This window comes from Anomaloglossus baeobatrachus, chromosome 8 (assembly GCF_048569485.1).
Source record: "Anomaloglossus baeobatrachus isolate aAnoBae1 chromosome 8, aAnoBae1.hap1, whole genome shotgun sequence".
NCBI classification, from domain to species: Eukaryota; Metazoa; Chordata; class Amphibia; order Anura; family Aromobatidae; genus Anomaloglossus; species Anomaloglossus baeobatrachus.
In genome coordinates this window covers 224,543,788-224,687,966 of record NC_134360.1, presented here as the reverse complement: position 1 = coordinate 224,687,966, position 144,179 = coordinate 224,543,788, and the positions used below count along the sequence as shown (strand labels likewise).

The following is a 144,179-nucleotide window of genomic DNA, read 5'->3' as shown; positions in this document are numbered from 1 at the left end:
TTCTATGGTAAAGATGCCCATTCTTCTTGGCAAAAAGTCTCCAGTTGTTGTAAATTCCTGGGCTTTCTTGCATGAACTGCACGGTTGAGTTCTCCCCAGAGTGGCTCAATGATATTGAGGTCAGGAGACTGCAGAAGCTTCACTTTGTTCTGCTGTAGTCAAAGACAAGTCAAGTCAACTTGGCCTCGTGTTCTGGATCCTTGTCATGTTGGAACATCCAAGTTCGTTCGATGCACAGCTTCCAGGCTGATGAGTGCACATTTGCTTCCAATATTTGCTGATAACGTGCAGCAGTCATCTGTCCTTCAACTTTGAGCAAGTTTCCGGTGTCCTTGTAGCTCACACATCCTCACATCAGTGATCCACCTCCGTGCTTTACAGTAAGAATGGTGTTCCTTTCATCATAGACCTTGTTGACACCTCTCCAAATGTAACATTTATGGTTGTGGCCAAAAAGTTAGATTTTGTCTCATTTCCCCAAATTACCTTGGATATCTTTTTGTATCCTTTTCCTGTTATACAGTTCAAATATCTTTTCCCATAGATCCATTGACAATTCTTTTGCTTTCCCCATGACTCACAATCCAGAAGAGTCAGTGGCTGGATGAAAGATGCAAGAGATCCCAGAAACTCACTCAGCTTTTATGCACACACTGATTACAAGCAAACAGGTCACAGGTGAGGCTGTTACCTTTATCAGCCATTCACACCCATTTGTGTTAACTTCTGTACATGTTATCAGGCCAAAATCACCAGGGGATGTGAACTTTTGATCAGGATCATTTGTATGTTTTTGGTTGTCATTATGATTTAAAAAGAGAAAACACAGTGGTTTCACAATAAATGGCTTCACCCGACCACTAACTATGAGTAAGGAAAAAAAAAAAAAAAAAAAAAAAAAAGATTTTGTGTTATTCATATTCTCTGAAAAAAGGCCAAGAAAGCAAAAATCTGCCGGCGTAGGTAAACTTTTGAGTCCAACTGTAGTTTAGGAACAAGACAAGAGACAGAGCCGCACAGCTAAGATACCAGAAGAAAATAACAATAAAGTGAGGGTGCAGCCCTACCAAGCAATGTGTAAGCGGAGAAAAAGAGGTAGGCAAAAAGCACTCAACTCACTAGATAATATACAAATATAACAAGAGTATTTTTATTAATAGATCAATCAGTGCAAAATTTCATAAAAACATTTAAAAACATGACACTCACTCCAAGGACCTGATGTGATAACGCTGGAATAAATGCAAGGCTGGCACATCAATACAAAAGACAAATCACAAGTACTGAATACAGCAATATAAGTCCATACAAAGCCCAGCACTGTGCATCCACCTAAGACCCAAAGTAATAGGCCTAAGCAGAACAGAAGGATATACACATACCAGCAAAGGAATAATAATCCAAAAAGGTCCGTGGAAGATATCACCTAAATAAAGGCATAATTAAAGACCAGATAGGAGTGTCAGAAAAAAGAGACACCACCCGACGCGTGTCGCTCAAGAGAGCTTCATCAGGGGAGGGTAGTAAAACCCTTTAGTATCTTAGGGTCAGAAGAAATTGTACGGATGATGTTGACTTCCAGACGCAGGCCGAGGATCTCACTAGACGGTTTACACAAAGGGGGTACCCAAAAAAACCCTTATCTAAAGCACTTAAGCGAGCCAGTTTGCAGACTCAAGACTCCCTGCTGGCACGGAAAACGCGTTCTGAGGATCATCAGATTCGGTTGACTACCAATTTCCACAATCAGTGGGAGGGATTCGGCAGGATAATATCGGGCCATTGGAAGATTCTAAAAATTGATCCAAGGATCTCCGATTTGATTGGTGACAAACCCCTTATTACAGCCAAAAGGGCGCAAAGTCTCAGTGACAAATTGGTGAGTAGCCATTTTGTTAGGCCTACGTACCGCCTGGGACATGGCTCCATTGGTAATGGCTCCTACCCCTGTGGGGACTGCAACATTTGCCCTTTTATGCGGCCGATACGTGACAGTTTTGCACACCCCACGGAGGGTAGTCAGCATAGATTGAAGGGGTTTGTCAACTGTAAAACCTCCTGTGTCATTTATGTAATCATTTCTCCGCTTACACATTGCTTGGTAGGGCTGCACCCTCACTTTATTGTTATTTTCTTCTGGTATCTTAGCTGTGCGGCTCTGTCTCTTGTCTTGTTCCTTGATTATTGACTTCGGTCTTTTCTAGGGCTGGCACGCTCGTTTATTATAACGACCATCATAATTGCTTTGGTATTTGGTTTTATACGCCTTCCGGTTTTTGGTGGTGCTTGACTGTGTGCTCTACTGGGTTATGGCATCATCTTGGGATGCCCGTGAAGCCTCGTGGCAGAATGAATCAGCTAACATCTTTAATAATACACAGGTGGCTGGACCTGTTGATGATGATTTTTCTGTATTGACTAAAGAGATTACCTCTGCTCAAAAATTGGGCATCAGGCTCTGGTGGAACATCAGGAGTCTGGAGGAATACTCTAGGACTGGGATTGTTCCCCGTGGCCTTAGGGTACAGATTTTCCCGGCTTGGGAAGCACAAGGTGAATTTAAAGCAACTTGGGAGAAGGGCTTATTGCAATGTTCCAAAATTCTTATTTCTATGTTGATTGAACATGATAAGACCCTACTTGCCAGTACCAGGGCTAACATTAGGTTGCTTGAGTCCAAATTATCTGGGTTTGACAAAGACAATCTTGTTGAGCCCTTTCAGGAACGGTTGGGGGCCGATCTGGATAAATATGAACGTAATATTATTGAGGGCAAAAAAAAGAAGTTCAGTAGAGACAGAAATGATTTTTCTACCCAGACGATGTTTAGATGGAGACATAGGGGGAACACTAGGGTCGCCATGCCTGCAGGTGGGTCCTTTAGTACCCGAAATGGGGATAGTACTAGTGATAGCGATTTTTTAGCGTCCGAAAACAGCGACGGCGACGTCGCACCAGGAGGGGTCAGAAGAAACCCAAAAAGACCGGGAATGGGTTACAGGAATGCGGTATGGAGGGATGCCAACAAGGGGTCCTCCCGACGCAAGTAAATGTCTCCTCTCCACTTGATGCTACACTGGATCCGGCAACAACTGATCTTCCCGCTATTGCAGGGACCCTACAGGTAATTAACCTCTCGGATCATGTTCTCTCCACTGAACAACAAAAGGTATTGGAAAGGGGACTTACTTTTTCTCCTACCAACACTGTTGATAAATTTACACTTATCAAGGATGTATATTTATTTTGTAGGAGACTCCTCTTCCGTGCCATACATAGGAGACCCGCCATATTTGACTCTCTCAATGATAGTGATCGACAGGTGTTTCAGGATCTTCTTGATCTGCTTAGCGAATCCGAATCCTCTACAGGTAGGCCTATATGTCCGCTCAGGAACAAGTCGCTTGCTGCACCCCCCCTTTCTATGATTCCATCTGTAAATCTCTTTTTTGAATTAACCAAGGCAGACATTATGCAGCTCCCTGATAAACCTTGCTTTGGTGACAACCTAAGCTCTGGAGAAAAACGGGCCATCAGGGAACTAAGAGACAACAAAGCCTTTGTTATCAAAGAAGCTGACAAAGGGGGGAATGTTGTACTTTGGCCTATTGATATGTATACTAACGAAGCTAAGCGACAACTCCTGAACCCACACTTCTACTCTAGGCTGCCTTCGGATCCCACGTCCATCTTTCTGAACAAATTGGACCATCTACTTGGATCGGCTCTGGACCTGAACATCATCACGAAAAAAGAGAAGAATTTCATTTGGGTGCCGAAACCTATTGTGGCAACATTCTATCTATTGCCCAAGGTTCATAAGAATCTGCACCAGCCACCGGGTCGCCCAATTGTTGCAGGTATGGGTAGCTTATGTGAGAAGGCATGTTCTTATCTTGAATTCTTTTTGCAACCCCTAGTTCAGTCTGTGTCTTCTTACATAAGGGATTCCACTCACTTCATTACTAACATCAAGGACATTTTCCTCCCTGAGGACACTTTAATTGTCACTTGTGATGTGGAATCCCTTTATTCCAACATCTCTCATCAAGACTGTCTTGAGGCAGTGGGGTATTTTCTATGCAAAAGGGATGTCACGGATAGGTATCATGATTCTTTTCTTATTGACCTTTTGAAATTTGTGCTCTCACACAACTACTTCACCTTTGATGGGGCCTTTTTCCGGCAAGTCTCTGGCGTGGCCATGGGTGCCCGTTGTGCACCTTCGGTGGCGAATCTCTTTCTTGGGTGGTGGGAGGAGAGGATTGTTTATCCGTCTGACTTCTTTAACACCAATGTCCTTGGCTGGTTCAGGTTCATTGATGATATTATGTTTCTGTGGAAAGGATCTGAATTGGATTGCAAGAACTTCATTGCATTTCTGAATGATAACTCTTTGAATATCTTTTTGACCTCTTGTATTTCCAACACAGGCGGTGCTTTCTTGGATTTGTCTTTATCGGTGGTAGATCATCACCTGCATACCAACCTTTACCGTAAGCCCACTGCCATCAATGGACTTTTACATTTTTCCAGCTTTCATCCTCATCATCTTAAACTTGGAATACCTGTTGGTCAGTATCTTAGGGTCAGAAGAAATTGTACGGATGATGTTGACTTCCAGACGCAGGCCGAGGATCTCACTAGACGGTTTACACAAAGGGGGTACCCAAAAAAACCCTTATCTAAAGCACTTAAGCGAGCCAGTTTGCAGACTCAAGACTCCCTGCTGGCACGGAAAACGCGTTCTGAGGATCATCAGATTCGGTTGACTACCAATTTCCACAATCAGTGGGAGGGATTCGGCAGGATAATATCGGGCCATTGGAAGATTCTAAAAATTGATCCAAGGATCTCCGATTTGATTGGTGACAAACCCCTTATTACAGCCAAAAGGGCGCCAAGTCTCAGTGACAAATTGGTGAGTAGCCATTTTGTTAGGCCTACGTACCGCCTGGGACATGGCTCCATTGGTAATGGCTCCTACCCCTGTGGGGACTGCAACATTTGCCCTTTTATGCGGCCGATACGTGACAGTTTTGCACACCCCACGGAGGGTAGTCAGCATAGATTGAAGGGGTTTGTCAACTGTAAAACCTCCTGTGTCATTTATGTAATCATTTGCCCCTGCAACAGGCTCTATGTAGGGGAAACTACCCAGGAGCTCAGGAAAAGGATACAGAAGCATATATCAACTATCAACTTGGCTGCTGGCGACCAACGGAAAGGTAAGAAGCTCACCTCGGTGGCATCTCATTTTTTATTTCATCATGGGGGTAACCCTAGAGGCCTGCGGGTGGCGGGCTTGGAACGCCTTAAACCTAACATCAGGGGTGGTGATCTCACCAAACGGCTCTTACAACTGGAATCACGGTGGATTTGGTGTCTAAACTCGGTCTCCCCAGCAGGCCTAAATGAAGAGTTGCTCTTTACTGGGTTCCTTGGGTGAATATGGTTTTTCCTATTCACCCCGATGGCCATCCTTGGTTTGTCCATTGTGTCTTATATCTTACATGTTTGTCCCCAGGTCTCTGGACTTGTTCTATCCTTTTCCTGAGCTCCTTGGCGTCCCCCATGTGAATATGAAACGAAGTACCCTCTGTTGCCTCCGCTCTCTGGCTTCAATTGAACATTCGGATTGCTGATTTTCGACAAGTGTTGGTCCTCTCTACATCTGGATTCCAGTTGGATTTCTTCTTCCTCCCCTTTTTTTTTTTTTTTTTTTTTTTGGGCCATCTAGGGACTTGTTACTGGCCTTTATGACTTTTTAGTCATACTAATCATATGACTTTTTGTCCTTTTGAGCTTACTTGGCATATTATTTGGTTATCATCTTCCTTGTATATTTACTAGAGGACTTTATATTTACATCTATACTCTTTGTTATGACAGCTGTATTATTGGTCCTTCTTTATGCGTCGCTCTGCTTGCCTATGCATTCAGGGGAGGGTAGTGACTGACCTTAGCCACTATTATGTTGCACTCAATGTACAAGTCTCTGCCCTCTGAGAAAATATGTGATTTGTTATGTTTGACCAATTGTCCTCTGATCTTCTGATGCCTCCATTCTTTATTGACGCCTTTTGGTATATGATAGCAACCTTGTGCTTATCCCTGGTCTCTGTTCCTTATGAATACTAATGCTTCATCAATACATACTTTTATACTTTCTACTTACATTGAACTGAAATTTGATATGACCATTTATAACCATCCAATTGGTTGCGAGTAATTAGCCATGACTGCCTATGTGCTTTATTACAAATGCTTCCAGCAACCCTGTATGTTTACACTTGGACGTCCTCCCTAAGCAGATCGCGTTGTGTGCTTGGGACGCATGCGCATTGTGATATTTCGCCGACTGCATGGCGGCCGCCGCGCATGCGCATTTGCGTCCTATGTTCTTGAGTCCCTAGGAGGACTTCTTAGATGGTTGCGCTCTGCCTGGATGTCCGCGCATGCGCATTTGCGTCTGTAAATTCGTGGATGGTGGGGAAGAATTTTGTGATTGCACCACAGCTTACTTCCTGTCACCTTCCACTTCCGGACGCCGAACACACAGCTCCGTTCACTGCCACACCGGTATTTGATTTATGATCACATGTGCTTGTATATATATGTGTGCTATTCTCTTATTTTACTACCCTCCCCTGATGAAGCTCTCTTGAGCGACACGCGTCGGGTGGTGTCTCTTTTTTCTGACACTCCTATCTGGTCTTTAATTATGCCTTTATTTAGGTGATATCTTCCACGGACCTTTTTGGATTATTATTCCTTTGCTGGTATGTGTATATCCTTCTGTTCTGCTTAGGCCTATTACTTTGGGTCTTAGGTGGATGCACAGTGCTGGGCTTTGTATGGACTTATATTGCTGTATTCAGTACTTGTGATTTGTCTTTTGTATTGATGTGCCAGCCTTGCATTTATTCCAGCGTTATCACATCAGGTCCTTGGAGTGAGTGTCATGTTTTTAAATGTTTTTATGAAATTTTGCACTGATTGATCTATTAATAAAAATACTCTTGTTATATTTGTATATTATCTAGTGAGTTGAGTGCTTTTTGCCTACCTCTTTTTCTCCGCTTACCAACTGTAGTTTAGGTCGTTAAAGATGTGGTTATAACAAACGTGCACTTTTTTATTTTAGTTTATGCATAAAACAGGTTTTTTAGTGATTAAAAAAAAAAAAAAAACCAGAATAAAAGCATGACTTTTTTTTTTTAACACATTTTATCCACTTCTTGATAGTGATATTGTTATCACCATAGTAATTTTGGGCAACTACTTGTAGCAATGTCCCAATCCTTTTCCCCTTGTAGTAATATGCTCCATCCTGGTCATCTTGTAGGAATGCCCCATCCTGGCCCTCATTTTGTAGTACTGCCTCATCATGATCCCCTTTCTTGTAATAATGTGCACATCATTGTATTAAGTTTCCCCCCTCCTGGTCCCCTTCTTGGAATAATGTGCCCCATCTAGGTCCTCATCTTGTGGTAATGCCTCATCCGGGTCCTCCTCTTATAGCAATGTCTCCTTCCTGGTCCTCCTCTTGAAGTAATGCCTCATGGTCCCCTTCTTGGAATAATGTGCCCATTTTTGTATTAATTTTCCCCATCCTGGTCCTCATCTTCTAGTAATGTCCCCATCCTGGTCCTCATCTTCTAGTAATGTCCCCATCCTGGTCCTCATCTTCTAGTAATGTCCCCATCCTGGTCCTCATCTTCTAGTAATGTCCCCATCCTGGTCCTCATCTTCTAGTAATGTCCCCATCCTGGTCCTCATCTTCTAGTAATGTCCCCATCCTAGTCTTCGTCTTTTAGTAATGCCCCATCCTGATCACCTCTTGTAGCAATGGCCACATCCTGGTCACCATCCGTCCCCTATTATGACGTTCTTTACATACACATAAAAAAATATATTTATTCTTCTCACCTGTCCTCTGTTCCGTCAGCATAGTCTTTTCTGCCCATGCGGTCTGCAGACACCGTACACCCCTTGATGATTGTGGCCCAGGCAATGGGGGCTGTCATCAGTGTAATGTGCGTCCTTTGATGAACGTTCAATTGTAATGTACTTCCGGCACCGCACAGAGACAAGCGCTCTGCGCAGCCATACCAATGCCAGCCACGGCTTATCTCTGTGCAGCCATACCAATGCCAGCCACGGCTTATCTCTGCGCAGCGCCACTAGTACATTTCAATTGAACGAGGCAAGAGTCAAAACAAAATTCCAAAACAAGCATGGCTAAGGTAAATGCCATGCAAAATAACTAAGATGATATATACAGAGCATAACTCCAGAACAATTAATGAAATGCAGGAGAAAATGGATTAAAAAAATGCACATCAATAAACAATATTCAATAGAAAATTACAAATTTTTATTAAAAAATTAAAATATGAATCCACAACCATATAACAACCAATGTCCATATGTAACTAGTTTCCATATTAGATGTAGTCCACTTGAAAAAGGGGCTCAAGCAACGGATGCACCCCAACAATTCCTCATGATGGCAGCAGACAAGACAACCAAGCATGCAGATCTGCAGAGGAGGCAGAAGATTTAAAAACAATGTATAAGAGAAAGAAAAAAAAAAAAAAAAAAAAAAGGAGAGAAAAGAAAAAAGGAAGATGAGTAGTCACAAAAACGACGAAAAGCTAAGGGTCATGTGACTCCAAATATGTATTGTACACGCCCCCTGACAGGCACATGGCAAGATCCTGGTCATCCGATCACTTAAAACCGCAGGGCATCCACATGGCGTTGCGACCTCTGAGGAAGCCACGTACTTGGTTATTTTTGAGAAGGGAAACGTACGTTAGGTCTCCTGTTTTCTTTTGCCCCATTCTATCTTTGAGAACTTCTGGTTAAGGCATCGTCTCCTAGTACATGTTCATGTTATGATTTAAGTTATGCTGCTGTGATACTATAATTTCCCACAGGATCAATAAACTGTATCATATCGTACAAAGATCTGACTGCTAGAACAGGAAGAAAGTGATCTGAGCTATTCAATGCGAAGATCCAGGATCAAAACACTCATTTAGGGGTACTTCTCACATAGCGAGATCGCTGTTGTAAGCTGTAGCGAAGTGCTTTACTTGGTTACCCGATATTTACCTTGGTTACTAGCGTCCGCTGCTCTCAAGCTGCCAGTGCAGGCTCCCTGCACACGTAGCCGGTGTACACATCAGGTAAATAAGAAAAGCGGTTTGCTTATTAACCCAATGTGTACTCTGGCTACGAGTGCAGGGAGCTAGCGCTAAGCGGTGTGCGCTGGTAACTAAGGTAAATATCGGGTAACCAATCGCTTGGTTACCCGATATTTACCTTAGTTACCAAGCGCAGCATCGCTTCCACGCGTCGCTTTGGGCTGGTCACTGGTGAGATCTGCCTGATTGACAGCTCACCAACGACCATGTGGCGACACACCAGCGATCCTGACCAGGTCAGATCGCTGGTGGGATCGCTGGAGCGTCGCTAAAGTGTGATGGTACCCTTAGAGAAGATCAAATTTAATCTTTATTATGGGTTCAATTCCCCAACCTCAATGGACACATAACAGTCCAACCATGGAGATTGCTAGCTGAAAAGGTAAATGCAGAACAGATTAGTCTGCAGGCAAATACTCAATCAACATAAGGGTAAGTTCACACAGTGCGTTTTTCGCGGCGTTTTTGCGCAGTTTTCGGGTGCGTTTTTGCTCAGAAAACTGCATGACTTTGCTTCCCCAGCAAAGTCTATGAGTTTTCATTTTTGCTGTCTGCACACAGTTTTTTTTCAGCTGCGTTTTTGTGGTGCCACAAAAACGCAGCATGTTAATTATTCCCGCGTTTTTCACTGCGCTTTTCATCCATTGAGTGCAATGGGATGTTGAAAGACGCAATGAGAAACGCAAATAGCTGCGTTTTGGTGTGTTTCTAAGACCAAAAACGCAGCTATAAACGCAGGAGGTGGGTAGTAAAGTGACATGTACAGGAAGAGGATTCCTTCTGTCAGTAAACACAGAAGCGTGAATCCTCCCGGTACAGTCACTGCCGCTTCCACCTCCCATCCTGTGCATATATGCTGCCGTGCAGCGCCATGTCTGGGCGGGAAGTGGAAGCGGCTGCGAAAACAAAAGTTAAGAGTAGAAAAAAAAAAAAAAAAAAAAAAAAAAAAAGTTATACTCACCTGTCTGCAGCCTCCCGGTGCCATGCCCGCTCCCATCTCCTCTCACGGTATCGCCGCTCCGGCTGTGTGCAGACGGCTGGGACACCTCCGATAGATGCAGGACCTGGCGATGGATCACCTGATGCAGTCACCTGACGCATCAGGTGATCGTAAGTATCGCGGTGACGCGGGCGCCGGGCCGGTTTAAGCTATCAGCGGATACGTCAGGAGACTTCATCCCTGATTACTGGCAGCTGCTGCAGCGATCGGACAGGATCGGACTCCCGCCCCATCGCTCCAGGAGCTGCCGGTAATCAGCACATAAGTGAGTATTTTTTTTTTTGCACCGATGCATCTGCTGATTGTATAAACGGCTTTTATACAATCAGCTGATGTGTGATGTGCTTCAGCCCCTAGAACCTGACATCATCTGATCGCTTTGCCTTCCAGCAAACCGATCAGATGATATTGGATCCGGATTGGACGGCGCGGGACCCTTGACCCAGGATTATTGCAGAGGGGGGTTTATTTCAATAAAGATGGAGTCACTAATTGTGTGGTGTTTTATTTCTAATAAAAAAGAGAATTTTGTTTACTTACCGTAAATTCTTTTTCTTATAGTTCCGACATGGGAGACCCAGACCATGGGGTGTATAGCTTCTGCCTCCGGAGGACACACAAAGTACTACACTCAAACGTGTAGCTCCTCCCTCCGGGCTATATACACCCCCTGGATGACAATCTAACCAGTTCAGTGCAAAAGCTGAAGGAGGACATCCACCCATAAGTAGAGATAGAGTAAAACTCGGAAAGACCGGAACTCTGTCTACTAACAACAGCCGGTGAAACACACGGAACAAAAAACTGCCAACAGGCAACAGGGAGGGTGCTGGGTCTCCCATGTCGGAACTATAAGAAAAAGAATTTACGGTAAGTAAACAAAATTCTCTTTTTCTTCATCGTTCCTTATGGGAGACCCAGACCATGGGACGTTCCAAAGCAGTCCATGGGTGGGAAATAAACCAAACTGAGAAGTAGGCAAAACCTAACTTCACAAATGGGCGACAGCCGCCTGAAGAATGCATCTGCCCAAGCTCGCATCTGCCGAAGCATGAGCATGCACTTGGTAGTGCTTCGAAAAAGTGTGCAGACTGGACCACGTGGCAGCCTGATAAACCTGCTGAGCCGTAGCCTGGTGCCTGAAAGCCCAGGAGGCACCGACAGCTCTGGTTGAGTGCGCCTTAATCCCTGGCGGAGGAGGCACCTGAGAACACTGGTAGGCATCGGTGATAGCCGACCTGATCCAACGAGCTAGGGTCGGTTTAGAAGCAGCGAGACCCTTGCGCTGACCAGTGGTTAGCACAAAAAGTGAGGTGCACCGCCTAAAAACGGCGGTGCGTGACACATAGATTCAGAGCGCCCGCACCAAATCTAAGGAATGCAACGCCTTCTCAAAGCGATGCACAGGGGCCGGACAAAGAGAAGGCAATGAAATGTCCTGGTTAAGGTGGAAAGGAGACACCACCTTAGGAAGAAAGTCCGGAGTCGGACGAAGAACCACCTTGTCTTGGTGAAACACCAAAAAGGGGGATTCCGAAGAGAGCGCAGCCAAATCAGACACTCTCCTGAGAGAAGTTATGGCTACTAGAAAAACAACTTTCTGTGAAAGTCTAAACAAAGGAACCTCCCTGAGAGGCTCAAAGGGGGGTTTCTGTAAGGCCGTGAGGACCAGATTAAGGTCCCAGGGATCCAAGGGCCGCCGGTAAGGAGGAATGATGTGAGATGCGCCCTGCATGAAGGTGCGCACCTGAGCCAGTCGGGCGATACGCCGCTGGAACAATACCGACAGAGCCGACACCTGTCCCTTGAGGGAATTGAGGGACAGTCCTAGCTGTAGACCGGACTGTAGAAAAGACAGGATGGTCGGCAAGGAGAACGGCCAAGGAGCATGGTCGGAAGAGCGACACCAGGACAGGAAAATCCTCCAAGTCCTGTGGTAAATCTTGGCCGAGGAAGACTTCCGAGCCTGAGTCATAGTGGAGATGACCTCAGAGGGAATGCCTGAAGCCGTCAGGATCCAGGACTCAAGAGCCACGCCGTCAATCTGAGAGCCGCAGAATTCTGGCGGAAGAACGGACCTTGAGAGAGAAGGTCTGGGCGGTCCGGGAGGTGCCACGGCACCCCTACGGACAGACGGAGCAGGTCTGGGTACCAAGATCGCCTGGGCCAGTCCGGAGCAATGATTATGACTCGACGGCCCTCCATTCCGATCTTGCGCAGAACCCTGGGCAAGAGAGCTAGAGGGGGAAACACATAGGCCAGACGGAACTGAGACCAATCTTGAACCAGTGCGTCCGCTGCGAAGGCCTGAGGATCGTGGGAGCGAGCCATGTAAACCGGAACCTTGTTGTTGTGCCGGGATGCCATTAGATCCACTTCCGGAGTGCCCCACTTGCGGCAGATTGATCTGAACACTGACGGATGCAGGGCCCACTCGCCGCTGTCCACGGTTTGACGGCTGAGATAATCGGCCTCCCAGTTTTCCACGCCTGGGATGTGGACTGCAGATATGGTGGACTTGGAGTCCTCCGTCCACTGGAGGATTCGTTGAACCTCCAACATCGCCAGACGGCTGTGAGTCCCGCCCTGGTGATTGATGTAGGCAACCGCTGTCGCGTTGTCCGACTGAACTCTAATGTGCCTGCCCGCCAACAGGTGGTGAAAGGCTAGGAGAGCTAGAAACACAGCTCTGATCTCCAGCACATTGATCGAGAGGGCTGATTCGGACGGAGTCCAAGTGCCCTGTGCTCGGTGATGGAGAAATACTGCTCCCCAACCGGAGAGGCTGGCATCCGTGGTGAGGATCACCCAGGACGGAGTCAGGAAGGAGCGTCCCTGAGACAGAGAGAGGGGCCGAAGCCACCACTGAAGGGAGCTCCTGGTCTGTGACGACAGAACCACCAGCCTGTGCAAGGAAGAGATCCGCTTGTCCCAACAGCGGAGAATGTCCAGCTGCAGGGGACGCAGATGGAACTGAGCAAAGGGAACCGCTTCCATTGATGCCACCATCTGACCTAGCACCTGCATGAGGTGTCTGATGGAATGACGGCGGTGCCTCAGCAGAGCGCACCGCCAGACGAAGGGACTGCTGTTTGACTAAGGGCAACTTGACAAGTGCCGGCAGAGTCTCGAATTGCATCCCTAGGTAAAGAAGCACCTGGGTCGGGGTCAGAGTGGACTTGGGCAGGTTGACAAGCCACCCGAACTGAACTAGCGTGGCGAGCGTGAGTGAGACACTCCGCTGGCAGTCTGCACTGGATGAGGCCTTGACTAGAAGGTCGTCCAGGTAAGGAATCACTGCCAACCCCTGGAGGTGCAGAACCGCAACCACTGCTGCCATGACCTTGGTGAATACTCGAGGGGCCGTGGCTAAGCCGAAGGGGAGAGCCACGAATTGGAAATGTTCCTCTCCGATTGCAAAGCGTAGCCAACGCTGGTGTGAAACTGCAATAGGCACATGCAGGTAGGCATCTCTGATGTCGATGGATGCCAGAAAATCTCCTTGGGTCATTGAGGCAATGACCGATCTCAGAGATTCCATGCGAAAGTGCCGCACCTGAACATGCTTGTTGAGAAGCTTGAGATCCAGGATGGGCCGGAAGGAACCGTCCTTCTTGGGAACTAGAAAGAGGTTTGAGTAGAAACCGCTGAACCGTTCCCGGGCGGGAACCGGAACAATTACACCGTTGGCCTGCAGGGATGCCACGGCCTGAGAGAAGGCGGCGGCTTTGGAGCAGGGGGGGGTGGGCAGAAAAAATCTGTTTTGCGGGCTGGAAGAGAATTCTATCCTGTAGCCGTGGGAGATGATATCTCGCACCCACTGATCGGAGACGTGTTGAAACCACACGTCGCCAAAGTGGGAGAGCCTGCCACCGACCAAGGACGTTGCTGGCGCAGCCAGATAGTCAAGAGGAGGCTGCCTTAGTGGCAGCGGCTCCTCCGGTCTTTTGAGGACGCGGCTTCGTGCGCCAGTTGGGTTTACGATCCTTGGCTGCGGTAGTGGACGAGGTCGAGGGCTTAGAGGATGACCAGTTAGAGGAACGAAAGGAACGAAACCTCGATTGGTTCCTGCCCTGGACAGGTTTCCTGGTTGTAGTTTGTGGCAAGGAAGTACTCTTCCCGCCAGTAGCTTCCTTAATTATTTCATCCAGTTGTTCACCAAACAGCCGGGACCCAGCAAAAGGAAGACCCGCAAGGTACTTCTTAGAGGAAGCGTCTGCTTTCCACTCTCGAAGCCACAAGATCTTGCGGATCGCGAGGGAGTTAGCGGAGGCCACCGCCGTGCGGTGAGAAGCCTCCAGGATGGCAGACATGGCGTAGGATGAAAAAGCCGAAGCTTGAGAAGTTAAGGCATCCATCTCAGGCATAGAGTCCCTGGTGAGGGAATGTATCTCTGCCAGAGAGGCAGAGACTGCCTTAAGAGCCCACACTGCCGCAAAAGACGGGGAGAACGAGGCTCCTGCCGCCTTATATACAGACTTGGCCAGAAGGTCAACCTGGCGGTCAGTGGGATCCTTAAGAGAAGTGCCATCAGCCACAGCTACGACTGTGCGGGCTGAGATTCTGGACACTGGAGGGTCTACCTTTGGAGACTGGGCCCATTCCTTAACCACCTCTGGTGGAAAAGGAAAACGGTCATCAGAACTACGCTTTGGAAAACGTTTGTCAGGACAGGCCCTGGGCTTGGTAACAGTGGTCCGAAAACTGGAGTGGTTAAAAAACATACTCTTAGCTCTCTTAGGTGAGGTAAACTGGTGTATCTCTACCAGAGAGGCTTGTTCCTCTGACTCTGGTGGATTGAGGTTCAGTACGGAGTTAATGGATGCAATCAAGTCACCAACATCCGCATCACCCTCAGACACGTCAATGGGGTACATAGAGGTAGCGTCTGAGCCAACAGTAAACGAATCCTCCTCGCCCTGCACCTCGGCTCGTGAATCAGAGCCGTGGGACGAGGAAGGAGAAGGGTCCCTGCGTCTCCGTTTAGGGGGACGGGGTCCTAGGACATGCTCTGAGAGCTCTGCAGAACTCGGAGCAGCAGAGGCACCCTGAGAAGAGGGCTGATGCATGGTCAGCAGTGTCCGGGACAGCTGCCCCATGGAGTCGGCAAAAGACTGGGAAATAGCTTGGGAAAAGGATACTACCCAAGCCGGGGGTTCAGCCACCGGGGCCGGAGCAGCCGGAGGGACCCCTGAGGAGGCTCCAGGCTGAGACACAACCATGTTAGCACAGGCATCACAATGTGGGTATGTGCTTGGCTCTGGCAGAATGCGCTTACATGCAGTGCATATAGCGTACATGTTTGCAGCCTTGCTCTGGGTGACAGACATGCTGCTGAGGTGGAGGCTCTGCAGTAAGAATACACTCGTATAGAATGTCCTGAGAGTGTATAATAAAGCCCACAACCAGAGGTTGTGGCTTACCAGACCGCTCTGTGTGCCCTCCGGATTCCACAGCTCGGACCCCCAGTAAAGCGTCAGCCTTCCTAGAAAGCAGCAGATTCAGCAGCCAGCGCCGATCAGTGTGATAAACGCTAAGAAAATGGTGCTGGGAGGAGGGGGGGGCGGAGATTAGCCCAAGAGCGGGAAACCGGAGGGCTAAGGAGAGATGCAGGGGAGGGAAACATCTCCTCAGAGAGGAGTGTCCTCCCCTCTGCTGGATGGCCGGTGGGCGGCGCCACTCTATTCCCCTGCATGAATGACATGCAGAGGAAGATGAAACCGAAACTAGGCCCAAACAGAAGCCGGGGCCTAGATTTTAACATGCGGCCGACGAGCAGGCACCTTCGGCACGGTTCTCAGGGGAAACCCCCAGAACCGGCCGGAATTTACAGTAAACATAAAAAACATACTTTCCCCCTAATAAAAGTACCCGGGACCCCTGAAAAACGTCTCAATACTTAGCTTTTGAGACGCAGGGCCAGTCCCTGAGGGGGGTTAAACGCTCCTTCCAGCAGGAACCAGACAGGGCTGCGGATGGAGACCGGTCTTCTGCAAGCAGAGAGGACCGTGACGGCTCCCACTTCAACCCAGAGCCTCTCAGAGGATGTGAAGGAGCGCGGCATGTGAAGGCTCCAGCCTTGTAAAGTCAACCTTAACAGCACCGCCGACACAGTGGGGTGAGAAGGGACATGCCGGGAGTCCAGACTGGACCCGCTTTTCTTCCAAATCTTTAAAATCAAAAAATAAAAATGAAAAAAATCAGAGAATGCATGTGTGTGTGACCTCCTGAACACAAAGCATTGAACTGGTTAGATTGTCATCCAGGGGGTGTATATAGCCCGGAGGGAGGAGCTACACGTTTGAGTGTAGTACTTTGTGTGTCCTCCGGAGGCAGAAGCTATACACCCATGGTTTGGGTCTCCCATAAGGAACGATGAAGAAATAATTTTTCTGTGTTTTTTTTTTTTTATCTTTACTAGAAATTCATGGTGGCCATGTCTAATATTGGCGTGACACCATGAATTTCGGGCTTAGGGCCAGCTATACAGCTAGCCCTTACCCCATTATTACCCAGCGAGCCACGCGGCATCAGGGCAGCTGGAAGAGTTGGATACAGCGCCAGAAGATGGCGCTTCTATGAAAGCGCCATTTTCTGGGGTGGCTGCGGGACTGCAATTCACAGCGGGGGTGCCCAGAAAGCATGGGAACCCTGCACTGTGGATTCCAATCCCCAGCTGCCTAGTTGTACCCGGCTGGACTCAAAAATGGGGCGAAGCTCACGTCATTTTTTTTTAAAATTATTTCATGAAATTCATGAAATAATTTAAAAAAAAAAAAAAAAAAAAGGGCTTCCCTATATTTTTGGTTCCCAGCCGGGTACAAATAGGCAGCTGGGGGTTGGGGGCAGCCCGTACCTGCCTGCTGTACTCGGCTAGCATACAAAAATATGGCGAAGCCCACGTCATTTTTTTTGTTTGGGGGGGGGGGGGGAAAGAACTCCTGCATACAGTCCTGGAAGGAGGATGCTGAGCCTTGTAGTTCGACAGCTGCTGTCTGCTCTCCTGCATACACTATTGGATGGAGGATGCTGAGCCTTGTAGTTCGACAGCTGCTGTCTGCTCTCCTGCATACAGTATTGGATGGAGGATGCTGAGCCTTGTAGTTCTGCAACTGTCTGCTCTTCTGCATACACTAGTGGAGAATGAAGAACACATTGAAGAAGGAAATGACAGACCTTTTTTTTTGTTCACTGATAAACGCATAAAGACGCAGTGAGTAAAAACGCGACAAAACGCGTGCGTTTTTGCCGCGATTTTTTTGCCTCGGGTGCGTTTGTGCGTTTTTTGCCGCAAAAAATGCACAAAAACGCAGCGTCAAAAAAACGCAGTGTGTGAACCTAGCCTTACCCTTTAGTCTATTCTTTTGAGAAGCAGCCACTCCAGTAGAGATTGGGATTGGTTTGAGCTCAGATGGTCTTAATCCAAAAGGTAAAGAGAACTCTACACCTTCAGCAATGTACAGAAGAGGGGAGCCAGCACAGCTCATGAATGGCATGCAACAATGAAAAAATAAAAAGTGTAAAATTCACAAATTCATTCCTACTGTAACAATTCAATGAGATTTTTTGCAAATTATTGATCAATGATTTGAGCCCCCCTGCCCCGTCACGGCAAATCTCTATAGGGGGGTCCCTAACTCTAATTATAAATTATTATGTACCATAAGGTCTCATATAATGACTTGAACAGGACCATATAAGAACACCACTTACCCGGGGAATGTCAGAACCGCTCCCATGCTGCAAGGACTGACAACTGCGAATAAAGGCAGCCCAGGTGCCAGTGTGTGTGGCAGAACCACACACACCAGCACAATGTCAGAACTGGCCCTCACAGTGCCAGACCAGCAAGCATGGATGAAGGGCGGAACAGCCTCAGGCAGGTGGTGCTTAAGTAATGATGCCTATGGACCAGGGGGCAGTGGCTGTGTGTGAACAGGCACCAACATGAATTTTGATGGCAACAGAAGGAATTTGCAAACCACACTGGGCGTGCACGGCATGGTGGCGGTCAACCACCGACCAGTAACCGCAAAGAAGAGGGGAGCCAGCACTGCTCATGAATGGCATGCAACAATGAAAAAATAAAAAAAGTGTAAAATTCACAAATTCATTCCTACTGTAACAACTCAATGAGATTTTTTGCAAATTATTGATCAATGATTTGAGCCCCCCTGCCCCATCACGGAAAATCTCTATAGGGGGGTCCCTACACTATGTCATAAATTAACATCGTACCATAAGGTCTCATATAATGACTTGAACAGGACCATATAAGAACACCACTTACCCGGGGAATGTCAGAACCGCTCCCATGCTGCAAGGACTGACAACTGCGAACCTGGCTGCACCTGGGCTGCCTTTATTCGCGGTTGTCAGTCCTGGCAGCGGTTCAGACATGTCTCGGGTAAGTGGTGTTTTCATATGGTCCTGCTCATTATGGTACATAATAATTTAGAATTAGAGTTAGGGACCCCCCTATAGAGATTTGCAGTGACGGGGCAGGGGGGCTCAAATCATTGATCAATCATTTGCAAAAAATCTCATTGAATTGTTACAGTAGGAATGAATTTGTGAATATTACACTTTTTATTTCTTCATTGTTGCATGCCATTCATAAGCAGTGCTGGCTCCCCTCTTTTTTTCAGCAATGTACCTTATGGAAGTGTCCTCCTGCTTCTGTTGTGTAACCAAAAATCTTACTTCTATCCCAAGATATTCATCTTGACTAGCAAAGATGTTCATTTACAAAAAGATTCTGACAGAGGAGGAGATACTTTAATCCATCCATTAACCTTGCAGTTATTGGAGACTTGCTGTTCTTAGCACTCCAAAAGAGCATGGACTGCACCTTAAATGGTCTCAAACTTCAAAATGGGAATTGTGACCAGTTATAACAGATTCACCGACTTAAAGGGGTTTCCGCACAAAAAAAAAAAATAAATGTTTATTATAAGATCTATTGATTAAAATTATAATAATAATAATAATTTCCACAATTGGACGTTTTATAAAATATTCCTGTGCTGAGATAATTTTATATATGTGTCCCTGCTGTGTACTGTGTAGTGACTGTGTCTGACTGTACAGAAACATGGGCTGATCAGATCACAGCTCCTGAGCCGAGGAGGGGGGACAGAAGAGTATACAATCACAATAAGGCCGGGGCCACACGGGGATTACTGTGATCCCCTCGCATGACACTGGGCTCACGCTTGTAGTACAGGAGCACCAAGTGTCATGCAAGTGTCCCTGCGACTGAGGTCGGATCGTGCGAACGGACCTACGCTGCGGGGGGGGGCGGGCCGGTGCTGCGGAGGGGAGGGATTTATCTCCCTCTCTCCTCCGTAGCCGGCTATTGCCATTCTCGCCCTGCACTCGCGGTACACCGGTGTTCCGCAAGTGCAGTGCGATTTTTCTCTCGTCCCATAGACTTAGACTTGAATGGGTACGAGAGAAAACAGGATCGCATTACAGTCGCAGATTGTTTTCTTGATCCGATTAGGGCTGAGAAAATAATCGCTCATTGGTGCTGGCACACAGGATAATATTGGTCCGAGTGGAATGCGATTTTTTAATCGCACTCCACTCGCACTGGTTTTCATGCCGTGTGGCTTAAGCCTAAAGGCCAAAGTTCCACTTGCATATGACTCGCATGAGTCTCACATCGCATCACCCGTTGTGAACACACACTCTCCTGACAGCAGCGCGTCTGCTGCATGTCTTTCTATGCAGCTGAGACGCTCGTTTCCGGAGAGAGGCCGCGCCGGCTGATGCGATGTGAGACTCGTGCGAGTCATACGCAAGTGGAACTCCGGCCTAAGGCTGGACTCAGACGAGCATATGGCATCCGATGCGACAGCTAATGATTCCTGGTTCAGGCTCTGCTGCGAGCGTGAGCTGAGTGTCATGCGACTGTGACCCGATCCTGCAATCAGGTCACAGCTGAGGACGGGCGCTGCGGAGGAGAGGGAGGGGTTAATTCCCCCCATCTCATCCATTGTCAGCCTGTGCGTATATCGCACTGCACTGAGTTAACATCAGAGTGCAGTTCAATGTATCTCTCGCACCCATACACTTGAATTGTGTGAGGCATACGGCTCTAGCAGAAAAATCGCAGCATGCTACCGCTTTTCTCGCATCCAGATTCTGGATACAAGAAAAACTGACTAACTCCTCTCCCTCATTGACTAACATAGGTCCGAGTGCAATGCGAGATTTTCTCGCATTGCAGTCGTCCGATTTTCATGCTCGTGTGAGCGTACCCCAACAGTTGCACTCAAGCAAGAGGGAGAAGGGAAAAAAAAAAAAAAAGCTGAATGATTTAACTCGAAAACACAGCAATGTGAACATACATTACTGCATAGAAAAACAAAAAACAAAACATGAAAAACTAAAGACATGGTAAAAAAAAAAAATGGCCAATTTTAGTGGCTGCAGTTTATCCATTTCTGTATTATGGGGATCTGCCCTCTGTCCTCTCCTCCCAGTTACTTTAAGGGGTTTTAATTCTGTTAGCAGGTCCTGTTCCCGCCCATATAGGAGAGGTCAGGTTTGACACAGAGGCATTCACACGATTAGGACCCAGTTGATAGGAGCACCGTGATGTGGTTACTGGGCTCAAATAAAACTAACCATTTTTATCTGCTAAGTATCTCATTTTATGTTTTTTTTCTGAGCAGTAATGCATGTTCACATTCCTATGTCCATGTTTTACATCCTTCAGCTTTTTTTTGACTCTTGCTTGAGTGCAACTGTTAGGCTGGACTCACACGAGCGTATGGCATCCGATGCGAGAGCATCGGATGCGATATGCTAATGTCCCCCGGCTCAGGCTCTGCTGCGTGCGTGAGCCGAGTGTCATGCGACTGTAACCCGATCTTGCGATCGGGTCACAGCTGTGAAGCTGAGTGCGGGCGCAGCGGAGGAGAGGGAGGGGTTAATTCTCCCATCTCCTCCACTGTCAGCCTGTGCGTATATCGCACTGCACTGGGATAACATCCGAGTGCAGTCCGATGTATCTCTCACATCCATTCACTTGAATGGGTGCGAGGGATACGGCTCTCGCAGACAATCGCAGCATGCTGCCGCTTTTCTCGCATCCAGAATCTGGATGCGAGAAAAGCTGACCAACAGCTCAACCTCATTGCCTGACATTGGTCAGAGTGCAATGCGAGAATTTCTCGCATTGCCCTCGTCCGATTTTCACGCTCGTGTGAGCGTACCCTTATAGTAATATCTGCATACTCTCAACTAGAAGGATTGATTGTGTGAATGAAGGCCGTCTTATGACTCCAAACTAGGAGAATTGGACTCACAATGGTTTTATTCGGTTTACCATAACCATCTGACAGCGCCAACTAGGAGGATCAACTGGGACATACGGTTTAGCAGATTAAATGCTGACCAGTTCATTTTAAGACTCTAAGGTTAGGAGGAATGCCTTGACATATTACAAGGTTAGAATTGATTAAAGCACCACTCCAGAATTTTGTATTGGCTTTTTATTTCAGCACAGGAGTGGCACTTTAAATTTAAGTCCCCTGCCACTGTTTCCTCTTCTATCACTGTCACACCATTTGTTATCGGGCGATTTGTGACCTGGCAGGCGCTCAAGTGTTTCATGGAGCGCCTGAGGTCACTTTTCACTACAAATCTATGAGAGCCTCCTTCTGGCGCTTATAGACTTGTATTGAGCGGTTGTGACAAAACATCTGATTTCTGGCCAGACAGAAGTTATGGACACAAGATGGCGCTACGGAACGGGGGGGGGGGACACTGAAGAAAGGTGAGAAGCCGAAGGTCAAGTATAATACAGACTAATCTGTTTTGCATTTACCTTTTCAGCTAGCAATCTCCATGGTTGGACTGTTGTATGTCTCCATTGAGGTTGGGGAGTTGAACCCATAATAAAGATAAATTTGATCTTCTCTAAGGGTACCGTCACACTTTAGCGACGCTCCAGCGATCCCACCAGCGATCTGACCTAGTCAGGATCTCTGGTGCGTCGCTACATGGTCGCTGGTGAGCTATTAATCAGACAGATCTCACCAGCGACCATTGACCAGCCCCCATCCAGCAGCGACGCGTGGAAGCGATTCTGCGCTTGTAACCAAGGTAAATATCGGGTAACCAAGCAAAGCACTTCTCTTGGTTACCCGATATTTACCTTGGTTACCAGCGCACACCGCTTAGCGCTGGCTCCCTGCACTCCTAGCCAGAGTACACATCGGGTTAATAAGCAAACCGCTTTGCTTATTTACCTGATGTGTACTCCGGCTATGTGTGCAGGGAGTCGGCATTGGCAGCCTGAGAGCGACGGACGCTAGTAATCAAGTTAAATATCGGGTAACCAAGCAAAGGGCTTCGCTTGGTTACCCGATATTTACCTTGGTTACAGCTCACCGCAGGCTGCCAGACGCCGGATCCCTGCACATTCAGATTGTTGCTCTCTCGCTGTCGAACACAGCGATGTGTGCTTCACAGCAGGAGAGAAACGTCAAAAAAACAAACCAGCACTGTGTGTAACGAGCAGCGATTTCACAGCAGGGGCCAGATCGCTGCTCAGTGTCACACACAGCGAGATCGCTAATGAGGTCACTGGTGCGTCACAAAAACCGTGACTCCGCAGCGATCTTGCTAGTGATCTCGCTATGTGAGAAGTACCCCTTAGGTTTAAAGAACCACACAACGAACGCTGGCATGGTGCTTTAAAGTATAATATGCACAACTTAAGTAGGAGGGCTAGCCTGGGTATCAGGTTCTCTCAGAAGCTTCATCTTTACACCAGACCTGCGGTATTAACTGGAATTCATCCTTTAACGAGTTCACAAGGGGCCGTGCTGCAAGGAAAAAAAAGAAAGCAACATGCCAAAAATCATGTGAGCTAGTAGTGAAAAAAAACAAAACCTAGAAAGCCACGAGTCAGCCGGCTACCCAGGCAAAGGCACATAGCCCAAAGTTGATGCACGTCACCGAGGGTCATCCCCTCCGAAGGCCAGATCAAGCCAACTCATGAGGCACAGGTAGCAGGCCAGGAAGCTAACACTAGGCCGCAGGCCCGACCTCAACCATGGGGCGGGAAGCACGAAACCTAGATTGCCTCAAACTAGTAATATTCTAGCGCCCAACTGCACCACAGTAGTCGATTCTTACTAGAGCCTGCTATAGACCCACCTAAGGACAATTTACGGCTGCTCAAGGATCTCTGTCCGAAGGACGAGACACCACATTGAAGGAGGAAGTGGGAGTAGCTATTTTGTTTTTTGCCACCTAATCTGAGAGCAGTATAATGTAGGGGCAGAGATCCTGATTCCAGCGATAGGTCACTTACTTGGCTGCTTCGTGTAGTTTTGATAAAAATCAGTATAATCAGCAGTAGATTATCATTACAGGACTACTTGGCGTGCTGCCAGGTAGTCCAGCATATTTTTGAGCTCTTTATAACTGTTAGAGAAAACATTGATTTTATCAAAATGATAGCAGACCATTCAGTGACAAAGAAGGGAATTTTGTTTACTTACCGTAAATTCCTTTTCTTCTAGCTCCAATTGGGAGACCCAGACAATTGGGTGTATAGCTATTGCCTCTGGAGGCCACACAAAGTATTACACTTAAAAGTGTAAGGCCCCTCCCCTTCTGGCTATACACCCCCAGTGGGATCACTGGCTCACCAGTTTTAGTGCCAAAGCAAGAAGGAGGAAAGCCAATAACTGGTTTAAAGACCAATTCAATCCGAGGAAACATCGGAGAACTGAACCATACCACATGAACAACATGTGTACCCGAAAAAACAGAAAAACCCCGAGAAAACAGGGCGGGTGCTGGGTCTCCCAATTGGAGCTAGAAGAAAAGGAATTTACGGTAAGTAAACAAAATTCCCTTCTTCTTTGTCGCTCCATTGGGAGACCCAGACAATTGGGATGTCCAAAAGCAATCCCTGGGTGGGTAAAAGAATACCTCATGATAGGGCCGTCAAACGGCCCTCTCCTACAGGTGGCCAACCGCCGCCTGAATGACTTATCTACCTAGGCTGGCGTCTGCCGAAGCGTAGGTATGCATCTGATAATGCTTGGTAAAAGTAAGTAGACTCGACCAGGTGGGTGCCTGACACACCTGCTGAGCCGTAGCCTGGTGCCGTAATGCCCAGGATGCACCCACGGCTCTGGTAGAATGGGCCTTCGGCCTTGAGAGAACCAGAAGCCCAGTAGAACTGTAGGTTTCAAGAATTGGTTCCTCGAGCCCCCGAGCAAGGGTGGATCTGGAAGCTTGCGACTGTTTACGCCGACCAGCGACAAGGACAAAGAGTGCATCCGGGTGGCGCAGGAGCGCCATGCGGGAAGTAGAACCTGAGTGCTCTCACCAGAACCAACAGATGCAAATCTTTCTGAAATTGATGGACTGGACGAGGACACAAAGAAGGTGAGGTGATATCCTGATTGATATGAAAATGGGATACCACCTTAGGGAGAAATTCCGGAACCGGACGCAGAACTACCCTGTCCTGGTGAAGGACCAGGAAGGGAGTTTGTATGAGAGCGTTGCTAGCTCGGAAACTCTCCTAAGAGACGAGACCGTTACTAGAAGGCCACTTCCCGTGAAAAACGGGAAGGGAGACATCCTTCAAAGGCTCGAAAGGCGGCATCTGGAGAGCAATTAGAACCTTGTTCAGATCTCAGGGCTCTAACGGCCGCTTGTACGGAGTGCTGAGAAGACAAACTCCCCGTAGGAACGTGCGTACCTGAGGAAGTCGTCGTTTCTGAAAAAATACAGATAGCGCTGAGACTTGTCCCTAAAGGGAACTGAGCGACAACCCATTTTCCTACCTAGATTGCAGGAAGGAAGGAAACATAGACGATGCAACCGGCCAGGGAGAAACACCCTGCGCCGAGCACCGAGATAAGAACATCTTCCACGTCCTGTGGTCAATCTTGGCGGACGTTGGTATGCTAGCCTGTCTCATGGTGGCAACCACGTCCTGAGGTAATCCTGACGACACTAGGTTCCAGGACTCAATGCTACACCATCCGGTTGAGGGCCGTAGAATTCAAATGGAAGAATGGCCCTTGAGACAGCCAGTCTGATTGGTCTGGTAGTGCCCCCGGTTAGCCTACCGTGAGGCACCACAGAACCGAGTACCACAACATCCTCGGCCAATTTGTAGCGACGAGGATGGCGCGGCCGCAGTCGGTCTTGATCTAGCGCAGTACTCTGGGCAACAATGCCAGAGGTGGCACCTAAGGTAGCTGGAACTGCGACCAATGCTGAACTAAGGCGTTTGCCGCCAGAGCTCGATGATTGTGAAACCGTGCCATGAAGCTGGCACATTGTTGTTGTGCCGTGACGCCATTAGATCGACGTCCGGCCTCTGTCAGCGGCGCCAGATCTCCTGAAACCCGTCCGGGTGAGGAGACCATACTCTTTCGGCCACACCTCAGCGACTTAGGAAGTCAGCTTCCTAGTTTCCACACTTGGGATGTGAATTGTGGATATGGTGGATGCCGTGTCTTCCACCCACATCAGAACCTGCCGGACTTCCTGGAAGGCTTGCCGGTTGCGCGTTCTTCCTTGGTGGTTGATGTATGCCACCGCTGTGGAGCTGTCCGACTGAAGTCGGATATGCTTGCTTTCCAGCCGCTGTTGGAAGGATTGTAGGGCAAGATACACTGCTCTGTGTTCAAGAACATTGATCTGAAGAGTGGACTCTTGCTGAGTCCACGTACCCTGAGCGCTGTAGTGGAGAAAAACTGCTCCCCACCCTGATAGACTCGCGTCTGTCGTAACTATCGCCCAGGACGGGGATAGGAAGGACCTTCTTTTTGACCAAGAGGTGAGAAGAAGCCACCACCGTAGAGATTCCTTGGCCGCCTGAGAAAGAACGACGACTCTGTTGAGGGACGTCGACTCCTCGTCCCATTGGCGGAGAATGTCCCATTGTAGTGGACGCAGTAAAACTGCGCGAAAGGAACTGCCTCCATTGCTACCATCTTACGTAGGAAGTGCATGAGGCGTCTCAATGTGTGCGACTGGTTCTTAAAGAAGAGCTTGCAGCCCGTAGTGAATGCTGTTTGTCTAGCGGCAGCTTCACTATCGCTGAGAGAGTAAGAAACTCTATGCCTAGATATGTTATCGATAGGGTCGGGGTCGGATCTGACTTTAAAAAGTTGATGATCCACCCAAAACTCTAGAGAGTCTCCAGCGCAACGTTCGGGCAGTGTTGGCATGTTTCCTAAGAGAGTGCCTTGACAAGTAGATCGTCTAAATACGGGACCACAGAGTGACCCTGAGAGTGCAGGACTGTGACTACTGCTGCCCTGACCTTGGCGAAGACCAGTTGACTGTCGCTAGCCGGAAGGTAGAGCTACGAACAGAGGGTGTTCGTCTCCTATAACGAAGCGTAGAAACGCTAGTGCTCTGGATCAATCGGCACGTGTGGATAAGCATCCTTGATGCCTAATGATGCTAGGAAATATCCTTGGGACCTTGAGGCGATGACATGGCGGAGGGATTCCATCCGGAACCGCCTGGTGTCCACGAGCTTGCTGAGCATTTTTAGATCCAGAACGGGACGGAACGGCCCGTTGTTATAGGTACCGCAAAGAATTTGGGGTAAAAACCGTGACCTTGTTCCTGAAGAGGAACGGGGGTCATCACTCTTTCTGCCTATAGAGTGCACCCTGTTTGCAGAAGAGCAGCGGCCCGGCCGGGAGGTGGAGAAATTCTGAAGAATCGAGTTGGAGGACGAGAAGTGAGCTCTATCCTGTACCCGTGAGACAGAATGTCTCACACTCAATGGTCATTGACCTATGGCAGCTAAATATCGCCAAGGCGGGAGAGCCTGCTACCAACCGAGGCCGCAAGTCATGAGGAAGCCGCCTTGGAAGCGGGTTTTCAGACTGTCGCTTTTTTGGGCGAGACTGAGCCCGCTAAGAATCTTAGCTCCTCTGATCCTTTTGAGTTCACATTGGACGAGGAAAAATGGGACCTGCCCGAGCCTCGAAAAGGCCGAAAACCCCGACTGCCTCTTGCTCTGTTGGGGTTTGTTGTGTCCGGGCTGAGGAAAGGATGAATCCTTACCCCTGGACTGTTTGATGGTTACATCCAACGCTCACCAAACAGTCGGTCAGCAGAAAAAGGCAACTGGTTAGGCAACCTTTTTTGGAAGCAGAATCTGCCTTCCATTCACTTAACGAGCAGACCAGGCTCTGCTTAAAAACACGGAGTAGCGGAGGCTACCGCCGCACGGTTCGCAGAGTCCAGGACAACCTGAATCGCGTAAGAAACAAATGCAGACATTTGAGAGGTTAAGGATGCCACCTGCGGCACAGATGTACGTGTAACCGTGTCAATCTGTGTAAGACAAGCTGAAATAGCTTGGAGTGCCCCAAGGGAGAGAATGCCGGAGCCAACGGTGCGCCGACAGCCTCATAGATGGCTTTCGACCAGAGATCCATCTGTCTGTCAGTGGCATCTTTGAGTTTGCAGTTCCATCTCCCACTGCAACTATGGATCTAGCTACAAGCCTGGAGATTGGAGGATGCCGCTCGGGACATTGGGTCCAGTCCTTGACCAAGTCAGGGGACAGGGATAACGTGTATCCTAAGCCGTTTGGAGAAGCGCATATCTGGATAAGCGTGGTGTTCCTGGACTGCCTCTCTGAAGGCAGAGTGGTCCAGAAAAATACTTGAAGCTGACTCCTCCACTGGAGGAGCTGTGAGAAATAACCCACATTCTATAGATGGACGCTATAAGATTATTTACTATGGCGTCACAATCAGGTGTATCCAGATTGAGAGCGGTCTCAGGATCAGAATCCTGAGCCGCTACTTCCGCCTCATTACACAGCGAGTCCTTCTGTTAGGACCCTGATGAAACCGAGGCCGCTCATAGCGAGCCCACTTAGGCTGTCTGGGACTGACGTCCGTGCAGAGCCGTGACTCTGGGATGCGTGTGACATTCCCGGAGCTGTTAGTTATTCACACTGAGGGGGGCCATGGATCAATGATTCAACAGTGCCCATATTGTGAGAGACATGTCCGGACTGCTAGGCTTCTAGTATCATAGCCATAGTCTCAGAAAAACTGTCAGTAAATACTGCAGACACCGTCCTCATCCCCTGGCCATTAGTGCATACAGTGGGAGTCTATGTACCTGCCGGCCGTATAGCCGTACATGCTGTACCAGCTGTATAGAAAAACATGTGGTTCTGCACCTTTGTTTTACACAGAGAATATGCTGATAACTCCTCCGCATAATCCAGGAGGGTATATACAACGTGCGACCAAACAGTGCAATGTATATAGTACAAGCATATCTATAAGTGCACTTCTGCACTAGTGGGGTTAGCACCACAGGTGCTGCTTAACGCCTGTTACAGCGATTGTGTGACTATCAGAATGCCAGGGTCTTCCACACTTGTCTCTGTATCGTACAGAAACTGACACTAATGGCTGCCGGTGTCCTTGTAGAGAAGGAAGCCGTGGGCGTGCCTGAGAAAGTGCGGGAATCCGGATTCACAGTGCACACAGTGAGAGGGGTGGAGTATGCAAAACATACTCCAGCTCTCAGCTCTGCTCTATGCAGCGTCACGCCCCTACCCTGACTGTCAGGGCTGTGGGCGGTAACGAAGGGAGACTAGGCCCAGAAGCCGGGGACTCGAGTTAACAGCGCGGCCGCCGTAAAAGCGCGGGCCGCGCTGAAGTCCCCGGCGCACCACAAGTGCCAGCCGCGCCGCAGTTCCAGCGGCCGGCGCGACCGATTCATAGAAGTGGCCAGCGTCCCGCCCCTCTCCTGACTGGCAGGTCTGGGGGCGGGAACGAACGGAAGCAGGCCGCAAAAGCCGGGGACTCTAGTTATCAGCGCGGCCGCCGTAAAAGCGCGGGCCGCGCTGAAGTCCCCGGCGCACCACAAGTGCCAGCCGCGCCGCTGCCAGCGGCCGGCGCGACCGATTCCTGGAAGTGGCCAGCGTCCCGCCCCTCTCTTGACTGGCAGGTCTGGGGGCGGGAACGAACGGAAGCAGGCCGCAAAAGCCGGGGACTCTAGTTATCAGCGCGGCCGCCGTAAAAGCGCAGGCCGCGCTGAAGTCCCCGGCGCACTACAAGTGCCAGCCGCGCCGCAGTCCCAGCGGCCGGCGCGACCAATTCCCATAAGTGAGCCTGCTTCAGCAAAGCTGAATGAGGCCATGGCACAGGCGCCGCAGCGCTGATGTCCCCCGGCGCACTACAACACCCAGCATGCTGCGGTGTGAGCGCCAAATGCACGGGGACACAGAGTACCTTGAGGAAGCAGGGCCATGTCCCTGATGTACTCCGCTCCATCCAGCATCTTCTCCAGGGGCTGTAGATGGAGCACGGTCTCAGTGCCTGGAGACCGGTAAATCCCACTTCACCCAGAGCCCTGTAAAAAGGGATGGGGAAGGAATCAGCATGTGGGCTCCTGCCGCCGTACCCGCAATGGGTACCTCAACCTTACAAACACCTCCGACATACAGTGGGGTGAGAAGGGAGCATGCTGGGGACACTATATGTGTCCTCTTTTCTTCCATCCGACATAGTCAGCAGCTGCTGCTGACTAAAAAGTGGAGCTATGCGTGGATGTGTTGCCTCCTTCGCACAAAGCACAAAACTGGTGAGCCAGTGATCCCACTGGGGGTGTATAGCCAGAAGGGGAGGGGCCTTACACTTTTAAGTGTAATACTTTGTGTGGCCTCCAGAGGCAATAGCTATACACCCAATTGTCTGGGTCTCCCAATGGAGCGACAAAGAAATTGCTGGGATAAGGGTCTCTGTCTCTACATTATGCTGCTTTCAGATGGGGGGGGAGCAAAATACTGGTGACAGATTCCCTTTACAGAGTAACCATTTCAATATTTTTTCCATAAGTTAAAAGGACATATGAAAAGAAACTTTGTAATATGGAATTTGTGAAACTCCTTTCTTCTCTTGGACTGATCAGTTATTCACAATTCATTGAAAGTAGATTTTACCATTACTGTTGGTGCTCAGAAGGTTGCATGAAGAACACTCTTTAAAGAAAAACTTTCAGCAGATTGTCTGCCGCTAGCGCTTCTCCTCTCCATAGAATTTTAGAAACAACACAAACAGTGAATGTAAGGGCCATTCTAAAAAATAGTATGGTTTTCCCTATATCCTGACTGCTGTGGGACCCCAAGATTCGGTGCAATGGAGCAGAGGGGTAAGGTCTCAGCCCCCAGGGCTTTGTGTACGGAACAGCAGAGGAAAGGCAAATAACATGTGCTATGATTTCCTGCAGTCCCATAGACAATGAATGGAGAGGATGTCGAGTATGCACAACTCCAGGCCGCAGGGTCCCCGGTCTCTAGATACCATTCATAAGTTATGCACATTGGATAACTTGTTATTTTGAGAATAATTTTCAGAGATTAAGAAGTTTGCAGACAAACAACTAAGAACTAAAAAGGTAAAATAACAAAAAAAATACCTTCAGTTCGAGCTCTTTGCAGTGTCCCTCAGTTATCCCAGATGAATGAGGTGCATATGTGCAGATGGCCGCCCTTACACCGATCTAGGCAGGACGGCACCTGTTGGTTGCACACTTACAAATGACACAGAAGTGCAGAGAAACTTGTCCTTTATTGATGATTTACAATGAGCAATTAAATAGTTAAAACCAGACATTCACGACATGCTAACAATCACATCTAGCCATCCAATGACTCTGCAGTGGGAGGACAAGCTGCGGAGGGGACACATTGTGAGGACCCACTGTCCAGGACGACCAGCAGATCGGACAATGAAACGCTGGGACCCCGCCTGTTATGTCTAAGGTTAGTGGTCATATTGAGCTGATGGCTCTCCGGTAACCAGCTCTAAATTACCCTGCAGAACTGGAAAACTTCATATATTGTACAAAGCAAGAGATCACTTTAATTTAAAGGGATGTTCTGAATTGTAAAAACATGGCTGCTTCCTTCCAAAAAGAACAACAAAAAAAAACAGCCCCACTTCCGTTTACTGGTTATGATTGGAATTGCAGCTGAATCCCATTCACTCCAATACCATCGTCAGCCCAGTGACAGGTGTGGCAGCGTTTCAGGAAAAAAGCATCTGTATTTTTCTCACCTTGGACAACCCCTTTAACAGTGCACTACAGACTACGTGCATCATTACGGTAGATGTAGTGGATACATTTGTGTACATTGTATACACCAGCCCCCAATACATTTGCCCGATGCCATAATGCCCGATGTGCCGCCTTGTTAGCATAAGAATGGCGCAAGTTAGAGGGAGGAAAAAAAAAAGTCACAATAATTTAAAGCACCTAATATATTAAAAACGAATTTCAAAATGTACCATTCAGAAGACAACATTGCCGAGGGTTGGAGATCTCAAACTCCCACCGACACCAGTGCTGCGCGCCATGAACACCTGGCACCAGGCTGGAAAAATGTACTATGGCTAACAAGGCAGTACAGGTGCAGACTGGCAGGTCTTTACCCTCCGCTCACACCTGCACAGAGGTGCACTAATTTACAGATCAGGTGGCAGTTTAGTGGGCAATTAATGAAGAGTCTACTGCAGATGTTACGCCAATGACCAACATCTCACGTGTTGGCAATACTCTGCCTCGGGTCTCGGCTCTTATTCCTACCGATCACATACATATTGATCTTTCAGCTGCCATAAGGGAACAACTCCCAGCATGTTTTGTAAGGAGTGATAGCTTCACAGGAGCCATATTGGCTGGTCGTTATACTGTGGGTAAGTCTTGATGTCCATAGAAACCAGAGCGCAGCTTTCATTTCTACAGAGCAGTATAAGGATGAAAAGCTGGGCCTGTCATGTTGCCATCAGCAACCAGGCAGTTTTTTTTTTTCTCTTCAGGTTTACCTGGTTGCTATAGGCAACAAGGTATTTTTCTCTTGAGGCCTTGCTGGTTGCTATGGGAATTCAGCCTTTTTTTTTCTTGAGGTTTACCTGGTTGCTATAAACAATGTATTTTTCTCTGTTGAGGCCTTACTGGTTACTAAAGGGAAACAGGCATTTTTTTTCTTGAGGTTTACCTGGTTGCTATAGGCAGCAAGGTATTTTTCTCAGTTGAGGCCTGTCTGGTTGCTAAGGGAAACCAGGCCTTTTTTTTTCCTGAGGTTTACCTGGTTGCTAAACGCAGCAAGATATTTCTCAGTTGAGGCCTGTCTGGTTGCTATGGGAAACCAGGCCTATTTTTTCCTCTAAGAGAATGTACTCTCTATTTACATACAAATTACTCGTTCCAAAGTACTCAGCGTGATCAAGGATTTTAGCTGGTGCCATGAACGTGTTACTGACCAACATTCACAATGTACAATTTGGGCTATTTATGGTATTAAATGCCCACGAAGCGCCAGGGAGATCTTAGAAAACATCCAATTTGGAGTGAATTTGCTTAACACCGCCCAGTTGTGACCGTACTCCACCTCATGAGCGTACGCGCCTTCAGTAATCTGGATGTCCGCCATGTGAGCCGGGTGTTCAGGTCACTTCACTTTTGCCCGACGCTCCTGTTAACGTAAAGAGAACCTGTCGTCTTTTATCGATGACAGCAGGCGTTATCGCATTATATACAGCATTATCAGCACTTATTTATTGCACAAGGGAGCGACATTATTGAAGACCCCGGCTCTGGATCTCTTCCCGGCTTCTTCTCTAGCGCCCGCCCAGTCAGTGCAGACCAGGGGAACACAACTAAGTTACATCTATAGATACGCTATATATCAACCCCAGGAATAGAAAGAGAATAATCCTGAAACTTGTCCGAGTCTCAAGTATCAGAGACCTCATTCTTCCATATAAAAATACAAAACGTTGGTATCGTTACCGGAACAAATTACAAAGATTTTATGTCTTTTATAAAACGATTTTCCCCGATTCGCACAATAGAAAGGAAAAGGCGACAGATGCTCTTTAAGAGACGGACGCGTACGACACCATTTGGAGACAATCGGGCTGTATGTGGAGGGGGAATATGGAGTAATCCTGGGTGATCCCTCCATGCTGTTCATATTTTGAAGGTTTTAATGTCCTTTGATAATTAAAATTGCAAAAATTAAATCCACTATTAACTTTGCAACTATTTTCTTACTAAAACCCCCCAAATTTTAAAAAAACGGCAGGATTTTTAATTCTAGAGTGTGATTGGTTGCCAAGTTACCCAGCCGCCTCTGCAGTCATTCAGCGGTGTCCGGCCACCTAGGCAAAAAGTGCGCGTTTGCAAGTGCTGCGCTAAAGCCCCCCTCTGCTCGCATCGGAGAGCACAGGTTTTGGTCCAGCGGCGCAACCATGCCGTTAGTCCAAACTGTCAATTGTAAGGGGCGCCCCTTTGCTCAACCCCCAGCTTTGCAAGCATGAATCCAGGTGGAGGTGAAGTGGACAGGGGAGCAATGAGCGCCTAAAGGCAGAAAATGGGAGCATCCCTTTAAGTCATTACATCAGCTCGGGTGAAGAGATAAAAAAAAAATAAATTCCAAAATACTTTAAAACAAAAGATCCCTCATTTAAGACTAATTTATTTGCCAGTAAGGTGAAAAGCCATAAAGAGGGTCTCTCTTTGGAAGACTCTGCTCATTATAAATAACAGACCACCCACAATTGTGCAGTACTTCAATTCTCCTGCGGAGGCGCTGCAGGGAAACTGAACACTGCCGCAGGTTTATATCTGATCGCTGAGTGTTCTAGCAGCGGAATGTCCTCTGAACCGCTAATAAAAGGGGACCCCAACCCCATTTAACAAAAAGGATAGATAATCCCAACCAAATCGCTTTTGTGTGCGCCCCAAAAACTGGCTGGCAGCTCAAGACATCATGTAATCCCAGCAATGGGCAGGTAAACCGAACAGTACAGACCACCGTTACCTACTGTTTATCACATATTCCTGAAAGGTGTAACAATTACCCCCAAAGTTTTCACCAGTGATAAAGTTAGAGAGCGTAAATTCTATTTATTACAAAAAAAAAAAAAATAAAATAAATTAATTTGTTTTGCTAATGGACGGGAGATCTTGTAAAAAAAAAATATATATTTTAAATGCTAAAACAAGAAGTGCAAACTACTCTATGGCCGCGAGAATCGCAGACCTCTGTACAATCGCGTCTTGTGACCGCAGACAATCGGTTGTGCTTTCGGGTAAACTGCAGACTGGTTCCGCTGTGCTGTCCTGTTGTGGTCCACTTTGAGGGGATGGGGACCTCTCCATAGGGAGCTGTCGCTCCTTCCTAAACCTGTGCTTTTCAGTTCAGAGTCTCTAAAAAGTAAATCGTAAAACCAGCAAAAAAATATAAGGTTCTAAATCTACGGACGACGGGTCGGCAGAGATCATATCAAAAGTATTCGCTTCCTTCTTTCACGTCGAGTCATGCCATGCACCGGATACATACAAAATCAAAAATAAAAGCCACCGGGGCGCTGGCCATTCCTTCATTTACTCCTTTATTTGGGATCACAGGGCCCCCCCTAGAACGTGAGACGAGTCACAATCATTAATCCTGGCATAAATTCAGAACTATATAGAAAAATACTATTTGAAAAGGGGAAAACGACATAGGCAGATTTTACAGAATTGAAAAAGGTGCTTTTTGTTTTAATTTCAAATGGCGCCTTCTAAGAAAATGTGCGACTTAAATAATATAAAAAAAATATATATATAAGGGGAAAGGGGTCCCCAGAATCTGTCTTTACAAACGTACACGCAACATTCCCAGCTAACTAGTAGGTTAGGTCCTGACAACAAGAGGGGATGGGTGGGGGATTAATGGTGCTTCATATAAATCAAATCAGGGGAGCACAAGGCATTGCGGACTCACATGCACGGCCTCCCCGTCCCCCGCAGCCAAAAACAGACTCTGTTTTGGGATATTATTTACAAGTCGGCAGGATTAAAAATTAAATACATTTACATAGATCGTCTGGGGAGAAAAAAAAAAAGTTTCAGGTTTGCCCCTTGTTCTCTTAGAAAATATAAATAGGACACTTAAAATCACAGCCAAAAATAACAAAAGGGGTAAAGGAATGCAACAGCAGAAACCAGGAAACGAGAGATATCAGCGCCCCCGCTGACAGCGCCAAGAAGCAGATTATACATTCCGCGTCTCCACCTCAATCTTCTCCTCCGAGGGTCCAGTCTCGGATTCAGTGACTGGGACAGTTTGTCTGAGGGTAATCTCGGGTCCGCCGCCATAGATGGAGCGAAGGAAATTCCAGGTTTCTTCTGATATCTGCCCAGAATCTGCTCCTGGAGGTCACAAGGTTAAGAAATGCCGTCAATGAGATATCTAGAGAGGCTAAATGACAAGACACACCCAAAACCAAACCGATGAGTAACAAAATATAGAATAAAAAGTCTAAAAAAACCCCACAAGCAATAAAAGCAGTCAAAAGAAAAGCTTAAACACCAAGCAATAAACATGATAACCCCAGCAGATGCTTGGTGGAATTTCTGGAGAAAAAGTACAATGTATGGATTTATAAAATTAGAAAGGATAAAAAAAGAAGGGAATTTTGTTTACTTACCGTAAATTCCTTTTCTTCTAGCTCCTATTGGGAGACCCAGACAATTGGGTGTATAGCTTCTGCCTCCGGAGGCCACACAAAGTATTACACTTTAAAAAGTGTAACCCCTCCCCTCTGCCTATACACCCTCCCGTGCATCACGGGCTCCTCAGTTTTGGTGCAAAAGCAGGAAGGAGAAAACTTATAAATTGGTCTGGGGTAAATTCAATCCGAAGGATGTTCGGAGAACTGAAGACCATGAACCAAAAGAACAATTCAACATGAACAACATGTGTACACAAAAGAACAACCAGCCCGAAGGGCACAGGGGCGGGTGCTGGGTCTCCCAATAGGAGCTAGAAGAAAAGGAATTTACGGTAAGTAAACAAAATTCCCTTTTTCTTTGTCGCTCCATTGGGAGACCCAGACAATTGGGACGTCCAAAAGCAGTCCCTGGGTGGGTAAAAGAATAACTCAATAAAAAAAGCCGAAAACGGCCCCCTCTTACAGGTGGGCAACCGCCGCCTGAAGGACTCGCCTACCTAGACTGGCGTCTGCCGAAGCATAGGTATGCACTTGATAGTGTTTCGTGATAGTGTGCAGACTAGACCACGTAGCTGCCTGACACACCTGCTGAGCCGTAGCCCGGTGCCGCAATGCCCAGGACGCACCCACGGCTCTGGTAGAATGGGCTTTCAGCCCTGAAGGGAGCGGAAGCCCGGAAGAACGGTAGGCCTCGAGAATCGGTTCCTTGATCCACCGAGCCAAGGTTGACTTGGAGGCCTGAGAGCCCTTACGCTGGCCAGCGACAAAGACAAAGACCGCATCTGAACGGCGCAGGGGCGCCGTGCGAGACACGTAGAACCGGAGTGCTCTCACTAGATCCAAAGAGTGCAAATCCTTTTCACACTGGTGAATTGGATTAGGGCAAAAGGAAGGCAAGGAGATATCCTGATTGAGATGAAAAGGGGATACCACCTTAGGGAGAAATTCCGGGACAGGACGCAGAACCACCTTATCCTGGTGGAAAACCAGGAAGGGGGCTTTGCATGACAGCGCTGCGAGCTCAGACACTCTCCGAAGTGATGTGACTGCCACTAGGAAGGCCACCTTCTGCGAAAGACGTGAGAGAGACACATCCCGCAGCGGCTCGAAAGGTGGTTTTTGAAGAGCCGTCAGAACCCTGTTAAGATCCCAGGGTTCCAGCGGACGTTTGTAAGGTGGGACCATGTGGCAAACCCCCTGCAGGAACGTGCGGACCTGCGGAAGCCTGGCTAGACGCTTTTGAAAAAACACGGAGAGCGCCGTACTTGGCCCTTGAGAGAGCCGAGGGACAAACCCTTGTCCATTCCAGATTGAAGGAAAACCGTTATTAGCGCACCAGGATAGGAAGATTTGCCAAGACCTGTAATAGATCTTGGCGGACGTTGGCTTCCTGGCCCGTCTCATGGTGGCAATGACATCCTGAGATAACCCTGAAGACGCTAGGAGCCAGGACTCAATGGCCACCCAGTCAGGTTGAGGGCCACAAAATTCAGATGGAAAAACGGCCCTTGTGACAGCAAGTCTGGGCGGTCTGGAAGTGCCCACGGTTGACCCACCGCGAGATGCCACAGATCCGGATACCACGACCGCCTCGGCCAGTCTGGAGCGACGAGAATGGCGCGACGGCAGTCGGACCTGATCTTGCGTAGTACTCTGGGCAGCATCGCCAGAGGGGGAAACACATAAGGCAGTCGAAACTGCGACCAATCCTGGACTAACGCGTCCGCCGCCAGAGCTCTGTGATCCTGAGACCGTGCCATGAAGGCCGGGACCTTGTTGTGCCGTGACGCCATGAGATCGACGTCCGGCGTTCCCCAGCGGCGACAGATTTCTCGAAACACGTCTGGGTGCAGAGACCATTCCCCCGCGTCCATGCCCTGACGACTGAGAAAATCTGCTTCCCAGTTTTCTACGCCCGGGATGTGAACTGCGGAGATGGTGGAGCCTGTGGCTTCCACCCACAGCAGAATCCGTCGGACTTCCTGGAAGGCTTGAAGACTGCGAGTGCCGCCTTGGTGGTTGATGTAGGCGACGGCAATGGCGTCGTCCGACTGGATACGGATCTGCCTGCCCTCCAGCCACCGATGGAAAGCCAATAGGGCTAGATATACTGCCCTTATCTCTAGGATATTGATCTGAAGGGATGATTCTATCGGAGTCCAGGTTCCTTGAGCCCTGTGGTGAAGAAAAACCGCTCCCCAACCTGACAGGCTCGCGTCCGTGGTGACCACAGCCCAGGTTGGGGGTAGGAAGGATTTTCCCCGCGACAGAGAAGTGGGTAGGAGCCACCACTGAAGTGATGTTTTGGTTGCAAGGGAAAGAGACGTTCTTGTCGAGGGAAGCCGCACTCGTCCCATTTGCGGAGAATGTCCCATTGGAGTGGCCGTAGATGGAATTGCGCGAACGGGACTGCCTCTATAGCTGCCACCATCTTCCCCAGGAAGTGCATGAGGCGCCTTAAGGGGTGTGACTGACTCCGAAGAAGTGATTGCACCCCTGCCTGCAGAGAAAGCTGTTTGTCGCTCGGTAGCTTGACTAACGCTTGCTGGGTATGAAACTCCATCCCTAGGTAAGTCAGTGATTGGGTCGGTGTCAACTTGGATTTCGGGAAGTTGATGATCCACCCAAACTGCTGGAGAGTCGCCAGAGCGACGGTTAGACTTTGTTGACACGCCACCCGAGAAGGGGCCCTGACTAGGAGATCGTCCAAGTAGGGGATCACCGAGTGGCCTTGAGAGTGCAGGACCGCCACGACGGATGCCATGACTTTGGTGAAAACCCGTGGGGCTGTCGCCAGGCCGAAAGGCAATGCCACGAACTGAAGGTGTTCGTCCCCGATGGCGAAACGCAGGAAACGTTGATGTTCGGGTGCGATCGGTACATGGAGATAAGCATCCTTGATGTCGATAGATGCTAGGAAGTCTCCTTGTGACATCGAGGCGATGACCGAGCGGAGAGATTCCATCCGAAACCGTCTGGTTCTCACATGTCTGTTGAGTAGCTTGAGGTCCAGAACGGGACGGAATGACCCGTCCTTTTTTTTTTTTGGCACCACGAACAAGTTGGAGTAAAAACCGCGACCACGTTCCTGAAGGGGAACGGGGATCACAACTCCTATCTTTAGAGCGTCCACCGCCTGAAAAAGTGTGTCGGCCTGAGCGGGGGGCGGAGAGGTTCTGAAGAAACGAGCCGCAGGACGAGAGCTGAACTCTATCCTGTAACCATGAGACAGAATGTCTCTCACCCATCGGTCTTGAACATGTGGCCACCAGGCGTCGCCAAAGCGGGAGAGCCTGCCACCGACCGAGGATGCGGCTAGGGGAGGCCAAGAGTCATGAGGAGGCCGTCTTGGAGGCAGTGCCTCCTGCGGCCTTTTGGGGGCGTGACTTGGACCGCCACGCATAGGAGTTCCTCTGGCCTTTCTCCGGCCTGTTGGACGAAGAGGATTGGGGCTTGGCGGAGGGACGAAAGGACCGAAACCTCGATTGGATTTTTCTCTGCTGAGGTCTCTTAGGTTTGGACTGTGGTAAGGAGGAGTCCTTTCCCTTGGATTCCTTAATAATCTCATCCAATCGTTCGCCAAACAAACGGTCGCCAGAAAAGGGCAAACCGGTTAAGAACCTCTTGGAGGCAGAGTCTGCCTTCCATTCGCGCAGCCACATGGCCCTGCGGACTGCCACGGAGTTAGCAGAGGCTACCGCCGTACGGCTAGTGGAGTCCAGGACAGCGTTCATGGCGTAGGACGAAAAGGCTGACGCCTGAGAGGTCAAAGACGAAACATGCGGAGCAGAATTCCGTGTGACAGCATTCTCAGTCAGACGAGCAGAGATTGCTTGGAGAGCCCACACGGCTGCAAAGGCCGGGGCGAAAGACGCGCCCGTGGCCTCATAGATGGACTTCACCAAGAGCTCTGTCTGTCAGTGGCATCCTTCAGGGATGAGCCATCTGCAACAGACACAACGGACCTAGCAGCCAATCTGGAGACTGGAGGATCCACCTTGGGAGAGTGAGCCCAACCCTTAACGACTTCAGATGGAAAGGGGTAACGCGTGTCAGCGTGACGTTTAGCAAAGCGCTTGTCCGGGACCGCTCTGGGCTTCTGGACAGCATCCCTGAAGTTAGAGTGATCAAAAAACGTATTGCACGTACGTTTGGGGAACCGAAACTGGTGTTTCTCCTGCTGAGACGCCGACTCCTCTACAGGAGGAGGCGGGGGTGAGAGATCCAACACCTGGTTGATGGACGAGATAAGATCATTTACTAAGGCGCCCCCCTCAGGTGTATCAAGGTTAAGGGCGAAGTCAGGGTCAGAGCCCTGAGCTCCCACGTCCGCCTCGTCTTCCAGAGAGTCCTCAAGCTGGGATCCCGAGCAACGTGAGGAAGTCGGGGAAGAGTCCCAGCGAGACCGCTTAGCCGGTCTGGGACTGCGGTCCGGGCAGGAGTCCTCCGCCTGAGACCTAGGGGCCAACCTGGGAGCGCGCTGCGGCGCGGACCGAGAGGGGCCTGGAGGAGACGAGCTAACAGGGGCCGGGGCCTGTGGAAGGTCCGGTCTGGACTGCAATGCCTCAAGGAGTTTAGAAGACCATTTGTGCATAGACAGTGCAATGGATTGAGAAAGTGACAGAGTTTCTCAGCAAAAGAGGCCAACACTGGTGACTCTGTCCCTGCAGCCTGCTCAGGGGGAGCAGGGGGGGGGGTCTACATGAGCCGAGGGGCCCACCAGTGCCCGATGCGCCGGCTGAGCAAGCGAGGCAGGAGTAGAGCATTGCTCACAGTGAGGGTAGGTGGAACCCGCAGGTAACATAGCCCCACAAGAGGTACAGGCCGCGAAAAAAACCTGTGCCTTAGTAGCTTTGCTCCTTGTGGACGACATGCTGTTGTCTCCTAGGAGAGTGACCACTGAGGGTATATGGGAAAAGGGTATACAGCCTGACCGAACAGATATATAGAGATATATATATATATATAGAGATATATATATATATATAGAGATATATATATATATATAGAGATATATATATATATAGATATATATATATAGAGATATATATATATATATAGAGATATATATATATATATAGAGATATATATATATATATAGAGATATATATATATATATATATATATATATATATATATATATATATATATATATATATATATATATATATATATATATATATATATATATATATATATATATATATATATATATATATATATATATATATATATATATATATATATATATATATATATCTATTCCGGCACCCTAGGGGGACCAGCACCGGGTGACCGGTGTGGCTTACCGACCGCTAACGAGCGGAGTGTGTCCTCCAGATTCCCTGCCGTGGATCCCCCGCAGCTGCAGAGCTGTTCACTGAGAAGCATCCACCGGCAGAATGCCAGAAAATGGCCGCCGGAGTTCTCAGGGGAGGAGTGGGGCCGAGGGCGGCGCCAGCAAAGAGCGGGAATCTGGGGTCCCCACAGTGGTCAGTGAGGGGGGAGGAAGACATGCAGGATGCTCCAGCCCTCACATCCGACGTCATGTCGGTAATCCCGCCCTTACCCCTGACAGGCAGGCCCGGGGGCGGGATTTTCGCGACTAGGCCGCGGTGAAGCCGGGGACTAAATTTGAGGCCGCGCCCGACAAGCAGGCACGGTCGGCGCGGAAGTCCACCGGCCTCCTCAATTTCAACTACCGCGGCTTCCGGGAAGAAGGTGCGCTCCCTGCACAGTCCCCTATGGGGACACAGAGTACCTTTAAGTTGCAGGGCCCGGTCCCTGAGGTTGAAGAGGCTCCGGTCCGGCAGGTTCCACCAGGGGCTGCGGATGGAGCACGGTCCCAGCAAATGGATGACCGCTCAGGATCCCACTTCTCCCAGAGCCGCATGAGGGATGGTGGAGGAGACGGCATGTGGCTCCAGCCTCCGTACCCGCAATGGGTACCTCAACCTTAACAACACCGCCGACATAGTGGGGTGAGAAGGGAACATGCCGGGGGCCCCGTGGGGGTCCTCTTTTCTTCCAACCGACATAACTAAGTATGAGAATGCATGAGTGGATGTGTGCCTCCTTCCACACAAAGCATAAAACTGAGGAGCCCGTGATCCACGGGAGGGTGTATAGGCAGAGGGGAGGGGTTACACTTTTTAAAGTGTAATACTTTGTGTGGCCTCCAGAGGCAAAAGCTATACACCCCAATTGTCTGGGTCTCCCAATGGAGCGACAAAGAAATAATAAATAAAATAAAAGTGCCATTCCTCTCCACAGGGCGTACCTGGTACTGCAACCCATCCTCAAAAAGGGAGAGAAAGGGTTAAAGGGAATCTTTCAGGTCCCATATGAGTTTTAACCTAGAAGCAGGGTGTTGTGTGGCCTAGTAACCCCTTCCTACCCATCCCAGTGTCGTAATAGTGTGTAATGTGCATGTATAAAAATATATGTTTTATGACTTAAGTGTTCCCTATGTAAGTGATCAGAGGGTCTAGTCCCCTGGGCATCGCATCGCTCCATGGGCTTTTGCAGGTTTTCCGTGGCATCCCGCCCCTGTGGATGTGATACCATTGATTTACATGAGAGACGTCCCCGTCGCTCCTTGAGATCCCGCGCGTGCTTACCATTCCTGCAGCCTTGTTAGAGTGCTCGCTTCTTGGCTTCAGACACGCACTGTGCATGGTCCGAACCGCAGGAGTCTTCTGAGCATGCGCAGTGCGCTTCTGAAGCCGAGAAGCGAGCACTCGTAAATGATCAGAGGCTCTTGTTATCCGAGTGCTCGCTTCTCGGCTTCAGACGCGCACTGCGCATGCTCAGAAGACTCCTGCGGTTCGGACCATGCACAGTGCGTGTCTGAAGCCGAGAAGCGAGCACTCGGATAACAAGAGCCTCTGATCATTTACATAGAGAACATGTAAGTAACGAAGGGAATTTTGTTTACTTACCGTAAATTCCTTTTCTTCTAGCTCCAATTGGGAGACCCAGACAATTGGGTGTATAGCTTATGCCTCCGGAGGCCACACAAAGTATTACACTAAAAGTGTAAAGCCCCTCCCCTTCAGCCTATACACCCCCCGTACTGCTACGGGCTCATCAGTTTTGGTGCAAAAGCCCGAAGGAGGAAAAAATTATAAACTGGTTTAAAGTAAATTCAATCCGAAGGAATATCGGAGAACTGAAACCATTTAACATGAACAACATGTGTTATACAATTGGAGCTAGAAGAAAAAGGAATTTACGGTAAGTAAACAAAATTCCCTTCTTCTTTGTCGCTCCTTATTGGGAGACCCAGACAATTGGGACGTCCAAAAGCAGTCCCTGGGTGGGTAAATAATACCTCATAATAGAGCCGTAACGGCTCCGTCCTACAGGTGGGCAACTGCCGCCTGAAGGACTCGCCTACCTAGGCTGGCATCTGCCGAAGCATAGGTATGCACCTGATAGTGTTTCGTGAAAGTGTGCAGGCTCGACCAGGTAGCTGCCTGACACACCTGCTGAGCCGTAGCCTGGTGTCGCAAGGCCCAGGACGCTCCCACGGCCCTGGTAGAATGGGCCTTCAGTCCTGAGGGAACCGGAAGCCCCGAGGAACGGTAAGCTTCGAGAATTGGTTCCTTGATCCACCGAGCCAGGGTTGACTTGGAAGCTTGTGTCCCTTTACGCTGGCCAGCGACAAGGACAAAGAGTGCATCCGAGCGGCGCAGGGGCGCCGTTCGAGAAATGTAGATCTTGGCGGACGTAGGTTTCCTAGCCTGTCTCATAGTGGCAATGACCTCTTGAGATAATCCTGAAGACGCTAGGATCCAGGACTCAATGGCCACACAGTCAGGTTGAGGGCCGCAGAATTCAGATGGAAAAACGGCCCTTGAGACAGCAAATCTGGTCGGTCTGGCAGTGCCCACGGTTGGCCGACCGTGAGATGCCACAGATCCGGGTACCACGACCTCCTCGGCCAGTCTGGAGCGACGAGGATGACGCGGCGGCAGTCGGCCCTGATCTTGCGTAACACTCTGGGCAACAGTGCCAGAGGAGGAAACACATAAGGAAGCCGAAACTGCGACCAATCCTGAACTAAGGCGTCTGCCGCCAGAGCTCTGTGATCTTGAGATCGAGTCATGAATGTTGGGACCTTGTTGTTGTGCCGTGACGCCATTAGGTCGACGTCCGGCATCCCCCAGCGGCAACAGATCTCCTGAAACACGTCCGGGTGAAGGGACCATTCCCCTGCGTCCATGCCCTGGCGACTGAGAAAGTCTGCTTCCCAGTTTTCTACGCCCGGGATGTGAACTGCGGATATGGTGGATGCTGTGGCTTCCACCCACAGCAGAATCCGCCGGACTTCCTGGAAGGCTTGCCGACTGCGTGTCCCATCTTGGTGGTTGATGTAAGCCAGCGCTGTGGAGTTGTCCGACTGAATTCGGATCTGCTTGCCTTCCAGCCACTGCTGAAACGCTTTTAGGGCAAGATACACTGCCCTGATCTCCAGAACATTGATCTGAAGTGAGGACTCTTGCTGAGTCCACGTACCCTGAGCCCTGTGGTGGAGAAAAACTGCTCCCCGCCCTGACAGACTCGCGTCCGTCGTGACCACCGCCCAGGATGGGGGTAGGAAGGATTTCCCCTTCGATAATGAAGTGGGAAGAAGCCACCACCGAAGGGAAGCTTTGGTTGCCTGAGAGAGGGAAACGTTCCTGTCTAGGGACGTCGGCATCCTGTCCCACTTGCGTAGGATGTCCCATTGAAGTGGACGCAGGTGAAACTGCGCGAAAGGGACTGCTTCCATTGCTGCCACCATCTTCCCCAGGAAGTGCATGAGGCGCCTCAAGGGGTGTGACCGACCTTGAAGGAGAGATTGCACCCCTGTCTGTAGTGAACGCTGTTTGTCCAGCGGAAGCTTCACTATCGCTGGAAGAGTATGAAACTCCATGCCAAGATATGTCAGCGATTGGACCGGTGTCAGATTTGACTTTGGAAAATTGATGATCCACCCGAAACTCTGGAGAATCTCCAGAGTAACGTTGAGGCTGTGTTGGCATGCCTCTTGAGAGGGTGCCTTGACCAGCAGATCGTCTAAGTAAGGTATCACAGAGTGACCCTGAGAGTGGAGGACCGCAACTAATGTAGCCATGACCTTGGTGAAAACCCTTGGGGCTGTCGCCAGGCCGAACGGCAGTGCCGCGAACTGAAGGTGTTCGTCTCCTATGGCGAAGCGCAAGAAGCGCTGATGCTCTGGAGCAATTGGTACGTGGGAGATAAGCATCCTTGATATCGATCGATGCTAGGAAATCTCCTTGGGACATTGAGGCGATGACGGAGCGGAGGGATTCCATCCGGAACCGCCTGGTCCTTACGTGTTTGTTGAGCAGTTTTAGGTCCAAAACAGGACGGAAGGACCCGTCCTTCTTTGGAACCACAAACAGGTTGGAGTAGAAACCGTGGCCCTGTTGCTGAAGAGGAACCGGGACCACCACTCCTTCTGCCTTCAGAATGCCCACCGCCTGCAGAAGAGCCTCGGCTCGCTCGGGAGGCGGAGATGTTCTGAAGAATCGAGTCGGAGGACGAGAGCTGAACTCTATCCTGTAACAGTGAGACAAAATGTCTCTCACCCAACGGTCTTTTACTTGTGGCAGCCAGGTGTCGCAAAAGCGGGAGAGCCTGCCACCGACCGAGGATGCGGTGTGAGGAGGCCGTAAGTCATGAGGAAGCCGCCTTAGTAGCGGCACCTCCGGCGGTCTTTTTAGGGCGTGAATTAGACCGCCATGCGTCGGAGTTCCTCTGATCCTTCTGAGGCCTTTTGGACGAGGAGAATTGGGACCTGCCCGCACCCCGAAAGGACCGAAACCTCGACTGTTCCCTACGTTTGAGAGGTTATAAACGCCACCTGCGGCGCAGACGTACGTGTGAGTGCGTCAATTTGCGCCTGACCAGCTGAGATAGCTTGGAGTGCCCATACGGCTGCGAATGCTGGAGCAAAAGACGCGCCGATAGCTTCATAGATGGATTTCAACCAGAGCTCCATCTGTCCGTCAGTGGCATCCTTGAGTGAAGCTCCATCTTCCACTGCAACTATGGATCTAGCCGCCAGTCTGGAGATTGGAGGATCCACCTTGGGACACTGAGTCCAGCCCTTGACCACGTCAGGGCGGAAAGGGTAACATGTATCCTTAAGGCGCTTGGAAAGAAGGGAATTTTGTTACTTACCGTAAATTCCTTTTCTTCTAGCTCCTATTGGGAGACCCAGACGATTGGGTGTATAGCACTGCCTCCGGAGGCCACACAAAGCAATTACACTAAAAAGTGTAAGGCCCCTCCCCTTCTGGCTATACACCCCCAGTGGGATCACTGGCTCACCAGTTTTAGTGCAAAAGCAAGAAGGAGGAAAGCCAATAACTGGTTTAAACAAATTCACTCCGAAGTAACCTCGGAGAACTGAAAACCGTTCAACATGAACAACATGTGTACCCGAAAAACAACCAAAAATCCCGAAGGACAACAAGGCGGGTGCTGGGTCTCCCAATAGGAGCTAGAAGAAAAGGAATTTACGGTAAGTAACAAAATTCCCTTCTTCTTCGGCGCTCCATTGGGAGACCCAGACGATTGGGACGTCCAAAAGCTGTCCCTGGGTGGGTAAAGAATACCTCATGTTAGAGCTGCAAGACAGCCCTCCCCTATATGGAGGCAACTGCCGCCTGCAGGACTCTTCTACCTAGGCTGGCGTCCGCCGAAGCGTAGGTATGCACCTGAAAATGTTTGGTGAAAGTGTGCAGACTCGACCAGGTAGCTGCCTGGCACACCTGTTGAGCCGTAGCCTGGTGTCGCAATGCCCAGGACGCACCCACGGCTCTGGTAGAATGGGCCTTCAGCCCTGATGGAACCGGAAGCCCAGCAGAACGGTAGGCTTCAAGAATTGGTTCTTTGATCCATCGAGCCAGGGTGGCTTTGGAAGCCTGCGACCCTTTGCGCTTGCCAGCGACAAGGACAAAGAGTGCATCCGAGCGGCGCAGGGGCGCCGTGCGGGAAATGTAGATTCTGAGTGCTCTCACCAGATCCAACAAATGTAAATCCTTCTCATACCGATGAACTGCATGAGGACAAAACGAAGGCAAAGAGATATCCTGATTAAGATGAAAAGAGGATACCACCTTCGGGAGAAACTCCTGAATGGGGCGCAGCACTACCTTGTCCTGGTGGAAGACCAGGAAGGGAGCCTTGCATGATAGCGCTGCCAGCTCAGACACTCTCCGAAGAGATGTGATCGCTACCAGAAAAACCACTTTCTGTGATAGTCTAGAAAGTGAAACCTCCCTCAGAGGCTCGAAGGGCGGCTTCTGGAGGGTAACTAGTACCCTGTTCAGATCCCATGGATCTAACGGCCGCTTGTACGGGGGTACGATATGGCAAACCCCCTGTAGGAACGTGCGCACCTTAGGAAGGCGTGCCAAACGCCTCTGAAAAAAGACGGATAGCGCCGAGACCTGACCTTTAAGGGAGCCGAGCGACAAACCTTTTTCTAACCCAGATTGCAGGAAAGAAAGAAAGGTAGACAATGCAAATGGCCAGGGAGACACTCCCTGAGCAGAGCACCAGGATAAGAATATCCTCCACGTTCTGTGGTAGATCTTAGCGGACGTGGGCTTCCTAGCCTGTCTCATGGTGGCAACGACCCCTTGGGATAATCCTGAAGACGCTAGGATCCAGGACTCAATGGCCACACAGTCAGGTTCAGGGCCGCAGAATTCCGATGGAAAAACGGCCCTTGGGACAGTAAGTCTGGTCGGTCTGGTAGTGCCCACGGTTGGCCGACCGTGAGCTGCCACAGATCCGGATACCACGCCCTCCTCGGCCAGTCTGGAGCGACGAGTATGACGTGGCTGCAATCGGATCTGATCTTGCGTAGCACTCTGGGCAAGAGTGCCAGAGGTGGAAACACATAAGGGAGCCGGAACTGCGACCAATCTTGCACTAGGGCGTCTGCCGCCAGCGCTCTTTGATCGCGAGACCGTGCCATGAAGGTTGGGACCTTGTTGTTGTGCCGGGACGCCATGAGGTCGACGTCCGGCCTTCCCCATCGGCGACAGATTTCCTGAAACGCGTCTGGGTGAAGGGACCATTCCCCTGCGTCCATGCCCTGGCGACTGAGGAAGTCTGCTTCCCAGTTTTCTACGCCGGGGATGTGAACTGCGGATATGGTGGAGGCCGTGGCTTCCACCCACATCAGAATCCGCCGGACTTCCTGGAAGGCTTGCCGACTGCGTGTCCCACCTTGGTGGTTGATGTAAGCCACCGCTGTGGAGTTGTCCGACTGAATTCGGATCTGCCTTCCTTCCAGCCACTGCTGGAAGGCTAGTAGGGCAAGATACACTGCTCTGATTTCCAGAACATTGATCTGAAGGGTGGACTCCTGCTGAGTCCACGTACCCTGAGCCCTGTGGTGGAGAAAAACTGCTCCCCACCCTGACAGACTCGCGTCTGTCATGACCACCGCCCAAGACGGTGGTAGGAAGGATCTTCCCTGTGATAATGAGGTGGGAAGAAGCCACCACTGCAGAGAGTCCTTGGCCGTCTGGGAAAGGGAGACTTTCCTGTCCAGGGATTTTGACTTCCCGTCCCATTGGCGGAGAATGTCCAATTGAAGTGGGCGCAGATGAAACCGCGCAAACGGAACCGCCTCCATTGCCGCCACCATCTTCCCGAGGAAGTGCATGAGGCGTCTTAAGGAGTGCGACTGATCTTGAAGGAGAGCCTGCACCCCAGTCTGTAGAGACCGCTGCTTGTCCAGCGGAAGCTTCACTATCGCTGAGAGAGTATGAAACTCCATGCCAAGATACGTTAGTGACTGGGTCGGTGACAGATTTGACTTTGAGAAGTTGATGATCTACCCGAACGTCTGGAGAGTCTCCAGTGCAACAGTCAAGCTGAGTTGGCATGCCTCTTGAGAGGGTGCCTTGACCAGTAGATCGTCCAAGTAAGGGATCACAGAGTGTCCCTGAGAGTGCAAGACTGCTACCACTGCCGCCATGATCTTGGTGAACACCCGTGGGGCTGTCGCCAGACCAAATGGCAGAGCTACGAACTGAAGATGGTCGTCTCCTATCACGAAGCGTAGAAAGCGTTGGTGCTCTGTAGCAATCGGCACGTGGAGATAAGCATCCTTGATGTCTATTGATGCTAGGAAATCTCCTTGAGACATTGAGGCAATGACTGAGCGGAGGGATTCCATCCGGAACCGCCTGGCGTTCACATGCTTGTTGAGCAGTTTTAGGTCCAGAACAGGACGGAATGAGCCGTCCTTTTTTGGCACCACAAAGAGATTGGAGTAAAAACCTTGACCTTGTTCCTGAAGAGGAACAGGGACCACCACTCCGTCTGCTCTTAGAGAAGTCACCGCCTGCAGAAGGGCATCTGCTCGGTCGGGATGTGGGGAAGTTCTGAAGAACCGAGGCGGAGGCCGAGAACTGAACTCTATCCTGTACCCGTGAGACAAAATGTCTGTTACCCACCGGTCTTTGACCTGTGGCAGCCAAATGTCGCAAAAGCGGGAGAGCCTGCCACCGACCGAGGATGCGGAGGGAGGCGGCCGAAAGTCATGAGGCAGCCGCCTTGGAAGCGGTACCTCCGGTTGCTTTCTTGGGGCGTGAGTGAGCCCGCCAGGAATCAGAGCTCCTTTGCTCTTTCTGAGTCCCTTTGGACGAGGAGAATTGGGGCTTGCCCGAGCCTCGAAAGGACCGAAACTTTGACTGCCACTTCCTCTGTGGAGGTTTGCTTGATCTGGGCTGGGGTAAGGAGGAGTCCTTACCTTTGGACTGTTTAATGATTTCCGCCAATTGCTCACCAAACAGTCTGTCTCCAGATAATGGCAAGCTGGTTAAACATTTTTTAGAAGCAGAATCTGCTTTCCATTCCTTTAACCACAAGGCCCTGCGCAAAACTACAGAGTTGGCGGATGCCATTGAGGTACGGCTCGTAGAGTCCAGTACCGCATTGATAGCGTAGGTCGCAAACGCAGACATTTGCGTAGTTAGGGACGCCACTCGCGGCACTGCTGGACGTATGATAGAGTCCACCTGTGCCAGACCAGCTGAAATAGCTTGGAGCGCCCACACGGCCGCGAATGCTGGAGCAAACGACGCGCCGATAGCTTCATAGACAGATTTCAACCAAAGGTCCATCTGTCTGTCATTGGCATCTTTAAGTGAAGCCCCATCCTCCACTGCAACTATGGATCTAGCTGCAAGCCTGGATATTGGAGGGTCCACTTTTGGACACTGGGTCCAGCGTTTGACCACGTCAGGGGGAAAAGGATAACGTGTATCCTTAAGGCGTTTAGAAAAACGCTTGTCCGGATAAGTATTGTGTTTCTGGATGGATTCTCTGAAGTCAGAGTGGTCCAGAAAAGTACTCAATTTACGCTTGGGATACAGGAAATGGAATTTCTCCTGCTGTGCAGCTGCCTCCTCTGCTGAAGGGGCTGGGGGAGAAATATCCAACAGCCTATTGATGGCCGCTATAAGGTCATTTACCATGGCGTCACCATCTGGCGTATCCAAATTGAGTGCGGCGTCAGGACAAGACTCCTGATCACCCACCTCTGAACCATCATATAGGGACCCTTCTCGCTGAGACCCTGATCCGCGTGATGACGTGGAGGGTCTCTCCCAGCGAGCTCGCTTAGGCGGACTGGGACTGTCATCGGAGTCAGAGCCCTCAGCCTGTGATGCCTGGGACCCCCTTGAAGTACGGATTAGTTCCAACTGAGGGGGACCGGGGAACATAGACACAGCAGTGTCTATGGTCTGAGCAACTGGCCTGGACTGCAAGGTCTCCAGGATTTTTGTCATAGTCACAGACATTTTATCAGCAAAGACTGCAAATTCTGTCCCCGTCACCGGGGCAGGGTTCACAGGCGTCTCTGCCTGGGCTACCACCACAATAGGCTCTGGCTGACGAAGTGCCTGGGACTGAACATTGCACACAATGAGAGTCGTTGGAGCCTGCTGGTAGATTAGCCCCACATGCTGTACAAGCCGTGTATACAGCCCGTGCCTTGGCACCCTTGCGTTTTGCGGATGACATGCTGTTGTCTCCTCAAAGCAATATAGGGTGTACAGCCAAGAAGCGACCTTACAGTGCAGTATATAAATATATCTGGTACAGCGAAAAATATAACACTGTGGCACTAGTGGGGCCGCACGTATGTGCTGCTTACCGCCCGCTTAGCGCGGGTGTGTGGTCGCCAGAAACCCCTAGCCTGGGTCCCCCAGAGCCTGCGTCCGTTCTCCAGCCAGACTGCATGTGTATAATGGCTGCCGGCGTCCTGGGGGGCTGCAAGCCTGGGGGCGGGCCTAGGGCGTGCACAGAGAAAAAGCGCGAAGCCTGTGTCCTACTGTGCTCAGTGAGAGGGCTGGAGCATGTAAATCGTGCTCCAGCCCTCGGCGCTGCCGATTGAACAACGTCTCTCCCCTACCCTGATTGACAGGGTGGGGGGCGTTAACGAAGCGGAGCTAGGCCGCAGAAGACCGGGGACTAAAGTTAGAAGCGCCGCCGCCGTAAAAGCGCGGTCGGCGCGTCCCCGGCGCACTACAAGTCGCAGCTGCGCCGCCGCTCCAGGGGCGGTCGGCGCGGCGATCCACACACATAAAGTCCCCCAGTAATCTGCGGGGACTATAAGCTCAGCGCACAGCGCTACAGTCCCCGGCGCACTAGCACACCCAGCAAGCCTGGGGTGTGCGTGGCCTGCCATACGGGGACACAGAGTACCTGAAAGTTGCAGGGCCTTGTCCCTGAACGGCACTCCCGCTCCACATCCAGCAGGTTCTATGGGTCTGTGGATGGAGCCCGGCCTCAGGGCTTGGTGGCCGGTAAGATCCCACTTCCTCAGAGCCCCTCAGGGGGATGGGGAAGGAAAACAGCATGTGGGCTCCAGCCTCCGTACCCGCAATGGGTACCTCAACCTTACAAACCACAAGTGGGGTAAGAAGGGAGCATGCTGGGGGCCCCATATGGGCCCTCTTTTCTTCCATCCGATATAGTCAGCAGCTACTGCTGACTACAAACAGTGGAGCTATGCGTGGATGTCTGACCTCCTTCGCACAAAGCAGAAAACTGGTGAGCCAGTGATCCCACTGGGGGTGTATAGCCAGAAGGGGAGGGGCCTTACACTTTTTAGTGTAATTGCTTTGTGTGGCCTCCGGAGGCAGTGCTATACACCCAATCGTCTGGGTCTCCCAATGGAGCGCCGAAGAAAACGCTTATCTGGACAAGCTCGGTGTTTCTGGACTGCCTCTCTGAAGTCAGAGTGGTCCAGAAACATACTCTTTGTACGCTTGGGAAACCTGAAACGGAATTTCTCCTGCTGAGAGGCTGACTCCTCCACTGGAGGAGCTGAGGGAGAAATATCCAACATTTCATTGATGGACGCAATAAGATCATTCACTATGGCGTCCCCATCAGGAGTATCAAGGTTGAGAGCGGCTTCAGGATCAGAATCCTGATCAGCTACCTCCGCTTCATCATACAGAGAGTCCTCTCGCTGAGACCCTGAACATTGTGATGATGTCGAGGGGATATCATAGCGAGCTCGCTTAATCGGTCTGGGGCTGCGGTCCGTGTCAGAGACCTCACCCTGGGATCCATGAGACACCCCGGGAGGACATTGCTGTTCCAACTGAGGGGGACCAGGGGGCAATGATTCCACAGTGCCCCTGGCTTGAGATGCCGGCCTGGACTGCAAGGCTTCTAATATCTTAGCCATAGTCTCAGAAAGTCTTTCAGTAAAAACTGCAAACTCCGTCCCTGTCACCTGGACAGTGTTAACAGGTGGTTCTCCCTGGGCCGCCCTTAGCAGAGGCTCCGGCTGAGAAAGTGCCACAGGGGCCGAGCATTGCACACAATGAGGGTCAGTGGAACCTGCCGGCAGTATAGCCGTACATGCTGCACAGGCAGCATAGTAAGTCTGTGCTTTGGCACCCTTGCTATTTGTGGACGACATGCTGTTGTCTCCTCTGAGCAATACAGGAGGGTATATAGACAAAAATCAACAGTGCACCATACAGTGTAAAGTATAGTCTATAATCATATAATCTATAAGTACACTTCTGCACTAGTGGGGCCAGCACCACAGGTGCTGCTTACCGCCTTCGCAAAGCGGTTGTGTGGGCACCAGAAATCCTGCCTGGGTCTCCTTGAGCTTGTCTCTCCTCTCCAGCGTTAGCAGAGCTGAGAGGAATGGCTGCCGGCGTCCTGAGGAGAGGAGGGAGCCGTGGGCGTGACCCAGAAAAGTGCGGGAACTGGTGCCCCACTGTGCAGAGTGAGGGGGGTGGAGTATGCAAAGCATGCTCCAGCCCTCAGTGCTGCCGTCCTGTACAGCGTCCCGCCCTTCCCCTGACTGGCAGGGCTGTGGGCGGGAAGAAAACGAGACTAGGCCGCAAAAGCCGGGGACTCGAGTTATAAGCGCGGCCGCCGTATAAGCGCGGTCGGCGCGGAAGTCCCCGGCGCACTAACAGTCCCAGCCGCGCCGCAGTGATAACCATGGCAGCGGCGGTCAGCGCGGCAGTCCCCCTACACGAACACACTCAGCGACGCTGAAGTGTGTAATGGCACAAACGCAGTCAGCGCTGCTGTCCCCTGTGCACTAGCACACCCAGCAATGCTGGAGTGTTGCTGTGCGCGGTCCCCACGGGGACACAGAGTACCTCAAAGTAGCAGGGCCATGTCCCTGAACGATACTCGGCTCCTATCCAGCATGGTCCTCAGGAGCTGTGGATGGAGCACGGTCTCCTGTGCCTGGAGACCGAAAAGATCCCACTTCACCCAGAGCCCTAATTGAGGGATGGGGAAGGAAAGCAGCATGTGGGCTCCAGCCTCCGTACCCGCAATGGATACCTCAACCTTAACAACACCGCCGACAAGAGTGGGGTGAGAAGGGAGCATGCTGGGGGCCCTGTTATGGGCCCTCTTTTCTTCCATCCGACATAGTCAGCAGCTGCTGCTGACTAAGCTGTGGAGCTATGCGTGCATGTCTGACCTCCTTCGCACAAAGCATAAAAACTGATGAGCCCGTAGCAGTACGGGGGGTGTATAGGCTGAAGGGGAGGGGCTTTACACTTTTAGTGTAATACTTTGTGTGGCCTCCGGAGGCATAAGCTATACACCCAATTGTCTGGGTCTCCCAATAAGGAGCGACAAAGAAAGAAGGGAATTTTGTTTACTTACCGTAAATTCCTTTTCTTCTAGCTCCAATTGGGAGACCCAGACAATTGGGTGTATAGCTATTGCCTCTGGAGGCCACACAAAGTATTACACTTAAAAGTGTAAGGCCCCTCCCCTTCTGGCTATACACCCCCAGTGGGATCACTGGCTCACCAGTTTTAGTGCCAAAGCAAGAAGGAGGAAAGCCAATAACTGGTTTAAAGACCAATTCAATCCGAGGAAACATCGGAGAACTGAACCATACCACATGAACAACATGTGTACCCGAAAAAACAGAAAAACCCCGAGAAAACAGGGCGGGTGCTGGGTCTCCCAATTGGAGCTAGAAGAAAAGGAATTTACGGTAAGTAAACAAAATTCCCTTCTTCTTTGTCGCTCCATTGGGAGACCCAGACAATTGGGATGTCCAAAAGCAATCCCTGGGTGGGTAAAAGAATACCTCATGATAGGGCCGTCAAACGGCCCTCTCCTACAGGTGGCCAACCGCCGCCTGAATGACTTATCTACCTAGGCTGGCGTCTGCCGAAGCGTAGGTATGCATCTGATAATGCTTGGTAAAAGTAAGTAGACTCGACCAGGTGGGTGCCTGACACACCTGCTGAGCCGTAGCCTGGTGCCGTAGTGCCCAGGATGCACCCACGGCTCTGGTAGAATGGGCCTTCGGCCTTGAGAGAACCAGAAGCCCAGTAGAACTGTAGGTTTCAAGAATTGGTTCCTCGAGCCCCCGAGCAAGGGTGGATCTGGAAGCTTGCGACTGTTTACGCCGACCAGCGACAAGGACAAAGAGTGCATCCGGGTGGCGCAGGAGCGCCATGCGGGAAGTAGAACCTGAGTGCTCTCACCAGAACCAACAGATGCAAATCTTTCTGAAATTGATGGACTGGACGAGGACACAAAGAAGGTGAGGTGATATCCTGATTGATATGAAAATGGGATACCACCTTAGGGAGAAATTCCGGAACCGGACGCAGAACTACCCTGTCCTGGTGAAGGACCAGGAAGGGAGTTTGTATGAGAACGTTGCTAGCTCGGAAACTCTCCTAAGAGACGAGACCGTTACTAGAAGGCCACTTCCCGTGAAAAACGGGAAGGGAGACATCCTTCAAAGGCTCGAAAGGCGGCATCTGGAGAGCAATTAGAACCTTGTTCAGATCTCAGGGCTCTAACGGCCGCTTGTACGGAGTGCTGAGAAGACAAACTCCCCGTAGGAACGTGCGTACCTGAGGAAGTCGTCGTTTCTGAAAAAATACAGATAGCGCTGAGACTTGTCCCTAAAGGGAACTGAGCGACAACCCATTTTCCTACCTAGATTGCAGGAAGGAAGGAAACATAGACGATGCAACCGGCCAGGGAGAAACACCCTGCGCCGAGCACCGAGATAAGAACATCTTCCACGTCCTGTGGTCAATCTTGGCGGACGTTGGTATGTTAGCCTGTCTCATGGTGGCAACCACGTCCTGAGGTAATCCTGACGACACTAGGTTCCAGGACTCAATGCCACACCATCCGGTTGAGGGCCGTAGAATTCAATGGAAGAATGGCCCTTGAGACAGCCAGTCTGATTGGTCTGGTAGTGCCCCCGGTTAGCCTACCGTGAGGCACCACAGAACCGAGTACCACAACATCCTCGGCCAATTTGTAGCGACGAGGATGGCGCGGCCGCAGTCGGTCTTGATCTAGCGCAGTACTCTGGGCAACAATGCCAGAGGTGGCACCTAAGGTAGCTGGAACTGCGACCAATGCTGAACTAAGGCGTTTGCCGCCAGAGCTCGATGATTGTGAAACCGTGCCATGAAGCTGGCACATTGTTGTTGTGCCGTGACGCCATTAGAACGACGTCCGGCCTCTGTCAGCGGCGCCAGATCTCCTGAAACCCGTCCGGGTGAGGAGACCATACTCTTTCGGCCACACCTCAGCGACTTAGGAAGTCAGCTTCCTAGTTTCCACACTTGGTGATGTGAATTGTGGATATGGTGGATGCCGTGTCTTCCACCCACATCAGAACCTGCCGGACTTCCTGGAAGGCTTGCCGGTTGCGCGTTCTTCCTTGGTGGTTGATGTATGCCACCGCTGTGGAGCTGTCCGACTGAAGTCGGATATGCTTGCTTTCCAGCCGCTGTTGGAAGGATTGTAGGGCAAGATACACTGCTCTGTGTTCAAGAACATTGATCTGAAGAGTGGACTCTTGCTGAGTCCACGTACCCTGAGCGCTGTAGTGGAGAAAAACTGCTCCCCACCCTGATAGACTCGCGTCTGGACCTTCTTTTTGACCAAGAGGTGAGAAGAAGCCACCACCGTAGAGATTCCTTGGCCGCCTGAGAAAGAACGACGACTCTGTTGAGGGACGTCGACTCCTCGTCCCATTGGCGGAGAATGTCCCATTGTAGTGGACGCAGTAAAACTGCGCGAAAGGAACTGCCTCCATTGCTACCATCTTACGTAGGAAGTGCATGAGGCGTCTCAATGTGTGCGACTGGTTCTTAAAGAAGAGCTTGCAGCCCGTAGTGAATGCTGTTTGTCTAGCGGCAGCTTCACTATCGCTGAGAGAGTAAGAAACTCTATGCCTAGATATGTTATCGATAGGGTCGGGGTCGGATCTGACTTTAAAAAGTTGATGATCCACCCAAAACTCTAGAGAGTCTCCAGCGCAACGTTCGGGCAGTGTTGGCATGTTTCCTAAGAGAGTGCCTTGACAAGTAGATCGTCTAAATACGGGACCACAGAGTGACCCTGAGAGTGCAGGACTGTGACTACTGCTGCCCTGACCTTGGCGAAGACCAGTTGGACTGTCGCTAGCCGGAAGGTAGAGCTACGAACAGAGGGTGTTCGTCTCCTATAACGAAGCGTAGAAACGCTAGTGCTCTGGATCAATCGGCACGTGTGGATAAGCATCCTTGATGCCTAATGATGCTAGGAAATATCCTTGGGACCTTGAGGCGATGACATGGCGGAGGGATTCCATCCGGAACCGCCTGGTGTCCACGAGCTTGCTGAGCATTTTTAGATCCAGAACGGGACGGAACGGCCCGTTGTTATAGGTACCGCAAAGAATTTGGGGTAAAAACCGTGACCTTGTTCCTGAAGAGGAACGGGGGACATCACTCTTTCTGCCTATAGAGTGCACCCTGTTTGCAGAAGAGCAGCGGCCCGGCCGGGAGGTGGAGAAATTCTGAAGAATCGAGTTGGAGGACGAGAAGTGAGCTCTATCCTGTACCCGTGAGACAGAATGTCTCACACTCAATGGTCATTGACCTATGGCAGCTAAATATCGCCAAGGCGGGAGAGCCTGCTACCGACCGAGGCTGCAAGTCATGAGGAAGCCGCCTTGGAAGCGGGTTTTCAGACTGTCGCTTTTTTGGGCGAGACTGAGCCCGCTAAGAATCTTAGCTCCTCTGATCCTTTTGAGTCCACATTGGACGAGGAAAAATGGGACCTGCCCGAGCCTCGAAAAGGCCGAAAACCCCGACTGCCTCTTGCTCTGTTGGGGTTTGTTGTGTCCGGGCTGAGGAAAGGATGAATCCTTACCCCTGGACTGTTTGATGGTTACATCCAACGCTCACCAAACAGTCGGTCAGCAGAAAAAGGCAACTGGTTAGGCAACCTTTTTTGGAAGCAGAATCTGCCTTCCATTCACTTAACGAGCAGACCAGGCTCTGCTTAAAAACACGGAGTAGCGGAGGCTACCGCCGCACGGTTCGCAGAGTCCAGGACAACCTGAATCGCGTAAGAAACAAATGCAGACATTTGAGAGGTTAAGGATGCCACCTGCGGCACAGATGTACGTGTAACCGTGTCAATCTGTGTAAGACAAGCTGAAATAGCTTGGAGTGCCCCAAGGGAGAGAATGCCGGAGCCAACGGTGCGCCGACAGCCTCATAGATGGCTTTCGACCAGAGATCCATCTGTCTGTCAGTGGCATCTTTGAGTTTGCAGTTCCATCTCCCACTGCAACTATGGATCTAGCTACAAGCCTGGAGATTGGAGGATGCCGCTCGGGACATTGGGTCCAGTCCTTGACCAAGTCAGGGGACAGGGATAACGTGTATCCTAAGCCGTTTGGAGAAGCGCATATCTGGATAAGCGTGGTGTTCCTGGACTGCCTCTCTGAAGGCAGAGTGGTCCAGAAAAATACGTGAAGCTGACTCCTCCACTGGAGGAGCTGTGAGAAATAACCCACATTCTATAGATGGACGCTATAAGATTATTTACTATGGCGTCACAATCAGGTGTATCCAGATTGAGAGCGGTCTCAGGATCAGAATCCTGAGCCGCTACTTCCGCCTCATTACACAGCGAGTCCTTCTGTTAGGACCCTGATGAAACCGAGGCCGCTCATAGCGAGCCCACTTAGGCTGTCTGGGACTGACGTCCGTGCAGAGCCGTGACTCTGGGATGCGTGTGACATTCCCGGAGCTGTTAGTTATTCACACTGAGGGGGGCCATGGATCAATGATTCAACAGTGCCCATATTGTGAGAGACATGTCCGGACTGCTAGGCTTCTAGTATCATAGCCATAGTCTCAGAAAAACTGTCAGTAAATACTGCAGACACCGTCCTCATCCCCTGGCCATTAGTGCATAGAATGGGAGTCTATGTACCTGCCGGCCGTATAGCCGTACATGCTGTACCAGCTGTATAGAAAAACATGTGGTTCTGCACCTTTGTTTTACACAGAGAATATGCTGATAACTCCTCCGCATAATCCAGGAGGGTATATACAACGTGCGACCAAACAGTGCAATGTATATAGTACAAGCATATCTATAAGTGCACTTCTGCACTAGTGGGGTTAGCACCACAGGTGCTGCTTAACGCCTGTTGCAGCGAGTGTGTGACTATCAGAATGCCAGGGTCTTCCACACTTGTCTCTGTATCGTACAGAAACTGACACTAATGGCTGCCGGTGTCCTTGTAGAGAAGGAAGCCGTGGGCGTGCCCGAGAAAGTGCGGGAATCCGGATTCACAGTGCACACAGTGAGAGGGGTGGAGTATGCAAAACATACTCCAGCTCTCAGCGCTGCTGTGCTATGCAGCGTCACGCCCCTACCCTGACTGTCAGGCCTGTGGGCGGTAACGAAGGGAGACTAGGCCCAGAAGCCGGGGACTCGAGTTAACAGCGCGGCCGCCGTAAAAGCGCGGGCCGCGCTGAAGTCCCCGGCGCACCACAAGTGCCAGCCGCGCCGCAGTTCCAGCGGCCGGCGCAACCGATTCATAGAAGTGGCCAGCGTCCCGCCCCTCTCTTGACTGGCAGGTCTGGGGGCGGGAACGAACGGAAGCAGGCCGCAAAAGCCGGGGACTCTAGTTATCAGCGCGGCCGCCGTAAAAGCGCAGGCCGCGCTGAAGTCCCCGGCGCACTACAAGTGCCAGCCGCGCCGCAGTCCCAGCGGCCGGCGCGACCAATTCCCATAAGTGAGCCTGCTTCAGCAAAGCTGAATGAGGCCATGGCACAGGCGCCGCAGCGCTGATGTCCCCCGGCGCACTACAACACCCAGCATGCTGCGGTGTGAGCGCCAAATGCACGGGGACACAGAGTACCTTGAGGAAGCAGGGCCATGTCCCTGATGTACTCCGCTCCATCCAGCATCTTCTCCAGGGGCTGTAGATGGAGCACGGTCTCAGTGCCTGGAGACCGGTAAATCCCACTTCACCCAGAGCCCTGTAAAAAGGGATGGGGAAGGAATCAGCATGTGGGCTCCTGCCGCCGTACCCGCAATGGGTACCTCAACCTTACAAACACCTCCGACATACAGTGGGGTGAGAAGGGAGCATGCTGGGGACACTATATGTGTCCTCTTTTCTTCCATCCGACATAGTCAGCAGCTGCTGCTGACTAAAAAGTGGAGCTATGCGTGGATGTGTTGCCTCCTTCGCACAAAGCACAAAACTGGTGAGCCAGTGATCCCACTGGGGGTGTATAGCCAGAAGGGGAGGGGCCTTACACTTTTAAGTGTAATACTTTGTGTGGCCTCCAGAGGCAATAGCTATACACCCAATTGTCTGGGTCTCCCAATGGAGCGACAAAGAAAAAACATTTCTATACATTCATATCACTATTACAACACAGGGATGGGTAGGAAGGGGTTACTAGGACACATCACCCTGCTTTTAGATTAGAACGCATATGGGACCTGACAGGTTCCTTTTAAGTTCTTTAATGGGGCAAACGGTTCCTAAAAACAAAAAACTTTGCAATTTACTTCTCAAGGAGGGAGGTGATCTTTCATTCAAGTTTACTTAAGTGAATCAGTGGTGGGCGGTCTTCTAAGGAAGGAGCACGGGGCTCTGATATAGAGCTTGTAAGCGCTGCTCTGAAGCTGGTTGCAACCATCTGCTCTCCTCCAATATTGTCCTTTCTTGTAGCATAGGACACAGTTCAGGTCCACTCTGCACCCATGACACTGGTGCAAAGTATGAATCAAATCAGGAGCATATCATGTTCCCCCTACTACCCAGAAAGAAGTGCGCCAGGAGCCAGGGGAGCTCCTGAATATACATGAATAAGAAATAATAACAGTAAGAATTTGGAATTGAAGACCATGACAAAACAATATAGAGTCAAAATAAATAGCAAGTGTCATCTCACCTTGCTTCAGAGTTATATGTCCGCACTTCGTGACAGCTATTTTGGAATTATCAATTGCTCCTGGAGGATCTACAAAATCCATTAAAAAAAAGTGCAAGATTATATTTCTTGGTCACGTTGCCTTACCCACCCCAAGAAGCAGATGCGATCCCACCATATAAGCCCCTGCATGACCTCTACTACACAACATATAATAAATTGTATTTATATAACGCCAACATAAATTCTGCAATCACATGACTTATTTCACATGCAATAAATGGATGGGCCAGAATATATTTGGGGGGAAAACCATCAGCAAACAGCACACCTCACCACTGCTGCTCCAGGGCCACCATTATGGTTCCCGCCGGTCTCTGTACTCCCTGCAGCTGATCACATGAGGTCCCACCCTTATGACTGCAGCAGCTAATCAATGACTGGTTGCAGTCATCATACGATCAGTAGCAGGGATGTGACCTATGGCGTGGCGGCGCTGGGGCAGCAGGGGTATAAAATGGGCAATTTTCTTCATTTTAAAGCTTTTCCAAAAAAAGTTGATGCCCCACATAACCCTTATAATTGATGCAAAAACATTTACTTTTATCTTTATAAACTATTGCCTTGTTGTGCGAGTTCACAGCGAGATGTGGCTTCTCCGGACACTTACCGACGTCCTTGCCCTTTACGAACCCTTCCCACTCCCGGAACCAGTGCATGCTGATGCAGTAAATGACGGCCAGAGAGTCCTCTTCTTGGAAAGCTTTATTTAGCTGTGGAAACACAGACATTAAGCTCTTAGCGGATTACTGAGGCCGGTGAGCGTCCATTAGAGCGCTCGCGGTGCTGTCAGAACTGTAATTACAGGGCGTCTGTTAGCTGGAGACATTCACACTCTGTACGAGGGGATTACGCAGATATCATAGCGGCACCATTACCTCCGGCTCTCATACAGGGTAATGTAACGCTCACCCCTGGTTCACAGCACATTACACACCGTACTTCAATCAGCTAGTCTAAGCCTGCTTGAGCCGGGTATTGATTGATCTAAAATCCTGTAGAGGAAATTAAGAAGATCTCCAGACTATGTGCAAAACTGCCACAGACTGACGGGACATCGGATGAAAAGAAGGGAATTTTGTTTACTTACCGTAAATTCCTTTTATTCTAGCTCCAATTGGGAGACCCAGACAATTGGGGTGTATAGCTATGCCTCCGGAGGCCACACAAAGTATTACACTAAAAGTGTAAAGCCCCTCCCCTTCTGCCTATACACCCCCCGTACTCCCACGGGCTCCTCAGTTTTGGTGCAAAAGCAAGAAGGAGGAAAAAATTATAAACTGGTTTAATGTAAATTCAATCCGAAGGAATATCGGAGAACTGAAACCATTCAACATGAACAACATGTGTACACAAAAAAACAGGGGCGGGTGCTGGGTCTCCCAATTGGAGCTAGAAGAAAAGGAATTTACGGTAAGTAAACAAAATTCCCTTCTTCTTTGTCGCTCCATTGGGAGACTCAGACAATTGGGACGTCCAAAAGCATTCCCTGGGTGGGTAAATAATACCTCATAATAGAGCCGTAACGGCTCCGTCCTACAGGTGGGCAACCGCCGCCTGAAGGACTCGCCTACCTAGGCTGGCATCTGCCGAAGCATAGGTATGCACCTGATAGTGTTTCGTGAAAGTTTGCAGGCTCGACCAGGTAGCAGCCTGACACACCTGCTGAGCCGTAGCCTGGTGCCGCAAGGCCCAGGACGCTCCCACGGCCCTGGTAGAATGGGCCTTCAGCCCTGAGGGAACCAAAAGCCCCGAGGAACGATAAGCTTCGAGAATTGGTTCATTGATCCACCGAGCCAGGGTTGATTTGGAAGCTTGTGTCCCTTTACGCTGGCCAGCGACAAGGACAAAGAGTGCATCCGAGCGGCGCAGGGGCGCCGTACGAGAAATGTAGAATCTGAGTGCTCTCACCAGATCTAACAAGTGCAAATCCTTTTCACATTGGTGAACTGGATGAGGACAAAAAGAGGGTAAGGAGATATCCTGAATGAGATGAAAGGGGGATACCACCTTAGGGAGAAATTCCGGAACCGGACGCAGAACCACCTTGTCCTGGTGAAACACCAGGAAAGGGGCTTTGCATGACAACGCTGCTAGCTCAGACACTCTCCGAAGTGAAGTGACTGCTACTAGGAAAACCACTTTCTGCGAAAGGCGTGCGAGAGAAATATCCCTCATTGGCTCGAACGGTGGTTTCTGAAGAACCATCAGCACCCTGTTCAGATCCCAGGGTTCTAACGGATGCTTGTAAGGAGGGACGATGTGACAAACCCCCTGCAGGAACGTGCGTACCTGTGGAAGTCTGGTCAGGCGCTTCTGAAAAAACACAGAGAGCGCAGAGACTTGTCCCTTAAGGGAGCCGAGCGACAAACCCTTTGCCAATCCGGATTGAAGAAAGGACAGAAAAGTGGGCAAGGCAAATGGCCAGGGAGAAAAACCCTGAGCCGAGCACCACGACAGGAATATTTTCCACGTCCTGTGGTAGATCTTGGCGGACGTTGGTTTCCTAGCCTGTCTCATAGTGGCAATGACCTCTTGAGATAATCCCGAAGACGCTAAGATCCAGGACTCAATGGCCACACAGTCAGGTTGAGGGCCGCAGAATTCAGATGGAAAAACGGCCCTTGAGACAGCAAGTCTGGTCGGTCTGGTAGTGCCCACGGTTGGCCGACCGTGAGATGCCACAGATCCGGGTACCACGACCTCCTCGGCCAGTCTGGAGCGACGAGGATGGCGCGGCGGCAGTCGGCCCTGATCTTGTGTAACACTCTGGGCAACAGTGCCAGAGGAGGAAACACATAAGGGAGTTGAAACTGCGACCAATCCTGAACTAAGGCGTCTGCCGCCAGAGCTCTGTGATCGTGAGATCGTGCCATGAATGCCGTGACCTTGTTGTTGTGCCGGGACGCCATTAGGTCGACGTCCGGCATCCCCCAGCGGCAACAGATCTCCTGAAACACGTCCGGGTGAAGGGACCATTCCCCTGCGTCCATGCCCTGGCGACTGAGAAAGTCTGCTTCCCAGTTTTCCACGCCCGGGATGTGAACTGCGGAGATGGTGGAGGCCGTGGCTTCCACCCACATCAAAATCCGCCGGACTTCCTGGAAGGCTTGCCGACTGCGTGTTCCGCCTTGGTGGTTGATGTAAGCCACCGCTGTGGAGTTGTCCGACTGAATTCGGATCTGCTTGCCTTCCAGCCACTGCTGGAACGCTTTTAGGGCAAGATACACTGCCCTGATCTCCAGAACATTGATCTGAAGTGAGGACTCTTGCTGAGTCCACGTACCCTGAGCCCTGTGGTGGAGAAAGACTGCTCCCCACCCTGACAGACTCGCGTCCGTCGTGAACACCGCCCAGGATGGGGGTAGGAAGGATTTCCCCTTCGATAAAGAAGTGGGAAGAAGCCACCACCGAAGGGAAGCTTTGGTTGCCTGAGAGAGGGAGACGTTCCTGTCGAGAGACGTCGGCTTCCTGTCCCATTTGCGTAGGATGTCCCATTGAAGAGGACGCAGGTGAAACTGCGCGAAAGGGACTGCCTCCATTGCTGCCACCATCTTCCCCAGGAAGTGCATGAGGCGCCTCAAGGGGTGTGACTGACCTTGAAGGAGAGATTGCAACCCTGTCTGCAGTGACCGCTGTTTGTTCAGCGGAAGCATCACCATCGCTGAGAGGGTATGAAACTCCATGCCAAGATATGTCAGCGATTGGACCGGTGTCAGATTTGACTTTGGAAAATTGATGATCCACCCGAAACTCTGGAGAGTCTCCAGAGTAGCGTTGAGGCTGTGTTGGCATGCCTCTTGAGAGGGTGCCTTGACCAGCAGATCGTCTAAGTAAGGGATCACCGAGTGACCCTGAGAGTGGAGGTCCGCAACTACTGTAGCCATGACCTTGGTGAAAACCCGTGGGGCTGTCGCCAGGCCGAACGGCAGTGCCGCGAACTGAAGGTGTTCGTCTCCGAAGGCGAAGCGCAGGAAGCGCTGATGCTCTGGAGCAATCGGTACGTGGAGATAAGCATCTTTGATATCGATCGATGCAAGGAAATCTCCTTGGGACATTGAGGCGATGACGGAGCGGAGGGATTCCATCCGGAACCGCCTGGTCTTTACGTGTTTGTTGAGCAGTTTTAGGTCCAGGACAGGACGGAAAGACCCGTCCTTCTTTGGAACCACAAACAGGTTGGAGTAAAAACCGTGACCCTGTTGCTGAAGAGGAACCGGGACCACCACTCCTTCTGCCTTCAGAGTGCCCACCGCCTGCAGAAGAGCATCGGCTCGCTCGGGAGGCGGAGATGTTCTGAAGAATCGAGTCGGAGGACGAGAGCTGAACTCTATGCTGTAACCGTGAGACAGAATGTCTCTCACCCAACGGTCTTTTACCTGTGGCAGCCAGGTGTCGCAAAAGCGGGAGAGCCTGCCACCGACCGAGGATGCGGTGTGAGGAGGCCGTAAGTCATGAGGAAGCCGCCTTGGTAGCGGCACCTCCGGCGGTCTTTTTAGGGCGTGACTTAGACCGCCATGAATCGGAGTTCCTCTGATCCTTCTGAGGCCTTTTGGACGAGGAGAATTGTGACCTGCCCGCACCCCGAAAGGACCGAAACCTCGACTGTCCCCTCCTCTGTTGGGGTATGTTTGGTTTGGCCTGGGGTAAGGATGTTTCCTTTCCCTTGGATTGTTTGATGATTTCATCCAATCTCTCACCAAACAAACGGTCGCCAGAAAATGGCAAACCGGTTAAGCACTTTTTGGAAGCCGAATCCTTCCATTCCCGTAGCCACAAGGCCCTGCGTATTGCCACCGAATTGTCGGCTGCAACCGCCGTACGGCTCGCAGAGTCCAGGACAGCATTAATAGCGTAGGACGCAAATGCCGACGTTTGAGAGGTTATGGACGCCACTTGCGGCGCAGACGTACGTGTGAGTGCGTCAATTTGCGCTTGACCCGCTGAGATAGCTTGGAGTGCCCATACGGCTGCGAATGCTGGAGCAAAAGACGCGCCGATAGCTTCATAGATGGATTTCAACCAGAGCTCCATCTGTCTGTCAGTGGCATCCTTGAGTGAAGCCCCATCTTCAACTGCAACTATGGATCTAGCCGCCAGTCTGGAGATTGGAGGATCCACCTTGCCTCCTTCGCACAAAGCATGAAAACTGAGGAGCCCGTGGGAGCACGGGGGGTGTATAGGCAGAAGGGGAGGGGCTTTACACTTTTAGTGTAATACTTTGTGTGGCCTCCGGAGGCATAGCTATACACCCCAATTGTCTGGGTCTCCCAATGGAGCGACAAAGAAAACAGCACTGGCCCTCATATCTGACAAAGAGGACAGCCTGCGGCCCGGGGGCTGCCATACAGGAGCTTTTCCTCACAATATCACCCAACCTTTTAAAAAAAAGTAATGACAGGTTCCCTTTTTGTGTATAAGCTGCGGCCACCACCACCGGGCTCTTATATACAGCATTCTAACATGTACTGTGACCACATAAAAAACACTTTATAATACTCACCTAACGGTCGCTCTGCGGTGGATGAGGACCTAATGGGCATCTCCATTGTCGGGTGTCGGAGCCGCCTCTTTCGGCCATCTTTGTTCTCCTTCTCTAGCTGCGGTGCATGGACTGGTCCGACGTCATACACACTCGCCGGCATTCCGGTCCTGAGCAGGGCAGATCAAAGTATTGTAGTGCGCCTGCGCAGGACCGGCGAGTGTGTATAACGTAGCCGCGTTATGCACACAGGCTTCAGAAAGAAGCCGTAGATGGCTGAAAGGGGAGGCGCCAGCACCGGACAACGGAGACGCCCATTAGGCCTCCATCCACCGCAGAGCGACCGTTTGGTAAGTATTATAAAGTGTTTTTTTATGTTCTCACAGCAGCCTGGGCTCTTATATACAGCATGTTAGAATGCAGTGTATAAGAGCCCGGTGGTGGTGGCCGCAGCTTATACACCAAAAAAGTGGTGACAGGTTCCCTTTAACAATTATAGCCTGTTACAATCAGATCTAAACCCCCAGGAAGGGAGTGATAAAGGAAGATGATAACATGAAGAAAAGCTCCAGTAAAAATTACAGCCTGTTTACTATCGGATCTAAACCCCAAGGAAGGAGTGAAAGGAAGGTGATAACATGAAGAAAAGCTCCTGTAACAATTACAGCTTAACCACCAGGAAAGGAGCAATACAGGAGCTTTTCTTCATGTTATCACCTTCCCATAACAATCTCCGCCTGTTAGGGTACCGTCACACTTTAGCGACGCTCCAGCGATCCCACCAGCGATATGACCTGGTCAGGATCGTTGCTGCGTCGCTACATGGTCGCTGGTGAGCTGTTAATCAGGCAGATCTCACCAGCGACCAGCCCCCAGCGACGCGTGGAAGCGATGCTGCGCTTGGTAACTAAGGTAAATATCGGGTAACCAAGCAAAGGGCTTCTCTTGGTTACCCGATATTTACTTTGGTTACAGCTTACCGCAGGCTGCCAGATGCCGGCTCCCTGCACATTCAGATCGTTGCTCTCTCACTGTCACACACAGCGATGTGTGCTTCCCATCGGGAGAGCAACGTCAAAAAAATTAATCAGCACTGTGTGTAACGAGCAGCAATCTCACAGCAGGGGCCAGATCGCTGCTCAGTGTCACACACAGCGAGATCGCTGATGAGGTCACTGGTGCGTCACAAAAACCGTGACTCAGCAGCGATCTCGCTATGTGAGAAGTACCCCTTACAGTCAGCTTTGGCAAAGTACAAGCTACAGTGAACTCAGCGAAGCAGCTTTTCTTCAGGTCATTATCCCCTTCCCGATCACATATTGTTACCGTCAGTTCTCCGTGGCCCCAGGAACTCTTCTTTATGCTATCACCCCTCTTTGTAAATCACAACTTTCTACTGGTGTCTCCCTGCCATACTGATAGTGATCACAAAAGTGAACCATAAGAAGAACCTTTTCCATGTTACCACCCCTATCCTTTAGAGTTCAATGGCATCAGCTCTTCCCATGTACCGCCTTTAATGATATCAAGGATGAAAGGGGAGGGGCCGAAAGTGGAAGAAATACTTTTCATTTAGCTTCCCTTCCTACTAACTAATCAAAGTCAACCAAGTACAGCCAGTGACACCCAAAAGTTGATACAGGATCTTTTCCTCATGGTATCACCCCCCACCCACCAGATTTTTTTCTGTCAACTACAATCCTGCTCAGTTCCCTGTGACCCCAGAGAGAGATACAGGAACGTTTCTTCATGTTGTCACCCCCTTCGTAATCAGACCAGGCTACTGTGAAGTGTTCTTAAGTTCGGTGCCAGGATTCACCTGTCAGGTTTTTTTTTGTTTTTTTTTTTTAAACTAATAAAACATTTAGTTTATATCAGTTTACTTACTCGAATGAAGGTCTCCAGTTCCATTTTTCGCCTCTTTTCAATCTTCTCTAGTTCGGTCTGACAAGTATGACATACATAGAGGTGGTTGACAGCCGGACCGCCGCCAAATCTACAAGACAGAAGGGAGCAGTATAAAGAAGGGAATTTTGTTACTTACCGTAAATTCCTGTTCTTCTAGCTCCTATTGGGAGACCCAGACGATTGGGTGTATAGCTACTGCCTCCGGAGGCCACACAAAGCAATTACACTAAAAAGTGTAAGGCCCCTCCCCTTCTGGCTATACACCCCCAGTGGGATCACTGGCTCACCAGTTTTAGTGCAAAAGCAAGAAGGAGGAAAGCCAATAACTGGTTTAAACAAATTCCCTCCGAAATAACCTCGGAGAACTGAAAACCATTCAACATGAACAACATGTGTACCCGAAAAACAACCAAAAATCCCGAAGGACAACAGGGCGGGTGCTGGGTCTCCCAATAGGAGCTAGAAGAAAAGGAATTTACGGTAAGTAACAAAATTCCCTTCTTCTTCGGCGCTCCATTGGGAGACCCAGACGATTGGGACGTCCAAAAGCTGTCCCTGGATGGGTAAAGAAATACCTCATGTTAGAGCTGCAAAGACAGCCCTCCCTTACGGGTAGGCAACTGCCGCCTGCAGGACTCTTCTACCTAGGCTGGCGTCCGCCGAAGCATAGGTATGCACCTGATAATGTTTGGTGAAAGTGTGCAGACTCGACCAGGTAGCTGCCTGGCACACCTGTTGAGCCGTACCCTGGTGACGCAATGCCCAGGACGCACCCACGGCTCTGGTAGAATGGGCCTTCAGCCCTGATGGAACCGGAAGCCCAGCAGAACGGTAGGCCTGAAGAATTGGTTCTTTGATCCATCGAGCCAGGGTGGCCTTAGAAGCCTGCGACCCCTTGCGCTTACCAGCGACAAGGACAAAGAGTGCATCCGAACGGCGCAGGGGCGCCGTGCGGGAAATGTAGATTCTGAGTGCTCGCACCAGATCTAACAAATGTAAATCCTTCTCATACCGATGAACTGCATGAGGACAAAAAGAAGGCAAAGAGATATCCTGATTAAGATGAAAAGAGGATACCACCTTCGGGAGAAACTCCTGAATGGGGCGCAGCACTACCTTGTCCTGGTGGAAGACCAGGAAGGGAGCCTTGGATGACAGCGCTGCTAGCTCAGACACTCTCCGAAGAGATGTGATCGCTACCAGAAAAGCCACTTTCTGTGACAGTCTAGAAAGTGAAACCTCCCTCAGAGGCTCGAAGGGCGGCTTCTGGAGGGCAACTAGCACCCTGTTCAGGTCCCATGGATCTAATGGTCGCTTGTACGATATGACAAACCCCCTGCAGGAACGTGCGCACCTTAGAGAGTCGTGCTAGACGCTTCTGAAAAAAGACGGATAGCGCCGAGACTTGCCCCTTAAGGGAGCCGAGCGACAAACCTTTTTCTAACCCAGATTGTAGGAAAGAAAGAAAGGTAGGCAATGCAAATGGCCAGGGAGACACTCCCTGAGCAGAGCACCAGGATAAGAATATCCTCCACGTTCTGTGGTAGATCTTAGCGGACGTGGGCTTCCTAGCCTGTCTCATGGTGGCAACGACCCCTTGGGATAATCCTGAAGACGCTAGGATCCAGGACTCAATGGCCACACAGTCAGGTTCAGGGCCGCGGAATTCCGATGGAAAAACGGCCCTTGGGACAGTAAGTCTGGTCGGTCTGGTAGTGCCCACGGTTGGCCGACCGTGAGATGCCACAGATCCGGATACCACGCCCTCCGTGGCCAGTCTGGGGCGACGAGTATGACGCGGCTGCAGTCGGATCTGATCTTGCGTAGCACCCTGGGCAAGAGTGCCAGAGGTGGAAACACATAAGGGAGCCGGAACTGCGACCAATCTTGCACTAAGGCGTCTGCCGCCAGAGCTCTGTGATCGCGAGACCGTGCCATGAAGGTCGGGACCTTGTTGTGGTGCCGGGACGCCATTAGATCGACGTCCGGCCTTCCCCAGCGGCGACAGATTTCCTGAAACACTTCCGGGTGAAGGGACCATTCCCCTGCGTCCATGCCCTGGCGACTGAGGAAGTCTGCTTCCCAGTTTTCTATGCCGGGGATGTGAACTGCGGATATGGTGGAGGCCGTGTCTTCCACCCACATCAGGATCCGCCGGACTTCCTGGAAGGCTTGCCGACTGCGAGTCCCCCCTTGGTGGTTGATGTATGCCACCGCTGTGGAGTTGTCCGACTGAATTCGGATCTGCTTTCCTTCCAGCCACTGCTGGAAGGCTAGTAGGGCAAGATACACTGCTCTGATCTCCAGAACATTGATCGGAAGGGTGGACTCCTGCTGAGTCCACGTACCCTGAGCCCTGTGGTGGAGAAAAACTGCTCCCCACCCTGAGAGACTCGCGTCCGTCGTGACCACCGCCCAGGACGGTGGTAGGAAGGATCTTCCCTGTGATAATGAGGTGGGAAGAAGCCACCACTGCAGAGAGTCTTTGGCCGTCTGGGAAAGGGAGACTTTCCTGTCCAGGGATGTTGACTTCCCGTCCCATTGGCGGAGAATGTCCCATTGAAGTGGGCGCAGATGAAACTGCGCAAACGGAACCGCCTCCATTGCCGCCACCATCATCCCGAGGAAGTGCATGAGGCGTCTTAAGGAGTGCGACTGACTTTGAAGGAGAGCCTGCACCCCAGTCTGTAGTGACCTCTGCTTGTCCAGCGGAAGCTTCACTATCGCTGAGAGAGTATGAAACTCCATGCCAAGATACGTTAGCGATTGGGTCGGTGACAGATTTGACTTTGAGAAGTTGATGATCCACCCGAACGTCTGGAGAGTCTCCAGTGCAACATTCAGGCTTAGTTGGCATGCCTCCTGAGAGGGTGCCTTGACAAGTAGATCGTCCAAGTAAGGGATCACAGAGTGTCCCTGAGAGTGCAAGACTGCTACCACTGCCGCCATGACCTTGGTGAACACCCGTGGGGCTGTCGCCAGACCAAATGGCAGAGCTACGAACTGAAGATGGTCGTCTCCTATCACGAAGCGTAGAAAACGTTGGTGCTCTGTAGCAATCGGCACGTGGAGATAAGCATCTTTGATGTCTATTGATGCTAGGAAATCTCCTTGAGACATTGAGGCAATGACTGAGCGGAGGGATTCCATCCGGAACCGCCTGGCGTTCACATGCTTGTTGAGCAGTTTTAGGTCCAGAACAGGACGGAATGAGCCGTCCTTTTTTGGCACCACAAAGAGATTGGAGTAAAAACCTTGTCCTTGTTCCTGAAGAGGAACAGGGACCACCACTCCTTCTGCTCTTAGAGAATTCACCGCCTGCAGAAGGGCATCTGCTCGGTCGGGATGTGGGGAAGTTCTGAAGAACCGAGGCGGAGGACGAGAACTGAACTCTATCCTGTACCCGTGAGACAAAATGTCTGTTACCCACCGGTCTTTGACCTGTGGCAGCCAAATGTCGCAAAAGCGGGAGAGCCTGCCACCGACCGAGGATGCGGAGGGAGGCGGCCGAAAGTCATGAGGCAGCCGCCTTGGAAGCGGTACCTCCGGCTGCTTTCTTGGGGCGTGAGTGAGCCCGCCAGGAATCCGAGCTCCTTTGCTCTTTCTGAGTCCCTTTGGACGAGGCGAACTGGGGCTTGCCCGAGCCTCGAAAGGACCGAAACTTTGACTGCCACTTCCTCTGTTGAGGTTTGCTTGATCTGGGCTGGGGTAAGGAAGAGTCCTTACCTTTGGACTGTTTAATGATTTCCGCCAATTGCTCACCAAACAGTCTGTCTCCAGATAATGGCAAGCTGGTTAAACATTTTTTAGAAGCAGAATCTGCTTTCCATTCCTTTAACCACAAGGCTCTGCGCAAAACTACAGAGTTGGCGGAAGCCATTGCGGTACGGCTCGTAGAGTCCAGTACCGCATTAATAGCGTAGGTCGCAAACGCAGTCATTTGCGTAGTTAAGGACGCCACTTGCGGCACTGCTGGACGTATGAAAGAGTCCACCTGTGCCAAACCAGCTGAAATAGCTTGGAGCGCCCACACGGCCGCGAATGCTGGAGCAAACGACGCGCCAATAGCTTCATAGACAGATTTCAACCAAAGGTCCATCTGTCTGTCATTGGCATCTTTAAGTGAAGCCCCATCCTCCACTGCAACTATGGATCTAGCTGCAAGCCTGGATATTGGAGGGTCCACTTTTGGACACTGGGTCCAGCGTTTGACCACGTCAGGGGGAAAGGGATAACGTGTATCCTTAAGACGTTTGGAAAAACGCTTGTCCGGATAAGCATGGTGTTTCTGGATTGATGCTCTGAAGTCAGAGTGGTCCAGAAAGGTGCTCAATTTACGCTTGGGATACAGGAAATGGAATTTCTCCTGCTGGGCAGCTGCCTCCTCTGCTGAAGGGGCTGGGGGAGAAATATCCAACAGCCTATTGATGGCCACTATAAGGTCATTTACCATGGCGTCACCATCTGGCGTATCCAAATTGAGTGCGGTGTCAGGGCTAGACTCCTGATCACCCACCTCTGTCTCATCATACAGAGACCCTTCTCGCTGAGACCCTGACCCGCGTGATGACGTGGAGGGTCTCTCCCAGCGAGCTCGCTTAGGCGGCCTGGGACTGTCATCGGAGTCAGAGCCCTCAGCCAGTGATGCCTGGGACCCCCGTGAAGTACGGATTAGTTCCAACTGAGGGGGACCGGGGAACATAGGGACAGTAGTGTCCATGGTCTGAGCAACTGGCCTGGACTGCAAGGTCTCCAGGATTTTTGTCATAGTCACAGACATTTTATCAGCAAAGACTGCAAATTCTGTCCCCGTCACCGGGGCAGGGTTCACAGGCGACTCTGCCTGGGCTACTACCACCATAGGCTCTGGCTGACGAAGTGCCACTGGGACTGAACATTGCACACAATGAGAGTCGTTGGAGCCTGCTGGTAGATTAGCCCCACATGCTGTACAAGCAGTGTATACAGCCCGTGCCTTGGCACCCTTGCGTTTTGTGGATGACATGTTGTTGTCTTCCCAGAGCAATATAGGGTATACAGCCAAGAAGCGACCGTACAGTGCAGTATATATATATATAGATATCTGGTACAGGAAAAAGTACACCAATACACACTGTGGCACAAGAGGGGCCAGCACTAATGTGCTGCTTACCGCCCGCTAAACGCGGGTGTGTGGTCGCCAGAAATCCCTAGTCTTGGGTCTCCCAGAGCCTGTGTCCGTCCTCCAGCCAGAACTGCATGCAGGAATGGCTGTCGGCGTCCTGTGGAGGGGGGGGCGGGCCCTGGGCGTGCCAGACCAAAAGCGGGAAACCTGCGTCCCACTGTGCCAAGTGAGAGGGCTGGAGCATGTAAATAAGGCTCCAGCCCTCGGCGCTGAGTAAACGTACAGCGTCTCTCCCCTTCCCTGATTGACAGGGAGGGGGCGGGAACGAAGCGGAGCTAGGCCGCAAAAGCCGGGGACTAAATTTATAAGCGCCGCCGCCGTAAAAGCGCGGTCGGCGCCAAGTCCCCGGCGCACTACAAGTCCCAGCCGCGCCGCCGCTCCGAGAGTGGCCGGCGCGGTAGTTCCCAGCACATGAAGTCACACAGCTAAGCTGCTGTGACTCAAACCCCAGCGTTACTGTCCCCGGCGCACTAACACACCCAGCAAGTCTGGTGTGTGCGTGCCCGCCTGAACGGGGACACAGAGTACCTGAAAGTTGCAGGGCCTTGTCCCTGAATGGTACACAGCTCCTTATCCATCAGGTTCACTGGGTCTGTGGATGGAGCCCGGCCTCAGGGCTTGGGGGCCGGTAAGATCCCACTTCCACAGAGCCCCTCAGGGGGATGGGGAAGGAAAACAGCATGTGGGCTCCAGCCTCCGTACCCGCAATGGGTACCTCAACCTTACGAACCACAAGTGGGGTAAGAAGGGAGCATGCTGGGGGCCGTATATGGGCCCTCTTTTCTTCCATCCGACATAGTCAGCAGCTACTGCTGACTAAACAGTGGAGCTATGCGTGGATGTCTGACCTCCTTCGCACAAAGCAGAAAACTGGTGAGCCAGTGATCCCACTGGGGGTGTATAGCCAGAAGGGGAGGGGCCTTACACTTTTTAGTGTAATTGCTTTGTGTGGCCTCCGGAGGCAGTGCTATACACCCCAATCGTCTGGGTCTCCCAATGGAGCGCCGAAGAAATAAGGTATAATTGCAAAATAATGTGCAGAAACCTCCTTGCAAGAACCAGACGCTCAGAATAAAATCGCCACCTTTTGTAGGATCACAGTTTTAAAAATCTGACAGTCAATGGCGAGTAATTTAATACACACTAATAAGGGTCCAAGCTCAGTTTCTCACATATCAAGGTGTACAAAGAGTTAAACATCCCAAGTGCCGTCAGTTATCACAAGAGGGGGCTTTATATCCCAATGCAGTAAAGGGGATGTACAGGATGTGATATCAGATGAGTGGGGGTCCGACTCCGGGTATCCCACCCCCATCGATCAGCTGTATGCAGCCGGATGTAAGTAGTGCACAGAGCTGGAGGAGCGCAGCACCAGGCAGTAGTGGTTGTTCTGGGTAATGCAGCTCACACAACCTTTGGGTCCAAAAACCAGTCACTACTCTTGGTTCATCACTCAGCTGCTGGACTTTGTAAAGGTTTTAGCAGCTGAATCAGATGCCTTATTAAATACATAAAGAAGATTAATTCCCATGTGTGTCATATGGAAATTGGGACTCAAAGCTGGGTACAACCCTAATTTTACCCATTTGGCTTGACATCCCAAACTCTCCGAAAAGGCTACTTGAACACATTTTTTTGTTTTTGTCGTCAGGCACAATCAGTCAAAAAACCTGATGCGACGGATCCGTCGAAACAAAACTGATCCATCGCATCAGATTTTTTTCCATCCATTTCTTCCGTTTTTTCGACAGATCCATTGGGATACTGAGCATGCTCAATTTAATATAAAAAAAAAAAACAAAAACACGCAATCCGTGGCTTATTGCATTTTTTTGCCGCACTACGACGGATCCGGCGCCCATAGGCTTCCATTACACAACACGCCAGACGGCGCTGGATCCGTCTCAGATTGTGCCAAATCCGGCGGAAAAAAAAAGGAGGAGAGAGAAAGAGAGAGAGAAAGAGAGAGAGAAAGAGAGAGAGAAAGAGAGAGAGAGAGAAAGAGAGAGAAAGAGAGAGAAAGAGAAAGAGAGAGAGAAAGAGAGAGAGAAAGAGAGAGAGAAAGAAAGAGAGAAAGAGAGAGAGAGAGAAAGAGAGAGAGAAAGAGAGAGAGAAAGAGAGAAAGAGAGAAAGAATGTTTTGTTTTTTTTTTATCAGAAGTGAATTTACATATGTTCTGGGGATGCCCAAAAACAAAAAAAAAAAAAAACAAAAAAAAAAAAAAAAAAAAAACACGGATGCGTCGCCCGATTCAGTTTTTTTTTTTTTTACGGATGATGACGGATTCGGTGCCAATAGACTTATTGTAAAAAAAAAAAAAAAAAACCGGACAGCGCCGAATCCGTTGCAGTCTTTTTTTTTGGATGGTCACAAAAAACGTTGCATTGTGCGTTGCTTCCGGCTGCCGCACAGACAAATTTCGCCGGATCTGTCGCACGCTGGATGAAATGCAAGGCCACGCGGCACAATCCGGCTCAAAAACAACACTGAGGAAAAATGATCCGGCGCTGGAGCCGTTCATTTCAAAAATCGCCAAATTGCGCATGATGGCAAAAAGTAATGTGTGAAAGAGGCCGTACATGGTGCGTCCTGTTCGGCGGCCGCACAGAATCTTTATGCGGATCCGGTGCACGCCAGATCAAGCGCAAGGCCATACGGCACAATCCGGCGCTAATACAAGACTATGGGGAAAAGACTGATCCGGCGCCGGATCCGTTTTATACGCCGGATTGTGTCCAACAGCAAAAACCTAATGTGAGAAAGTAGCCCAAGCCCCTGCAGATGTCATTTGCCATTTAGGAATTTGGTAAAGCCATCTGACAAGCCACTCAGAGCCAGTGGATATGTCAGAGATGTACAAGATGGCATACTGTATATTCTGGTCATACAACTACGGCTGACCAATCCTTCATCTGCTCATTCAATCGCTGCACAAAGCTGCGAACGATCGACGGAAACTTTCCCAGAGACGGGTGACATTATTGCAGCCATCGCTCGCTTAAAAGGTAATCATAAAATAGTTGAAAAAGTCAAAATTGCTCAATGTCAGCCGCTTTTATCTTCTGTGTATATCCAGCTCCAATCCCTGAAAATCTTCTGCCTGTGAAACCCGAGAGTAATGAGAAGCTGCAAACCGGAGGCGGCATAATCACATCTAATCCATGCAAGTCAGAACAAAAGGTACGAGCCCCGCGCCGAGGGAGAAAACTGCGGAAAAGAAGATCCGAAAATATCTGCACCACACAACCGTGCCCGATATACGGCAAGATATGGGCAGAAGTCACCGCAATGCAGGGTCCGAAGTCAAAAAGTCTTATAGAAACTCCATGGAGAAGAACCAGAGAAGACGGGACAGGGTAGAATAGGGTTATCCTCTTTGCATCTGGTGCAAGGAGGTACACCCAGGTGTAATGGGGTTATTTGGTGCCACTCCTTTTTGCATCCGGCGCAGATTACACGGCGCCAGGAAGTACCTGATTATCTGGTGATAGGACGCAAGCACATTGTGCACCTTTCCATACAGGAGTGAGCAGAGCCAAATAACTGTTTTAATTGTCTATTTTTCCTGCAGCAAACAGAGGGGAGAGGCTCCTGCTGCAGTCGGCTGGGATAGTGACAAGGGGGAGCGCATGGCTGTTCTGGGAGACACGGAAAAGGCACAAAAATAATGGAAAGTAAAGGAGAGAACTTAAGAAGGAGGTGCTGGGATCATTTTTATGCATCTTCCATGTCTGGTGGGTTTTTTTTGTTTTTTTTTTTTTTACAACGTCCGGTTTTCTGAGATTTTCCAGATTTGAGACGATTTAGGTTCAATACAAACCTGCCATATAAATAATCCCATATGTTCTGCGGCAGCATCACAACGAGGTCTTCAATGAGTGCGGCCTTTCGTGGTGGAACGCCTGCAAATCACACAATATGTGGGAGACATTATTGAGATCTACATTGGACGGATTTTCACGCTGTGACTATAGTGTATTTGTGATCCCGCGACACCGGCAATGGTCACAGGAGTCGGTCTTTCAAGCAATGTTTTAAAATTAGGCACAGCTTGCAGAGTAAGCGCCTGTGCACACTTTTTTTTGAGAAATTTGCACCAAAATCTGCATACTAATCTTGACGCTAGCAAAGTCTATGAGATTTTGGATTTCTGTATGCACCTTGCTTTGCTTTTTCCTTGCCAATTTGCTGCAGAAAAAAAAAATCTGCAGCATGTCAATTGTCAGGGCGCTTTTTTTTTTATTGCCCTTCCAGCCAGAAACCCGCACCAAAACTGCATGCGTATTTTTGCATATTCAGAAGGTGCAGAAAATTTCTGCACCAAATCTGCAGAAACAACACCCCAACAATTGACCCATTCGGAATGGCCACCATGCATTACTATGAAGCCTCCCCCTTCAATATCTGCAGAGGTCAGCGGAAGTAAAGACAAGGCAATATTCCAATACAGAACATACCGCCGTGCAGGCAGAGGAAGTCGTTATTGGATATGGGTCCCGGTTCCGCGAACGTCTTAAACTTATTGAGCCACTGGCGGGAGACGTAGAACTGCAGGAGGCTTGGCTCGGTCAGGTTCAGCAGACTAGTCACCCGTCTCCGCTCCTTCTGGGCGTCTTCACTTGACTTTCTGGGTTAAAGCAAAGCAGAAAGATAAAAATAAATGCATCTGTGCTGCAAATTCTCCAGCGTGACTGTCCCGCTATATTTCCACGGTGGCGTACGGAGCAAGTGTACCACGGCCACTGAAACGCCGCTGTTATAGGATACAATCCATAAATTACATCCTGGTACTGCAGCAGATTCACATTCATGTGCCAAGCTGTAATACCAGGCAGAAGCTGAGGACAATGGTGGCACTGTTTATAAAAATAAATTAAAAAGAAGGGAATTTTGTTTACTTACCGTAAATTCCTTTTCTTCTAGCTCCAATTGGGAGACCCAGACAATTGGGTGTATAGCTACTGCCTCCGGAGGACACACAAAGTATTACACTTAAAAGTGTAAAGCCCCTCCCCTCTGCTATACACCCTCCCGTGCATCACGGGCTCCTCAGTTTTGGTGCAAAAGCAGGAAGGAGGAAACTTATAAATTGGTCTAAGGTAAATTCAATCCGAAGGATGTTCGGAGAACTGAAAACCATAACCAAGAACAACAGCCCGAAGGGAACAGGGGCGGGTGCTGGGTCTCCCAATTGGAGCTAGAAGAAGAAGGGAATTTTGTTACTTACCGTAAATTCCTTTTCTTCTAGCTCCAATTGGGAGACCCAGACGATTGGGTGTATAGCTACTGCCTCCGGAGGCCACACAAAGCATTACACTAAAAAGTGTAAGGCCCCTCCCCTTCTGGCTATACACCCCCCGTGGGATCACGGGCTGATCAGTTTTAGTGCAAAAGCAAGAAGGAGGAAAGCCAATAACTGGTTAAACCATTCAATCCGAAGGAACATCGGAGAACTGAAACCATTCAACATGAACAACATGTGTACCCGAACAACCAAAAATCCCGAAGGAACAGGGGCGGGTGCTGGGTCTCCCAATTGGAGCTAGAAGAAAAGGAATTTACGGTAAGTAACAAAATTCCCTTCTTCTTCGGCGCTCCATTGGGAGACCCAGACGATTGGGACGTCCAAAAGCAGTCCCTGGGTGGGTAAATTAATACCTCAAGTTTGGACTGTAAAACAGCCCTTCCCTACATGGAGGCAACCGCCGCCTGCAGGACTCCTCTACTTAGGCTGGCATCCGCCTAAGCGTAGGCATGCACCTGATAACGCTTGGTGAAGGTGTGCAGACTCGCCCAGGTAGCCGCCTGGCACACCTGCTGAGCCGTAGCCTGGTGCCGTAATGCCCAGGACGCACCCACGGCTCTGGTAGAATGGGCCTTCAGCCCTGATGGAACCGGAAGCCCAGTAGAACGGTAGGCTTCAAGGATTGGTTCCTTGATCCATCGAGCCAGGGTGGAGTTTGCAGCCTGCGATCCCTTGCGCTGACCAGTGACAAGGACAAAGAGTGCATCCGAGCGGCGCAGGGGCGCCGTGCAAGAATGTAGATTCTGGGTGCTCTACACCAGATCCAACAATGCAAAGCCATTACATATCGATGAAATGGATAAAAGGAAGGTAAGGAGATATCCTGATTGTGATAAAAAGGGGATACCACCTTAGGGAGAAACTCTGGGATCGGACGCAGCACTACCTTATCTTGGTGAACACCAGGAAGGGAGCTTTGGATGACCGCGCTGCTAGTTCGGACACTCTCCGAAGAGACGTGACCGCTACCAGAAAGGCCACTTTCTGTGAAAGTCGAGAAAGTGAAAACATCCCTCAGAGGCTCGAAGGGCGGCTCCTGGAGAGCAATTAATACCCTGTTCAGATCCCATGGGTCTAACGGCCTCTTGTACGGAGGGACAATGTGATAACCCCCCTGCAGGAACGTGCGTACCTGAGGAAGTCGTACTAGGCGCTTCTGAAAGAATACCGACAGCGCTGCGACTTGTCCTTTAAGGGAGCCGAGCGACAAACCTTTTCCCAATCCAGATGCAGGAAGGGAGGAAAAAGGAGACAATGCAAATGGCCAGGGAGACACTCCCTAAGCAGAGCACCAAGATAAGAATAACTTCCACGTCTTGTGGTAGATCTTGGCAGACGTCGGCTTCCTAGCCCGTCTCATGGTGGCAATGACGTCTTGAGATAATCCTGAAGACGCTAGGATCTCGGACTCGATGGCCACACAGTCAGGATCAGGGCCGTAGAATTCAGTGGAAAAAACGGCCCTTGGGACAGTAAGTCTGGCCGGTCTGAGAGTGCCCACGGTTGGCCGACCGTGAGATGCCACAGATCCGGGAACCACGACCTCCTCGGCCAGTCTGGGACGACGAGGATGGCGCGGCGGCAAGCGGAGCTGAGCTTGCGTAGCACTCTGGGCAACAGTGCCAGAGGTGGAAACACATAGGGTAGCTGGAACTGCGACCAATCCTGAACTAGGGCGCCTGCCGCCAGAGCTCTTTGCTCGTGAGACCGCGCCATGAAAATCGGGACCTTGTTGTTGTGCCGAGACGCCATAGGTCGACGTCCGGCATCCCCCAGCGGCTACAGATTTCCTGACACCATTCTGGGTGCAGAGGCCATTCCCCTGCGTCCATGCCCAGGCGACTGAGGAAGTCTGCTTCCCAATTTTCTACGCCCGGGATGTGAACTGCGGATATGGTGGATGCTCTGTCCCCCACCCACATCAGAATCCGCCGGATTGCCTGGTAGGCTTGGCGATGCGTGTTCCGCCTTGGTGGGCGATGTATGCCACCGCTGTGGAATTGTCCGACTGAATTCGGATCTGTTTTCCTTCCAGCCACTGCTGGAAGGCTTGCAGGGCAAGATACACTGCCCAGATTTCCAGAACATTGATCTGAAGGATGGACTCCTCTGAAGAGAGTCCTTGACCGTCTGAGAAGGGAGACGTTCCTGTCTAGGGACGTCGACTCCCCAACCCATTGGCAAAGCATGTCCCATTGAAGTGGACGCAGATGAAACTGCGCGAAAGTGACTGCCTCTGCATGAGGCGTCTTAAGGGGTGTGACTGGCCTTGAAGGAGAGACTGCACCCCCGTCTGTAGTGAACGCTGCTTGTCCAGCGGAAGCTTCACTATCGCTGAGGGAGTGTGAAACTCCATGCCCAGATATGTCAGCGATTGGGTCGGTGCCCGATGTAACCTTGAAAAGTTGATGATCCACCCGAAACTCTGGAGAGTCTCCAGCGCCACGTTCAGGCTGTGTTGGCATGCCTCTTGAGAGGGTGCCTTGACAAGTGGATCGTCCCAGTAAGGATCACAGAGTGACCCTGAGAGTGCAGGACTGCTCCCACTGCTGCCCTGAACTTGGTGAAAACCCGTAGGGCTGTCGCCAGACCGAAGGGCAGGGCTACGCACTGAAGATGCTCGTCTTCAATAACGAAACGTAGCAAACGCTGGTGCTCTGGAGCAATCGGCACGTGGAGATAAGCATCCTGATGTCTAATGATGCTAGGAAATCTCCTTGAGACATTGAGGCAATGACAGAGCGGAGGGTTACATCCGGAACCGCCTGGCCTTCACGTGCTTGGTGAGCAGTTTTAGGTCCAGAACGGAACGGAAAGAGCCACCCTTTTTTGGCACCCTAATCAGATTGGAGGAAAAAAACGTGTCTTGTTCCTGAAGGGGAACAGGGATTACCACTCCTTCTGCCTGCAGAAGAGCATCGGCTCGGTGGGGGGGGAAGTTCTGAAGAATCGAGCCGGAGGACGAGAACAGAGCTCTATCCTGTACACGTGAGACAAAATGTCTCTCACCCACCGGTCTGTGACCTGTGGCAGCTAAATGTCGCCAAGCGGGAGAGTCTGCCACCAACCGCGGATGCGGAGAGAGAGAGCTGAAAGTCATGAGGAGACCGCCTTGGTAGCGGTTCCTCCTGCTGCCTTCCTTGGGCGTGATTGAGCCCGGCCGGAATCTGAGCCCCTCTGAGCCTTTTGAGCCCTTTTGGACGAGGACAATTGGGACCTGCCCGAGCCTGGGAAGGACCGAAACCTCGACTGTCCCCCCAGGACAGCATTACTAGGGTAAGTCGCAATGCAGACATTGCGAGGTTAAGGACACCACCTGCGGCACAGATGTACATGTGCTCAAGACCAGCTGCGCAAGACCAGCTGAAATAGCTTAGAGTGCCCATACGGCTGCGAATGCCGGAGCAACCGACACGCTGATAGCTTCACAGACAGATTTCAACCAGAGGTCCATCTGTCTGTCAATGGCATCTTTAAGTGAAGTCCCATCTCCACTGCAACTATGGATCTAGCCGCAAGCCTGGAGATTGGGGGATCCACCTTTGGACCCTGGGTCCAGCGCTTTACCACGTCAGGGGGAAGGGATAACGTGTATCCTTAATACGTTTGGAGAAAACGCTTATCTGGAGGCGTGGTGTTTCTGAACTGCTTCTCTGAAGTCAGCGTGGCCAGAAAAGTACTCAATATATGCATGAGATACTGAAAAAGGATTTCTCCTGCTGTGAAGCTGACTCCTCCACTGGGGGAGCTGAGGGAGAAATATCCAACATTCCATTGATGGACGCTATAAGATCATTCACTATGGCGTCACCATCCGGTGTATCCGGATTGAGAGCGGTGTCAGGACCAAAGCCCTGATCAGCTACGTCTGCCTCATCATACAGAGAGTACTCCTGCTGGGACCTTGACCAGTGATGAAGCCGAGTGCCGCACCCAGCGAGCTAGCTTAGGCTGTCTGGGACTGTCGTCCGTGTCAGAGCCTTCACCCTGGAATGCCTGGGACCCCCCCGGAGCACTGATTATGTTCCAAATGAGGGTGGCCAGGGAGCATTAATCAAGATTGCCCATGGCCTGTCTGGACTGCAAAGTCTCTATCCCATGACAATCTATCAGCCGAAACTGCAACACCGTCCCTGTCCATGGACAGGGTTCACAGGTGGTTCCTTTGGCCACCTCTAGTAGAGACCCCGGCTGACCAAGTGCTACAGGGGAGCATTGCACACAATGGGGGTCAGTGGAACCTGCCGGTGGAACAGTATCACATGCAGGAAAAGCAGCATAGAAAGCCTGTGTTGCTTTTTTGCTGCTGTATTCTAACCATCTATGCAATGTATAGCATACAAGCATAAACACTTCAGCACATGCAATACAAGCAGCATAGAAAGCCTGTGCCTTGGCACCCTTGCTTTTTTGCTGCTGTTGTCCAGCCATCTAGGAGAATATAGCCAAGAGTAGCGACCGTACAGTGCAATGTATAGCATACAAGCATAAGTACAAATGAACACTTCAGCACATGCAATACAAGCAGCCTAGAAAACCTGTGCCTTGGCACCCATGCTTTTTTGCTGCTGTTGTCCAGCCCTCTAGGAGAATATAGCCAAGAGTAGCGACCGTACAGTGCAATGTATAGCATACAAGCATAAGTACAAATGAACACTTCAGCACATGCAATACAAGCAGCCTAGAAAACCTGTGCCTTAGCACCCTTGCTTTTTTGCTGCTGTTATCTCGCCATCTAGGAGGGCATATAGCCAAAGATAGCGACCTACAGTGCAGTGTATAGCATACAAGCATAAAATACAAATGGACACTTCGGTATTTAGTGGGGTTAGCACTTCAGGTGCTGCTTACCGCCCGCCTATAACGCGGGTGTGTGGTCGCCAGAGCCCTGTGACTGGTTGCCCAGAGCATGTCTCCGTTCCCCAGCTCGGACTGCGTGCAGGAATGGCTGCCGGCGTCCTTCTCCAGCTCGTGTGACGAGGGGCGGGCCGTGGGCGTGCCCCAGACAAGAGCGGGAAACTGGCGTCCCACTGTGTCCAGTGAAGGGGGCTGGAGAATGCAAAGCAGACTCCAGCCCTCGGCGCTGACTGTCTGTACAGCGTCCCGCCTCTCCCCTGACTGGCAGGGCTGGAGGCGGGAACGAAACGAAAACTAGGCCGCAAAGCCGGGGACTCGAGTAATAAGCGCGGCCGTCCATGTGCACGGCCAGCGCGGAAGTCCCCGGCGCACCACAAGTCCCAGCCGCGCCACAATGTAAAAAACACCCAGCAGCGGCCGGCGCGGCAGTTCCCAATACATAAAGTCACTCAGCAAAGCTGTAGTGAATAATAGCACGAGCGCTCCGCGCTGTTGCCCCCGGCGCACTAACACTCCCAGCAATGCTGGTGTGTGTGTGTGCGCGCTTGCCCGGGGACACAGAGTACCTTAATGTAGCAGGGCCTGTCCCTGACGATACTCAGCTCCATATCCAGCAGGTTCTCTGGGTCTGTGGATGGAGCCCGGTCTCAGTGCCTGGAGACCTGTAAGATCCCACTTCGCCCAGAGCCCTGAGGGGGGATGGGGAAGGAAAACAGCATGTGGGCTCCAGCCTCCGTACCCGCAATGGGTACCTCAACCTTAACAAACACCCGACAAAAGTGGGGTGAGAAGGGAGCATGCTGGGGGCCCCATATGGGCCCACTTTTCTTCCATCCGACATAGTCAGCAGCTGCTGCTGACTAAAAACAGTGGAGCTATGCGTGGATGTCTGACCTCCTTCGCACAAAGCTTGAAAACTGATCAGCCCGTGATCCCACGGGGGGTGTATAGCCAGAAGGGGAGGGGCCTTACACTTTTTAGTGTAATGCTTTGTGTGGCCTCCGGAGGCAGTAGCTATACACCCAATCGTCTGGGTCTCCCAATGGAGCGCCGAAGAAAAGGAATTTACGGTAAGTAAACAAAATTCCCTTCTTTGTCGCTCCATTGGGAGACCCAGACAATTGGGACGTCCAAAAGCAGTCCCTGGGTGGGTAAAAGAATACCTCGGTAAAAGAGCCGTAAAACGGCTCCTTCCTACAGGTGGACAACCGCCGCCTGAAGGACTCGCCTACCTAAGCTGGCATCTGCAGAAGCGTAGGTATGCACTAGATAGTGCTTCGTGAAAGTGTGCAGACTCGACCAGGTAGTCGCCTGATACACCTGCTGAGCCGTAGCCTGGTGCAGCAATGCCCAGGACGCACCCACGGCTCTGGCAGAATGGGCCTCCAGCCCTGAAGGGACCGGAAGCCCAGTAGAACGGTAGGCTGCAAGAATTGGTTCCTTGATCCACTGAGCCAAGTTGACTTGGAAGCCTGCGACCCTTTACGCTGGCCAGCGACAAGGACAAAGAGCGCATCCGAGCGGCGTAGGGGCGCCGTACGAGAAATGTAGAGTCTGAGTGCTCTCACCAGACCTAACAAGTGCAAATCCTTTTCACATCTGTGAACTGGATGAGGACAAAAAAGAAGGTAAGAAGATATCCTGATTGAGATGAAAAGAGGATACCACCTTCGGGAGAAATTCCGGAACCGGACGCAGAACCACCTTGTCCTGGTGAAACACCAGGAAGTTGGGGCTTTGCATGACAGTGCTGCTATTTCAGACACTCTGCGGAGTGACGTGACTGCCACTAGGAAGACCACCTTCTGCGAAAAGCATGAAAGAGAAATATCCCTCATTGGCTCGAAGGGTGATTCCTGAAGAGCCGGTATGACCCCGTTCCGATCCCAGGGTTCTAGCCGACTCTTGGAAGGAGGGACTATGTGGCAAACCCCCTACAGGGACGTGCGTGCCTGAGGAAGCCTGGCTAGACGCTTTTGAAAAAAGCACAGAAGCGCCGAAATTTGTCCCTTAAGGGAATCGAGAGACCACCCCTATTCCATTCCGGATTGAAGGAAGGATAGAAAAGTGGGCAAGGCGAATGGCCAGAGTAACATCCTGATCAGAACATCAGGATAAGAAGATCTTCCACGTCCTGTGGTAGATCTTGGCGGACGTTGGTTTCCTGGCCTGTCTCATAGAGGTAATGACCTCTTGAGATAACCCTGAAGACGCTAGGATCCAGGACTCAAAGGCTACGCAGTCAGGTTGAGGGCCGCAGAGTTCAGATAGAAAAACGGCCCTTGAGATAGTAAGTCTGGCCGGCCTGGTAGTGTCCACGGTTGGCCTACTGTGAGATGCCACAGATCCGGGTACCACGACCTCCTCGGCCAGTCTGGAGCGACGAGGATGGCACGGCGGCAGTCGGATCTGATCTTGCGTAACACTCTGGGCAGCATCGCCAGAGGAGGAATACATAAGGCAGTGGAAACTGCGACCAATCTGGTCTTGAGAACGTGCCCCGAATGCTGGGACCTTGTTGTTGTGCCGGGACGCCAATAGGTCGACGTTCGGCTTCACCCAGCGGCAACAAATCTCTTGAAACCCGTCCGGGTGAAGAGACCATTCCCCTGCGTCCATGCCCGCCGACTGAGAAAGACTGCTTCCCAGTTTTCTACGCCCGGGATGTGAACTGCGGAGATGGTGGAGGCTGTGGCTTCCATCCACAGCAGAATCCGCCGGACTTCCTGGAAGGCTTGCCGACTGCTGGTGCCGCCTTGGTGGTTGATGTATGCCACCGCCGTGGCGATTTCCAACTGAAACCGGATCTGCCTGCATTCCAGCCATGGCTGGAACGCTATTATGGCTAGATACACTGCCCTCACCTCCGGAACATTGATCTGGAGGGAGGACTCTGTTGAGTCCATGTACCCTGAGTCCTGTGGCGGGGGAAGACTCCCTGACAGACTCGTGTCAGCCGTGACCACAGCCCAGGATGGGGGCAGGAAGGATTTTTCCTTCGATAAGAAGAAGCCACCACTGAAGGGATGCCTTGGCTGCCCGAGAAGGAGCAACGTTCCTGTCGAGGGACGTCGATTTGCTGTCCCATTTGCGGGGAAAGTCCCCTTGAAGTGGGCGCAGATGAATCTGCGCAAACTGAGCTGCCTCCATAGCTGCCACTAACTTCTCTAGGAAGTGTATGAGGCGCCTCAAAGGGTGTGACTGGGCTCGAAGGAGCGATTGCACCCTTGTCTGTAGTGAACGCTGTATGTCCAGCGGAAGCTGCACTATCGCTGAGAGAGTATGAAACTCCATGCTGAGATATGTCAGTGATTGGGCCGGTGTCAATCTTGACTTTGGGAAATTGATGATCCACCCGAATCTCTGGAGAGTCTCTAGAGCAATGTTCGGGCTGTGTTGGCATGCCACCCGAGAGGGAGCCTTGACCAGCAGATAGTCTAAGTAAAGGATCACCGAGTGTCCCTGAGAGTGTAGGACCGCTACCACCGTTGTCATGACCTTGGTGAAGGCCCGTGGGGCTGTCGCCAGGCCAAGAGTTAGTGCCACGAACTGAAGTTGTTCGTCCCCTATGGCGAAGCGCAGGAAGCGCTGAAATCCTGGTACAATCGGCACGTGGGGATAAGCATCCCTGATGTCGATTGATGCTAGGAAGCCTCCTTGGGCCATCAAAGGCGATGGCAAAGCGGAGAGATTCCATCCGGAACCGTTAGGTTCTCTGTCCGTTGAGCAGTGTGAAGTCCAGAACGGGGTGGAGTGATCCGTCCTATCTGGTGTTCACCGCCTGGAAATGCATCGGCTCGCTCGGGGGACGGAGATGCTCTGAAGCAACGAGTCGGAGGACGAGAACTGAGCTCTATCCTGTGACCGTAAGACAGAATGTCTCCTACATCGGTCTTGGACACGTGGGGACCACTCCCCTGACCTGGACCGCCATACAGAAAAGGTTCTCTGTGCACGGCGGAGGCTGAAAATACCACCGCCTGAGACGTCAAGACGCTAAATGCGGAGCAGACCGCATTAATCTGAGACAGAGCAGCTGAGATAGCCTGGAGTGCCCGCCCCTGCAAAGGCTGGGGCAACGGACGCGCCTATGGGTTCATAGATGGATCTCATTAGGAGTTCTATCTGTCGGTCCGTGGCATTCTTGAGCGTGGACCAGTCAGCCACTGCTACTACTGATCTAGCCGCCAGTCAAGAGACTGGAGGGCACCTTATGACACTGAGCCCAAACCTTAACAACGTCAGAGGGGAAGGGACAACGTGTGTTACAAGGCGTTCAGTAAAAACGCTTGTCCGGGAAGGTGTGCTTCTGTACAAATCTGTGAAGCCTTTAGAGCCACGTCCGGACAGAGTCCTGGGCTGCGACCTCCGCCCCCATCCTCTAGAGGGTCCTCAAGCTGAGACCCTTGAAGAAGTCGGGGAAGATTCCAAGCAAGGCTGCTTAGCCGGACTGGGACTGCGGTTCGTGCTGGAGTACCCCACGTCATAACTAGAGGCCACCACAGGAACACGCTTCGTCGCAGACCGATAGAGGCCTGGGGCGATCCCGCAGTGCCCGGGGCCCGTGTAAGGGACCGGTCTGGACTGCAAACTCCTAGTCTCTTAGCCGACCATTCGTCCATAGCCTGAGACATGGATAGTGAAAATGACTCAGAGTTTCTCAGCAAAACCTGCAACTCTGTTCCTGCCGCCTGGACAGGTAACGCCGGCGGAGTTCAACCAGTGCCCCCAGCTCCGTAATATAATATAATATAATATAATATAATATAATATAATATAATATAATATAATATAATATAATATAATATAATATAATATAATATAATATAATATAATATAATATAATATAATATAATATATATATATATATATATATATATATATATATTATACACTGCGGCACCAAGGGGGGGACAACACCTTTGAAAAACTGGTGCCCCCCAGTGCTCAGTGAGAGGGAAGGAGGATACCAACGTATGCTCCAGCCCTCCCTGCCGACGTTCAGTCGGCCGTCCCGTCGTTACCCCTGACTGGCAGGCCCCAGAACGGGAGTATATGGCACTAGGCCGTAAGAGCCGGGATTTAAAAACGCGGCCGGCAGACATGGCGCGGTCTGTGCGGTAGTCCGAGTCTCACAAACAGTCAGCAACCGCTGCGGCGTTTGTAAAACATGCATGCACTGTCCCTCAGGGGACACAGAGTACGTTATGATGCAGGGCTCTGTCTGCGGTAATCCGGTGGTCTATAGTGATCAGTGATGGGGGGGGGGGGGGCGGAGGACAGCGAGGTGTGCTCCAGCCCTCACTGTCGGCAACATACCGACCATCCCGCCCTTCTCCCTGACTGGCAGGCTCAGGGGCGGGAGTTTAACACAGTAGGCCGCAAAAGCCGGGAACTAAAGTTAAAACCGCGGCCGGCAAACAGGCATGGTCGGCGCGGTAGTCCCGGACAAAAAATGCACATCGCAGTCGCAGCTGCGTCTGAGGCCAAGGTGCTTCATGCACCATCCCAACGGGGACACAGAGTACCTGTAGATGCAGGGCCATGTCCCTGACGATACTCTGTCTCCTGTCCGGCAGGGGCTGCGGATGTGGCTTGTAGCCACCAGATTCTCTGCCCCGGGTCTCCCTCAGCTGCAGCCAGAAGTTGCTGAAAAACATGGCTGACGGCGTTCTCTGAGGAGGAGGGAGGCGTGGGCGTAGTCACAAAAAAGTGCGGGAATCTGGTGCCCCAGCGTGGGTAGTGAGGGGGGCGGAGGACAGCTCAATGTACTACAGCCCTCACAGTCGGCGTCATACCGACCGTCCCGCCCTTTTCCCTGACTGGCAGGTCTGGGGGCGGGAGAATCCCATACTAGGCCGCAAAAGCCGGGGACTAAAGTTAAAATCGCGGCCGGCCGGCAGTGCACGGTTGGCGCGGTAGTCCCGGACCCATACGCACGCCGCAGGCGCTGCAGCGTCTGGGCCCAAGGTGCTTTATGCGCCGTCCCAACGGGGACACAGAGCCCTTGGAATATGCGGTACTAGGCCGCAGAGCCGGGGACTATAGTTATAAGCGCGGCCGGCAACAAGCTCGGCCAGCGCGGTAGTCCCGGCGCACTAACACGCCCAGCAGTGCTGCAGCGTGTATGACACAAGCGCTCCATGCGCCGTCCCCAAGGGGACACAGAGTACCTCACAGTAGCAGGGCCATGTCCCTGACGATACCCAGCTCCTGTCCAGCAGATTTCCCAGGGGCTGCGGAGGGAGCACGGTCCCAGTGTCTGGAGACCGATCATGGATCCCACTTCACCCAGAGCCCTAGCAGGGATGGGGAAGGAAAACAGCATGTTGGCTCCTGCCTATGTACCCGCAATGGGTACCTCAACCTTAACAGCACAGCCGACCAGAGTGGGGTGAGAAGGGAGCATGCTGGGGGCCCTATATGGGCCCTCTTTTCTTCCATCCGAAATAGTCAGCAGCTGCTGCTGACTAAGTTGTGGAGCTATGCGTGGATGTGTGCCTCCTTCGCACAAAGCATAAAAACTGAGGAGCCCGTGATGCACGGGAGGGTGTATAGCAGAGGGGAGGGGCTTTACACTTTTAAGTGTAATACTTTGTGTGTCCTCCGGAGGCAGTAGCTATACACCCAATTGTCTGGGTCTCCCAATGGAGCGACAAAGAAAAATATATATAAAATAATTCTTTACTAACAAACATTTTAAATACAACGCAAAATAGTCCTCCAGCACAATGAGGACGTTCATGGCAACCGCTCCTGTTGTATTTCGTGCAAACAGCAATACTACAATGTGGAGAAGTCCTCATCCTCGCCGCTTGTCTGGTCTCATCCATTTCCTAATCATCCTCCATGCCCCCATAGGAGGTGATAATTTCAGACTGGCAATTTTCCTGCCAACAATCACACAGAAGTGTGTGTGGCCAACCCTTAGGGTGCGTGCCCACGATCAGTACTTGCAGCGTTTTGGACACAGCATGCTTCAGCTGCGTCCAAAACCCTGTGTTGTACAGTACAAGCATAGTGGATGGGATTTCTAGGAATCTCGTGCCCACTGTGCTTGCTTTTTCCGCAGCAATAACTGACCTGCAGTGCGTGTTTCCAAGCCGCAGCATGTCAATTGTTTGCTATGGAATTGCCTGCGTCCTCCGTAAGGACAACACAGTGCGGAGACCGCAGCGCACCGAACCCTGATCATGGGTACAAGCATCTGCATTCTCCTGCGGAGGAGATGCGCGGCCCCGCAGGTCAGGACCAGCTGCGTTCTGAATGCAGCAAGTCCTGATCGTGGGCACATACCCTTATAGATGGCTCTATATAAACACCTGTAATCACTGCGGTCTCCAGATAACCGGCAGAGGGTTCATAGCGAGTGCAAGAAGAATCTGACAATCCAGACAAGTCACAAGAAGGGAGCGGCGGTTACCTGTAAAAGAGAACGTATGCCTCCGCATTCTGCACGGTGGCCTCGGACACTTCGGTGACGCTTTGGTCGTCAAATTCGTACCAGAGATTGTTTAGGTTGTTGCGACAATAAGCGATGTAGTGTCCGCCTGCGAGAAAAAAAAAAACAAAACAAAAAAAAAAAAAAAAAGTCAGTATTACGAACACATCTCTGCAGCATCGGTACACGTTTACAATGCATCACGGAAAATGAGAAACACTTGCTAATAGTATTGATTATATACGTCTGGAAATCATTAAATCCTGTATCAGTCATGTTGCCCCAGGTGTATAATATTTCCCCACTCCCCCCACAGAAAAGGGGCACTGAGAATTGATCAGATGGCCGCCTACTTGCAGGGTTATACACACTGGTCAGCGGCGTGGTCCCTGCTGCAGAGGAGACAGATACTCACTGCTGGCCGTGCCATGGTGGCAGATGACAGACAAAAGGTCATAGGTGACAATCTGACTGGGACTGTCCTTTGCAAGGAACGGCTGCAGGTCCAGACCCTCCAGTGGGAACGACACGTGGGTCCCGATTTTGGTGGAGAACATGAGCTCATGTCTGAACCTCTTCAGGTGGATGCTCAGGATCTGCAACAGACAAATTTATAACCGGCACGTCAAGAACCAAACCGACCAGGATCATAACGATGCGCCTGGACATTCAGGGGACGAGGTCCTGCTAACCCTGGCGCATTGTGGAAGTCATAGGTAACCGCCAGCAAAACCTTCGAGGATCACGCCTGGATGATGCTCGAGTGAAGGAAGAGCAGAGTGAACCCCCGAGACGCAGACAAATCTTACAGCTTTCAATTTTTCCCTCTTCTTCCAAGAGCCATCAGTTTTACGTTTCTGCACCCCCAGCTGTATGAGGGCTCTCTATAATATCTACGCGTCTCTCTCTACAACTCTCTCTCTACAACTCTCTCTCTACAACTCTCTCTCTACAACTCTCTCTCTACAACTCTCTCTCTACAACTCTCTCTCTACAACTCTCTCTCTACAACTCTCTCTCTACAACTCTCTCTCTACAACTCTCTCTCTACAACTCTCTCTCTACAACTCTCTCTCTACAACTCTCTCTCTACAACTCTCTCTCTACAACTCTCTCTCTACAACTCTCTCTCTACAACTCTCTCTCTACAACTCTCTCTCTACAACTCTCTCTCTACAACTCTCTCTCTACAACTCTCTCTCTACAACTCTCTCTCTGTCTATCTATAATGATATATATATCTATCTATCAAATTTATATATATTTAGTATATTTTTTTCTACTTAAGATAAGAATGTGGCTTCAGTTTCCATAATACTTATTTTTCAGTTGATACAAAGCTATCAGGCCTTCTCTACTGTGGTACGGTCTTTAGTTTTTAAATAGGTACAATTTTGGGGCTTTACATAAAAAAAGAGAATTTTGTTTACTTACCGTAAATTCTTTTTCTTATAGTTCCGACATGGGAGACCCAAACCATGGGTGTATAGCTTCTGCCTCCGGAGGACACACAAAGTACTACACTCAAACGTGTAGCTCCTCCCTCCGGGCTATATACACTCCCTGGATGACAATCTACCCAGTTCAATGCAAAAGCTGAAGGAGGACATCCACCCATAAGTAGAGATAGAGTAAAACTCGGCAAGACCAGAACTCTGTCTACTAACAACAGCCGGTGAAACACACGGAACAAAAAACTGCCAACAGGCAACAGGGAGGGTGCTGGGTCTCCCATGTCGGAACTATAAGAAAAAGAATTTACGTAAGTAAACAAAATTCTCTTTTTCTTCATCGTTCCTTATGGGAGACCCAACCCATGGGACGTTCCAAAGCAGTCCATGGGTGGGAAATAAACCAAACTGAGAAGTAGGCAAAACCTAACTTCACAAATGGGCGACAGCCGCCTGAAGAATGCGTCTGCCCAAGCTCGCATCTGCCGAAGCATGAGCATGCACTTGGTAGTGCTTCGAAAAAGTGTGCAGACTGGACCACGTGGCAGCCTGACAAACCTGCTGAGCCGTAGCCTGGTGCCTGAAAGCCCAGGAGGCACCGACAGCTCTGGTCGAGTGCGCCTTAATCCCTGGCGGAGGAGGCACCCGAGAACACTGGTAGGCATCGGTGATAGCCGACCTGATCCAACGAGCTAGAGTCGGTTTAGAAGCAGCGAGACCCTTGCGCTGACCAGTGGTTAGCACAAAAAGTGATGTGCACCGCCTAAAAACGGCGGTGCGTGACACATAGATTCGGAGCGCCCGCACCAAATCTAAGGAGTGCAACGCCGGCTCAAAACGATGCACAGGGGCCGGACATAGAGAAGGCAATGAAATGTCCTGGTTAAGGTGGAAAGGAGACACCACCTTAGGGAGAAAGTCCGGAGTCGGACGAAGAACCACCTTGTCTTGGTGAAACACCAAAAAGGGAGATTCCGAAGAGAGCGCAGCCAAATCAGAAACTCTCCTGAGAGAAGTTATGGCTACTAGAAAAACAACTTTCTGTGAAAGTCTAAACAAAGGAACCTCCCTGAGAGGCTCAAAGGGGGGTTTCTGTAAGGCCGTGAGGACCAGATTAAGGTCCCAGGGATCCAAGGGCCGCCGGTAAGGAGGAATAATGTGAGATGCGCCCTGCATGAAGGTGCGCACCTGAGCCAGTCGGGCGATACGCCGCTGGAACAATACCGACAAAGCCGACACCTGTCCCTTGAGGGAATTGAGGGACAGACCTAGCTGTAGACCGGACTGTAGAAAAGACAGGATGGTCGGCAAGGAGAACGGCCAAGGAGCGTGGTCGGAAGAGCGACACCAGGACAGGAAAATCCTCCAAGTCCTGTGGTAAATCTTGGCCGAGGAAGACTTCCGAGCCTGAGTCATGGTGGAGATGACCTCAGAGGGAATGCCTGAAGCCGTCAGGATCCAGGACTCAAGAGCCACGCCGTCAATCTGAGAGCCGCAGAATTCTGGCGGAAGAACGGACCTTGAGAGAGAAGGTCTGGGCGGTCCGGGAGATGCCACGGCACCTCTACGGACAGACGGAGCAGGTCTGGGTACCAAGCTCGCCTGGGCCAGTCCGGAGCAATGAGTATGACTCGACGGCCCTCCATTCTGATCTTGCGCAGAACCCTGGGCAAGAGCGCTAGAGGGGGAAACACATAGGCCAGACGGAACTGAGACCAATCTTGAACCAGTGCGTCTGCTGCGAAGGCTTGAGGATCGTGGGAGCGAGCCACGTAAACCGGAACCTTGTTGTTGTGCCGGGATGCCATTAGATCCACTTCCGGAGTGCCCCACTTGCGGCAGATTGATCTGAACACTGACGGATGCAGGGCCCACTCGCCGCTGTCCACGGTTTGACGGCTGAGATAATCGGCCTCCCAGTTTTCCACGCCTGGGATGTGGACTGCAGATATGGTGGACTTTGAGTCCTCCGTCCACTGGAGGATTCGTTGAACCTCCAACATCGCCAGACGGCTGTGAGTCCCGCCCTGGTGATTGATGTAGGCAACCGCTGTCGCGTTGTCCGACTGAACCCGAATGTGCCTGCCCGCCAACAGGTGGTGAAAGGCTAGGAGAGCTAGAAAAACAGCTCTGATCTCCAGCACATTGATCGAGAGGGCTGATTCGGACGGAGTCCAAGTGCCCTGTGCTCGGTGATGGAGAAATACTGCTCCCCAACCGGAGAGGCTGGCATCTGTGGTGAGGATCACCCAGGACGGAGTCAGGAAGGAGCGTCCCTGTGACAGAGAGAGGGGCCGAAGCCACCACTGAAGGGAGCTCCTGGCCTGTGATGACAGAGCCACCAGCCTGTGCAAGGAAGAGATCCGCTTGTCCCAACAGCGGAGAATGTCCAGCTGCAGGGGACGCAGATGGAACTGGGCAAAGGGAACCGCTTCCATTGACGCCACCATCTGACCCAGCACCTGCATGAGGTGTCTGATGGAATGACGGCGGTGCCTCAGCAGAGAGCGCACCGCCAGACGAAGGGACTGCTGTTTGACTAAGGGCAACTTGACAAGTGCCGGCAGAGTCTCGAATTGCATCCCTAGGTACATAAGTACCTGGGTCGGGGTCAGAGTGGACTTGGGCAGGTTGACAAGCCACCCGAACTGAACTAGCGTGGCGAGAGAGAGAGAGACACTCCGCTGGCAGTCTACACTGGATGAGGCCTTGACTAGAAGGTCGTCCAGGTAAGGAATCACTGCCAACCCCTGGAGGTGCAGGACCGCAACCACTGCTGCCATGACCTTGGTGAACACCCGAGGGGCCGTGGCTAAGCCAAAGGGGAGAGCCACGAATTGGAAATGTTCCTCTCCGAATGCAAAGCGTAGCCAACGCTGGTGTGAGACCGCAATAGGCACATGCAGATAGGCATCTCTGATGTCGATGGATGCCAGAAAATCTCCTTGGGTCATTGAGGCAATGACCGATCTCAGAGATTCCATGCGAAAGTGCCGCACCTGAAAATGCTTGTTGAGAAGCTTGAGATCCAGGATGGGCCGGAAGGAACCGTCCTTCTTGGGGACTAGAAAGAGGTTTGAGTAGAAACCGCTGAACCGTTCCCGGGCGGGAACCGGAACAATTACCCCGTTGGCCTGCAGGGATGCCACGGCCTGAGAGAAGGCGGCGGCTTTGGAGCAGGGGGGTGTGGACAGAAAAAAATCTGTTTGGCGGGCTGGAAGAAAATTCTATCCTGTAGCCGTGGGAGATGATATCCCGCACCCACTGATCGGCGACGTGTTGAAACCACACGTCTCCAAAGTGGGAGAGCCTGCCACCGACCAAGGACGTTGCTGGCGCAGCCAGATAGTCAAGAGGAGGCTGCCTTAGTGGCAGCCGCTCCTCCGGTCTTTTGAGGACGCGGCTTTGCGCGCCAGTTTGATTTACGATCCTTGGCTGCGGTAGTGGACGAGGTCGAGGGCTTAGAGGATGACCAGTTAGAGGAACGAAAGGAACGAAACCTCGATTGGATCCTGCCCTGGACAGGTTTCCTGGCTTTAGTTTGTGGCAAGGAAGTACTCTTCCCGCCAGTAGCTTCCTTAATTATGTCATCCAGCTGTTCCCCAAACAGCCGGGACCCAGCAAAAGGAAGACCCGCAAGGTACTTCTTAGAGGAAGCGTCTGCTTTCCACTCTCGAAGCCACAAGATCCTGCGGATCGCGAGGGAGTTAGCGGAGGCCACCGCCGTGCGGTGAGAAGCCTCCAGGATGGCAGACATGGCGTAGGATGCAAAAGCCGAAGCTTGAGAAGTTAAGGCATCCATCTCAGGAATAGAGTCCCTGGTAAGGGAATGTATCTCCTCCAGAGAGGCAGAGACTGCCTTAAGAGCCCACACTGCCGCAAAAGACGGGGAGAACGAGGCTCCTGCCGCCTCATATACAGACTTGGCCAAAAGGTCAACCTGGCGGTCAGTGGGATCCTTAAGAGAAGTGCCATCAGCCACAGCTACGACTGTGCGGGCTGAGATTCTGGACACCGGAGGGTCTACCTTTGGGGACTGGGCCCATTCCTTAACCACCTCTGGTGGAAAAGGAAAACGGTCATCTGAACTACGCTTCGGAAAACGTTTGTCAGGACAGGCCCTGGGCTTGGTAATAGTGGTCTGAAAGCTGGAGTGGTTAAAAAACATACTCCTAGCTTTCTTAGGTGAGGTAAACTGGTTAGTGATGAGCGAGTACTAAAATGCTCGGGAGCTCGAGGCTCGGGCCGAGCATCTCAAAATACTCGTGTACTCGGCCCGAGCACCGAGCCCAATGTTATCCTATGGGAGACCCGAGTATTATTCTGAAATGACCCCCGGCAGCATGTAGAAACCATAAAACTGTAAATTAAAAAAAAAACGTGCGTGTGTGTTGTAAGCGTGCATATATATATATACACGCGGAGTGGAGTGCGGGAGGGGCCGTAGCCGAGCGGGGAAGTGTCGGGCTAAAGGCACGGTCACGCTGTGCGGGCTGGCCAATCACTGCAATTCCACAACAGGGCTGTGGCATTGCAGTGGTCTGCCAGCCAATCCCTGCATAAGGGATGGCTGTAAAAAGAGCGCCAACATGAAGACCCTGAGTACAGCACGAGTATCGCGAGATTACTCGGTCCCCGCCGAGTAGCCCGAGTACATTGATACTCGTGCGAGTACCGAGTAGTAACAAGCATACTCGCTCATCACTAAAACTGGTGCATCTCTACCAGAGAGGCTTGTTCCTCAGACTCTGGTGGGTTGAGGTTCAGTACGGAGTTAATGGACGCAATCAAGTCTCTAACATCCGCATCACCCTCAGACAAGTCAATGGGGTACATAGAGGTAGCGTCTGAGCCCACAGTAAACGAATCCTCCTCGCCCTGTACCTCGGCACATGAATCAGAGCCGTGGGAAGAGGAAGGAGAAGGGTCCCTGCGTCTCCGTTTAGGGGGACGGGGTCCTAGGACATGCTCTGAGAGCTCTGCAGAGCTAGGAGCAGCAGAAGCACCCTGAGAAGGGGGCTGATGCATGCTCAGCAGTGTCCGGGACAGCTGCCCCATGGAGTCGGCAAAAGACTGGGAAATAGCTTGTGAAAAGGATGCTACCCAAGCCGGGGGTTCAGCCACCGGGGCCGGAGCAGCCGGAGGGACCCCTGAGGAGGCTCCAGGCTGAGACACAACCATATTAGCACAGGCATCACAATGTGGGTATGTGCTTGGCTCTGGCACAATGAGCTTACATGCAGTGCATATAGCGTACATGTTTGCAGCCTTGCTCCGGGTGACAGACATGCTGCTGAGGTGGAAGCTCTGCAGCAAGAAAACACTCCTGTAGAATGTCTGAGAGTGTAATAAAAAGCCCACAACCAGAGGTTGTGGCTTACCAGACCGCTCTCTGTGTGCCCTCCGGATTCCACAGCTCAAAGCCCAAGTGAAGCGTCAGCCCTCCTAAACAGCAGCAGCTTCAGCATCCAGCGCCGTCCAGTGTAAGAACGCTGAGAAAATGGCGCTGGAAGGAGGAGGGGGGCGGGTATTAGGCCAAGAGCGGGAAAACGGAGGGCCAGTGAGAGATGCAGGGAGAGATACAGGGGAGGGAACATCTCCCCAGAGAGGAGTGCCCTCCCCTCTGCTGGCCGAGCAGTGGGCGGCGCCACGCTATGCCTCCTGTATGCATGACATGCAAAGAAGCCGAAACCGAAACTAGGCCCAAACTGAAGCCGGGGCCTAGATTTTAAAATGCGGCCGACGAGCAGGCACCCTCGGCGCGGTTCTCAGGGGAAACCCCCAGAACCGGCCGGAATTTACAGTAACGATAAAACACATACTGTCCCCCTAATAAAAGTACACGGGACCCCTGAAAAAACGTCTCAATACTTAGCTTTTGAGACGCAGGGCCAGTCCCTGAGGGGGGGTGAACGCTCCTTCCAGCAGGAACCAGACAGGGCTGCGGATGGAGACCGGTCTCCTGCAAGCAGAGAGGACCGTGACGGCTCCCACTTCAAACCAGAGCCTCTCAGAGGATGTGAAGGAGCACGGCATGTGAAGGCTCCAGCCTTGTAAAGTCAACCTTAACAGCACCGCCGACAGAGTGGGGTGAGAAGGGACATGCCAGGAGTCCAGACTGGACCCGCTTTTCTTCCAAATCTTGAAAATCAAAAAAAAATGAAAAAATATCAGAGAATGCAAGTGTGTGTACCTCCTGAAAACACAAAGCATTGAACTGGGTAGATTGTCATCCAGGGAGTGTATATAGCCCGGAGGGAGGAGCTACACGTTTGAGTGTAGTACTTTGTGTGTCCTCCGGAGGCAGAAGCTATACACCCATGGTTTGGGTCTCCCATAAGGAACGATAAAGAAACGTTTCAGTCTCTTAATTTTGGAGGTGTTGTGAGAAAAAAAAAAACAAAACCAAAAACAAAAAAACCCAGCATAGCAATTCTGCCATTACAATTGTTTTCGGCCAACTACAGTTTAAAATAAACGTTTTAAAATCTCATCGTTTTGGACAGTGATGAAATATTGTTTGTTTTTTTGAATTAACCAACAAATTTCAGAATATAAAATAATTTTATATATATTTTAGATTTTGCAATTTGCGTTCTTGGAAAAGTAGGGCAATTTAAGTTGTTTATTTTTTTGCAAAATAATTTATTTTAAAAAGTTTTATTAGATCCTTGAAAAGACTTGAACCTGTGATGGCTTTAACAATACAAAACTGTAATTTAATAATTAGTAATCTCCAATGAAGTCCAGCTACAGACCAATATGTGCCAACAAGGCCTTCAGCTGCCGTGAAGTCCCAATGGCACCCACCATTCACATTGCAGGGGGTAAGAGGGACAGGGCATCAAAGGCAAAACCACAGCCCACCCCCTACTCCTGACCGCCTAAGTGACAATGTCATGATTGACAGCGGCACTCAACAGGTTAAACTGCTGTGATTAGACCTTGAAGCCATTATTGCTTGCTGCCTATATAAGTGCTCCTGAGTCGGCTCCATACCGTACATGTAAGGCGGATGTAGCTAGGGGGTTAATTTAAGGCCTGAAGAACGCACCTCAGGAAATTTCTGCACTTTGCAAAACTTGACGCCATTTCGTAACCTAGAAAATATAAAATAAATGTGAAAAAACCCACAACTTTGAAATCTCATAGAACAATAAAATAAAATGGTGAAAAAAGCATTTTGGCCTTCTACATCCTTTATTAAAAAGGGACCTGGAAGCCTTAAAATGTATGAGCACTTCTAACGTGTAAAATTAAGGCACAGCAATTAAATCCCTCTCTGCCGCCCAAATCCCCAACAAGGCACAGGAAACGGGGTTATTGACACCATCTTATTGGTTAAATTAGATTAAAAATTTGAAAAAAAAGAATTTTTCCAAATTTAGGAAAAAGACGATACTCACTTTTTGCATTTTTCACAGCTGTACATGTTGTCACCTGCACAAAATAAAAAAAAAAAAAAAAAAGAATTGTTTACTTACCGTAAATTCTTTTTCTTATAGTTCCGTATTGGGAGACCCAGACATTGGGTGTATAGCTTCTGCCTCCGGAGGACACCAAGTACTACACTAAAAAGTGTAGCTCCTCCCTCTGAGCATATAGACCCCCTGGATAACCAGATCTAGCCAGTTTAGTGCAAAAGCTGAAGGAGAATAGCCACAGACAAGTAAAGACAGAGCAAGAACCGGAACAACCGGAGCCTCTGTCTACAACAACAGCCGGTGAAAACACACGGAACAAGAAAACTGCCAACAGGCAACAGGGAGGGTGCTGGGTCTCCCAATATGGAACTATAAGAAAAAGAATTTACGGTAAGTAAACAAAATTCTCTTTTTCTTTATCGTTCCTATGGGAGACCCAGACATTGGGACGTCTCAAAGCAGTCCATGGGTGAGAATAAACAGAAAACTGAGAAGTAGGCGGAGCCTAACTTCACAAATGGGCGACAGCCGCCTGAAGGATGCGTCTGCCCAAGCTCGCATCTGCCGAAGCATGAGCATGCACTTGGTAGTGCTTTGAAAAGGTATGCAGGCTAGTCCAAGTGGCAGCCTGACAGACTTGCTGAGCCGTAGCCTGGTGCCTGAAAGCCCAAGAGGCACCGACAGCTCTGGTCGAGTGTGCCTTGATCCCCGGCGGGGGAGGCACCTGAGTACACTGGTAGGCATCGGAAATGGCCGACCTAATCCAACGAGCTAAGGTCGGCTTAGAAGCCGAGAGGCCCTTACGCCGACCTGTGGTTAGCACAAAAAGAGAGGTGCACCGCCTAAGAACAGCGGTGCGAGACAGATAGATCTGGAGCGCCCGCACCAGATCCAGAGTATGCAACGCTTTTTCAAAGCGATTAACAGGAGCCGGACAAAAGGAAGGCAGGGAAATGTCCTGGTTAAGGTGGAAAGGAGAAACCACCTTAGGGAGAAAGTCCGGAGTCGGACGGAGAACCACCGTGTCTTGATGAAAAACCAAAAAAGGTGACTCCGAAGAGAGCGCAGCCAAAATCAGAGACTCTCCTGAGGGAAGTTATGGCCACTAGAAAGACCACGTTCTGTGAAAGACGAGACAAAGAAACCTCCCTAAGAGGCTCAAAGGGGGGTTTGTGCAAGGCCGTGAGGACCAGATTGAGGTCCCAGGGATCCGAGGGCCGCCGGTAAGGCGGAATGATGTGAGACGTGCCCTGCATAAAGGTGCGCACCTGAGCCAGCCGGGCGATACGCTGCTGGAACAACACTGACAGACCCGAGACTTGTCCCTTGAGGGAATTGAGGGATAGTCCTAGCTGCAGACCGGACTGTAGAAGGGACATAAGGGTCGGCAAGGAAAAAGGCCAAGGAGCATGGCTGGAAGAGCGACACCAGGACAGGAAAATTCTCCAAGTCCTGTGATAGATCTTGGCCGAGGAAGACTTCAGAGCCAGAGTCATAGTGGAGATGACTTCAGGGGGGATACCGGAAGCCGTCAAGATCCAGGACTCAAAAGCCATGCCGTCAATCTGAGAGCCGCAGAATTCTGGCGGAAAAACGGACCTTGTGAGAGAAGGTCTGGACGGTCCGGAAGATGCCACGGCACCTCTACGGACAGATGGAGCAGGTCTGGGTACCAAGCTCGCCTGGGCCAGTCCGGAGCAATGAGGATGACCCGACGGCCCTCCATTCTGATCTTGCGCAGAACTCTGGGCAAGAGAGCTAGAGGGGGAAACACGTAGGACAGACGAAACTGGGACCAGTCTTGAATCAGAGCGTCCGCGGCGAATGCCTGAGGATCGTGGCAGCGAGCCACGTAAACCGGAACCTTGTTGTTGTGCCGGGATGCCATTAGATCCACTTCCGGAGTGCCCCACTTGCGGCAGATTGACTGAAACACTGCCGGATGCAGGGACCACTCGCCACTGTCCACGGTTTGACGGCCGAGATAATCTGCTTCCCAGTTTTCCACGCCTGGGATGTGGACTGTGGATACGGTGGACTTGGGAGTCCTCCGTCCATTGAAGGATGCGTTGAACCTCCAACATTGCCAGGCGGCTGCGTGTCCCGCCTTGGTGATTTATGTAGGCAACCGCTTTCGCGTTGTCTGACTGGACTCTGATGTGCTTGCCCGCCAAAAGGTGGTGAAAGGCTAGGAGAGGTAGAAGCATAGCTCTGGTTTCCAGCACATTGATCGAGAGGGCTGATTCGGACGGAGTCCAAGTGCCCTGAGCTCTGTGGTGGAGATGTACCGCTCCCCAGCCGGATAGGCTGGCATCCGTGGTGAGAATCACCCAGGACGGAGCCAGGAAGGAGCGCCCTTGGGACAGGGAGAGGGGGTCGAAGCCACCACTGAAGAGAGGTCCTGGTCCGTGGCGACAGAGCCACTAACCTCTGTAAGGAGGAAGGCCGCTTGTCCCAACAGCGGAGAATGTCAAGCTGCAGGGGGCGCAGTTGGAACTGGGCAAAGGGAACCGCCTCCATGGAAGCCACCATTTGACCTAGCACCTGCATCAGGCGCCTGAGGGAATAACGGCGGGGCCTCAGGAGAGAGCGCACCGCTAGCCGGAGGGACTGCTGTTTGACTAAGGGCAGCTTCACAAGTGCCGGCAGAGTCTCGAACTGCATCCCTAGGTACGTGAGCCTCTGGGTCGGAGTCAGAGTGGATTTGGGAAGATTGACAATCCACCCGAATTGGGCTAGGGTGGCGAGAGTGAGCGAAACACTCCGCTGACAGTCTGCGCTGGATGTACCCTTGACCAGAAGGTCGTCCAGATAAGGAAGCAGTGCTAACCCCTGGAGGTGCAGGACCGCAATCACTGCCGCCATGACCTTGGTGAATACCCGAGGGGCCGTGGCTAACCCGAAGGGGAGAGCCACGAATTGGAAATGATCCTCTCCTATCGCAAAACGTAACCAACGCTGATGTGACACTGCGATTGGCACATGTAGATAGGCATCTCTGATGTCGATGGACGCCAGGAACTCCCCTTGGATCATAGAGGCAATGACTGATCGCAGAGACTCCATGCGAAAATGCTGCACCCGGACATGCTTGTTGAGTAGCTTGAGATCCAGGATGGGCCGGAAGGTACCGTCCATTTTTGGAACTAGGAAGAGATTTGAGTAAAAACCTCTGAACCGTTCCTGAGCGGGAACTGGGACAATCACTCCGTTTGCCTGCAAGGCTGCCACAGCCTGCGAGAAGGCGGCGGCCTTGGAGCAGGGGGGAGTAGAGAGAAAAAAAATCTGTTTGGAGGGCTGGAAGAGAATTCTATCCTGTAGCCGTGCGATATGATGTCTCTCACCCACTGATCGGAGACTTGCTTTAACCAAACGTCGCCAAAGTGGGAGAGCCTGCCACCGACTAAGGACGTGGCTGGAGCGGGCAGAGAGTGATGAGGAAGCTGCCTTAGTGGCAGAATCTCCTGCGGTCTTCTGCGGACGCGCTTTTGGGCGCCAGTTGGATTTCTGATCCTTGGCTGAGTTAGTGGACGAGGCGGAAGGCTTAGAGGATGACCAGTTGGAGGAACGAAAGGAACGAAACCTCGATTGATTCCTACCCTGGGCGGGTTTCCTGGTCTTGGTTTGTGGCATGGAAGTACTCTTCCCGCCAGTAGCTTCTTTAATGATTTCATCCAGCTGTTCACCAAACAGCCGTGAACCAGCAAAAGGGAGCCCAGCAAGAAACTTCTTGGAAGAAGCATCTGCCTTCCACTCTCGAAGCCACAAAATCCTGCGGATAACAAGAGAATTAGCTGAAGCCACCGCAGTGCGGTGAGCAGCCTCTAGCATTGCAGACATGGCATAGGATGAAAAAGCTGAAGCCTGAGAAGTTAAGGTAACCAACTCAGGCATAGATTCCTTGGTGAGGGAATGCATCTCCTCTAGAGAAGCAGAGATGGCTTTGAGAGCCCACACTGCTGCAAAAGTCGGGGAAAACGCGGCCCCCGCAGCTTCATACACAGATTTGGCCAGAAGGTCAATCTGACGGTCAGTGGAATCCTTAAGTGAGGTGCTGTCAGCCACCGACACAACGGTCCGGGCTGATAGCCTAGACACCGGAGGGTCTACCCTTGGGGAGTGAGACCACTCCTTGACCACCTCAGGTGGAAATGGAAACCGGCCATCAGAACCACGCTTTGGAAAGCGTTTGTCAGGACAGGCCCTGGGCTTGGTCACAGCGGTCTGAAAACTGGAGTGGTTAAAGAACACACTCTTCACTCTCTTAGGCGAGGTAAACTGATGTTTTCTGCCAAAGAGAGTTGCTCCTCTGATACTGTCGGATTGAGATCCAGCACAGAATTAATAGAAGCAATCAAATCACTAAGATCTGAGTCACCCTCAGAGAAATCGATGGGATACATAGCCTCCGAGTCCCCAGTGAGGGCATCCTCCTCATCTTGAGTCAGCTCTTGAGACAGAGCCGTGGGATGGGGAGGGGGAGGAAACCCTGCGCCTTCTCTTAGAAGGGCGGGGTCTGGGATCAGATGATGAATCCTTCGTGAGCTCTGATGGACGGAGGTCAGAGGATAGGAGTCCTCTGTCAAGAGTATTAGAGGCACCCTGAGAGGGGGGCTGATGCATATTCATTAAAGTCCTGGACAAAAGTCCCATGGACTTAGCAAATGACTGGGATATGGACCTAGAAAAGGACTCTACCCAGGCTGGGGGTGAGACTCCAGGCTGTGGCACCGCCAAGTTAGAGCAACCATCACAGTGTGGATAAATGCTCAGCTCAGGCAGAAGGAGCTTACATGCAGTGCATGCAGAATAAAGCTTTGGAGCCTTGCTCCTTGTGTGAGACATGCTGCTGGAGTGGGGTCTTTGCAGAGAATGAACCCCAGGGAGAATATACAGAGGTCCACAACCGGAGACCGGCTGTGGCTTACCAGACCGCTGAGCACGGTGTTGTGTGCCCTCCAGATCCCGAAGCCCGGTCCCCCAGAGCGCAGCACCTCAGCAGAGATGCAGAATGCAGGATGTCCCAGAGCAGAGTGAACTCTGCCTGAGAAATGGCCGCCAGAGCGAGGAGAGGGGGCGGGACTAGGGGCGTTCCTATAAAAGAGCGGGAACTGGAGGGCTATAGAGACCTGCCGGGAAGGAGGGACGCCCCAGCAGTGGGGAGTGTCCCTCCCCTGTGTAGAGCGGCCGCCGGGAGGAGCCGAACCTGTCCCTCTGCATGAGTGACATGCGAGGGCAGGAAAACGAAACTAGGCCTCCGGCGAAGCCGGGGCCTAAATTTAAGCGGCGAGGCCGACAAGCAGGCACCATCGGCGCGGTTCTCAGGCAAAAGCTGGAGAACCCGCCGGAAAAGTTAAAAACAATCACATACAGCATACTCTCCCCTTACAATAAAGAACCGGGACCCCCAACATAAACGTCTCAGGTACTTAGCTGCTGAGACGCAGGGCCATGTCCCTGGGGATGAGTGCTCCGGTCCAACAGAATCCTCAAGGGGCTGTGGATGGAGACCGGACTCCTGCCAGGCATGGAGACCGTGCTGGCTCCCACTTCAAACCAGAGCCCAGAAGGGATGGTGAAGGAGCGCGGCATGTAAGGCTTCAGCCTTGTAAATCAACCTTAACAACACCGCCGACACAGTGGGGTGAGAAGGGACATGCCGGGAGTCTAGACATGGACCCGCTTTTCTTCAAACTCTTTCCAAAAGTCAAACAATCAGATGAGAATGCATGTGTGGATGTATGACCTCCTGAACACAAAGCAATAAACTGGCTAGGACTGGCTACCAGGGGGTGTATAAACTCAGAGGGAGGAGCTACACTTTTAAGTGTAGTACTTTGTGTGTCCTCCGGAGGCAGAAGCTAAACACCCATGGTCTGGGTCTCCCAACGGAACGATAAAGGTGTGTGTGTGTGTGTGTGTGTGTGTGTGTGTGTGTGTGTGTGTGTGTGTGTGTGTGTGTGTGTGTGTGTGAGAGAGAGAGAGAGTGGCCTTATTGCTGGAATTTCTGCAGATTTTTGTAGAAATAAACATTGTGAAATCAGCGGCTAACAGATCAGCTAAACTCACCTTTAAGTTCGTCCCTGGCAAAGAAAGCTGCGAGGCAATCCTGCAGTGTGACGGTGGGACCCCAAAACCAGCTGCGGAGAGCGCATCAAAGAACAAAATCAGATATGATCGGATACAAAGACACTAAAGCTCCTACAAGAGTCCAGCGGTTACCATCCGCACCTCTTAAAATATTCCAGGAAGAAGGCGACCCATCCCTGAGGAGCGTACGCCTCGCCGCAGGAGCCTGCCTTCACTAGAGACGTCTGATGGCTCGACGAGTGCAGCTTCGCCAGATCTTCTTTCCCCGGAATTGGGAGGGAAAGGTCCTGAAAGGTTTCCAGTGTTACAGAGATCTGGGAGAAAGAAAAAAAAGTAATGTTGGGGGTCCGCAGAGCTTGGGATTGTTTTGGGACGGGATATGGGAGGCAATGATGCAGTTAATCTCGGACGGCTTTTGCTCGCATGCACATCTCACCCGATCACACGTCAGACACTGCACCGAGCTCACAATGGTGCCGTCAAAAACATCCGATATCACGCTGCGATACTTCTTCTGCCGCTTCTTCTTGGGAAGGCAAACTGTGGGGGCTGAGAGCAGAAAATGACAGTTCAGATCAGCTGTGCACACAAGTCCATGCATTGCCGGTGTGTAAACCCGTGGATACCTTTTTTATGGCTTGTCCATAGAGATCCGGATTTTGGGGGGCTGCTTGACACATGGGGAGCAGAGCAGTCGCTGAGCAGCGGGGTCTGAGCGGCAGCGGACAGGTCATTCATGATGACTTCCGTAGCGTAGTCTACAACACAAGATATCACACACTGAGTCCCCGCATTGTGTGTCCAAGGACGAGGCACTGACCTGAAGCCGACACTTACCCGATATCCGACTCTGGATCTGCACCTTGACCGTTCCTTGGGAGGAGTACTCATTGTCCTCCGCCAGGCTCTCCAGGTTCTTCTCCAGATCTTGCAGGCAGTTGTTCTGACTTATATGGTTGGAGTTCTTTTTTTCTTTCTGCCAGGATTTCACAGCCTCCTGCTCCTTTTGGTCCTCCTGGATTAACATGGCAGATTCCGAAAGTTCCTCAGATAACTTCCGACTTTCGTTTTCTGTTTGATCGCTGCTGGATCCGGACTCGCAGGACTGGAAGTCATTGTCTGACTGGTTCTTATCTTCTTCCATGATCTCTTCCAAGATCCTGGGCTGAGGATCCTCTTCTGCCTCGAACATTTGCTCCTTGAGCTCTTCATGTAAAATGTCCATCAGACAGCGCAGGAATTCCTGGGCATCCTGCAATGGTACGAATCAGATTGAGATCATATGAGATCATATATGTATACAGTTCATCACCGTGTACCCGTCCTTCTGTTGCAGTTTTTTTTCCACATTGACCTCATTGGAAAAAAAGAGAATTTTGTTTACTTACCGTAAATTCTTTTTCTTATAGTTCCGACATGGGAGACCCAGACCATGGGTGTATAGCTTCTGCCTCCGGAGGACACACAAAGTACTACACTCAAACGTGTAGCTCCTCCCTCCGGGCTATATACACCCCCTGGATGACAATCTAACCAGTTCAGTGCAAAAGCTGAAGGAGGACATCCACCCATAAGTAGAGATAGAGTAAAACTCGGAAAAACCGGAACCTCTGTCTACAACAACAGCCGGTGAAACACACGGAACAAGAACTGCCAACAGGCAACAGGGAGGGTGCTGGGTCTCCCATGTCGGAACTATAAGAAAAAGAATTTACGGTAAACAAAATTCTCTTTCTTCATCGTTCCTTATGGGAGACCCAGACCATGGGACGTCTCAAAGCAGTCCATGGGTGGGAAATAAAACTGAGAAGTAGGCAAAACGTAACTTCACAAATGGGCGACAGCCGCCTGAAGGATGAGTCTGCCCAAGCTCGCATCTGCCGAAGCATGAGCATGCACTTGGTAGTGCTTCGAAAAGGTGTGCAGACTAGACCAAGTGGCAGCCTGACAAACCTGCTGAGCCGTAGCCTGGTGCCTGAAAGCCCAGGAGGCACCGACAGCTCTGGTCAAGTGCGCCTTAATCCCTGGCGGTGGAGGCATCTGAGAACATTGGTAGGCATCGGAGATGGCCGACCTAATCCAACGAGCTAGGGTCGGTTTAGAAGCTGAGACCCTTGCGCTGACCCGCGGTTAGCACAAAAAGAGAGGTGCACCGCCTAAGAGCGGCGGTGCGTGAAACATAGATTCGGAGCGCCCGCACCAAATCCAAGGTATGCAACGCCTTCTCAAAGCGATGCACAGTGGTCTGACAAAGGGAAGGCAATGAAATGTCCTGGTTAAGGTGGAAAGAAGACACCACCTTAGGGAGAAAGTCCGGAGTCGGACGGGGAACCACCTTGTCTTGGTGAAACACCAAAAAAGGTGACTCCGAAGAGAGCGCAGCCAGATCAGAGACTCTCCTGAGAGAAGTGATGGCCACTAGAAAAACCACTTTCTGTGAAAGTCTAAACAAAGGAACCTCCCTAAGAGGCTCAAAGGGGGGTTTCTGTAAGGCCGTGAGGACCAGATTAAGATCCCAGGGATCCAAAGGCCGCCGGTAAGGAGGAATGATGTGAGATGCGCCCTGTATGAAGGTGCGCACCTGAGCCAGTCGGGCGATACGCCGCTGGAATAATACCGACAGAGCCGACACCTGTCCCTTGAGGGAATTGAGGGATAGTCCTAGCTGCAGACCGGACTGTAGAAAGGACAGGATGGTCGGCAAAGAGAACGGCCAAGGAGCATGGCCGGAAGAGCGACACCAGGACAGGAAGATCCTCCAAGTCCTGTGATAAATCTTGGCCGAAGAAGACTTCCGAGCCTGAGTCATAGTGGAGATGACCTCAGAGGGAATACCTGAAGCCGTCAGGATCCAGGACTCAAGAGCCACGCCGTCAATCTGAGAGCCGCAGAATTCTGGCGGAAAAACGGACCTTGAGAGAGAAGGTCTGGGCGGTCCGGGAGATGCCACGGCATTTCTACGGACAGACGGAGCAGATCTGGGTACCAAGCTCGCCTGGGCCAGTCCGGAGCAATGATTATGACCCGACGGCCCTCCATTCTGATCTTGCGCAGAACCCTGGGCAAGAGAGCTAGAGGGGGAAACACGTAGGCCAGACGGAACTGGGACCAATCTTGAACCAGCGCGTCCGCTGCGAAGGCCTGAGGATCGTGGGAGCGAGCCACGTAAACCGGGACCTTGTTGTTGTGCCGGGATGCCATTAGATCCACTACCGGAGTGCCCCACTTGCGGCAGATTGACCGGAACACTGCCGGATGCAGGGCCCACTCGCCGCTGTCCACGGTTTGACGGCTGAGATAATCGGCCTCCCAGTTTTCTACGCCTGGGATGTGGACTGCGGATATGGTGGACTTGGAGTCCTCCGTCCACTGAAGGATTCGTTGAACCTCCAACATCGCCAGGCGGCTGCGAGTCCCGCCCTGGTGATTGATGTAGGCAACCGCTGTCGCGTTGTCCGACTGGACTCGAATGTGCTTGCCCGCCAACAGGTGGTGAAAGGCTACGAGAGCTAGAAGAACAGCCCTGATTTCCAGCACATTGATCGAGAGGGCTGATTCGGACGGAGTCCAAGTGCCCTGTGCTCGGTGGTGGAGAAATACTGCTCCCCAGCCGGAGAGGCTGGCATCCGTGGTGAGGATCACCCAGGACGGAGTCAGGAAGGAGCGTCCCTGTGACAGAGAGAGGGGCCGAAGCCACCAATGAAGAGAGCTCCTGGTCTGTGGCGACAGAGCCACAAGCCTGTGCAAGGAAGAGGTCCGCTTGTCCCAACAGCGGAGAATGTCCAGCTGCAGGGGACGCAGATGGAACTGGGCAAAGGGAACCGCTTCCATTGACGCCACCATCTGACCCAGCACCTGCATGAGGTGCCTGATGGAATGACGACGGGGCTTCAACAGAGAGCGCACCGCCAGATGAAGGGACTGCTGTTTGACTAAGGGCAACTTCACAAGTGCTGGCAGAGTCTCGAATTGCATCCCTAGGTACGTAAGTTCCTGGGTCGGGGTCAGAGTAGACTTGGGCAGATTGACAAGCCACCCGAATTGAACAAGCGTGGCGAGAGTGAGCAAGACACTCCGCTGACAGTCTGCACTGGATGAGGCCTTGACTAGAAGGTCGTCCAGGTGGGGGATTACTGCCAACCCCTGGAGATGCAGGACCGCAACCACTGCTGCCATGACCTTGGTGAAAACACGAGGGGCCGTGGCTAACCCGAAGGGGAGAGTCATGAATTGGAAATGTTCCTCTCCGATTGCAAAGCGCAGCCAACGCTGGTGTGAAACCGCAATAGGCACATGCAGATAAGCATCTCTGATGTCGATGGATCCTAGAAAATCTCCTTGGGTCATTGAGGCAATGACCGATCTCAGAGATTCCATGCGAAAGCGCCGCACCTGAACATGCTTGTTGAGAAGCTTGAGATCCAGGATGGGCCGGAAGGAACCGTCCTTCTTGGGGACTAGGAAGAGGTTTGAGTAGAAACCTCTGAACCGTTCCCGGGCGGGAACCGGAACAATTACTCCATTGGCCTGCAAGGATGCCACGGCCTGTGAGAAGGCGGCGGCTTTGGAGTAGGGGGGAGTGGACAGAAAAAAATCTGTTTGGCGGGCTGGAAGAAAATTCTATCCTGTAGCCGTGGGAGATGATATCCCGCACCCACTGATCGGAGACGTGTTGAAACCACACGTCGCCAAAGTGGGAGAGCCTGCCACCGACCAAGGACGTTGCTGGCGCAGCCAGATAGTCAAGAGGAGGCTGCCTTAGTGGCAGCGGCTCCTCCGTTCTTCTGAGGACGCGGCTTCGCGCGCCAGTTGGGTTTTCGATCCTTGGCTGAGGTAGTGGACGAAGCTGAGGGCTTAGAGGATGACCAGTTAGAGGAACGAAACCTCGACTGGTTCCTGCCCTGGACAGGTTTCCTGGTTTTAGTTTGTGGCAAGGAAGTACTCTTCCCGCCAGTAGCTTCCTTAATAATTTCATCCAGTTGTTCACCGAACAGCCGGGACCCAGCAAAGGGGAGCCCAGCAAGGTACTTCTTAGAAGAAGCGTCTGCTTTCCACTCTCGAAGCCACAAGATCCTGCGGATCGCGAGAGAATTAGCGGAAGCCACCGCCGTGCGGTGAGAAGCCTCCAGAATGGCAGACATGGCGTAGGATGAAAAAGCCGAAGCCTCGGAAGTTAAGGCAACCATCTCGGGTATAGAGTCCCTGGCGAGGGAATGTATCTCCGCCAGAGAGGCAGAGACTGCCTTAAGAGCCCACACTGCTGCAAAGGACGGGGAGAACGAGGCTCCTGCCGCCTCATATACAGATTTGGCCAGAAGGTCAACCTGGCGGTCAGTGGGATCCTTAAGAGAGGTGCCATCGGCCACAGATAAGACTGTCCGGGCTGAGATTCTAGACACCGGAGGGTCTACCTTTGGAGAATGGGCCCACTCCTTAACCACTTCTGGTGGAAAGGGAAAACGGTCATCAGAACTACGCTTTGGAAAGAGTTTGTCAGGACAGGCCCTGGGCTTGGTAACAGTGGCCTGAAAACTGGAGTGGTTAAAAAACGTACTCCTAGCTCTCTTAGGAGAGGTAAACTGGTGTATTTCTACCAGAGAGGCTTGTTCCTCTGACACTGGTGGATTGAGGTTCAGTACGGAGTTAATGGATGCAATCAAGTCACTAACATCCGCATCACCCTCAGATAAATCAATGGGGTACATAGAGGTAGCGTCTGAGCCCACAGTAAAAGTATCCTCCTCGCCCTGCACCTCAGCTCGTGAATCAGAGCCGTGGGACGAGGAAGGAGAAGGGTCCCTGCGTCTCCGTTTAGGAGACATGCTCTGAGAGCTCTGCAGAGCTCGGAGCAGCAGAGGCGCCCTGAGAAGGGGGCTGATGCATGGTCAGCAGAGTCCGGGACAGCTGTCCCATGGAGTCGGCAAAAGACTGGGAGATAGCTCTGGAAAAAGATGCTACCCAAGCAGGGGGTTCAGCCACCGGGGCCGGAGCAGCCGGGGGGACCCCTGAAGAGGCTCCAGGCTGAGGCACCACCATGTTAGAGCAGGCATCACAATGTGGATATGTGCTCGGTTCAGGCAGAATGAGCTTACATGCAGTGCATATAGAGTACAGCTTTGCAGACTTGCTCCTAGTGAGAGACATGCTGCTGAGGTGGAGGCTCTGCAGTAAAGAATACACTCCTATAGAATGACCCCTGAGAGTGTATAATAAAGCCCACAACCAGAGGTTGTGGCTTACCAGACCGGTTTTTGTGTGCCCTCCGGATTCCACAGCTCGGACCCCCAGTAGATGCAGAAGTTGCAGCAGCCAGCGCCGATCAGTGTGTGAACGCTGATAAAATGGCGCCGGAGTGAGGAGGGGGGGCGGGGTTTAGCCCAAGAGCGGGAATCCAGAGGGCCAAGGAGAGATACAGGGGAGGGAAACATCTCCTCAGAGAGGAGTAGAGGAGTGTCCTCCCCTCTGCTGAACGGCCGGTGGGCGGCGCCGCACTGTTCCCCTGCTAGACTGACCCAGAGAACCGGCTGGAATTCACAGCAAAGTCAAAAGACACACTCTCCCCTTAATAAATGTACCCGGGACCCCTGAAAAACGTCTCAATACTTAGCTTATGAGACGCAGGGCCAGGTCCCTGGGGGGGGGGGGGTTAAACGCTCCGTCCGGCAGGATCCTGACAGGGCTGCGGATGGAGACCGGTCTCCTGCAAAGCAGAGAGGACCGTGATGGCTCCCACTTCAAGCCAGAGCCTCAGAGGATGGTGAAGGAGCGCGGCATGTGAAGGCTCCAGCCTTGTAAAGTCAACCTTAACAGCACCGCCGACACAGTGGGGTGAGAAGGGACATGCCGGGAGTCCAGACTGGACACGCTTTTCTTCCATATCTTTGAAATCAAAAATCTTAAAAATTAAAAATCAGAGAATGCATGTGTGTGTGACCTCCTGAACACAAAGCATTGAACTGGTTAGATTGTCATCCAGGGGGTGTATATAGCCCGGAGGGAGGAGCTACACGTTTGAGTGTAGTACTTTGTGTGTCCTCCGGAGGCAGAAGCTATACACCCATGGTCTGGGTCTCCCATAAGGAACGATGAAGGAAAAAAAAAAAAACCCTTGCATTTGCTGAATTAATATGGGCGTGAGGAGAAGGGGGGCCCACTTCAGGATCCTCATCCAGTGACCATAGTGAAAAGTGGCTATACAGAGCATCTCTCGCTCAGGAGGACCCATCCAGCAGCCGGTATTCGGCCTAAGGTGTTATCCAGCACCTATCACTTCTACATCATGAGGGACCCCTGTTCGCACCAACATCAGACATCAGTGGGTCTCCACGATCTGTCCTAACCGGAGTGGGACACATACACAATATTTATTGGCTGTGCCAGAGCTGGAGCAGAAAGAAAGGTGCTGGTTAACCCTGTGTTCTGGAGCATTTTCCACTGGTGTCGGGCTCCCCGCCATCACACAAGTTTTGTCCGGTAGGCATGTCACTGCTGCAGGGTACAGGTACACGCGAACCAGCTCCATAAATGAGAAAAATCAGCAAAAAGTGTTGTTTTTTTTTTTTTTAGGAATCATTGACCCAGATATTGACCATTTGGCGCATCGTTATTTTAATTCTCCTTTCCCTATTGGATAAAAAAAAAAAAAAAAGTAGATTTTGGGTAGTCACCCTAAAATTAGTTTCTCGTAGTCTACACAGACACACAGAAACCATGGGATAGTCTGCTACCACCCTATTACTACATCCTAAATAAAAATAATCTCTTTACCCAAAGGCTATATATACACCTTGCCTATCGGCATCAGGGTTCCTCAATTTAGTAAAAAAACATTAGGAGAAGCCAAAATAATTAGAAGTCTAAAAAGATGATAATGCACACACGATCAGGCAACCAAGAGAAGATGCTGACTATGAGAAACAGATTTTACGGCGAGTACCCAAAGAAGGGAATTTTGTTTACTTACCGTAAATTCCTTTTCTTCTAGCTCCAATTGGGAGACCCAGACAGTGGGTGTATAGCTACTGCCTCTGGAGGCCGCACAAAGAACTACACTTAAAAGTGTAAGGCCCCTCCCCTTCTGGCTATACACCCTCCCGTAGGAGTACAGATTCCTCAGTTTTAGTACCAAAGCAAGAAGGAGGAAAGCCAATAACAGTTTCAAAAACAAATTCAATCCGATAACGAGATCGGAGAACTTAAGAAACAACGTGAACAACATGTGCACCCGAAAAAACGAAACCCTAAAAACAGATAGGGCGGGTGCTGGGTCTCCCAATTGGAGCTAGAAGAAAAGGAATTTACGGTAAGTAAACAAAATTCCCTTCTTCTTTTTCGCTCCTAATTGGGAGACCCAGACAGTGGGACGTCCAAAAGCAGTCCCTGGGTGGGTAAAAAGATACCACATGAACGGGCTGTCATACAGCCTCTTCCTACAGGTGGGCCACCGCCGCCTGAAGGACCTGTCTACCTAGGCTGGCGTCTGCCGAAGCGTAGGTATGCACTTGATAGTGTTTGGTAAACGTGTGCAGACTCGACCAGGTAGCCGCCTGGCACACTTGCTGAGCCGTAGCCTGATGCCTCAACGCCCAGGACGCACCAACGGCTCTGGTAGAATGGGCCTTCAGTCCAGATGGAATCTGAAGCCCAGCAGAACGGTATGTGTGAAGAATTGGTTCCTTGATCCACCGCGCCAGGGTGGATTTGGAAGCTTGCGATCCCTTATGCTGACCAGCGACTAGGACAAAGAGCGCATCCGAACGGCGTAGAGGCGCCGTGCGAGAAATGTAAATCCTGAGTGCTCTCACCAGGTCCAACAGATGTAAACCCTTTTCAAATTGGTGAACTGGATGCGGACACAAAGATGGCAAAGTGATATCCTGATTGAGATGAAAGGAAGAAACCACCTTGGGAGAAAACTCTGGAATTGGACGCAGTACTACCTTGTCTTGGTGAAATACCAGGAAGGGAGATTTGCAAGATAACGCCGCCAGCTCGGACACTCTTCGAAGAGACGTGACCGCTACAAGAAAAACTACCTTTTGTGAAAGCCGAGAAAGGGGAACCTCTTTCAAAGGCTCGAAAGGCGGCTTTTGAAGAGCAAGGAGAACCTTGTTCAGATCCCAGGGTTCCAATGGCCGTCTGTAAGGAGGAACGATATGACAAACTCCTTGGAGAAACGTGCGTACTTTAGAAAGCTGTGCCAAGCGCTTCTGAAAGAATACGGATAACGCGGAGACTTGACCCTTAAGCGAGCTAAGGGACAAACCTTTTTCCAACCCAGACTGCAGGAAGGAAAGAAAAATTGGCAATGCAAATGGCCAGGGAGAAAACCCTTGAGCCAAGCACCACGCTAAGAATATCTTCCACGTCCTGTGATAGATCTTAGCTGAGGATGGTTTTCTAGCCTGTCTCATTGTGGCAACAACTCCCTGAGATAAACCTGAGGCCGCTAGGATCCAGGACTCAATGGCCACACAGTCAGGTTCAGGGCCGCAGAATTCAGATGGAAAAACGGCCCTTGAGACAGCAGATCTGGACGGTCTGGTAGTGCCCACGGTTGGCCTACCGTGAGATGCCACAGATCCGGGTACCACGACCTTCTTGGCCAATTTGGAGCGACGAGTATGGCTCGCTGGCAGTCGGACTTGATTTTCCGGAGAACTCTGGGTAACAATGCTAGAGGTGGGAACACATAGGGGAGTCGGAATTGCGACCAATCCTGAACCAAGGCGTCTGCCGCCAGCGCTCGGTGATCGTGAGACCGTGCCATGAAAACTGGGACCTTGTTGTTGTGCCGTGACGCCATCAGATCGACGTCCGGCGACCCCCAGCGGCAACAGATCTGTTGAAACACGTCCGGGTGAAGGGACCATTCTCCTGCGTCCATGCCCTGGCGACTGAGAAAGTCTGCTTCCCAGTTTTCCACGCCTGGGATGTGAACTGCAGATATGGTGGACGCTCTGCTTTCCACCCACGTCAAAATCCGCTGGACTTCTTGAAAAGCTTGGCGACTGCGTGTTCCCCCTTGGTGGTTGATGTACGCCACCGCCGTGGAATTGTCCGACTGAATCCGAATCTGCTTGCCTTCCAGCCATTGTTGGAAGGCTCGCAGGGCAAGGTAGATTGCTCTGATTTCCAGAACATTGATCTGCAAGGTGGACTCTTCCTGAGTCCACGTCCCCTGAGCCCTGTGGTGGAGAAACACCGCTCCCCACCCTGATAGGCTCGCATCTGTCGTGACCACTGCCCAGGACGGGGGAAGGAACGACTTTCCCTGTGACAATGAGTTGGGGAGAAGCCACCAACGTAGAGAATCCTTGGCAGTCTGAGAGAGGGAGACAGTCCTGTCGAGGGACGTCGATTTCCCATCCCATTGGCGCAGAATGTCCCATTGGAGAGGGCGCAGATGAAACTGCGCGAACGGGACTGCCTCCATTGCTGCTACCATCTTTCCTAGGAAATGCATGAGGCGCCTCAGTGAGTGCGACTGGCTCTGAAGGAGAGATTGCACTCCAGTCCGTAGCGAGCACTGCTTGTCCAGTGGAAGCCTCACTATCGCTGATAGAGTATGAAACTCCATGCCAAGATAAGTCAGAGATTGGGTCGGGGTTAGATGAGACTTTGGAAAGTTGATAATCCACCCGAAAGTCTGGAGAGTGTCTAGCGCCACCTTCAGACTGTGTTGGCATGCTTCTTGAGAGGATGCCTTTATAAGCAGGTCGTCTAGGTACGGGATGACCGAGTGACCCTGCGAGTGCAGAACAGCTACTACTGCTGCCATGACTTTGGTGAAGACCCGGGGGGCTGTTGCCAGACCGAAGGGTAACGCTACGAACTGTAGGTGCTCGTCGTGTATGACGAAACGTAGGAAACGCTGATGCTCTGGTGCAATCGGCACGTGGAGATACGCATCTTTGATGTCTATTGATGCTAGAAAATCTCCCTGAGACATTGAGGCTATGACGGAGCGTAGGGATTCCATCCGGAACCTCCTGACTTTTACGTGTCTGTTGAGCAACTTCAGATCCAGGACGGGACGATACGATCCGTCCTTTTTTGGGACCACAAACAGATTGGAGTAAAAACCGTGACCCTGTTCCTGAAGAGGGACGGAGGTCACCACTCCTTCCGCCTTTAGAGCGGCCACCGCCTGCAACAGAGCATCGGCTCGGTCTGGTGGTGGAGAAGTTCTGAAGAAACGAGTTGGCGGACGAGAACCGAACTCTATCCTGTACCCGTGAGATAGAATATCTCTCACCCAACGGTCTTTGACATTTGCTAGCCAAATGTCGCCAAAGTGGGACAGCCTCCCACCGACCGCGGGTGTGGGCATCGGAGACCGCAAGTCAGGAGGACGTCGTTTTGGCAACGGTTCCTCCGGCTGGTCTTTTTGGGCGTGACTGAGACCTCCAAGAATTTGAACGTCTCTGGTCCTTTTGAGTCTTTTTTGACGAGGCGAATTGGGACCTGCCCTGTCCTCGAAAGGACCGATAACCAGACTGACCCCTCCTCTGTTGGGGCTTGTTTTGTCTGTGTTGCGGTAAGGAAGAGTCCTTACCCTTGGAGTGTTTGATGATTTCATCCAAACGCTCTCCAAACAATCGGTCACGAGAAAAAGGCAAATTGGTTAAGCACTTCTTGGAATGAGAATCTGCTTTCCAATGTCTCAACCACAGAGCCCTACGCAAAACAACTGAGTTGGCTGACGCCACTGCCGTGCGGCTTGTAGCGTCAAGAACAGCATTAATCGCGTACGACGCGAATGCCGCCATTTGCGAGGTCAATGGTGCTACCTGCGGGGCAAATGCACGTGTGACTGAGTCGACTCGCGCAAGCCCGGCCGTGATAGCTTGGAGTGCCCATACGGCCGCAAAAGAAGGCGCTAATGACGCTCCAATCGCTTCATAGATGGATTTCAGCCAGAGCTCCATCTGCCTGTCAGTGGCATCTTTAAGTGCCGCTCCATCTTCAACAGCAACCAAGGATCTGGCTGCAAGCCTGGAAATTGGAGGATCCACTTTTGGACACTGGGTCCAACCCTTGACCACTTCAGAGGGAAAAGGGTAGCGTGTATCTTTAAGTCGTTTAGGAAAACGCCTTTCAGGATAAGCGTGGGGTTTTTGGATTGCGTCTCTGAAGTCAGCGTGGTCCAGAAAAGTGCTTAATGTACGCTTAGGGTATCTGAAATGGATTCTCTCGTGCTGCGAAGCTGACTCCTCTACAGGAGGAGCTGGTGGGGAAATATTCAACATCTTATTGATGTTAAATATAAGATCATTAACTATTGCGTCACCATCTGGTGTATCTAGATTGAGAGCGGTCCCAGGATCAGAATCCTGATCAGTTAAGTCCGCCTCATCACCCATAGATTCATCCCGCTGGGATCCAGACCATTGAGATGAATGTGAAGGCCCGTCATAACGAGCCCGCTTAGGCTGCCCGGGGCCATCGTCCGAGTCAGAGTCTTCACCCTGAGGTGTAGATGCCCGTCCCGGAGCTAGGAGCTGAGGGGGACCAGGGGGCAATACATGCACAGTGTCCGTGGTCTGAAGTACAGGCCTAGCTCGCAATGTGTCAAGAATTTGTGACATAGTGAGAGACATTCTGTCAGCAAAAGCTGCAAACTCAGTTCCTGTCACCTGGACAGCATTCACAGGTGGTACACCCTGGGACACGTCCAGCAGAGGTCCCGACTGTGCAAGCGCCGCAGGGGCCGAGCACTGCACACAATGGGGGTCCGTGGAGCCTGCCGGTAGAAAAGTCCCACATGCGGTGCAGGAAGCATACAATGTCTGTGCCTTGGCACCCTTGCGTTTTACGGGCGACATGCTGCTGGCTCTCTGCATGTGAGAGAGTCTATAGCCAAAGGGCGACCAGCGCTATGTAATACCAAGTATTTGTAGCAACAAAATACTAAGAATACTACGAGCACAAGAGGGGGTGAGCCCTGAGGGCTGCTTACCGCCCGCTGAACAGCGGGTAAGAGGCTGCAGAATGCCTTGTCTGGGTCTCCCCGGCTCCCCTCTGCAGCTCAGCGTGTCAGCAAGAATGGCTGCCGGCTTCTGTGGAGAGGGGCGGTCCGTGGGAGTTCCCAAACAAAAGTGCGGGAACAGTGTCCCCTCTGTGCTGACTGTGAGGGCTGGAGTATGTAAAAACGACTCCAGCCCTCAGCGCTGATGCACTGGCCAGCGTCCCGCCCCTCTCCTGACTGGCAGGTCTGTGGGCGGGAACGAACGAAAGCAGGCCGCAAAAGCCGGGGACTCGAGTTATCAGCGCGGCCGCCGTAAAAGCGCGGGCCGCGCTGAAGTCCCCGGCGCACCGCAAGTGCCAGCCGCGCCGCTGTTCGAGCGGCCGGCGCGACCGAGTTCTAGACGTGGGCAGCGTCCCGCCCCTCTCCTGACTGGCAGGTGTGGGGGCGGGAACGAAAGGAAGCAGGCCGCAAAAGCCGGGGACTGTAGTTATCAGCGCGGCCGCCGTAAAAGCGCAGGCCGCGCTGAAGTCCCCGGCGCACTACAAGTGCCAGCCGCGCCGCAGTCCCAGCGGCCGGCGCGGCCTATTCCCATAAATGTGCCTGCTTCAGCAAAGCTGAATGAGGCCATGGCACAGGCGCCGCAGCGCTGATGTCCCCCGGCGCACTACAACACCCAGCATGCTGCGGTGTGAGCGCCAGATACACGGGGACACAGAGTACCTTGAGGAAGCAGGGCCATGTCCCTGATGTACTCCGCTCCATCCAGCATCTTCTGCAGGGGCTGTAGATGGAGCACGGTCTCTGTGCCTGGAGACCGGTAAATCCCACTTCACCCAGAGCCCTGTAAAAAGGGATGGGGAAGGAATCAGCATGTGGGCTCCTGCCGCCGTACCCGCAATGGGTACCTCAACCTTACAAACACCTCCGACATAAGTGGGGTGAGAAGGGAGCATGCTGGGAGTCTGTATAGACCCTCTTTTCTTCCATCCGACATAGTCAGCAGCTGCTGCTGACTAAAAACAATGGAGCTATGCGTGCGTGTCTGACCTCCTTGCGCACAAAGCTAAAACTGAGGAATCTGTACTCCTACGGGAGGGTGTATAGCCAGAAGGGGAGGGGCCTTACACTTTTAAGTGTAGTTCTTTGTGCGGCCTCCAGAGGCAGTAGCTATACACCCACTGTCTGGGTCTCCCAATTAGGAGCGAAAAAGAAATCTACTTTTCGTGTTTGTCTCATTGGGAGATACCATAACCATGGGACGTCCTAAAGCAGTGCCTGGGGGGGGGATGAAAACCAAACAGTAAGATTTTTGTGTACTCACTAAGATCTTTTTCTCTGATCCTTCATTGGGGACACAGGACCATGTGCTGTGTCCCACAGTAAGGCGAGAGAGAAATACGGTTACTACAGAAGTTTCCCACTTCTTAAGCTGCCACCTGTAACACGGTCGTCTGCAGCATCTTCCTGCCAAGATTTAAAGTCTGCAAAAGCGAAGGTGCGGACCCTATAAAACTTAGACAGGTGTGCCCCCATAAACAAGTAGTTGCTCTACTTATTTGCAGAACTTGCTTGCAGGCCTGAGGAAGAACGGCCCTGGAAGCTCTTGCATGAGTGCTCCATAACACGGACCCGAATCCAATGTTAGGGTGAACACTTAACCAGGGTTCACTCGTTGTCTACTGCCTGATTCTAATTGGTGTGGATCGAGTGCATGCATGAAAAATGAGATCAGACACACAGTCGGATGTTCATCTTTCCTCGATCGAGGTTGGCCCAAAACTGACTGATTTATTCCAAGAACATGCTCTGCTAAAAACTAGGAAAAGGGGCATGGTCAGCCCTACAGTGGGCATACTTGGATGTGTCCATTGGTCAGTTGGTTGAACAATGTGTTAGTCCATGAGCTGATTGGTGGGCGTCATCGTAGGCATGTCTGTAACGTCAATGGACGGATCCGTGGTGATGCTGATGGGAGGGTCTATGTCGTCATCTGGTGGATCCATGCTGATGGGAGGGTCTATGATGCCATCGGTGGCCATCTTAGTCATCTCTGAAAACCTGGTTCATGTAAGGCAAATTGACACTTCTCACAATCCCCTGTCAAGAGGTTAATCAAGTATTTGATCTCTCTCCTCAACATCAGTTCCCTCTAACTTCTGCTCTTCTTGTTCGTTATGTGGGGCGTCGGGGAAGAGCTAGTTAGCTTACGGACCTATGCCCCATTACCTGACTATCGACTGTGTCAGTGTACATTGGTCCGGCCACATCGACTGAAGTGATGAGGCCTGATGCTAACAGGCAAAGTATAGTCTGTGGGAAGGAGACCATTTTCATTTAGGATGTAATAATAGTATCAGCCTCCAGGTGGCAGCAGAGTATCCCATGGTTTCTGTGTCCCCAAAATGAGACAAACAAGAAAAAAAGGCTTGCCGGTAACTAAAGCGATGTACCAGCCAGACATGTAATCATACAAGGCCAGGCATTAACTGCAGGCGTCATAGATGGTCCCGAGACACCAGACCGTCTCCAAGGACCTTCCTACCATCACACAGCGCCGGACCCCAGAGACGTAGGAGGCTTACCTGCTGGGAGTAGCCGCGGAAGGTCGGGTTTACAGTTTTTATGCCTTGGAACAGATTAGTAGGTATGACAGAGCCAGGCCTGGGGAGAACGGGGAGAAGGACAGAAGACAGGACAGGGATCTGTTAGAGGATTAACCCGACCGATTACAAAACAAGTTCACATTTCAGATCTGGAGCGACACAATGCGACAATTCAGATCACTACAGAGGTCACAAATATGGCCGGAACATAGGAGACATCAACGGGTACGAGAAACGCACTCATCTTGTGTCACGGTGCAGATATTCGGACCTACCGGTTCTTGTGCCAGATCTCAGACATCAGCTTCTGGTAGCTTTTACAGAGTGCGGGCTTCTTGTCTGTACGAGCGAGACCACCGCAGTCCAGGAAGAAAAGTGTCAGAGGTGGACTGGGGAACGAAAGAGGACAGAATCTGATTAATATATGGATGTAGAATGGAGGACAAATTATAAAACACGGCTCTATCGCACAAGTGACTATTTGTGCAAAATTTTGCAACATCTGACACATTGGTCTCCTGCTGTAATCGAACAGTGGAAATGATTACTACTCTGCTGAAAAAGAGTTTATCGTTAAAAGGGAACCAAACATCACGATTTTTGTGTATAAGGTGCAGCCAGTGCAGTACTGGCACATTGTGTACACACCATTAGTGGGCAGCTCGGATGTGTAGGTCACAACAGGACTGGAGAACAGCTGATCTTACCCCGATTAGCTGCAGCAGTCGTCTGCTACGATATCGTCTGCTGCAGGTAATCGGTAAGATCAGCTGTTCTCCAGTCCTGTTGTGACACCGAGCGCGCTCCCGCGGTCACAACAGATCTGAAGAAGCGAGGGCGCATGCGCCGCCCTCTCATGCACAATAATACTGTGGGCTTCAGAAACACGGCGCCGGAGATGAGCACTATGCGCAGGCGCTAACTCCGACGCCGTGTAACAGAAGAGTAGAAATTTACATACAGCCAGAGAGGGGGAGGAACAGGCAGCGGGGGTGGGGGTGTACGGGAATCCACGTGCATAACCCGCCCGGATATTAAATCAGCAGAGGTGCACATGTCAATCAAAAAGATGATGAAGTTTCAAACTTTATAAACTTTGATTTCACAGCCTACACATCTGAGCTGCCCACTAAAGGTATGTACACAATGTGCCTGATCGTGCCAGTACTGCACTGGCTTTACCTTATATAGGAAAATGCTGATGTTTGGTTCCCCTTAAGGTGCAACACATGTTTACAGCTTGCCGCCTAAGAGACCGACCAATGCTGGGTGGCTGAACATCTGTAGTGGTTACAAGCTGTTTTCCAATGAGCTTGTAAGCACTTCTGAGAATCTGACTAGGATTAGTGGAGCGCAGTTATCTCCCAGATACCGGCCAGCCTCATTGTACTGCTTAAAACCCGGCAGCGGTGGTCGGACTCCAAAGCAGCAAGCTATAAAACAAAAGAAGTGTTAAAAGGGAACCAGTCACCAGATTTTTCACTATTAAACTAAAAGTGTCACCTTCTGCAGCTCCTGGGCTGCATCCTATGAAGGTGCACCTTGCTCCTTGACTCCCCTTGCTGACCCAAAAAAATAACTTCAGAAAAGCTGCCCGCCACGTATGCTAATTACCTGTGTTGGCCAGATGGGCGGGCTCATTTTCTGCTCCTGTCCCCCCTCCTGCCGCTGTTCGCCGTCCTCCTTTCTTGATAGACGTGATAGCGCCGCTGTCATCAACTCCGTTGCCCTTTCAAATCTCGCGCCTGCGCAGTTAGGTCGGCTTGCGCAGGTGCAGTTTGCTCTGCCATATCGCGGGCAAAGCAGAAAACATGGCTGCCCTCGTGTGCGCCGGTGACCTATTTGCGCAGGCGCAAGATTATGGTCGGTGCTGTGCATGGCGTCACTGCGTCATCCTCGTACCCGACAATCTCGTGCCTGCGCATTAAGCTCACTGGCGTATGCAAGGGCAGCTATGTTTTCTGCTCTGCCCGCGATATGGCAGAGCGAACTGCGCCTGCGTGAGCCGACAGAACTGCACAGGCACGAGATTTGAAAGCGCAACGGGGATGACGACGATGGCTGCATCATCATGTCAATCAAGAGCAGAAAAAGAGGACGCCCATCTGGCCAACACAGGTAATTAGCATACGTGGCGGGTAACTTTTATAAAGTTATTTTTTGGGTCAGCAAGGGGAGTCAGGGCCAAGGTGCACCTTCATAGAATGCAGCCCCGGAGCTGCAGAAGGGGAGACTTTTAGTTTAATAGCAAAAAACAAAAACAAAAAAAAACCCAAAAACTGGTGACAGGTTCCCTTTAATATCTCAAAAACAGATATATGTAAATCGGATGGAGCAGCTGCCCTCACATGCGTAAAATCGGATGGAGCACTTAGCATACAGGGGGCATTCGCTTACCAGTTGGACAGCGCCTGCAGAGCTGCGTTCATATAACACGTGTTTCCGATGTTCTTCAGCCCGGTGAGACCTACACATCATAAATAATGCAATTATCCGATCAATAAGACGACAGAGGAGGAATACGCTGTGCTCCGTGAGACGGGCACAAAGGGACGGAAATTAAAAATGCAGTAGAAAGGTTAAAAAAGGTGGCCACACACCTTAAATACCCAAGCGCCATTCCTCCAGACCCCCCACCCATTCACAGCTTAGAAAGGGAGAGGGGAAGAAGAATCTCCCCGTGAAAACTAAAGGATTGGGCATGCTGACATCCAATGGCCTGACCCTCCTCTACCTCAACATCTACTATTATGGGGGCATCAGCTCATCCCGTATACATTAGATGGGCGGTCTGACCCAAGAAAACTTGACTGAAGCTGAATATAATCATTATTATTAGTCTTTGGGGGGCTCTCCAGATACGAAAGCAGAATGAATGGACCCATTATACTCACCCGCCCCAGTCCTTACACAACTACCGCATCTCACCGTTCCCGCCCATCAGTCTTCAGTCCTCCTGACGCCAAGACCCGTGATCGGCCTCACGTGGTCACATTGCGTGGATGATGGATGGAGGTGTGGACACACATCACAGGCCTCAGAGCTGGATGAACTGAAGACTGGAGTGGAAGATGGAGGAGCTGCAGGTGGCTGAGGCGGCATAAGACAGGCGAGGGCCTCGGTCAGAGTCTTATTATTTGACCCTTAACTGGCCGACATTTGACGTTCTGCCAACTTATCCCAAAAATTGCAGGTTTGCCTGAACATGACATTTTGGGGACATTCGAAAAATTAGATTTGCTTGTCCGTATGGAATAGAAGGCACCATCCAGTGCCCCCCGACATGTGTCCGTGTGACCTACACAGCCATGGCCCCGTACCCGGGAACCTCTGGATACGGCTCGTGCTCTCACCTCTCGTCTTCAGCTCGTCTTCTTCTTCCAGTTCGATGTCCAAGTTCTCATAAATCACGGCGGGCGGCGTCTTTAGGGTCAGATTTGATGTCATCTTTGATTCCTATGTGGGGATACAACAGACTTCATACAGGTCCTGCCCATACGACGCCCCTAATCTGTGTCCGGGCTCTGCAGCAGGTACCTGCGCAGGGTTGCTCTCCTGAGGTTTGGCGGTAGGAGGAGACTGAGCGCTCAGCTTCCGGTCCAGGAACACTTCCTTACTGCAGGTGTAGCACCAGACCCGCAGCGTGGTGAGGTTCACAGTGAGGCAATGTTTGGTGTCCTACGAAAAGAGGGTACACAGCAGATTACCACCCACACTCCCGACAACAGCGCCACTCTGGTGCATGGGCAGCGTCTGGTACTGCAGCTTGACCCCCTTCTGATTAATGCTGCAATATCTATACCAATGGACATTAGTGACGTCGTTTGTGCAGAAAACTCAGTATAAGAGAAAAAAAAAAAAAAAAACCACAAACTTGTTTTACTTAAAGGGATTGTCTAAAAAAAAAGTCCAAATAAAAATGGAAGTAGAAGCCGTATAAAATGACTGGCACATAATTGGTGTTGGGCACACACCATACACTCTGGCATCACTACCGAGGTCACTGCAGAGGACTTTATTGCATTTTTTAGTCGTTGACATCTAACTTAAACGGTTTATTCCAGTAAAGGTAGGGATAACACATCAGTGTGGTCTGCCTGCTGGGACCTGCAATGATCTGCAGAGCAAGGCAAACACATACCTATTACAAGCGAGCAGCACTGCGCATGCTCAACTGCCGCACCAGTCTTTATCAGACTGCCAGGAAAGAAAGCCCCATAGGGAATGGAGGGAGTGTCAGTCAGCATGCGCAGTACTGCTCGCTCATAACCGGGATAGAGGTCCCCCACGCTCCCACCCCCAGACTGTTCCCATGTTCTATCCCACCAAACCGCTGCCAGTCCTGCACGCTCCCCCCCGCCCCCAGACCGCTGCCGATCCCCCACGCTCCCCCCCCACCCCCAGACCGCTGCCAGTCCCCCACGCTCCCCCCCAGACTGTTCCCATGTTCTCCCCCACCAAACCGCTGCCGGTCCCCCACGCTCTCCCCGCCCCCAGACCGCTGCCGCTCCCCCATGCTCTCCCCGTCCCCAGACCGCTGCCGCTCTCCCCGCCCCCAGACCGCTGCCGATCCCCCACGCTCCCCCCCACCCCCAGACCGCTGCCGGTCCCCCACGCTCCCCCCCAGACTGTTCCCATGTTCTCCCCCACCAAACCGCTGCCGCTCTTCCACGCTCACCCCGCCCCAAGACCGCTGCCGCTCTCCCCGCCCCCAGACCGCTGCCACTCTCCCCGCCCCCAGACCGCTGCCACTCTCCCCGCCCCCAGACCGCTGCCACTCTCCCCGCCCCCAGACCGCTGCCACTCTCCCCGCCCCCAGACCGCTGCCACTCTCCCCGCCCCCAGACCGCTGCCACTCTCCCCGCCCCCAGACCGCTGCCACTCTCCCCGCCCCCAGACCGCTGCCACTCTCCCCGCCCCCAGACCGCTGCCACTCTCCCCGCCCCCAGACCGCTGCCACTCTCCCCGCCCCCAGACCGCTGCCACTCTCCCCGCCCCCAGACCGCTGCCACTCTCCCCGCCCCCAGACCGCTGCCACTCTCCCCGCCCCCAGACCGCTGCCACTCTCCCCGCCCCCAGACCGCTGCCACTCTCCCCGCCCCCAGACCGCTGCCACTCTCCCCGCCCCCAGACCGCTGCCACTCTCCCCGCCCCCAGACCGCTGCCACTCTCCCCGCCCCCAGACCGCTGCCGCTCCCACACGCTCTCCCCGCCCCCAGACCGCTGCCGCTCCCACACGCTCTCCCCGCCCCCAGACCGCTGCCGCTCCCCCACGCTCTCCCCGCCCCCAGACCGCTGCCGCTCCCACACGCTCTCCCCCGGGCGCTGCAGGTCCCTTACACAGCAATTTGAGGAGGAACGCTGGTTCAATTTTAAAAAAATTGAGTGACAAATCCTCTTTAAAAAGGGTTCTCTGCTGCGTCCTTCTTCGGCATTGGGGTATGAGCAGCACTGATGACATTACATTGACAGGTGCCTGCAGGGTGCACGGCCGGTCAGGAGGGATCAGCTGTCATTGTGCAGGTGTCCTGGCAGATCCTTGTCACAGGAGGTGGAGATCTCCTCCTCCATAATAACCCAACACATAGATCCTGGAGAGTGGATTGTATCACCCATATGCGCAGCACAGGAGAAATATCAACGCATTTCACAGGCTTGTGTCCTCCATGCTCGCCTTCTCTGCCCGGTGCGAGATTGTCACAATTTTAGGAATGGCTGTGGATGTGCAGCACATAAATCCGATACGAAATGCAACAATGCATGCAGTTTTCTAAACCCCATTCACACATAAAAGGAAAAGCTGCATGAAAACGAGAGTGCGGCTGATTCTGAAATCTGCGTCTTACTCATTCTCAAGCAGATCCCATCTGATACACTGAGTGAAATCCACGACCAGACCCACAGGTAACCCGCAGATTTCATTAATGTCCCTGTGATGGAGCATACGATTAGCATGAATATCTTCTTTTCTGTGCAGACTGTTTAAGAAATCTCTTCCATAATGCGGCTGTCGTATTATGCAGGATGGAAAATCCGCCCTGTGAACGGACATTTATTGCTCTACATACACAGAAAATTAAACTGAACCCACCAATTTTATCAGCATTGGCCAACCATGTAATGTGCACGATCAGTGGTGGTGCCGAAAATTGCTGGTTAGATAGCGGCACGTGCTGAGTAATATCATATTATCTATATCTATAAGAGCCATTGTGATTACTCGCTAATCCTGCCCCCGCACATTACTATACGCTGCTCCGCCGCCCCCCCTCCCATTAGCTGTATACCCTTGGGGAGGAGAGCTGTATACCCTTGGGGAGGAGAGCTGTATACCCTTGGGGAGGAGAGCTGTATACCCTTGGGGAGGAGAGCTGTATACCCTTGGGGAGAAGAGCTGTATACCCTTGGGGAGAAGAGCTGTATACCCTTGGGGAGAAGAGCTGTATACCCTTGGGGAGAAGAGCTGTATACCCTTGGGGAGAAGAGCTGTATACCCTTGGGGAGAAGAGCTGTATACCCTTGGGGAGAAGAGCTGTATACCCTTGGGGAGAAGAGCTGTATACCCTTGGGGAGAAGAGCTGTATACCCTTGGGGAGAAGAGCTGTATACCCTTGGGGAGAAGAGCTGTATACCCTTGGGGAGAAGAGCTGTATACCCTTGGGGAGAAGAGCTGTATACCCTTGGGGAGAAGAGCTGTATATCAGGGTGGTGAAAGAGCTGTATACCCTTGGGGGGGAGGGGGGTGGGGGGGGGAAGAGCTGTATACTTGTATACCCTTGAGGGGGACAGCTGTATATTCACAGCAGAGTCCTGCATACACTGCACTGGGAAGCTGATCACAATGGGTGTGCCGAGCGTTGGCTGGCTGGAAACAGTTAGTTAGTCACAAAGGCCCTTTTCACTTCAACCCTTCAGAAATCCTAATACAGAAGGACGAGTCCAATATAGATGCAGGGAGGCGTCCACCAGGTTCAGTCTGCGCCCATGTGATGGCGCCACTGCCTGTAATCAGGCCTGGAGCTGCACATATAATGCACGCTCACCAAAGGATGCAAAAGTAGTTACCGCCACTGTGTGCACTGTGCAGTCAGGATATACAGCACACACGAATCTCAGACTCCGCCACACTCACCTGAGAATGAGTGGTGCTGTGGTCCACGTGCGACTCTCCGCAGCCGATGTAGGAACAGCCATTCTGTAGAGAGAGCGAGAGTTACCGGACGGCAGGGACGGGTGCAGGAGGACATCAGAGGAGCCAGCTTACCTCTAAACAAGCCCAGAGGTTTGGTCCCTTGACTTTGCAGTCTTGGCAGCTGCCCTGCACAGGATAACAAGGGAACAGAGCGTTATAGAAGGATATTCCTAAAACTACCACCCCACAGCTGGTAAGATCTCCTGCACCTGAGGCTCAGACATAGCCCGGCGCTGCAGGGAACAAATGCAATAATCGCACATCCCGCAGTTTCCCGTTAGAGGACACATATTAAAGGTTGATGAATTAAGATTTCTATGCAGGAAACGAAGCAAGAGGTTTTCAGGGAATGTGCACGTGCGGGAACATCCGGATGACCAGTGCTGGCAGTAAGTGGGTGATGAGTGGCTGAAAACTAATCCCAGGAAACATGGGCAAACCAAGCCACGCCACCAACCTCCCAATTGCCACTAATTGCAAACCTGGGCATATCGCTCACCGGTGCAGGAGCAGCAATGATGGTATACATTACTGTCTTGCTCAATTTAAAGAAGAGGCACAGACTGCTGCTAAATACTTATTACCCCCCCCCCCCCCATCTGAAATCCATAGGTGCCACACACAGCAGTGCACAACCCAAAACCTCCACTCCAACAGCGGCCACGAGGTATTCAACCCAAACTAATGCCCCTTAGTAGCCTGGGCCACTGGTCATGCAGCAGAGCCCAATAGCAGCGATATCAACTAATCATACCAAATCTGACCCAATGAGTGCCTGCTGAGAAGCCACAGCCCAATTAAGTGCAACACTAGTGTCTATATAAAAGCCAAGCGGCCTAAGCACCCGATCACTGACTGCCCTAATAGTCTGCGCCAACTCCGGGGCCCACATCGTGGCCAAAGTCCAACCCAGTGCCAAGTGAGAACATGCACCCATGTAGAAGTCTAGCAAGATCCAAAGCTTAAATCTTAGCCCCAGCAATAGGATCCCCATAGTATTTAGAGCCAATGTAGTGCCCATGAAGCATTTCCATCCCTAGCCAGTGCCCACATAGAGTGTCCCCTAATGCCCATTTAAGAAATGTGATCGCCATCAAGTGCTCACCTGCTAATTCCAGCGTTATCCAGTGCCCACATTTCTGCCGCTGCACCCACCCCACCGCCCCCATAATAGCACCAGCCATTATTTTTATGGACTGGTGGGCCCTTTCTGTAAGGTAGGATCAGTCTATAGCAGACCACCATGCCAGGTTCAGTACGGCCCCAGGATTGGCCATTCTCGTCACGTCGGACCTGGTGAAGTGTGGTTTGTCCGGCACGGTGCCGGTGTACTGACGCTCGGCTGTACACAGATCAGGGATCGGTGGTGCATTGTAGAATTGCTACTCACGTGAGATTTCTGGATCAGCTCTTCTTTGGTCACTTCGCCCACGGACTCTAGATGGGGGCAGTCACATGCCAAGGAGGACATTGTAAAGTCCGAAGCCTCTCGTTCTGCAAAATATAAAAATAATCTATATTGAAATCACACTAACTAGAGCTGGTGGCAACGGCGCAGACCGACCCCCCCACTCCACCACCACCACCACCCCAGTAATGGGGCAACCTACGAACACAGGGAAGAGCAAAACCCCCATGAAAAACCAGTCCTAGCAAAACACAGGAGGCTACAGACGGCGTCCCATTGGGGCAATAACCGGGTGGAAGAGACTTGCATTGGTCTGATCAGGTTGGTGGTCACAATCCCCGCACAAGTCCTAATTGCAGCCTCTTGGCAAGTTTGCTTTTTAAGAAATTAACATAAAAACAGATTGTGGCTATAAAAATGCCAATGACCTGTGTACATGCCCATCAGAAACATTATTAAACCCCATGAAGAAGCAAAAGCCATATTGGTCGCCACCCCACATGGCCAGTAAAGAAACAAAACCAAATAATGGCCGACTACGTGTCCCATCCTCTGATATTCCTCTTGAAAATGGGAATTTAGGAATAGTGTCAGTACCAGAATGCATCAATATATTCATATAAATTAAAAAGGAATAACAGAGGGGCAAAAAGTAGCAAAGTTTTAAGATTCATTCTGAGGCGCACTCCGAACAGTGAATTTAGCGCATCTTACTCTCGTGCCCATCTATTAATACTGACATACAAAACGCACAGCGAGTACATCAGCCCCTTCATTATAGCAGATCAGTGGTGGTCTCAGGACTCCGACCGTCTCCACACAAAACGTCTGACATCTGTAAAGTCATCTAACATTTGGTTTCTCTTGAACACTATTCACATAATACCCAACAGTACCCACTATGGACCCCCATCTGGCCCCAATGCTCTCCAACACGCTCCATCGGCTGATATGGTCAATGGTCACTTGATTACTAACACCATATTAAAAGGGTTATTCTGATTTGTAGAATCTTGCTGCAGGCGACAAAAAAAAAAATATACACCATCACAAACTGCGCTTTCCTCACCCTCCCTGGGTCCAGTACTGAATCTCCACAGCAGCTTCCGATGTCTGTTATGGTCTGAGGCCAAGACGACAAAGAACGGGAGAGCGGGAGAGCGGCGGCCCGGCGACAAAGAGCGGGAGAGCAGCGGCCCGGCGACGGAGAGCAACGGCCCGGCGACAAAGAGCGGGAGAGCAACGGCCCGGCGACAAAGAGCGGGAGAGCAACGGCCCGGCGACAAAGAGCGGGAGAGCAACGGCCCGGCGACAAAGAGCGGGAGAGCAACGGCCCGGCGACAAAGAGCGGGAGAGCAACGGCCCGGCGACAAAGAGCGGGAGAGCAACGGCCCGGCGACAAAGAGCGGGAGAGCAACGGCCCGGCGACAAAGAGCGGGAGAGCAACGGCCCGGCGACAAAGAGCGGGAGAGCAACGGCCTGGCGACAAAGAGCGGGAGAGCAACGGCCTGGCGACAAAGAGCGGGAGAGCAACGGCCCGGCGACAAAGAGCGGGAGAGCAACGGCCCGGCGACAAAGAGCGGGAGAGCAACGGCCCGGCGACAAAGAGCGGGAGAGCAACGGCCCGGCGACAAAGAGCGGGAGAGCAACGGCCGGCGACAGAGAGCGGGAGAGCAACGGCCGGCGACAAAGAGCGGGAGAGCAACGGCCGGCGACAAAGAGCGGGAGAGCAACGGAGACTCTGCACTGGACCTAAGGATGGTGAGAAAAGCACAGTTTGTTTTTACAAATTGAAGAAATGCAAAGAACCCCTTCAACCCTCGCAACACAATGTCTTGATCCCTTAGTACTTACTTTAGGGTCTAGGGTGCGGTTGGTCACAGCAGAGACTCTGAATCAGTCACCAAGGTCTGGTTCAGGCCCGACAGGCACAACCCCACTGGGCATTAATCTGTATCTCACAAACTCTTTAATATAAGGTGGCACACAATACCAGTGATTAATGACATCCACTGCGGAAGTTGCTGAGCACAGGGCGGCCGTGAATCAGTCATCAGCACCTCGCCGGTAGCTGATCAAGGCCTCATAAATAATGCACAGGGCTGGAGGCGAGAAAGTATCGACCCCATATACTGTGACGTGTACAGTAAGAGGCTCCTACACAGCAGAGTCTCTGCACTGACAAATACAAATGCACAGGAAAGCAACACGCTACAGAATTTAATATCCAGGTAATGAGGACTCAGGGAAATGTCCGAGAAAGTTACATTATATTCTTATATTGCATTTCCACAGTTTAGTAAAAATCCGTGACTCAAGTGCAACATTTCAATAAAACAATTTCTAAGCACAATGACGGTATTCCAGCTGCTGGGAGTACGTCCATGGCCGAATCAGATTTACATGGAATGTGATTTTTTTCTAAATTCGTTTTGGGCAGAAATGATTCAATCTGAATAAAATGAGTGAATCAAGAGCGCAGTGAAAAGACGTTTCTTATGCTCAAAGTCTCTCAGTCTCTCTATATTACTGGGAGAGACACACACAGAGCTCACATCCAGCCTATATTACTGGGAGAGACACACACAGAGCTCACATCCAGCCTATATTACTGGGAGAGACCCACAGAGCTCACATCCAGCCTATATTACTGGGAGAGACCCACAGAGCTCACATCCAGCCTATATTACTGGGAGAGACCCACAGAGCTCACATCCAGCCTATATTACTGGGAGAGACACACACAGAGCTCACATCCAGCCTATATTACTGGGAGAGACCCACAGAGCTCACATCCAGCCTATATTACTGGGAGAGACCCACAGAGCTCACATCCAGCCTATATTACTGGGAGAGACACACAGAGCTCACATCCAGCCTATATTACTGGGAGAGACACACAGAGCTCACACCCAGCCTATATTACTGGGAGAGACACACAGAGCTCACACCCAGCCTATATTACTGGGAGAGAGACACAGAGCTCACACCCAGCCTATATTACTGGGAGAGAGACACAGAGCTCACACCCAGCCTATATTACTGGGAGAGAGACACAGAGCTCACACCCAGCCTATATTACTGGGAGAGAGACACAGAGCTCACACCCAGCCTATATTACTGGGAGAGAGACACAGAGCTCACACCCAGCCTATATTACTGGGAGAGAGACACAGAGCTCACATCCAGCCTATATTACTGGGAGAGAGACACAGAGCTCACACCCAGCCTATATTACTGGGAGAGAGACACAGAGCTCACATCCAGCCTATATTACTGGGAGAGACACACAGAGCTCACATCCAGCCTATATTACTGGGAGAGACACACAGAGCTCACATCCAGCCTATATTACTGGGAGAGACACACAGAGCTCACATCCAGCCTATATTACTGGGAGAGACACACAGAGCTCACATCCAGCCTATATTACTGGGAGAGACACACAGAGCTCACATCCAGCCTATATTACTGGGAGAGACACACAGAGCTCACATCCAGCCTATATTACTGGGAGAGACACACAGAGCTCACATCCAGCCTATATTACTGGGAGACACACAGAGCTCACATCCAGCCTATATTACTGGGAGACACACAGAGCTCACATCCAGCCTATATTACTGGGAGACACACAGAGCTCACATCCAGCCTATATTACTGGGAGAGACACACAGCCCTCAGATCCAGCCTATATTACTGGGAGAGACACACACAGCTCACATCCAGCCTATATTACTGGGAGAGACACACAGAGCTCACATCCAGCCTATATTACTGGGTGAGACACACAGAGCTCACATCCAGCCTATATTACTGGGTGAGACACACAGAGCTCACATCCAGCCTATATTACTGGGAGAGACACACAGAGCTCACATCCAGCCTATATTACTGGGTGAGACACACAGAGCTCACATCCAGCCTATATTACTGGGTGAGACACACAGAGCTCACATCCAGCCTATATTACTGGGAGAGACACACAGAGCTCACATCCAGTTTATATTACTGGGAGAGAGACACAGAGCTCACATCCAGCCTATATTACTGGGTGAGACACACAGAGCTCACATCAAGCCTATATTACTAGGAGAGACACACAGCTCACATCCAGCCTATATTACTGGGAGACACACAGAGCTCACATCCAGCCTATATTACTGGGAGAGACACACAGAGCTCACATCCAGCCTATATTACTGGGAGAGGCACAGAGCTCACATCCAGCCTATATTACTGGGAGAGACACACAGAGCTCACATCCAGCCTATATTACTGGGAGACACACAGAGCTCACATCCAGCCTATATTACTGGGTGAGACACACAGAGCTCACATCCAGCCTATATTACTGGGTGAGACACACAGAGCTCACATCCAGCCTATATTACTGGGAGAGAGACACAGAGCTCACATCCAGCCTATATTACTGGGAGAGAGACACAGAGCTCACATCCAGCCTATATTACTGGGAGAGACACACAGAGCTCACATCCAGTCTATATTACTGGGTGAGACACACAGAGCTCACATCCAGCCTATATTACTGGGTGAGACACACAGAGCTCACATCCAGCCTATATTACTGGGAGAGACACACAGAGCTCACATCCAGCCTATATTACTGGGAGAGACACACAGAGCTCACATCCAGCCTATATTACTGGGAGAGACACACAGAGCTCACATCCAGCCTATATTACTGGGTGAGACACACAGAGCTCACATCCAGCCTATATTACTGGGAGAGACACACAGAGCTCACATCCAGCCTATATTACTGGGAGAGACACACAAACCTCACATCCAGTCTAGACTCATTAAATGGAGTGTTCAAAACAAACATTACATTTCATACTATTTATATATAGTTACACTTTGGTAACACACGTCAATTAAAAATTCCCCTCTGTTTCTTCTCTTTTGTAATTTCCTGTTTGTAGTTTCTTTCCCCATTTCATATGAGGATTTGTTTGAGTCTCCCAGCATGCACTGGGGCTTCTCCCACGGATCTGCATCATGGTGCGGTCGCTCCGCAGATTGTGTTGCTGCTGGGCTCTAATGATGGTCTGCTTTAGTTGCAATGATGGAGAAGTGACCACAGAACTCGAGGCGAAAGAAGATGTGGTTCTTTCTCCATTACCGCAACTGAAACAGGACGTCAGAGAACAGACAGCTGCGTCCCCTCCAAACTAAACCCTTTACAGGCGGCCGCATGCCCTCCAAACTAAACCCTTTACAGGCGGCCGCGTCCCCTCCAAACTAAACCCTTTACATGCGGCCGCGTCCCCTCCAAACTAAACCCTTTACAGGCGGCCGCGTCCCCTCCAAACTAAACCCTTTACAGGCGGCCGCGTCCCCTCCAAACTAAACCCTTTACAGGCGGCCGCGTCCCCTCCAAACTAAACCCTTTACAGGCGGCCGCGTCCCCTCCAAACTAAACCCTTTACAGGCGGCCGCGTCCCCTCCAAACTAAACCCTTTACAGGCGGCCGCGTCCCCTCCAAACTAAACCCTTTACAGGCGGCCGCGTCCCCTCCAAACTAAACCCTTTACAGGCGGCCGCGTCCCCTCCAAACTAAACCCTTTACAGGCGGCCGCGTCCCCTCCAAACTAAACCCTTTACAGGCGGCCGCGTCCCCTCCAAACTAAACCCTTTACAGGCGGCCGCGTCCCCTCCAAACTAAACCCTTTACAGGCGGCCGCGTCCCCTCCATCTAAACCCTTTACAGGCGGCCGCGTCCCCTCCAAACTAAACCCTTTACAGGCGGCCGCGTCCCCTCCAAACTAAACCCTTTACAGGCGGCCGCGTCCCCTCCAAACTAAACCCTTTACAGGCGGCCGCGTCCCCTCCAAACTAAACCCTTTACAGGCGGCCGCGTCCCCTCCAAACTAAACCCTTTACAGGCGGCCGCGTCCCCTCCAAACTAAACCCTTTACAGGCGGCCGCGTCCCCTCCAAACTAAACCCTTTACAGGCGGCCGCGTCCCCTCCAAACTAAACCCTTTACAGGCGGCCGCGTCCCCTCCAAACTAAACACTTTACAGGCGGCCGCGTCCCCTCCAAACTAAACCCTTTACAGGCGGCCGCGTCCTCTCCAATCTAAACCCTTTACAGGCGGCCGCGTCCCCTCCCAACAAACCAATTTGTTTTTTTGACAGATTTGAGCTCCATTACCGTTTAGACATTGTATGAAAATTACCCATCCCCCTGTGATAGTTGATATCACCTGCGGAGCCGTAATAACGAGAGAATAACTAGATTAATGACACAGAGGTCAGAAAAGTCTCGGAGCGTTATCTGTCACTTTTTACCTTTCTCCCATAATTGACGCGTCTCTAACGCTGCCACCCGGTGGCCAAAACACCAGGCAAAAAACACAGGATTCAAAGCTGCGGAAGATTCACAGCAGTCATAATGTAACAAGCAAAAAGGAAAGCGACTGAAGCCTGTCTCCTCCCTACATCTGTGACAGAGTCTCCCGGTACTTACCTGCACGCAACCTCAGATCCTCACAAGATCTCCTTCTCTATTCCCCTCATCTCCTCTTCCCACCATCGCGTACAAGATTTCTCCCATGCCTCCCCCATACTCTGGAATGCTTTACCCCAGTATATCAGACTACCTTGACAAGCTTCAAAAGGAACCTGAAGACTCACCTCTTCCGACAAGCCTACAACCTGCCGTAACCCTCAGTCTGATACAGCGCCGCACAATCAGCTCTACCCTCACCTACTGTATCCTCACCCATCCCTCGTAGACTGTGAGCCCTCGCGGGCAGAGTCCTCTATCCTCCTGTACCTGTCTGTGCCTTGTTTTTGTTATGATTATTGTACTTATCCCTATTATGTACACCCCTTTCACATGTAAAGTGCCATGGAATAGATGGCGCTATAATAATAAATAATGAATTATTATTATAATAATAAAAGCAAACCTACAGAGTGTGACAGGGACAGTATAGTAACTATACGTGGCCAAACAGAAAAAGGTGTATACAGGCCATACGCAGGAGTCGGAAGTATACAGGGATAACGTGTATATATGTTTATATGCAGAGATTATATATATATATATATATATATATATATATATATATATATATATATCCCCTGGACAGACTGCAGTATATATATGGCATATGGAGGGGGGTGCAGTATATATATCCCCTGTACAGACTGCAGTATATATATATGGCATATGGAGGGAGGTGCAGTATATATATCCCCTGTACAGACTGCAGTATATATATATGGCATATGGAGGGAGGTGCAGTATATATATCCCCTGTACAGACTGCAGTATATATATATGGCATATGGAGGGAGGTGCAGTATATATATCCCCTGTTCAGACTGCAGTATGACATATGGAGGGGGGTGCAGTATATACCGTATATCCCCTGTTCAGACTGCAGTATGACATATGGAGGTGGGGGTGCAGTATATATATATCCCCTGTACAGACTGCAGTATACATATGACATATGGAGGTGCAGTATATATACCCTGTACAGACTGCAATATATATATATATATAAACATATGGGGGTGTGGTGTATATACCTCCTGTAGAGACTGCAGTATATACATGACATCTGGGGTGCGGTATTACTATATACAGCTGTACACACAGATACGTGCAGTTCTTCCGCCTCTCGGTCCCCGGCGCCCCCCGCTCACCTTCCCTGGTCCCCGGTGCCCCCGCTCACCTGCCCCGGTCCCTGCTGGCCCCCGCTCACCTGCCCCGGTCCCGTCTCCGATGTTTCTGGCCCCAGGGCCGCGGCTCAATTTCTCCTCTCGTCTCGGTGTCTGCGGCTTCCGGGGCTGGGCCAAGTCACAGCGACACCTGGCGGCCGTCTGTCTGCAGCACTTCACCGCAGCGCCACCTTGCGTCCAGCCCTAGTATTGCAATAGGCAGACAGCGCCATCTAGTGGCCTTCCGCAGCGTTGCACTGGGCTGGGCAGGCAGGAGCCTTTTTGTTTCTATATACTCTGTGAATACTGTGCATGTAAATATTTAGTCACAGCAGAAATAAAAGAATTGCAATAAAAAGAAAAGGTCTGCTCCGTTAGTACGGTGCTATCTCAATGCCACGGCGCTTTTCATTTTGCCGTCTACATAGAAGTATCAGGGCTCGTTTTCTGTTGCAGAGCGAGTTGTAGATTTGATGGCTCCAATCATTTTACCATATAATGGACTGGAAAACGGGACAAAAAAATTCCAAGTGAAACGATGAAAAAAAATCCCTGAATTTCCTCATTGTCTGTGGGTTTTGTTTTTGTGGCGTTCATTGTGTAGTAAATGTGACCGAGCGACACGATTCTCCAGGTCAGACTGGAGCACTTTGGGCCGACCAGAGAAAATAAAACTTGGGGACCACTATATAGCTACATAGAAATAATACAAGACCATCAATCCTGACAGTGAGTATATTACACACTGTTAGGACTGGGCTACAGGGCTTAATTTTATAATTAAGGGGCTTGTCCAGGTTTGAGATGAAAGTCTGCAATCACTCTAGATGACTGCAGACTTATGAATTATCACATCTTGCACACTGTTAAGATTCTCCCATTCTGGCAACAAGATTGGACGGTCATGTGAGCGCAAGATTGGAATTTGTATACTTGCAGCCACATTCCAACTAGCCGTATCCAGCCTTGCTCCATTCATATGTATTGTGCAAGACCAAGCGTGTCTAGTTGGCATGTAACTGCATGTTGTATAGGTGTAGGTTTGTGACCTCCCACCGCCAGCATCAGAGGATCCTGACAGCGTGCAGTGTGCGCATTGTGAGAATTCAGAGGTCTAGTCATATAGCGTGACTACAGACTTTCATCAAATACATAGGAGCATTGAAGTGGTTGTCTAACATAAATAAAAACATAGTAACCCTTAACTTGTCCGACTGCACAATACTTTAACAAAGCCCTGTGTAATGTAATCTACAAGGTACAGATTGTTACATGTGTACAGGATCAGAATCAATAACAATACATCAGAGGAAGCACAGCATCACAACCTTCATCAGTACTGAAATATATTACCAGAACCACCATCAGTACAAAAACACAGCATCACAACCCTCATCAGTACAGAAATACATCAAGCAACAATGTAGAGGTCCAGCACTAACCGCTTGCCCATTAGCTCCACTTGGCAACAATGTTACTGATATGTGAGAAAAGACTATTAGTGGTGCGCTGCACAGAGTGAAAACTCGTGACAATACAAAAATAAAAAGAACTGAAGAAGCAGCACTCACCATTTGTGTCCAAAATTTTTTATTTTGAATCCATAAGATTACCTGATGGCGGGGTGCAGGGAAGGAGGCGTGCGAAATGTCTGGACAACAGCCGTTTTGCGTGTGTCAAGCCATGCTTGAACAGGTTCTGATGAGGATCTGATGAAGCACAGCTTGACACATGCAAAATGGCTTTGTCCAGATGTTCCCCACTCCTTGAACCCCGCCATCCCGTAATCTTATGGATTTAAAATAAAGAATCTTGAACACAAATGGTGAGTGCTGCTGCTTCAATTCTTTTTATTTTTTTTACAGAAATACATCGCCAGAACCACCATCAGTACAAAAACACAGCATCACAAACCTCATCAGTAAAGAAATACATCACCAGAACCACTATCAGTACAAAAACACAGCATCACAAACCTCATCAGTACAGAAATACATCACCAGAACCACTATCAGTATAAAATACAGCATCACAAACCTCATCAGTACAGAAATACATCACCAGAACCACTATCAGTACAAAACACAGCATCACAAACCTCATCAGTACAGAAATACATCACCAGAACCACTATCAGTTCAAAACACAGCATCACAAACCTCATCAGTACAGAAATACTTCCTGAGAAGTTGAACCGATATCAGTACATCAATTGTAATTTCAGTTTAGCCTCATTTATATTTGTATGGCATCAACCAACAACTCCCAGTACATCCTTAACAATGGTAAGGAGATACTGGGAGTTGTTGTTACCAGTCATCTTTTGACTGCAGACCATACAGGAACTACAGTACTGATGAGACATAGTTAGTTTCACAAATAATACTGTCTCCTCACACATTTCCTTGCTCCCTCATATGGTCTCCTCTCACATCTACCTCACTAACCATACTGTCTTCCTACAAATTTACCCCCTCATTCCCCATACTCTCTCCTCACACATATCCCCCGGCTCCTCATACTGTGTCCATATACATTCCCCTCACTCCCTATACTGTGTCTGTAACACTTGCTCCCCATAGTCTGCACCCATCCACACGGACACCCTCACTCCCCATAATGTGTCCTCATACATCTCTCCCTTGCTCCTCATACTGTCCACACCCATCCCCTCCCTTGTTTCCCAAACTGTGTCCTCAAATTCCCCCCTCGCTCCCTATTCTCTACCAGCACTTATCTTTCCCTCATTCCTCATTCTGTGACAGCATACTTCTACCTCCCCCACCCAAAAAAAAAAATCGTAAAAAACCTAAGTCCTCAAATAACTCTCCTAGGGATAGTGAGGAAGAGCGGACGAGGAGCAGGGATGCCAAATTGCTTTCTAGGGTGCAACCCTCCGCAGCTAGGCAGGGCCATATATTTAACCATTATTTGTAGGATTATCTAGGACCCCGGGGTCATCTGGCTGTCACATCATTGGATTAACACCCTTTTTTCTACCTTTTGCACATGAACGTTATGGTGGCTTTTGTGTGCGGTGAGATTTTAATATTACAAAATAAAGATTGCTTTTAGAAGGAAACAACAGGAATAAGTGTTCTACACAATGATTTTTTCCCATACAAATATCAGTTCCTTTCCCCTTAAAAGACGCCTCTCAAGACTGAATCCAACCTTATTCAAGCTGTTTAATGCAGACACAGTCTTAGTAATGTCAAAGGGACCTCAGCATGCCTGGATAAATCCGCTGAGTATTACAGAACAAACATAAGTGAGAATAAGGCTAAGTTCACATTTCCGCTAAAATGTATCAGTCACAATCCGCTGCTCTTGTAAACAACGGAATCCGTTTAGCGGATTCCGTTGCTCCCATAGACTTGTATGAGCAGCGGATTGTGACTGATGATGCTGCGTTGCACCCTCCGCCCGACTGATCAGTCGTGGAACGACTGACCGCCGGGCGGGAGGAACGCAGCATGTAACGTTTTTTGAGCAGCGCGATCCGTCGGATTTCGCTGCGCATGCTCTCTGGCTCCCTGCACACGTCACCAGCTTTGGTTGGTTACCCGATATTTACCCTGGTTACGGTGCAAGGAGCCAGCGCTAAGCGGTGTAGGCCCGTAACCAAGGTAAATATCGGGTAACCAAGGTAAACATCGGGTGCTTTGCTACCCGATATTTAGTCTGGTTACGTGTGCAGGGAGGCCGACACTTCCCCGCTCAGCCCCGCCCCCTCCCGCACATGTGTGTACACACACACTCACTCACACATACACTCACCTGTCCCCAGACATGCAGACCGCAGCACTGCCACTGACATCCTCAGCGCCTGGCCCCGCCCCCCGCTCAGCTCCGCCCCCTCCTGCACATGTGTGTACACACACACTCACTCACACATACACTCACCTGTCCCCAGACATGCAGACCGCAGCACTGCCACTGACATCCTCAGCGCCTGGCCCCGCCCCCCGCTCAGCTCCGCCCCCTCCTGCATTCAGCATGTGTATACACACACACATAAACCACATGGGCACAGTCACTTCCATCTATACATTAGGATAAACCACATGGGCGCAGTCACTTCCATCTATACATTAGGATAAACCACATGGGCGCGGTCACTTCCATCTATACATTAGGATAAACCACATGGGCGCGGTCACTTCCATCTATACATTAGGATAAACCACATGGGCGCAGTCACTTCCATCTATACATTAGGATAAACCACATGGGCGCGGTCACTTCCATCTATACATTAGGATAAACCACATGGGCGCGGTCACTTCCATCTATACATTAGAATAAACCACATGGGCGCGGTCACTTTCATCTATACATTCGGATAAACCACTTGGGCGCGGTCAGTTCCATCTATACATGAGGATACACCACTTGGGCATGGTCACTTCTATCTATACATTGGGATAAACCACATGGGCGCGGTCACTTCCATCTATACATTAGGATAAACCACATGGGCACGGTCACTTCCATCTATACATTCGGATAAACCACATGGGCGCGGTCACTTCCATCTATACATTAGGATAAACGACATGGGCGTGGTCACTTCCATCTATACATTAGGATAAACCACATGGGCACGGTCACTCCATCTATACATTATAAATAATAATTTGTGCAAAATTGTCGATTTCACCTTTTGCACTGGAAAGAGGAAAATGTGCATTTAACAGTGGAAGATGTGGAAAACTGATCACACAAATTGTTATTAAGGTTTATTGAGTGGATGCCCATGTATTGTGACCTTTCCATCTGTTATTGGTCTATAATGAGCAGAATGTCATCCATAGGCTATTTTCGCATTTCCATTATTTTCCCTCAGTCACAACCTGTCGCTTTGAGAAAAAACTGAATCCTGCAAAATAATTTGTAGGATTCCGTTTTTTTCCCATAGACTTGTATTAATGACGGATTGTGACTGATGGCCTTGCGTGGCATCAGTCGTGGAATGACTGACCGTCAGGCGTAAGCAACGCACAATGTAACGTTTTTTGGAGCGTCTAAACGACGCACGGTGCAGGATTCCGTCGCAATCCGTCAAGAGGTATAATGGTTGTCTATGGTGCAGGAGTTCGCCGTAATCCGACGCACGACGGAATCCAGTGCTGGATTCCGTCATTTTCTACTGAGCATGCCCAGTATGTACACAATCACACTGCAAGGCTCCAGATAGGCTTGATAGGAATAATCCACATAATTCTGCACAATTTTAGCTATAACACCATTCATTCTGCCTCTTTCTCTCCAAACTGTCACAGATGGCCTGTGATAACACATTTATATAGGTCTCCAAAATGTCTGGCACTCACACTGAGCTGTCCCAAAAAAAAAACAGATCACGATGGATCGGATGGACAACGGATGTAACGGATAAGTTATTTCACAGGATCCTTGTGAACAGAATCCTGTAAGGCTAGTTTCACACTTGCGTTGAACGGTATCCGTTGCATTGCGTTGTGTAACGGATGCAAAGGATGTGTTGCATATAGTGGCACAACGGATGCTGCAAAACAACGCAATTCGTTTTGATTTTTTTTTTTTTTTTTACAGTTTTACCAGCGGCAGACTATTGTAAACGATCAGCTGATCGCTCCCAGTAGCCGGCCGCCGGGTGATCAGCTGATCGCTCCCAGTAGCCGGCCGCCGGGTGATCAGCTGATCGCTCCCAGTAGCCGGCCGCCGGGTGATCAGCTGATCGCTCCCAGTAGCCGGCCGCCGGGTGATCAGCTGATCGCTCCCAGTAGCCGGCCGCCGGGTGATCAGCTGATCGCTCCCAGTAGCCGGCCGCCGGGTGATCAGCTGATCGCTCCCAGTAGCCGGCCGCCGGGTGATCAGCTGATCGCTCACAGCAGCCGGCCGCCGGGTGATCAGCTGAACGTTCGGCCACCGCGAGCCAAAATAAAGTTTGATTTAAAAAAAAAAAAAAAAAAAAAAAAGAGCATGCGCAGTGGAATCCAGAGGATTCCACTGCTCAAAATAACGTTACATGCTGCGTTCCTCCCGCTGGGCGGAAGCAACGGAGCGTCGCCCAGCGGAAGCAACGCAGGTCCTTTTGGTACAATCCGTCACCCATACAAGTCTATGGGAAACAGCGGAATCCGTTAACGGATTCCGCTGTTTTCCAAAAGGGCGGATTGTAACGGAAGGAAATAAACGCAAGTGTGAAAGTACCCTAAGATTAGTCACCCGTTGACAGCTAAAAAACGAAGGATCCATTGTAACGACGGACCTGGCGGATTTGAAACGACAGAAATGTGAAAGTAGCCATAGCTGCGATGGTGTGAGCACCTGCCGTGCAGGAGGGGCACAGAGCCGGCCAGTATGACCCCTGCAGACACTGGCATAACTTAATGCGCATGTGCCCCAAGGCAGAAGCTCCATAGGGCTCCCAATTATTGCAGGGTATAATTAACATTGGTCTTTTCATATCGGTGAAAAGCACTTTGTGGCCCCAAGGCTCCGGGTACACGTATTGCACTCACACCCCTGTCCTGAGCGCTATAGCGCCGCCCTGCAGGACGCACAGGAAACAGGGTGGACATTATTGTTTCCTTCTTGAGAATTTTGAGAGC

At 51.0% G+C, this 144,179-nt stretch overlaps 1 protein-coding gene across 1 annotated transcript; it reads right to left on the bottom strand.

Moving 5' to 3' along the window:
* Positions 1-30,808: 30,808 nt before the first annotated feature.
* USP33 (ubiquitin specific peptidase 33) lies at positions 30,809-137,709 on the bottom strand. Its single transcript, XM_075320277.1, has 24 exons — positions 137,625-137,709; positions 129,864-129,967; positions 128,546-128,599; positions 128,414-128,476; positions 124,819-124,959; positions 124,635-124,737; positions 123,679-123,748; positions 121,557-121,670; positions 121,261-121,339; positions 106,546-106,960; positions 106,335-106,466; positions 106,145-106,257; positions 105,850-106,022; positions 105,688-105,758; positions 99,601-99,634; positions 99,249-99,294; positions 91,159-91,339; positions 90,726-90,852; positions 77,598-77,767; positions 76,961-77,042; positions 67,956-68,064; positions 61,197-61,299; positions 60,548-60,616; positions 30,809-35,460 (listed from the first exon to the last, which is right to left on the bottom strand). Exons 2-24 carry the CDS (start codon positions 129,942-129,944, stop codon positions 35,303-35,305), a joined length of 2,688 nt encoding a protein of 895 aa, XP_075176392.1. The 5' UTR covers positions 129,945-129,967; positions 137,625-137,709; the 3' UTR covers positions 30,809-35,302.
* Between the last annotated feature and the right edge of the window lie 6,470 nt (positions 137,710-144,179).

Bases quoted from the DNA above. Each gene is read 5' to 3' on its own strand.
- USP33 (XM_075320277.1), bottom strand. From the start codon at position 129,944: ATGTCCTCCTTGGCATGTGACTGCCCCCATCTAGAGTCCGTGGGCGAA. The intron at 77,768-90,725 runs GTAACCGCCGCT...GCTTTAACCCAG, and splicing joins GCATACGTTCTCTTTTACAG to AAAGTCAAGTGAAGACGCCC. The intron at 68,065-76,960 runs GTTTGTATTGAA...TCTGTCTTGTAG, and splicing joins TGGGATTATTTATATGGCAG to ATTTGGCGGCGGTCCGGCTG.